We start from the raw sequence: 126663 nt of genomic DNA, 5'->3' as shown, positions 1-126663 counted from the left end.
ATACTTTATTTATTTATTTTTGTATGCCCTAAATGTCAACAAGAGACAAACAAATAAACAAAATGCCCCCCCCCCCCCCAAAAAAACAAACAAACAAACAAAACAAAACAAAAAATAAAAATAGAAAATCACCAAACATTGTTTTCACAGCGACCTCGCAAATTCAGAATTAGACAGGTCACCAATTATAGTGTAACTGCTGCACAAAGGAAAGCTAAAAATCGGATTCCCAGGGCTGACTTTAAAGGACAACTTTTTTTCCCTTTTTTCCCCAACAAAGTTTCATGTTTTAGGTTGTTATTAGAGAAAGTAAAAGATGAGTGTTCATGAGTGCTAGGCCGGGCCATATAGAAGTGTTCTCTCTGGCTGCAGCTGACAGGAATGGAATGGGAACACCGACTACTGTGCCGAAAGCTGAATATTGGCACAGGTCTTCTCTCTCAGTGTCAGTGATGCTGGAGGGTTACATTTTCTAGTAGTAGGCCCTGAGTACATCCACAATGGCTCCCCGTGCAGTTAGTCTGAGCACCAGGTCACATATCCGGGCATGTTTGGCAGTGGGAAGCCGTGGTTGTTACTTACCTTGCCAGAATATGCCCTGCCTATAACGCCACGGAGGCCTATAGCTCCTATAAACCTGGGGGTGGCAGTGTCAGCCTGAAAGGTCAGTGACAGCAGGGCAGTAACACTCCCTTGGCCCTGTGACTACGATGCATTGGGTAGGCCGGTAGGGCCAACAGGGGTTCAGAGTCTGCAGAAGTAGGCTATATATAGATACACGTATATACACGTTATTCATATAGGCGGTGGCCTATTATAAATATATACATTTCCAAATGAATGAATCAAGACTAATTCAAATACATTGTTATGGTCTACAATTAAATCCATCATTCTGGTTTCAATTAATTAGCCTATAATTTGTTGTGCGCCCTGGAACTGTCCATGGTGCTGGAATCATCAGTCACTCCCTCTCGCTGTGGAGACGCAGGTTTTGTTTTGTTGTGTGTGTGTGTGTGTGTGTGTGTGTGTGTGTGTGTGTGTGTGTGTGTGTGTGTGTGTGTGTGTGTGTGTGTGTGTCAGTGTGTGTGTGTGTGTGTGTGTTTGTGCGTGTGTGTGTGTGTGTGTGTGTGTGTGTGTGTGTGTGTGTGTGTGTGTGCGCGCCTGCGCGCGCGCGAGAGAGAGAGAGACAAAATCTCAGAAATTCCTTGGCTGCAATGTTTGCTTATCATCGCTAGGTGGAGACATGTATATGACATAACCAAAAAAGATGTGTTCCCAATTCTATAAACGCACACTGCACATTGCTATCTACTTCATGTAAATGATTATGTTACAATGTACATCGTTACATGTAGGCTAAACAATTTCAAAAGAAACAAGTTTGCCTTCTTCTCCCCCTTTTTTACCAAGACATCGATTATTTTTGGTTGCTTTGTAGGCTAACTGGTGTTATTATTCTGTGATCGATAACATAAAGACGATGCCCGGGCCTGATCCGTTGTAATTCGCCTCTCGCTACCCCTGTACGCATTTCTGTTTTTCATCCACCCATGTTGTTTGCTATATCAACCTGCGTCCCGCGCGCTGCGCGTCCCGCTGCGCGCACTTCAACGCCAACTTTCAGAGCACGCACCATGCACTGCCAAAAAGACGCGCGCAGAGCAGACAAGTCATTGCAGCGAGGAATACCAAACGAGTCCGAGTCTGACTCTGAGACTGAGTGATCGTCAAGCAAAGATGTTTTGTTTTACTAAATAGGCACCAGAGAGAGAGAGAGAGAGTGTCGTTGGAGATCTAACTTATATCTAGACTACCGCTGTGTATGAACTTTTGCAAAAATATCAATTTCACTGTTCACTGACTAGCATTAGTGAACCTCGGTCCGGAACAGAATGTGGGGTTTTCCAAGGACAAGATATGCGGAATGCAATGGTTCTGAAGCAAGTGAAGAGACAGAGATTGTTGTTAATATTGGAGGCGTAAAGCAATTGCTGTATGGAGACGTTTTGAATCGTTACCCTGAGACACGTTTAGCAGAACTGCAGCTAAAATACTCATCGGGAACTTCGGAGGACCTGTCATCACTTTGTGACGACTATGACCCCGACACAGGGGAGTTTTATTTTGACAGAGACCCTGAAGCATTTAAATGCATATTGGAGTTGTATTATTATGCAGAGGTACATATGAAAAGAGGAATTTGTCCAATTTGTTTCATGAAGGAAATGGAGTACTGGAAAATCGACCCAGAACTCCTTGACGAATGTTGCAAAAGCAACCTGAATGAGGTGGAGGTCGAGCTCGAAGAGATTGCCGAGAAAGTGAAAACTATTCTGGTGGACCGAGAAGGGGATCCGTCGGCCAGGGGGTTTCAGCGCTTCCAGATGCATCTGTGGAGAGTTATGGAGAAGCCGGAGTCCTCGCTCCCTGCGCGCACCATTGCCATCACTTCGTTCCTGTTCATTCTCGTCTCCTCTGTGGTGATGTGCATGGGGACTATTCCAGAACTGCAAGTGAAAGACTCAGAAGGTGACCTTTCAGAGCATCCGACTCTGGAGGTGATCGAGACCGTATGCATCGGATGGTTTACGATCGAATATGTCCTGCGTCTGATATCCTCCCCGAACAAGGTACAATTCATCCTATCTTTCATGAACATCATCGACTTCATGGCAATCATGCCCTTTTACGCGGTGCTGACTTTGAAAACATTCCTCGGCGCAGCGATGATGGAGCTGGCTAACGTGCAGCAGGCGGTGCAGGCTTTGCGCGTCATGCGCATTGCGCGCATCCTCAAACTGGCACGCCACTCCGCGGGTCTGCAGACTCTCACCTCAGCCTTGACGAGCAGCTTCAAGGAGCTGGGTCTGCTGCTGATGTACATGGGCGTGGGAGTGTTCCTGTTCTCCGCGCTGGGCTACACCATGGAGCAGAGCCACCCGGAGACGCTGTTCACCAGCATCCCGCAGTCCTTCTGGTGGGCAGTCATCACCATGACGACGGTGGGCTACGGAGACGTTTACCCCAAGACCACTTTGGGTCGATGCAACGCGGCCGTCAGCTTCCTCTGCGGAGTGATCGCCATCGCCCTGCCGATACATCCCATCATCAACAACTTTGTCATTTTCTACAACAAGCAGCAGGTGCTAGAGACCGCGGCCAAGCACGAGATCGAGCTGATGGCCCTGCGCTCAAGTGACGACGACAACTTGAGGATGACTTCGCCGGACTCTCACAGGTGTGCTGCTGCTGCTGGTGGAGCTGGAGTTTGGGACAACGCCTGCATGCAGCGCTCTTCTGACAGTGACGCTTTCATGCCTCTTCTGAAGACCCCCTCAATAAGTGCAGGCATGCAGAGCCCCATGGAGACACGTTTAGAGGAGGTCACTGAATATAGCATATTGTCTTGTAAATGAACCACCACATAAACTGAGGTAAAATATATTAACAAGAATATTTACTTTAAGTGTTCGACTGTTCGCATCTAAATACCTATATGTTGCTATGTTTAACCCACTATAGTGGGTTTATATTAAACTAGAAAACTGCTCAGAATGGATAATTGTATAAATGGGTAATTGTATACCATTTTAGAAATAATAATGTGCAATAACTTAGGCCTCAGTAACCAGAAACTCAGAGTTGCCTGCCAAAGAAATGTAATTGGCTGCAACATGATATTCCCCTATAAAGAGATGGTGTGGCATATACTTGACCACTGACTTGGGCTTGTAGGCGAGGAGAAGGGAGGCTGTGATGGAGGGTTAGCAACAGGTCAGGCTGTCCACCCACACACGTCCCACACATCTTCCTGCTATCTCTCCGGACAGGCCCCATGCATGGCAACAGATTCACACATGTCAAAGCCAAGCGGAAGCCTTTTGTCCAACCCAACAGGTGGAGCTGGAATGTAAAAGGCGCACATTGTGCTGCGGAACAATGTTTCTCTGGCTTGCTCAGTGCAAATTTAGATTTACAAGTGCGCGCACACAGGCTTATACAAATACCATGCACCACCCACTCGTGCTCACAAACACACACACACACACACACACACACACACACATACACCTCTTCTGCGCCAACAATTTCTTACCTGTTGCCCAACAGGCATTTCATTCAAAGTTTATTATTATTATTACTTTTATTTATTTATTTTAGCATAGGCCTAATTATTGCAAAGACCTATTATGACTTTAGGACAGTTACAGTAAAGCCTCCTAATCCTTACACCCAACTGGAAGTGATCTGAGCCATTCATCCATTTTGTACATATTGTCACTACAATCTCTGTATGAATAGACAATTCTTCTCTTACAATCTTGTGTTACCTAGTAGTAGTTGATAAAAGTTGCCTAAACACAAACTAAATTTGTGTGGTTGATGGAACTAACTAGCTTGACTTTGTCATGAACACTGCAATGTCCATGTTATGTTATAATATAGGGCAATAGTTCAATAGACGAACTGTTGAACAAAGGGGCAGATGTTCCAATTGTTTGTCATATGAAACTTTTGGTATGTTTCTCATTTATCTCCAGTATCTATTTCAGACATTGCCACTCCCCATGATATCACCTCTTACTGATATCAAACAGTTTATGACAGTTTATTAATTATTATTCATCCGTTGTTTGCAGCCTCTGCTAGAAGGATGTTGTCAGTGACAAATGTTTTCAATTTATTTACAATGCAGATTTATTCCTCTGCCAAGACATGGTGTTTGATATCGTGCACCCGAGAACAGGTGAAGGCACATGGATCTAGTGAGGAGTAATTCACGTGTTCCAACCTGCTGACTTGCACTGATTGTTTCCTTGTGACACAGATGCATAAATCAGTATTGAGTTACCCAAACCATTTTGATGACAGCAGCATGCAACAGACGGGTGGGGGGCGCCGGGGCGGGGACTTTCTATTTACAACACCTAAAAATAGGGCATCCATATTCATCCTGTATACAAAATCATAGTTTGGAAAACATACAAAGATAACATATGTTTTCCTTAAAAAACATCCTGATGATGACCTGTTTATTAGTGCTTCTCAAACTATTTCATTTCAAGGACCTGCAAATGTATCTGTCCGCAGACCCCCATCTGAAAAGGTCATCTTAAAATTATTCACAATGTTATGTTTAACTATACTTTTGCTGGGGACCCCGAAGGACCCATTTTTTGTACATATTGAAACCCAGTACAATCACAAACATCTGTGTTGACCACTAATCACTTCGACTGGCAGACTCACCACAGTGGCACGCTGGGAAAGACCTACGCTGTATAGTAGACGGTATCATTTGTTTTGGGCGGAAGTACCACTCAAGGAAATGACGTTGACGCTTTACAAATCAGTTTACATTCTCAATGTATGAAACAAGTGTTAGGTCGAAAGAATATCGTATCCGGGGGTAATGCATCTGACGGATGTTCCGGCCGACACCGTCTCTGCCTTAGGTTGTGACCAGGCTTTTTTCTCTTTGCAGATGAGTAAGCCTGGGACCAAGGCTACACAGTGGTATAGTTGTTATGAGAGAGTGTACTCATTTCACTTTCTGCACTCAAAGTATCACTGCTGGTCTGAGGATATAAATCAGAGTACTGTTCTTAATTGTTTACTGTTGACCATTGAAGATTTGCAGGGCAATATTTGTTTTGGATTCCCAGATTTGTATTAATATGATTTATATCTTTAGACCTTTAAGGCCTATTCATACTCCATTTTAGGTGAAAAGGTGACCACCGTGGTCGTTGGGAAAACATGATGTCACGCAGCGGTGATAAGCGACTCACCGCTCACAGGAACACATCTCTCTGTTTTTACTAACCACCGTTTCTGTGGTCACCTTATCACCTAAACTGGAGTATGAATATGCCTTTAGATCACTGCATTGTGTGAAGTGCACACAATCAAAACCAGAACTATTTAAAACAAAACAAAACAAAAACAAAATAAGGCACTCAGCTAAAAGATATAACGTAGTTGAGTATGTCTCTGTGTATTGACATCAAATCATCTATTTTAATGGTGGATTCAAATTGAACTGAAGACGGTCACTTTCTCAGCTGCAGGAATGCCTCTATAATGGCATATTTAGAAATATAGGAAATACTGTATAGTGCTAGAGTGCTACATTATAATGTGCAGAATCTTTCTTATTCCTCTCGACATGAACATTTAAAAGCCTGTGTGTAGGTGCACCCAGCTGGAGCAATTTTACTCTGCCAACAGAGCTGCATATATGGCATGACAATAATTACACACATTAAATATGACCTTCTAGAAAATAGCCGAATAGTGATGCACTCATCTCACAGGGAAACCGTTTCCCTACCATTTTAATATGCTTTCTTTTAGAATGTCTTTGCATTAGTAGAAGAAAAGTCACCTGTGTGAAGTGAGGGGAGCTAATATATTAAAGTCCAACTCATGTTGATTAGGTGATGTAATGGTGATGTAAAACAAACGTTAAATTCTCTTTATGGTTAATGGCATTTGATGTTTGTGTTAGGGACAAGATGACGTACATTTTCTCTTCATTGTCAATGGCGTTTTTAAAACAAACATTGAACTAAAAACAAACATTAAACCTGTATACATTAAACCTGTATATACCAAAAATAGACCTTTCCGAACAGTAATTTTATCCATTATGTACAGTATGAACTGAGCTGAGCAGAGCTGGTGATTTTAAAATACAATATAGTGACACTTAATAGCAATGTAGGCTACACATGAAATAACATACTGTATGACACTGACTGCAAACCTATGGGAAACTTGGCAAATCCTGGCCATAGGAAAAAAATCACACCCGTGTGAAGTGAGTGGTGCAACTCCGTGTGGGGGTCCCCGGAAGTTCACGGAACATCCAGAGTTTCAAACCCCCAGGAATGTGCCCAGGGGGCCGGGCCGGTAGAGTTAATGTGTGGGGGTCCCCCACACAGCCAGCCAGGGACGGACCCAGCCAGGGACCCAGGGACACACATACTGTAGCTGTCTATAGGAGTGGTTGCACCACTCAAAGAAATGCAGGTAAGGCTGTTCTCTGGACCTTAGCATTCCTCTGCTGATAGTGTCATACTGTTATATATGCTCATGAACATTTTAGGACTGCAGATATTGATGCCACATAAACTACCACTGAGAGAAAATATATGGTGTTTGTAATTGGAAAATAGCTATCCACTAATCATTTATTTGTTATTCGGCGGTTTCGATCAGGGATTAACGGTGCCATGCATTTGTTGCTGCATACAGATAAGTGAGGGAAAAGAACAACTGTGGGTGTATTGAGGTGGCAGCATGTTTTCTGTGAACCTGAAATTAAGAAAATAAATCTTGGGGGTGGATATAGCATTTCCATTTCAGTAAATGTTGTAAACAACCACACTTACACTTACAAAGTGTGTCTGGTTCATACAGTTCCAATTAAGGTCACAGGTGTGAGTCAGAACCTTTCTCTTTAGTCCATGTTTGAAGAGACCATCTTTCTTTACACAGGACAGGAGAACCATTTCACATTATTCCCATGCACTCCAGGAGTTTCAGCTTCCCCCTCCAGGCAGTCGCAGACTCATACAGCGTAAATTGAACATACTAATTATATTCAGTCCAACATTTCCTCAAGCACTGTAGATACAGTATATGTAAATGCATAATTGAGTCATGAAATTGTGTCTGATTGTACCATTATGTATGTTTTCCAAATAATAAAAATTCAATATTGAATATTTTGTCCATTATTCAAGGATTTATAATGATTGATATGAAAATGGCCATGCTTAAGTTAATTATGTAGTCAGCTCAAGTAGCAAATATGTTTGCAGCTGCATTTCTTTCTTTCTTTCTTTCTTTCTTCTCAGTAATTCATATAACTTAGTTAATGTTAATTAATGCCTTAGTATTTCTTTCCATCCATTATTCAAGGATTTATAATGATTAATATGATAGACATATGAAAATGGCCATGCTTGAGTTAATTATGTATTCAGCTCAAGTAGGAAAACTTTGACAGGAAAAGACTCGCTCACCGTATAGAAAAGGAAGTAAAACTCCTTAGACTGAGACTTAGAAAAATATATTTTATTTTATTTTATCATGCTGTGCTCATGGTGCTCTGTGCTCATGGTGCAATTTAAAAAGCAAACGTTTCGGTCCTCAGACCGTCGTCAGTGCTATGTTTTTTCACAGACAAAGAACTTACTCTTAAACAACTCCAAAACAATACAACAGCTCAAGTAGCAAATATGTTTGCTGCTGCATTTCTTTCTTTCTTTCTTTCTTTCTTCTCTCAGTAATTCATATAGTTAATGTTAATTAATGCCTTCGTTAATTATTTAGTTAAAAACATAGTTAATTTGAAATTAGCGATTATGACCATTATTATACCACATAGAAAAAATACACACATTTAACTGCACTAGACATGTTATATTGGCCTTGAGAGTTGCAACACTGCTGATAAATGTATGGACATCTAATTGAGGCAATTGGCCTTGAGAGACATCTCCTCTGGTTGTCGATGATCTTGCCATGGCTGATTATCTCATCCAAAAACAATTATATTTCATGCAGTGGAACATCCTTCTCCTACAGTGGCTACAGTGCTACAATAATTGCAATTAATTTAGGGAGTGGAGTGAGGTCATAAAATCAATATTGTCATCTAGTTTATTCATCTATGGGGACATACAGTATGCGATTTATTCATGTCAGAATTTTCCAAGGTGACATTTCCCATAGAGAGCCAAACAGAAAAGTCCTCTCTAATTATATTAAATACCGTCAAAATCACCAACATTGCAGCTGTAGGGAAAGCTTGAATTATCGTCTTTCAATCTGTAAAGTTTTTGTTTAATAAAAATCACACCCATGTGAACTGAGTGCATGGTGCAACTCCCCCCCCCCCCCCCCCCCCCACCTCTCTCTCTCTCTCTCTCTCATTAGCAGGCAACAGTGCAGCACTATCCCTCTCTCTGTTTCTGGCACAACAGCGCCACCTACTGGTACTCATAGTCATATACTGGTGCTCATTAACGTCACATAGACACATAGGTGAACAACACATAGGTGAACACGGACATTGCTGTTCCTTGGAGTGGTTGCACCACTCAAAAATCCACCGTAGACATTTTATGAGCTACTTCCTGTCAAGACATTCCTTGCAGATGATTATTTTCTAAGTATCAGAGTATGGAATCGCTCGTTATCAGTAAAGCAAGCTATATATACTGGTGCTTGTTGTAGTATGATATGATCTGAGTGCCTATGCTGTGTACTATACAATGTACTTGATATGTATTGTTTACTGCCTGAACTGTAACATACTTTATAGTTAGCTCCTGGAGTGGAGACATCTAGACAGCACAGCAAGGTCAGCGTGCTGCAGGCAGCTAGATTGTTATGTCTAGTTAGTTAGTGACGTCATTAGGACATGAGGATCCAAAAGCTATATATGTTCTGTATGTATGCAATAAACTTTGTGAACGTCTTAGCGTGATACTGTCTGGTGTCATGTTATTGTTCTCCCGGGCCCGTCCGTCTGTCCGCCGCCGGACCAAGGAATGATTCAACCGGGTCGTCACACGCCACCCAGCCTACACACACAAGACCGGTCTGTCAGAACCAGACGAGGGTCCAGTACAACAGTGCTCATTAACCAACACATAGGCACATAGGTGAACCAACACATAGGTAGGTGAACACGGACATTGCTGTTCCTTGGAGTGGTTGTACCACTCAAAAATCATCTGCAAGGAATTTCTTGACAGGAAGTATCTCATAAAATGTCTACGGTGGATTTTTATGAAACAAACACTTTAGAGATTGAAAGAGGACTTTTCTGTTTGGATGAATGGGCTGTCTATGGGAAGTGTCACCTAGGTATCACCTTGCTGGCAAGATGGCTGCGGTCATGAATAAAGAGAATATGTCAAAGTATGACAGCTCTGCATTATTAAAATGGGCAGTGCCAGGCTTTTGCCATAGGCCAATGCAACACTCCCAAGTGAAGAGTTTCATTTAAAAATGAACAATAAATCATTGGAAAAGTGTGACTGCTACTCTGCAATTGATTCCTGGCACTGTTTTGGTGAAGAGGGAAAAGGTGTAACAGACATCTGAGGGACTAATGTCAACAAATGATGACTGCCTCGGCCCAAGAAAGATGTCTCAGACAAGTTCTTCTTCATCATACTATCTCACTTCGCCCTCAGGAACAACTAGCCTTTCTTACTGCCAGTGATACAGTATCCAGTATCCTGCCAAGGACTGTCTAAAGAGGACGAGGCATCTCGTCCTATTTCGACAGTCCTTGTATCCTGCATAGCCTTGGGCGCTTGACCTTGCGCCTGCCTTCTAACAGGCTTTCTAAAGCCCATTTGAAAGCCTATAGTGGGCAGACTGGGCACTACATTGACCATGCTAAGTAACAACAGCTGAGAGGCCCATTAACAGCAGCCATATAAAGCACTCCAGGAAAATTGGAGCCAGATGAATTTCGCAGAGATCCCAGAGGATGATGGTCTCATGTGAGACCAGAGCGAGTTGACATCGGTCAGAGAACCAAACAGATACCAAACAGATTTAGAAGAGAAGCCTCCAATAGAGAGTATGCACAATGCACATGCATGCTTTTCCCATCAGGACACGCCCACCCTCATCTAGACTGAGTGGCAAAACATTGAGCAGTGTTGGAGTTTGGAAGCCCTTGTTGGAAATCACTCAACTGTCCTGCGTCCCACCCGTTTCTAAATGTCACATAATGCAGGAGGCCGCAAAGTTGTGTTATTGAAAACAAGCACTTCCAAACTCTGACACTTAAATGCAGGGCATTTCTTGACAGAAAGTAGCTCATAATGTTTCTATGGTGGATTTTTAGGAAACAAAAACTTTGCAGATAGAAAGAGGATAATTCAAGCTTTTCGTACAGCTGCAATGTTGGTGAGTTTAACATTGTTTAATGCAATTTTCTGTTTGGATGAAGGGGCTGTCAAGGCCAGAAAGTAGTTTTTTGCCACTCAGTGGGCGTTCCCGCATAACTTCCAGGTACGATGATGTCACTCACGGTTACTAGAGTGCGCACTGCACAGTGTCCTTGCTTTTGTGCCTCGTCCCTGTGTGGGTGATTACAGATGGACACCAATGTGGAAATCAATCTGCCTTCGTGATCCCCATGGAGGAACAAGGATGACGATTGATGGTCCTGTGAAGAAAAAAAATAGAGACACAAAGGCGAATATTGGCAACATGGCATATGTCCCACCAAAACTGTTACTTTTCAGGATTCAAATTTAAAAACACAAAAGTAGCAGATCTACAACCACAAAACGTGACACTGCACCACTTTTCAAGCTTGCAGATCTGCTACTTTTGATTGTGTGACCCGCCTGTAGTATGATCAAGCAGGGCGTTAATTTACACACAAAAAAAGATTTCTGCCTGACTGTGATGATATAAAAGATGGGGCTCTGCAGTGTAGACTTTATACAACAATTGCAAGAAGTGAACTGATATAGGCCAACTGGAGCAAAGACCTGTGGCCCCCTGGCCCAATGTCTGCTCTAATTGGAATGGCTGAGGTTTGGAAGGAAGAACAGGTTTACTAATAACTTGCTCCTGCTCTGCAGATGTCAATGTGTGTGAGAGAGAACAGTAGTTTGTTTGTGAGACATGCCGTTCTATTTCCTGTAGGCCACCTAAAAAGGTCAAAATGCACCTGCAGCACTTCTCAGACAGAAAGGTGAGACCTGTCTATCTTCTTTGGCAGTTGCTGCTTGTGTTTAATTCCTATAGCATCCTGTTCAAGGTTAGGGATGATGAGCTAGTCATTCCTGGGTCAGCTTTCAGGATACCAACCAATGGACAAGAGAGAGAGAGAGAGAGAGGGAGCGAGAGCAAGGGCTTTACTTTTCTGTTACTTGATCAGCAGTCATGTGTTTCTCGTGGCTTGCATGGCTAATGGTGATTAAGTTCTGTTTCCTGTGAGAAAGCTAATGGAAATAATGTGTGGCATTAGCATCTTCCCACAATTTAACACTATTAATGTTAAATCAAGCGTCCGTCCGTCCGTCCGTCCATCCGTCCGTCCGTCTGCAGCAAATAACCGGAAGAGTGGTGGACTCCTCGATGTTAAATTGGCTATTTGCAAATTGCAACCCAAAATAAAAAATAATTTTAAATAATTTGGTCTGATAATGGTATATAAATCAAGTATACATTAGTATGTGCGTGTGTGCGTGCGTGCATGTTGGCTGTTGGGGGCAGCCAGCAAGTAGGATGAATAGCTGTTACACTTACAGTATTGGTATTTGTATAGTTAATGTGTTCATGTCAATGTAGGCCTATATATCTCTGAGGCTGTTGTGTGAGCCTCCATTAAAGCTTTTATAGGGAATAACAGTTTAGTTGTTGAGGCACATTGTTAACAACGTCCATCATGGAAGAGCAGAAGAGCTATTAGCTCATTCCCCCAGGGAGCATAGGAGGTCATTTACCAAAACCAACCAGTCACATGGGGAAGCGGCCTGCCCTCGCTTCTCGCCAATAATGAGATCAGACACTACGACAAAAACACATTTCCAAAACACTGTTATTGTTTGAAGGAGATAGATAGCCATCATAGGGGCATATATATAACTGCAGGGTATTGCAGGCAAGTTGCATGCATTAATACTTTAAATGTATTCTATTGCACCTTTCAGAGACTACAGCTGAAAATGAGTAGTTTAAGAACTCTGTGGGAGTCACGGTCTACGGTCTCTGATGAAAGAAAATAAAAATAAATGAGATACTGTATCTGTAGTAGCCTACAGTATAATGAATCACATTTCCTCATCCCGTCAGTGGATTAAATTAAGTTAAATCAACTAAAGCATGTTGGATGAGTACAGCATGTCACATAGAACGCTGTCACTACACAATTACAGTCCTGAGTATACATTTAAGTCTTTGAGCCTGAGGGTATAAAAATCAGACCAGTCTGAAGTGAGTGGTACTGTATTACTTTATGCACCATTGGTTTTGTCAATTATGAATTTGTGGCAAATAAACATATTCAACTAAATACTTTGATCACAGTCATTTTCTAATGTCAACATTCTGACATTTCAGGGTGATTGTTACACCGTCGGTTGTTGCAACATGTATGCGATGCATGTGTGAGGCAGGGTACCTGTGGACTAGCGTGGACTTGCTCTTTGGTACTAAGACTGGATTGGATTCTTGGCTTCAAAGTTGAGCCTGTGGCAGCCCTGGGATTCTTCCCCATGTCCACTCTCTCACCCGCTTCCGCTGACTCTCAATCTCAGTCACATCATGGAGGTTGGTGGGGCTGTGACGAGTGGCAGACGGATTTGCTCTTGCACTATAAATCAAAGATGAAATAGAACAGGAATTATTCAATTGTCAGGGTGACCCCGATACCCGAGTGGTTAGGGCCCACATGAGCCACATGAGCAGTGGTCACCGACATGTCCATATATGGACAAATGTGTCCGTGGCATTTTTTTTATTTTGTTTTAATACACAACATTATAATGTTCTTATTCTGATCATAACACCCACTTACTGTCTCCAGGTTTTCTTCAGAATATGTATGACAATTATTTACTATGACACTATGGCACATTAGGAGTCGACTAGTGGTCTAGTACTATAGTGGTTCTCAAATGTTTTATTTGCAAAGACCCCCTTCAAATGGAACCAAATGGACCCCCTTTGTACACTCTCAGAGTTACAGTCCTGTTATGGTCATTCAGGGTTATCTATTCATGTGTTTCTGGTAATATTGTCCACTCATTTTGTATGTCTGTGGCAGAAATGTCCACCACCACAAGCCAACATATGGTGCTGCACATGAGAGACCATGAGCACATTTGAATTGATTATTATGGAGTATTAACAGTTTGCACACACAAAAAGCACAGAAGAGTACAGTTTAATACAAACGCATGTAATACCCATATGTAATACTTGTCTACTTGACCCCAAAAAGCACTGTGGCTTGTTTCCATAAAAGCAGGACTGCTATATAAGCTTGATTTGCATATCTTGTTCTACCACATAAAGTATCCTGGCTAAACAGTAGACCTAGAATGCCTGTGATCATTTAATTATACTTCGTATGTATTTACATACTGTATGTAACAACAAGAGCCGTTCTAGGGCTAGCTAAACAGTAGCCTACATACACTATACACTACAGTGACTACACTCCTAACTCCTCCGTTTTTAATTTACTAGTGCAACTGTGCAACAACACAAAATACACACTCACAAATAACAGTCAAATGAATCTGATTACAATGTTGTTGTTGTTGGTGTTGGTGTTGGTGGTGTGGCATGGATCCAGCCCATAGACCCTGCCCACAGCCCAGTGAGCCCACTCCAGTCCACAGAGCGAACGCGACAACGCGTCCTTTCTCCTTTGAAGCTTCTTAAATCTGTGATTATCAGGCGAATTAAATGCACTGCTGTGCAGGCAGTGCAGCACCTAGAACCGAGCAATGTGTTCTTCCCATAGACTGGTTCTTCCACATAAAGTAGTTCCTGGCAAAACAGTACAGTAAATAAACAGCTTCACCCGGTTTACTGGAGACATATTATGTGAATAATGCGACTGAATGAAGAGAAACGCTTAATAACGCATGATAACTATAAGACGTTAGTAGCATATTAAAGCATTCTATAATAAATCAACAACGTTAGCTTAGCTACCTTGTTCATTCATGGACTCACTGGACGGAACGGAACCGGGTACACTAGTTTAGTTTTCCCGCGGACGTTCTCTGAGGCGGGACCAGGCGCCGGGACCAATCAGAAGGCGAGGAGCATAGGTAGCGGGCCAATGGCGTTGCAGGACGGATTTGAGCAGCAGGTGTATACCGAGTTTCATAATTCATACGTTAGATGCTTCTCAGACATTGTTTCAGACTGCATCTCAACCAGCTCCTCGAAGGAAACCCGTTACCTCTTCTGTGAACGTGCTTCTTGAACGTGCTTTTCTTTCTTTTTCGACTAGTTTGAAAGGTATGTTGATTTTTTTCAAAATGCTGTTTTAACGTAATTGTGGTGGAACATGGCATTTTTATGTAAATGCTAAGAAGCTAACCGAACTTATTGTGGATCATTTACAGGCCGTTTGGTTTAAATTTGTCGTTGGAAATCATCCTGTAGCTTAATTGTCAATGATGTTGGCAGAGTTTTGGTTATAGCTAGTGTTTTCGTTAGAAAAATGACATTAAGCCACAAGACTGTATGTTAGTTTGAAATCACTATCGTTCTGTCGCTTGTCAAATAGAACCGTTGAAGCTTTTTTTATTTTTGAAAATGACTATGTTGTCGACATGACTACATGAATGAAATCACTCGACTCGTCCTGTCGCTACTTGTCAAATAGAACCGTTAAGCTTCGATGCGGTTATGTTTTCAAAATGTTCATAACGGAGTTAGTACTGTAGGACTAGGAAAATGACATTATGCCACAGGACTGTAGCATGTTAGTTTGAAATCACTATCGTTCTGTCGCTTGTCAAATAGAACCGTTAAAGCTTTTTTTATTTTTGAAAATGAGGCCGTTTGGTTTAAATTTGAAAAATTTGTCGTTGGAAATCATCCTGTAGCTTGTCAATGATGTTGGCAGAGTTTTGGTTATAGCTAGTGTTTTCGTTAGAAAAATGACATTATGCCACAGGACTGTAGCATGTTAGTTTGAAATCAATATATCGTTCTGTCGCTTGTCAAATAGAACCGTTAAAGCTTTTTTTATTTTTGAAAATGACTATGTTGTCGATGACTACATGAAATCACTCGACTCGTCCTGTCGCTAATTGTCAAATAGAACCGTTAAGCTTCGATGCGGTGATGTTTTCAAAGTGTTCGTAACGGCCGGAGTTAGTACTGTAGGACTAGGAAAATGACATTATGCCACAGGACTGTAACATGTTCGTTTGAAATCACTATCGTTCTGTCGGTTGTCAAATAGAACCGTTTAAGCTTTTTTATTTTTTTTGAAAATGACTGTTGTCGACATGACTACATGAAATCACTAACCGAAGCTAACCGAACTTATTGTGGATCATTTACAGGCCGTTTGGTTTCAATTTGAAAAAATTGTCGTTGGAAATCATCCTGTAGCTTAATTGTCAATGATGTTGGCAGAGTTTTGGTTATAGCTAGTGTTTTCGTTAGAAAAATGACATTATGCCACAGGACTGTAACATGTTCAGTGTTTGACATACACTATCGTTCTGTCGGTTGTCAAATAGAACCGTTTAAGCCTTTTTTTTTTTTTGAAAATGACTGCGTTGTCGATGACTACATGAAATCACTCGACTCGTCCTCTTGTCAAATAGAACCGTTAGCTTCGATGCGGTGGTGATGTTTTCAAAGTGTTCGTAACGGAGTATACTCTACATAATAGATACATTTGTTACATTTGGTTTACGATAACATCTCAATTAAAACACCACATTGATGCTTTAAACAAAAAAAGCGTTTTATTTATAGAATGAGTTTCCTCTCCTGCTTGTAGCCAGTTGTTTCTATGGTAGATTTACTTGCCCCACTGACAATTACTAGTTGCTTTGCAGATTTAGATTATTAATCCAAAACAAGAATCAACAACTTTAGCCCTATTTTATACTTTGGCTATTTTTTTAAAGGTTTGAGCTATTTTATTCTGAAACAGGCCATTTATAATTACTACCATTTATCCTTTGTGTAAATATATTTTAATGCCAAATGTATGCTTTTGTATTGTATTACTTTTGTATTGTACTTTGATTACAGAACTTATCCACCACTAGATAACACGCAAACACACTTTAAAACAAAAGGTCATGTTATCTGCTTTCAAATGAGTTGCGTTTTCATAATCTTGTGTGAGCCAAGTGTGAATTTTGTGTGTTCATTCTCTCTCTCTCTCTGTTTCTCTCTCTCTCTCTCTAGAGCCATGCTGTGTGGTGCAGTCTCGTGGTCCGAGATGGTGACGACCTCCGCCTCCTTCTCTGTCAACGTGGATGACAGCCTGACCAGCCTGCAGTGGCTGCTCGCGCCACCGGCCTGTGGCGTCTCCGTCCCTGGCGCCAGCGGCAGAGGGTCCCAGCCAGGCGGAGGGCCAGCCAGGCGGAGGAAGCCTCCGCTGTCCGCCCACCACCACCAGACGTATCCTGTCATCAGCTGCCGCCAGCCGGTGAGTTCTTCTCGGGTGCCTTTGTCCCCTCTGGCTGCGGACGCAGCACCCCCCTTCCAGACCATGACGGTGGCTTGCAGCCTGACGCAGGAGAAGAGCCTCCCTGGCATCGTGCCCCGCGGCACCCGTGGAAAGAGGCCGCCGTACACCTACCCCATGATGATCTGCATGGCCATGCAAGCCAGCGGGAAGAGCAACATCGCCGCCTCCTGCATTTACCAGTGGTTCATGGACCGCATCCCCTACTTCCGCCACCACGACAGGCCTGACTCCTGGAAGAGCTCCATCCGGCACAACCTGTCCACCATTAAGGAGTTCATCAGTGTCTCTCGGCAGGGAGATGACCCAGGTAAGGGAGGCTTTTGGACGGTCGACCCGCAGTATGCCGAGCGCATCCTCCTCCGTGCTCTCGACAAGTGGACTTCCCACTCCGAGAATGACCCATCACTGCCTAGCCCACTCGTGCAGATCCCACCCCCGGTCGGCTCCCTGCGAACAGTTCGTCGTCCCTGTGACCCCACAGGCGGCCAGTCTGTGTCGCAGCAGTTGATCAGGGGCCTTGATGACGCCACCAGCGTGGAACAGAAACAGCCAGGCAAGGAGATCGGCAAGCTCAAGAGGAAGAAGAGTCCAGACTCTACAGCTACCATGGCCAAAGTCCCCCGTCGATCCAGCTCACCGGCGCTTCAGGCAGAGGAACAGAAAGAGCTGGATGGCCTCTTCGATTGGGTCTTGAGTAGGGAGCTCGGTCCTATACAGCAGCATCAGGGTCCAGAGCTCTGCAATGTTGCTACCTCCGCAGTCTCCTGTGCGGCTCCTTCACCTCCTAGCGGTGCCTTGGGTTGGCTCCCACAGAGTCCGTTCGTTCACCATCAGCTCCTTGATTCGGCCTTGAGCGGGGAGTTCGGCTACCTGCTCAAGGCTCTTGACAGCGGAGAGCCGCTGAGCACCAGCCCCATAGAGGACAACCTGACGGTCGACTGGGACTTGGAAGTCCTTACCGGCCCCATAGAAGACGACTTGACGGTCAACTTCGACTGGGACTTAAACCTCCTCGATTCGACCTTGAGCGGGGAGCTGGATCTGTACAGTGAAGAGCCGATGAGCAGCACCAGCCCCATAGAGGACAACCTGACTGTCAACTTCGACTGGGACTTGGAAGTCCTTAACGGCCCCGGCATAGAGGACGACTTGACGGTCAACTGCGACTGGGACTTGGACCTCCTCGATTCGACCTTGAGCGGGGAGCTGGATCTGTACAGTGAAGAGCCGTTGAGCAGCACCAGCCCCATAGAGAAGGATGAGATCGTGACCATTGACTGGGATGCCTGGTCAGCCTTGAGCGAAGAGCTGAGTGTGGACAGCGGGGAGCCGCCATGCTGAGCTTCAAACCCAGAAGGAGGACCTGACAATGCAAATCCCCTGGCCCGAGTTGGCAATATTAACAAATGTGAATACCACACTGGGATGTCACTTTGTGTCTTTCTATGGATTGCCATGGAATGCGTCTGCTGGAGTTACAGCACATTGGTGGCAGGTGGTTAAGTGGACCTCGACAGGAGTGAAGAGAAGTCCCTTCTGATTGGTGACAGAATCAGTCTGTCAGCCTACTGTCTGGCCCTCCATAAAAAAATATAAAAAGGCGAAAGCCACAAAAAAACATAAAAAAGGCGAAAGCCACAAAACATAAAAAAACAAGTACAACGATTGTATTCTAAATGTGGTGGCAGGTGGTTAAGTGAACCTCGACAGGAGTGAAGAGAAGTCCCTTCTGATTGGTGACAGAATCAGTCTGTCAGCCTACTGTCTGTCCCTCCATAAAAAAATATAAAAAGGCGAAAGCCACAAAAAAACATAAAAAAGGCGAAAGCCACAAAACATAAAAAAAACAAGTACAACGATTGTATTCTAAATGTGGTGGCAGGTGGTTAAGTGAACCTCGACAGGAGTGAAGAGAAGTCCCTTCTGATTGGTGACAGAATCAGTCTGTCAGCCTACTGTCTGTGCCTCCATAAAAAAATATAAAAAGGCGAAAGCCACAAAAAAACATAAAAAAGGCGAAAGCCACAAAACATAAAAAAACAAGTACAACGATTGTATTCTAAATGTGCTTAAATGTAATCTATACTTAAATGTAAATGTAAATGCTGGAGTTACAGCACATTGGTGGCAGGTGGTTAAGTGGACCTCGACAGGAGTGAAGAGAAGTCCCTTCTGATTGGTGACAGAATCAGTCTGTCAGCCTACTGTCTGTCCCTCCATAAAAAAATATAAAAAGGCGAAAGCCACAAAAAAACATAAAAAAGGCGAAAGCCACAAAACATAAAAAAACAAGTACAACGATTGTATTCTAAATGTGCTTAAATGTTTTAATGTTTTAATGTGGTTCAGTGAAAAGTTTAATATTTGCCTTTGAGATGTAGTAAGAAAAAGCCTTTGTTTGTCAAGTTAGTTTTGTTTATTACTATGTATATCTGACTGCACGTCTGCTTTCTTTTCTCTGTATACTATTTATTTGACAATGACATGTCATACTGTACTGTATGCTGTTTATATAGTGCTAGTCTCTGTCATGCAGGAGCTGGTTGCCACATTCAGCTGGCTTGAAGACAGAAATGGTCGTTGGTCCACCTGTCTCCTCCCTGCTACCCTGGTCTAACTTCCATGCTGGCCAACAGGGGGCACCCTGTTCTCTGTGAACATCAACTGAGAAAGGTAAGGGTGGCTGGCTGGACATAATTGTATTAATGATAAATTGACATATAATCACTGGTATGTTGGGCTGTAATTTTAAATATAACGGCAAGATAATGGCAAGAGTAATAATACATAATTATGGCCTTTTAGGGGTACAGTGTGTCCACTGGTTTATTGGTCCGATTGGGCTATAGTATTTTAAATATAACTTTCAAGAAACAAGCTTTCGGGTTACAGGCTTATTGTCATTCAACAATACATGAAATGCACAATTGAACGAAATTCAGTTCTACTGGCTTACTATAATCTAAAACTACAATACTAAACACTACTGATAAAATCAGTCTGTTCATAATGAGACTTGGGGAAATAAACTTTTGCAACGGACACTGCAACACATTTTCCTAGAGAACTTGTAGATCTGCAAAGAAAGAATAGTGAAAATGTGTGCAACTCTTTGAATATATATTCTTTCACAGTGTTACTGTACGTTTTTAACTCATATCGTTGCTTCTGGGGGGTCTCTAGAACAAACAATTTTCAGGTGGGGGTCTGCGGCCAAATACAGATAATTCTGGCGGTCCTTGACATGGAAAAAGGTTGAGCCAGTTTTTCAGAAAACTGTTAGGATTTTTAAAAATCTGCCTCAGGTCTAAATGGGTTAAGCGCTGTCCTCACCACTCTCTGAACTTATACAGTCTGCTTTGATTGCATTGCAGCTTCCAAAACAGACAGAGATGCAGTTGGTCAGGATGCTCTCGTATAGTATTCCTGTAGAACCTGGGAGCAGGTAGTAACCGTAATGTGTAATGTGTTGTGTCCAGTGAGTTTGGTGGAGAACAACGGGAAGTTCATCCTGTGATACAAGGCCATGCTGATGGAAGTGGAGCTGCTGTACCATCTAGCCTATGTGTCGTCCTGACCTCCACCCTGGGACTGTCTTCCCCCCAGCTATTCTACAGCACACTGGTACGCATGAGCGCACACGCACATTATTTATGATATCATAAGTATTATCAGAATTAGTGTTTTTTGTTTAGCTCAAAATGTGATAATCCATGTCAAAGCTGTTGTTCCATAACTGTTGATCAGTTTAATCAAGTGATATCTCAATTCAAATATGTACAAGAAATGCTAAAAATAGTCTCTTTCTCTCTTTCTGGCTCCCGTCATGGTCTATCTGTTCTTCAGCCTGTGCTTCCTGTGAAGGTCGGTTGAAGATCGATACCCTGCCTCAGATAGAACCGGGTCACTCCTGGACCTAAAGCCCAATACATACTCCATCCCAACGGAACTACAAATTTACATCATTCAGAACTCCTGCATGTTGTCTCTCAGATCTGCCTACCTCCATGAGGGATTGATTGCCCACAGTATGTCAGAACCACATCCAGGTATTAAATCCATTCTGCTGGCTTGGATTCAGTCGCTGTCAGTCGCTGCAATTCATTGATCAGATTAGTGACTGGGCGTGGTCTGGCATTCAGAACACAGAACTGTTTGGAGGCAGTATGACAGCTGAATGGATATTTGTCTCTCACAATTTATTTGTTATTTAAAAAGTTATTTCCGGAAAAAAAAGGGCTTAAGTTAATCAGAACATACTTCTTATATAAATTAAGAGAATACAGTTGCTAACCAGTAGAGTATTTGTCGTATAGTGTAGTACCTCTGTAAGGGGAGGATGGAGATGAGTAGCCTATCTAGTGTTGTGTTTGTAACTTTGTCATTGGTAAAAGGTTTAGGAATAGAGTTGGGGGTATGACCTTGATGGATTATTTTGAAACATTTATTGGCCTTAACCCCTAAACAAGTCTGTCACTCCCCTTTAACCTTTAAAGATGGTATACTTAAGTGATATTATTTATTTTATTAAACCATTAAGACCTTAGGCCGATCTCTCCTGATTGGATGAAATTGGCAACCCACCTGTAATTTTCTTTTTACTAAAAGATCAAGGAACGGAGAAATTATTAAAAGAAATATGCTGTTGGTTACCGTTGCATGTTTCTACCTACTGGTGGTCTATACCAGCTGCACACTTGACCAGCCCAGGAGTAGACGAATCATTGTGTGAATACCATAGACTTGGACCACTTCTTTACTTTACACTTAAAATTCATTTATTGAATACTTGTTTGATAATACTAAAAAGAAAATGTCAAGCCAAGGTGAATTCAAATCTGAATGCAGGTGTCTCTCTGCATAATAAGCACAGACTTATTATGGATGACTCAGTCCTAAATTGCTGAAAACATATTGACTGTCATATTGTTACTGTTTTTAATATGTGTGTGTGTTTAGTATGTGTGTTAATATGTTTCTGTGCTTCTCTACAATGAGGTTGAATGTCTGAAAAAAAAAAATCATGACTTTGACCATGCCTAAGAAGAGCAGTATCAGATACTGTACTCTTACTGTTTCTGGAGAGTGTATGATTTTTGTTTAGATTTAGATGTTTTTCTTGCTGTTTTACATTGTGTTGTCCCCTGTATTGTTTATGGAACTATTGGAGTTAAATAAAGATTGATTGATATTCTAATTCTACCCATACCTGTCTCTTTGCTCATTACTAACTATAACACTTAATGCCTCACTATGTAACAGTTTTCTATGAATAAAATGTAATATTGTTCAATCTGTATGGTAGAGTATGTTAATACAATATATAACTTATACAATTGTGGTGATTGTATTTTGTCTCCCTACCCTTCTATTAAGTTTGTCAAAGGTCATGTCTCACCTAGACACAGGATCTGACAAATGTTGACCTAATGGTCAAGATTCAATGTATTCCCAGAGCAAGCAGGGATCTATTAGATCAATGCAACTGCACAGCAAACCGTGTTCAAATCCAGGATAGAAGAGGAAAGTTACTAAATGACTAACTAAATGAGGTTATTATACAAGCCAGGTGATTGTAGCTGATGTGTGATGACGTATACCTCCCCAGTCCCCACTGCTTATGCCTAAAACAATGTGTTGACCTTTTCCTACACCTATAGTGGATTACAAGTTTGTGAAGTAGTTTTAAAGTAGATAAACAACCCAATAAACCAAAATATTTGAGGAAAATCATCCAGTTGTAGAATGAGTTAATTTGAAGGTGAAATAAGTGTTTTCATTCACACAAATAAACCCAGTTACGGTTGATAATTCCTTGCATTATAGGGCTCAAAATGGAGCCCAGGGACCCTCAGGGTTCCTTGAGGGGATTCCCAAATGGATCCTTGCAGGTGAGTACAAAATAACCAAATGGACCTGTACAGGTCTATTCTCTTCCCTTTGTACCCTCTGAGTTATGGGAGTTTTATTGATTGATATCTTAAATTATCATAATTATATTTATATATGATATGACCCACCATAATAAAAATACAAAAGCTTACAGCTTGTTTCCATTGCGGTCTTTAGTATGGTGTGACCATGTGTATGAGCATACAGTGGGACGAGTGCATGAATGTATGAAGTGTAGAATGAGCTAATAGCCTACTATTATACTATACTATACTATAGTACCATCTATGTACTATTATACTATACTAGAGCCTAGAGAGAAACAGGGAGCACTGAATTAATTCAATGTATGTTCTATATCTGCTGTAGCTGTAACTCTGAGCTTCACTCACAGCACAGCTATACGCCAGAGCCGTGGTCAGAGTCTTATGACTGTTTTGCAATGAAGTCAACCACGTTAGGAGGAGAAAAGCCCCTTGTGTGTGACTGGGATGTTTGAGGGAAAACCAGACAGAGTGGCCTGCTGGAGAATGTGCTAACGTTGTACACTGGTCACTAAGATTTAATGACCTGGGGTCAGCAAAAGATCAAACAGTCTGATTTGACAGTCACACACATACAAACACACACATGCAGATATTTTGTAAATTTATAGTAGATATACTAAATGTATAGCTTATCTAGCTTATGTATGATTATGTATGTACAGTGTATAGTTTAATGCTATTTCCATTGTTGCTGCGTTGAGTAAAAAACTAATAATTGTACTCTCTTTGTACGTATAATGGACATCTTAAATTTCGCATCTTCACAAATCACAATCACAACCCACCAGAACTTGTTTACCTTTGTGTTGTGACAACATTTCCGGGGTGTTTTCTGGGCAATGGAACAGGGACGTTAGGAGTGGCTAAACGGAGAGAGGGTTGGCAGTATAAAAGACTGTGTGTGTGTGTTCGTCTGGCTGCGAGCTGCCTGATTCTCCCTAACTACACCACAATCTACAGCCTGCTCCTGAGGACCCAAGAGCAACAGGTAACAACTTTATTTTAATTTTGTATCTGCATGGAGCCTGGTTCTACAGTGGTTCTCGAACCGTTTTCATTTCAAGGACCCCATGACTCTGAGAGTATACAAATGGACCTGTACAGGTCCATTGTGTTCCATTTGTACACTCTCAGAGTTACAGTCAGACGAGTCAATTAAATGGACCCCTCCAAGGAACCTAGAGGGTTCCTTAATCCTGGACCCCATAGAGAAACCATAGATACGTATATCGCTGGGACCTAAAGCGTTCACCAGGTCCACTTGTGATGTTTTCATAATTCTGGGCAAAAGCTGTTTAAGAGCTACAGATACAGAATGACAGTTGTGTACTGTTGTACGTTAAACAGAGTTGGGAGCTTATGACTCTTAAATTGGATGAATATATTGAACCATGCTGCAATTGCTGTTACTCTTGATCTTCATAATAACTATTATAAATACTAATAATGACGGAGGAATAAACCTAATTAGCCAATCGTTCAAAAAGTACGGTAATAATAGAGGAATATGTTTCCACTGCTTCTGTTTATGTTGGTGTAGATTATATTGATGATGATGGTGATATTCTACAAAGATTGTCTTGAAATTCCATAAAAGTGCACAGAATCTATCAGTAGATAAATACATCAACTCTGACTGACTGACCATTAAATTGGGCTTTATATTTGATGTGTGTATAATATATGTGGTAAAATGATTAATCATGAGAAATGATTTAATTTCATGTCTCATTAGTCTGCCAGGCTCAAGCAATAACACACATTAAGGAACAGAAACGTGAGGCCGGGTGCTCCACTAAATCATTTTGCTAACGACCATGCATAGAATCTGCCGATACAAGAACATATGTTACAGAAGAGAATATTCTTTGTTAACACGCATTCCTTGAGAGAATCTCTCCCCCTTGTGCCAACCAGAATCAACGTGACATTCTGTGACTGTATTACTCAGCTCATGTGTCATTGTCATCATTCAATTAGTGAATCCCATGATGCACAATAGGGCTTTAGTCGCGCGCCGATATGTTCCTCTTTGCAGCTTTAGAGAACGGCTTCTTGTGTCTCAAACAACTAGGCCTGATTTCCTAGGTTTCTGAATTCTGTTGGGTTTGATTTATCTTTTTGTTTTTTTCTTTGCAGGTAGAATGAATGTAAGTATACCACCTCCAATTCTCTCACATCTACACGTCATGTCATTGAGGTCACCGCAATCACACTGCCTTGACCTTAATCTGAGTTATAAATGAAGTGTTTTCGCTTTGCTTATGTGAATGGGGCTGTTTGCAAAATAGTTGGACAACTTGGTGTCCTCCATCCTCTCCACTCTGTCTCTCCCTCATATCTCCATCGTGGCCACCCCCTGCCTCTCCTCCACCCGTCCCTCAGCACCTAGACCCAATGTGTGGCGGCTGCCCGTCCGCTGGCTCTGCCCCGCATTTACCACAGGGTAACAGCCTGTGGCCCGGCGCGCAGCCTGGCTTCCCGGCATGGCCCCAGCCCAGCCCCAGCCCCAGCCCAGCCAGCCTTCAGGACCGTGCTGGACAGGGCAGCCTGGGACACCCTGCATAATGCACTTATGCAATAATTGTACTGGTTTTGCTCGTATTTGGATTACATATATATATATATATATACATATGAATTAGAATTATAGATAGATGATAGATACAGTATAATCTATAGGTTTTTGAATGGATGGGTGGATGCTGGATAGATAGATAGATGGGATGGGTGGATGGGTGGGTGGATGGATGGATGGATGGAAAATCGGTGGATCTTAAATGGATGTATTTTGGGTATATTTATGAATGCATAGCTGAATGAATGAACGAATGAATGAATGAACAATGTCTTAAATGTCGCAAAGTATGTTAGTTTAGTTTGAGATGTGACATACAGCACTGCCACCCAGAGATGGCAGTGCTGCTTTTTTCCAACTAAACAATATCAGGCGTCTAGCAAGTAGCAAGTAAAGAGGAGATGAGTCTGTATATTCCCTCTGGGAAAGCACCAAACAACGGCGTCATTGGATTGGGGTCTATAGTTGAGTTACAAATAATATATGAAAAGGTATTAAATATCTCCATCTAAAATGCATTCAGTCTGGGGCACGTCCAAAACATGTGGCTAAGCGTAGCTGTTTCCTGATCACACCTGACACAGGCTGGATCTGAGTCTGGATAAAATGTGGCTAGTCTACTCAGAGATAGGCTATATGTAATATGTAAAACCTTGAATTAAATTCACAGCTCCTCTTCCCATGCCATCGTCACACACTCAAGTGACGGCCCAGGAAGCCACCCTCTGAATGCTGTCAATTACCGTATAGCCTAGAAACTCTGTTCGAAGGAGAAGGTGTAAACAATCTGTATCGGTTTGTGGTGGTTCTGAACTTTCATGTGGTGCATGGCAGTTGTTCTCTCATTGGCCTGATTCACTGCATGGATAGGCCCATCACTTTACTCACTTTCAAGTAGTTATCTGGACAAATGGGTTAGCTAGGCAAATGGGATATATTATTTATTATTATGGGATATATTATTGAAATTATTATCAGCGACCCACAAGCTCTTAAAAATGGGGTGAAATATATTAGTATAAGTCAGATGATAATTGTCTTTACTGTTGTTTTTACTTTTTTTCTTCTTGGCTTCCTGTCATTTCTTTGACAGAATGGGAACATTCAGGCTTCATCTGTATTCTACCTGAAGGGGATTGCAATGACTTTATTTTATAATGTGGTGTGGTGTGATTTTTAAGGGGTGCTAGCCCCTTCTATAAAGAGCTCCCCACACGCCTCAAGATTTGCCATTGACAATGAAAGGGGAATTCCGGTCAAATGTCTGCTAAATCTTTTCCTAGCCCGTCTCAATATTTGCCATTGACATGAACATCAAAACATTAAACGCCATTGACATTGAATGGAAACTTTACGTCATATGCAAATGAGCAACTCAGCCTGAAGCCAACCAATCACAGGCAACAGGCATTCTGATAGGCCAGTATGAGATGATGCATGATGATGTAGGATGATAAGAGCTGATAATTCCGCTAAATATGACGTAAATGTGACGTGGTTATTAGGGTAGATCACAGGCTGCCCTAGAACATGTTCCATGTCCTACTTTCTATTCACACTGATAGAGATCATTATGAAGGACAATATATGTTACAGCTGAGTCAGGCATACAACCATTATTATTATTCCTAAGCCTCATATAGCACTATAGAAAATGACTATTTGAAGGTCATTGGCACAGTATATATTACAGAGCTATTGGATGAAGGACTTCTTTCTCCCACAGAAAAGTGCACTAATGACCTGGTGACCTATGATGATGCGTCAATGTTGTCAGTTACTGGAAAGTCAGAAGTCAAGACATTCCACAGAAAAGAGAGTTAAAATCTCAAGAAGGGGAAGTGTACCAAATTGCATCATCATTATTAGGAAATGTGCCCTTATAATCACATGTGTCTGGCTGTCTGCTCACACAGGCTTTGTACACACAAAGAACAACTGTTCTATGCTCTGCCTGAGTTTGATGGCCTCAATGCTTTTCCAGTGGAAGTCACATGGTTTGACCAAACACGTGTGTTGGATTGCCCCCCTCCCCCGCTTCAAACAAAAATGTTTGGTCAAACCATGTGACTTCCATTGGAAAAGCATTGAGGCGGCCATCAAACACAGGCAGAGCACAGAACATTCGTTCTTTATGTGTGTACGAAGCCTCAGGCCTCATTCACACGTACCAAACACCAATCAAGCAAATGTTTGGTCGTTTTTTTTGGGCCACCACAATGCTTTTCCAATGGGAGTCACATGGTTTGACCAAACATTTTTGTTTGATGAGGGGGGAGGGGCAGAACACCACCAGCAATCAGTAAACAAACACAAATGTTTGATCAAACCATGTGACTCCCATTGGAAAAGCACTAAATCGCCTGAACATAATTTTTTAATGTGGCTAGCGATTTAGGGGCTGGAGCCAGGCTACCCCTGCTGTAGACTTGAGGGGGTCATACCTATGTTCCCTCGGCCCTATGTTCCCTCAGCCCCGAGGTGCGCTGCGGGTCGGGAGAGGGTTGCGGTTAGGTTTAGGTGTCTGCCCCGGGGGTGCGCTGCGGGTCGGGAGAGGGTTGCGGTTAGGTTTAGGTGTCTGCCCTGGGGGAGGTTAGGGTTAGGGTGAGGGAGGAGGTAGGTTGTCGTAGGCTGAGGGAACATAGAGCTGAGGGAACATAGGTACGGTCCCGACTTGAGGTCATGACTCAATAGAATGTCCTCCACAACAGACTCAGACAGTGTCTGAGGTCTTTTGTTATTTGGAAAGTATTTATGAACAAGGTTTAATTTTCATAAGTAACTGGAGGCAGTGATGTTTTACATTTTTAAAAGGGTCATAAATTTCATCACACTCACAGTGATAAAGGATTCCTGAGGATAATTAAGTCTGTGGGCATCGCAAGTATGCACGCACGCACGCACACACATACACACAATTGGTGGCAAAATTCAACAAGTGTACAGAAGGCCTACTGCCCACGCACAAATTATTATAAGCCAGATGGCAACACTGAAACGTAGTGTAACCTGCATCTAATACGAATGAATGTAGTTTATATAGTTTTTAGCTATACCATTACGTTTATTTATCATAATGGTGTTTTTCTTTTTACTGTGTAAAATCATGACCATTTTGAAAAGTAAAACTCTGAGATGGTAATAAAATGTGTTTTTTGTATCCTGATATTTTATGAGAAGGCTAGATAATGTGTATGCAATATAACAAATAAGATCTATTGCGAAATAAGATATATTGCGTCCACATAAGAAGAAAAAAAGATATTTGGATGAATTACAACATTTGCACAAATCACAGCCTTGGTTGTAAGTTGTAGCCTACCTATGCAAGACCATTTTACAATGAGAATCAGTCTATTCAGTTGCATTCAAGCATGCATGGTACGCCACCCTGTGGACTGGACGATATCCAAAAGAAGATGAAGAGAGGAATAAAGAGGTGAATTGTATTCATTGTAAGAAATGTAAGAAATGTACTCACAGCAGTTCCAAGACCCAAACAGGGTTTGGGTTAGTATCTCAATTATTTTAAGCCTCGTTTCATTTTCGAAGACCTAGCACATTCTTACTTAAAGACACCACCTGGTTGGCTTTTAAGAACAGGGCTGGCACACGTCACCTCCTCCAGAAAGAGCACATGCTGGGGATGCATTAGCCACCTGCAAAAGTACTCTTCACGTCACACACCATAGGGTTAAGACTACCTCACAGAAGGAGCTCCTAGCTGTCCCCCTGGCCCTGGTATCCAGTAGTCCAGAAGGCATGCTGTCCAGAAGTGTTGGAGGAAGTTCACATAACAGATTTTCCTGCAGGAACAGTTTGTGGGCGTTTGTAAACGTTGAGGCGTTCAGTGTGCTTCATTTCTTTGCCAGCGAGATTCAGATTCTCTAGAAGCCTGGGGTCAAACTCCTCAGTGTGTCCGGTTGCAGCTCCTGCTGTTTGTTGTTGAAACCTATAGGTCCAAACATTTTCTGACACACACACACACACACACACACACACACACACACACACACACACACACACACACACACACACACACACACAGAGTTGATAAAAAATGAATCCTTATATTCAATCCCTGTAGTCCTAACTGACAAATGCTTTGTCCTTTTTTGGGAGCAGGTTTCCTCAAATGTAGTAACTGTTTAATGAATAAACAAAGACGAGTCATCACACAGTCAAGGACAAACAGTTCCAGAACACATCATTTGGTAATCTATGTTTTGCTACTGTGCTTTACTGACTAACAAAAGTTGTGATGCTAAGATATGATGCAATGAAATACTGCTTGCTTCTGAAATGGGTTGAAGTCTAGACTTTTGGAAGTTAAATTAATGTTTAATGTTATTTGTTTACTAGCTTATGATAAGCTATGTGTTTGTGTGCGTGTGTGTGTGTGTGTGTGTGTGTGTGTGTGTGTGTGTGTGTGTGTGTGTGTCTCCTTTTATAGATTATCCCTGTGTGGTTTTGGTAATCAGGAATGTTGCTAAATGATAAACAAAACCAAGCAAACACACCAGCTTGTCCATCAGTGAATGATTATAACACTGTACTCTTTTTTCTTCCCCCCCCCCTTTGTCCCACACACAAGTTCCAAAATCATTAAAGGAGTGCCCTAACAAACGGGGTCGTATTATAATCAGGGACTAGACTATTTGACATTCAATTTTATTTTTCCACAAAAATGCAAACATTTTACATTGAGGAAATCATGTTTATTTAATCACATCTACATAGTAGGAACAAAACAACAACACTCAAAACATGTTACAAAACCCAATTATTGTATTGTGTCATGAAAATAATTAAGCAACAAAGGAAGGAAGGCAGACCGACAAATGTCAGTATATCTTTTCACCATAATTAAAGGAACAATAGAATATAAGACTAAGATTTGAGTTCACCCTCTTTCAGTGCCAACACTGAGCGTCCCTGTAGAGACAGCGGTTTAGCACATACAATGTTCTCGGCTGTGAAAGCCTTGGCCTTGTTCTTCTGAAGCCATCTCCAGAGATACTCTACCTTCCCATCACACAGCCAGGGGTTGGTGGTCAGGTCCAGTCCTTCGTCGTGTAAGGATGGCAGCTGGTCTAGCAGATCTGGGGGGATATGGGTCAGCTTGTTGTCGTCCAGACTCACACCTTGGAGTTTATTAAGGCCCCGTAAAATGGTTGCAGGGAGCTTTTCCAACTGGTTTTCAGAGACAAAGAGAAAAGTTAGATTACGGTTGTTGTTGAATATAGAGGCATCCAAGCTGCTTAGCTTGTTGTTCTGCAGATTAAGTCTTTCAAGTTTGGTCAGGCCGTCCAGTGAATTAAGGGAGATCTTCTCCAGACGATTGTGGGCGAGGTCTAGATTCTCCAGATGGGGCACTTTCTGAAGCAGGGCTGAAGGGACTGTAGTTAAACGATTCCCCGATATGTCCAACCAGGTCAGGTTGCTGCTGTGAGAAAACCACTCTCCGTGCACCTTTTCGAACATATTGTTTTTCAGCACCAGAGTCTGAAGGGGAGCGTGGCTGAAGACATTCGGAGGCAGATAGACCAATTTGTTACCCGTGAGATCCAGGGTGTTCAGGCGAGGAACACCTCTGAGAAGATCAGAGGAAAGATTCTTCAAGTTGTTACTGTTTAAGTGTAGACCTTCCAGGAGGGGTATGGCCTTGAGGTCTTCCTCAGTGATAGAGGTGATGTTCGTGTATTGTATTGTCAGGAGAGTCGTGTTCTCCGGGAGACCCTCTGATGGGAATTGCGTGAGGGGAACCTCGCTACAGACCACCTCAGCTCTTCTGGGGTAGCATTTGCAAAGTGTTGGACAAGACATGGTGCCATGGCAACAGCATGCCAAGCAGAGTAGAGTGAGAGCGAGGGTGAACCAGACTGTCATTACTATAAAAAAACAGAAAATAAAATTTAAATAATTATTCAATGTGAGGAAAAAATACATCAAAACACTTGACATTCAACATGGTTTCCATTGTACAATTTACATTCATGCAAATATAATTGACAAGAAATGAAACAAACGTTGTTGACTGAATGATTTTCAGCCCATGCAGAGTCAATAAAGTGAGTAATAAACTGCAACTTACTGTCGTTTCAAAGGTAAAAACTGAATGAGTTGATCAAAAATGAATCCTTATTTTCAATCCCTGTAGTCCTAACTGACAAATGCTTTGTCCTTTTTTGGGAGCAGGTTTCCTCAAATGTAGTAACTGTTTAATGAATAAACAAAGACGAGTCATCACACAGTCAAGGACAAACAGTTCCAGAACACATACAAATGCCACTTTCCTGCAGGGAAAGTCCATCATTTGGTAATCTATGTTTTGCTACTGTGCTTTACTGACTAACAAAAGTTGTGATGCTAAGATATGATGCAATGAAATACTGCTTGCTTCTGAAATGGGTTGAAGTCTAGACTTTTGGAAGTTAAATTAATGTTTAATATCATTTGTTTACTAGCTTATGATAAGCTATGTGTTTACCTTGCTTTGTACTTTGGATTTTCTTGCTAACATAATGAGGGAAATAAGGGGCAGAGAGAGAGAGCCTAATGTAATAACTGAATGCGCAGGGTATTTGAATGTGCATTGAAAATGTATAACAAGCGGAGAAGTTTTAACTTTGTCTGTTTTTGTAAAACTGGGATTAGTTGTCATGCAGCATGATGTGGCCTTTATCAGTAGAGCAAATATTTTGCCCCAGAGTCTATGAAATCCAACTCAAATCCTGTCATAAATCATTCAACAAGAGATCTATATCCAATCTGAAATGGCACATCGAACAAGAACAGAACACGCCAAGGGGTACATGCAATTATGATGAGTTATCTTATGATGATAAAAGCCTGGTTTGCCTACTGTGGAATGATTCACTGACACCAGTCAGTCTCTGTGTTCTGGATCAGATCATGTCATGCATGGCTTTGCAGGACATGCAGGCAATAATGTCTCTTGTGACTTGTAAGTAGCATCCTCTACATGTTCGTATCTCTGGCCCCACACCACCTTTTTATATTATTTTCATGAATTGTTTTAAAACTATATATCTTGAGTTGATATTTATTTGTCTGTATCAATTGTGGCACTGTTTTCACAGTTGTTTGTGGTACATGTTTATAATATGGACTACAATGGAATCCTTTGGCTTTTTTTGTTTGTTTTAACTCGGTGTACTGCTGTACTTTAAAAAATCAATAAAATATTCAGTCAATCAATCAATGTCTGGGGCTCATCTCACAAACCTCTGAACAGATCAGCACCACATCTAGGACACATTCTACAAGCCAAGTTCTCAATAATATGGCCCATGTCCCACAGCATGAAAACCTATCCATAGGAGGCCTTAAGTATGTTTCACCAGTTTCAATTGAAACGGGCCTCCACCCTCAGGGGGGCCTCAACAAAATTCCAACTGTCATAGGTATGTGGGGGCCTCATATTTGGTCTTGAAACGGGCCTCCAGATTCCTAAGGCCGCCCCTGAGAACACACAAACACACCAAGCTGGCCATAGGGGGTGCTAGCTCCCCTCAAAGAGCCAGAATGCAAAATGCTTGTCATTCAGCCTCACTTTGAGTTGCTCAGTGGACTGTCTCTCACACAGCGATATGGAGAAAAATATCACACCCCCGTGACGTGAGCAGCACTGTTATCACCATACATCAAATTCCGTGCTCAGCCAGTCAGCTTGAGCACATTCCGCGCATGCGCGAACACACGCACGCACACACACACACACACACACACACACACACACACACACACACACACACACACACACACACACACACACACACACAGCCTCAAAATACAACACAGCTCAGTATTATAGGGAACGCTGTAGCAATTTACAATTTAGGCATTTAGCAGACGCTCTTAATCCAGAGTGACTTACATTAAGCAAGAACAAAAAAGCATGTGAATACATCACATAAAAAGCATTTATCATGAAACATGCGTAAGCTAAGAACGTAACAGTGGAATATCTATATAATGAAACTATATTATAAACTATACATATATACTATACTATGCTATACGTGTGGAAGACCCATAGATCCATAGACCCATAGATCCATAGACCCCAAGGTAGCCGCAATGAAGTAATAAATATAGCAATATAGTTCAAAGGTTGCACTAATTGGCGTCGTTAAGGCGTACATGGCAACAGTTTGTGTATCGTGTGATTTCACACCAGAAGATATAAGATGATGCACCGTGTTGAATGACTGTAGACGTCGAGAGACAAACTGACAGACAGACAACTTGATGTTGTCTTGGACCGTTTCCAAAGCAGGAGGACCAAAGCAAGCCTATCATGCTGCTGTAGCAGTGAGGAACAAACTGTATTCCTTTGGAGGCTACTGTGATGGAGTGATGGATGTCCATGTCTTCAACACAGTGTCTTTATGCTGGAAGAAGTTACCCCCAGTGGAACCAGGAAGAGGAGACGGTGACCTTGAGGTTCCATCCAGGCGCTGGGGACACACAGCTGTGTTGGTTGAAGATACAGTCTACATCTGGGGAGGGGAGGCTTACTGCAATGTGCTTTATGCATTTGATGTTGACTCCCACAGATGGTTCCAACCCAGGGTTTCTGGGACTGTTCCAGAGGAGAGGTGCTACCACTCAGCCTGTGTGTTGGAGAAGGTCATGTTTATCCATGGAGGATACACCAAGCTGACTGGATACACTAATGACATGTACAAGTTGGACACCAGCACAATGGTCTGGTCTTTAATTAACACCAGAGGAACTCCACCTCCTGCTTCACACCGTCACTCTGCCACCATCGTCGGAAAAAAGATGTTTGTATTTGGGGGCCATGTGGACCAGGGGGTCTACAACACCATCAGAGTGTTTGACACAGAGACCAACGTCTGGCTGGACACACCTTCTGCACAACTTCTACCAGAAGGACGCTGTTGTCATTCAGCATTAACCTACAATGGAGAGCTGTACATATTTGGTGGCTGTAACGGTAACCAGACCTTCAATGATGTGTGGAAATTCAGTCCTGAGACCTTCTCCTGGAAGAAGGTTGAGACCAAGTGGAAAGGACCATGTCCAATGAATGGTATAAGCTGTTGCATTGTGGGAGATCGTATCTTTTTCTTTGGAGGAATAAAAGGAGATTACACTATCTCTGATGAGCTGTTCATCTTAGACTTGAGTCCTTGTCTTAAGACGTTATGTAAGCTAGAAGTTATTCAGTACGCTCTGGACCAATCAGAACTCCCACACGACATCAGGTGGGAACTGGCAACCATGGCAACCAACGACAACAGACGACAACAATAACAACCGAGACCACATTCCAGACGAAGGAACAGCAGAAAGATCAAGAAATGATGGATCAACATCTCATCCCACCTGATGGTGAGCCACCTCTCAGAATCACTTACTGAGATTCAAACCTCAGGAGACTCCTTCTCTCCAGACAGGCTCTCTAACCATTCAGCTAGGCATCAAACAATGACAATTGTTCCGTCCAACACAATGCGGTGGAAACACAAACCTGTGTCTGTATGTTCCAAACTGAACACGGTGGAACTCTCTTTATAGTATATTTATTTCTATGATCTTTTTTTTTAAAGGACCAAGCAGTCCTGAAAGGACTTGGTCCTATATTGTTATTGTTAGGTTTTTTTTCCTTCTCCTTTTGCCAAAAAAATAATAATCGCGAAACTCGGCCTACAGAAAAAACAAAAATCTTAAAGAATCTGGTACACAGCAAGCTAAAAGGAATCAACACACCAGCACGCCAGAGACCAGAATACTTCAAACCCAAACAAATAGTTAAAAATAGAACTACAAAACGCATGTTGGAGATTAGCCTTGGTACCAGGATTTCATTTTTGTTGGTGCAAAAATTGAAAGCCTGGAGGAACGCATTGGCCGCTCTGGTCTAAAAGTGGGAGTCAACCCTTCCGGGTGGGCGTCGCTCCAAATTATGTGACGTAGTGCTGCACTAGGGGGGAGAGGAGGGGCCGGGGGTGACGGACAGATCGATGAGATCCAATCAGGGCGTGCGCAAATCTGAGCCGCGACCCGCCCCTCTAGACCAGAAACCTAACACGTTAGCTCAGGCTAGTTGGAGAGTAAACAACAGATGACAGCCAGCACCAGCAACTGTGTTTATTTAATCACATGTGAAAAATGTGGCTTACAAGTTACAATATGTCGGAGAAACGAGTAAAACAATAGCTGCAAGGCTGAGACATAACAACACAAATACAATATTAACTAGAAAAAGTGCCCTTCTGGGCACAGGTCTCCACCAGGAGGATAGGAATGTTTAGGAGTAATATAAACATGTTTTTTGTTTGTTTGTTCCAATCTTTGCCAATCAGGATGGAATATGGGAAATGGTGCAGATCCGAGTTGATCGCATGCATGCACAATCCACCTGTTGGTGGCGCTATAACAGGCCAATGTGAAATGGGTGGGCTATATTCCTCAGCCTAGTAGGAAAGTGCGTGAAAGATTTCACGTCAAATTGCACGCTGCGTTCATGATTTGAGGCTTTTTGTTCAAAACAGGCCAATCCTGCAAAATTTGAAAGCCAATGTTAGCCAATTAGGATGGAATATGAAATATCAGACACATCCGTCTTGAGCACATGACTATGGAGATACTGTGTAACGATTTGCGGGACTTTTGGACAAAATCCGGAGGAGTAATATCCAAAAATGTGTTTTACAAAAGTCGGCCTCCTGGTGGCGCTCTAAAAGCCAGATGTGAACTAGAGAGACTGTGTACCAATTTGCGCGATGTTTGGACAAAATCTGTAGGTGTACTGTGCAAAAACTTGTTTTGCACAAAGCGGCCTCCTGGTGGCGCTATAACAGGCCGTTCTGGAAATTTTGGGGCAGAGGTTCATCGTTGGCATCCAGGGAGTGTGTGTGCAAAATTTGGCATCGACCGGGTTAACGGTGCCGGAGATTAGCTGCTCACGGACACACACACGGACGGACGGACGGAGTGCAAAACATACTCTCCCCCCATGTCTTCGGCCTGGTGGAGACAACAATGCAAAAAAGACAACTAAAAGGATTGTTCAACATTACATGGCACATGGCATTGAAGCTCTAAAAGTATCTGGACTTCAACACAATCCCAACTGGACAGTAGGACAAAGACGTTTTAATGGAAAACAGTGGATTAAGAACCTCAACACGGATTTTCCTGGAGGTTTAAACATGCCAAAATATTAGACAAGTTGTTTTGATTTTGTACCAAAACTCCACAGCCATATACATGCTAAACACAGCCAACAATCAATGGAAATCAGACTTTGAATATAGGGGACAAATTAGCACATTCCACGCCAACCTGGGACACGAAGCAAGAGTGTACAGTGCACTGAAGTCCCCTCAGTCAACCCCCGCCACTCTTGGCCCTCTCTCTCTCGCTCACTCACTGCCTTGCTCTCTCCCACAATGTTAATGTTAAGTTAGTAAAGTTACACCTATTTTATGTAAATAACATGGTAAAATGTACAGCATTGGGGGGTAAAGGGGAGACACTTTAATTGTGAAGGGACGACAAGATGAGGAAAGGTGGTGTCGTTGCTAATTGTCGAGAGTAATGGCTGCGTGTGATATTGAACAGTCAAACTATTCGTATCAATATACAGCTGTATCAACAAAATAATTATGTCATAGGTATATGGGGGCCTTATACATAGGCGGAGCTTGAACTTGACGCCTGGGGGTGCGACTGCTTGGCCAACGACACGATTTTTCTTACCTTTATTTTATTATTTTAGCGTTTTTACAATGCCCTAACCCCTAAAAATGAGTTATTTAGGTAGTACAGCAGCTCACACACATACACACATGCACTACAGCCATACAACGAGTCATCATATCATGACAAGAGAGATGATTACAAACTACAGTCAGAAGCCAGAAGTTAAGTTTAACCCCCTGAACCCCCTCAAGCTCCGCCCATGGCCTCATATTTGGTCTTGAAACGGGCCTCCAGATTCCTAAGGCCGCCCCTGAACCTATCATACTGCTTATGGTGGCATGAGACGAAGACAGTATCCTACCTAGTCTATATTCTTGATAGATATTAACTACTTGTGACAGCTAAGAATCAAGATTAGGCAATTATACCTGTTCTGTGTGCAGATACTGAGATGAGTTTGTACCAATTAAATCACTTTAGGAAATTGTTTCCAAGTTAAGTTCGGGTCTATAAACTGTCGTAGTGGCCTACAGTGGGTTGCTATATATTCTACTTTCACAATGTACTAGGCCTAACTAGGGCAAACTGTATGTTACCAAAACATTATGTAGAATATTAAAGTGAATTATGATTCATGGGCCATAACCTTTAGGTATGGTGAGTGCCAATTTGCTTCAGGCCATTTTAAAAGGTGTACAGTATTGCACTTGAGCACACTCACTTTCCTTAGTCTTGAGAAAGAAGAGGATTTGAAAACAAACTACCAACTGCTAATTATTTAATATAATAGAGAACTAAGCTTAAAGGACCACTTCACCACTTTTCAACCTACTGTACTTTCATATAATTGGTCCTCACTAATATTCATGATAAAATGCCACAATTGTTTTCTACTCGTTCTGTCTCATGGGAGGGCTGTGGTCAGTTCAGTCTACCAGTGACATCATCGATGGGGAATCCAAGCTAATAGAAACTGCAGGCTTTCTATTCCTGAAAAGTTGCACTGTGTTAATGGAAGCCATCGTTCTCACGATAATACAAATCAAATTGAAATCTTGTTAAAAAGAAAATCTGCCAAACGATGATGTCACTGGTGGACTTTGGGTTTCTGAACTGCCCAGAGCCCTCCTATGAGACACAGACTGAGTAGGAAAATATTGTGATATTTTATCATGAAAATTTGTGAGGACCAATTATATGAAGATGAGTTGAAAAGCGGTCCTTTAAATAATTTTCTGTTAAAAATGTTGATTGAAAAAAAAATGTCCTTAAGCTGGACGGCTTATATCACACTTTCTCTAAGACTGACCCCCCTAGCATCTTAGTTCTCATGTTTCTGAGGATTCCCGTCGCCTGTCAGGAGTCTGACAGTATGCCCGAGTCCATTCTGGAACTAAGCTGTCGCTCGTCAAGCGCACCCTTCTCCTCAAGACGCTTTCCCATATTTTGAAAAACAATGGATGGACTGAGTATCTTTTTAGGCTTTGCCAATTATAGCACATTCCTTATTTGTTTGATAAACAAACTCCCACAGATACTTATTCTGACAAGAGCGAAGTCAGCCGAGGGTCTCAGCTTGAAGGGCTTACTACTGGAGCTGGCAGGGTAAGGAAGACCAGATCAATTAATCTTCTTCTCAGATATCAATGCTGAATAGCCTGTTGTCGCAGGATCATCTGTGTAATGTATTTTTGAACTGTTGTATATACTTAAAAATAATAGGCATTTTTACCATTTAAAAAACAACAGGTGTAAGTAACCGGTGTCATGCTATCAGTGTATAGGAAATGGCTGGCCTTAATCATTCAACAGCTGTAATGGTACCTCAAAGAGTTACCTTTCATTGTTTCTTCTGTGAGTTGATTCAACCGGTTATGATCTTTAACACCAAGGCTTAACCTTACCAATGAGTACATTTACTTAAATGTAAAAACAACAAATAGCATTTTCTAAATGTTTATGCTTAGTTTTTTTATTGTCAGGTTGTTCACATGATTTGGGATGTCACCGAACGTAGCTATTTGACACCAAAAGACTGTGGGTAGGGAAAAGTCAAAATATGAATTCTATACTGCTCTCAGTATAGCCCAGCAGCTGTGGGGTCCTGTACCTCTGACATTTCCATATGCTGGTGCAGTAAAGGTCAGCATACTGTAACTATGGAATGTCCAAGTAGTGAAGTGGCAGGAGAGATGAAGAGTGATTGGACAGTATAGGCTTCAGATGACGGCATTGTGCAGTCCTCAAAGGACGTCTGACTCTAACTGTATGTACAGTAGGCTACCAGTCTGTTAGAGATGAGAACATGTTGCATGCACTACAATGTACTGGACCTGAATTCCCCCCCTATAGAGCGTCTCAGTCAATGTTTTGGGCCGATCAAATAATTAGAAAGAAGAAAAACACCTGCACTTTTTTTCTTCTAATTATTTGATCGTCACAAAACATTGCGTTTATTGTCATGATTTGTCACAACAAGAATTGGCTTTGTCCGAGGCTTAAAAGGTCTTTAAATAAATACTTTTTTAAATGGGAAAAATGAACTGGGGAATTCTCTTCTGGGCCTGTCGTCGGGGGCGGCGGGACTGCAACGCTCTATTGAGTCTAGATTTATACTGTCAGTGTCTGGTAATAATAAGCATAAGCATTAGCAACCATTCTTATAAAAGAAAGGAGATGGTCACAACATTCAAGAGCATCACTAAATTAGGCTGCCATATCGGCCCCTTTCAAAGAGACCATGCAAGGATAAAATACCAGTTATTAATTAATTTTTTAAGTCAGAAGAGACTTAAATCAGTGTTAAATTCAAACTAATGAGTTTACTGTGTAATGTAACAAGAAATGTCAATTAACAAAACATTTGCAATTAACTTTAAATTAAATTACTGTAGTAGGATATTGTAATACTAATTCCACCAGGTTTAATTCTATTGTCATTGCAGATACATTGTGTATACCATCTATCAGCTGTACCATGACACTCCAATCTCCGCATATGCGGAATTTCCAGCACTCATTTTGCAAGGTAGCCTACAATGAGTATCTGAGCAATATCATATACTGTGACGCTAGTGTTCTTATACAACAGCTTGAGTGTGCTAAATTAAACTTAAGCCTCTTCTATTTGTTTCAGACACCATATTGCTGTTTCTCATCCTCAACTACAATGGAAGCTTAAGAAATGGCCTAATCTACAGTGTACTGTATCCTCTGCTCCATTTATCTACTTTATCTTTGTCTTTTGTCTTATACTGTATGCTGTATAGTGAAAATCCACTACAAAAATCTACTAGCTAGCTACTAGCTCATAATTAATCGCATCAATGTGTTAACATTTACAGACTGTTGTAGCCTTTAAATATTTCCTCCAGATTTGTAGGCGGATGGAAACTACTCACATTCCAGGGATGGATCATTGATATGGCCATGGTAAGCTTTCTGAAGGACCTTCCCCACGCCCCAAAAATACAAGAATTACTATTACTACTACTAATAATAATAAGTGTTAAGGAATGTCATTGTGAGAAGAGAAAATCTGGGAATAATTATCAATTAGATATAATGAACAATATCACTGTATAAATGTTTTACTCTTTTGTTTACTAGTGTAATATATACTGTAGTGCAAGCAGAGTTCAGGTAGGTTTATGCTGCAATACATTCCATACATCATTGTCTTTTTTTTCTGCCCCCATCAGAGCTTATGTACACTATTCAGTGCCAGCAGCAAGCTCATCCACCTGCAGACTCTGTGGCAGACCAAGGACTCATCCAACATTAGCGCCCTCTCCTGGAGCATGTCCCTCTACTCCTCACTAAGTAAGGCCTAATACTTATATGATGTTAGACTTGTATGGCAAGTATTTAGCCTTTATTGGTTGCGTTATTAGAGCTCCCGTTTTTCCTCTGAGCTTCTTCATTAGTGAGTACTGTGCTTATGAATGTTATGTCTGTCCTGTTATTTTCTTGTATTTATTGTTACTTATTTTGCCTCTTCTCTTGGCCAGTTCACACTTGTAAAAGAGACTTTAGTCTCAATGTGTTTTTTTCTCTTTTTTTCTCGTTAAATAAAAGGTTAAAAATGTTGTTTTGTTTATTAACCCAAAATACTACTGTATATACTGTACCTGCACAAGATTTCTGCAATTGTACTATTAACATTTCAAAACATGATTTATTCAACATATTTTCTAAACTAAAGTCTGACTTAAAACATAATAATACCAAAGTTATCAAATGACTTCATTGCCATTCCATACCGATTTGTAGGTATCAATTTGTAGGCGTCATTGTTAACCCTGAATATCCCACTTTGGAATGAAACTTACCCTAATGTTGTTCTTCTGTGTTACAGCAAGGGTAGTAACTACACTGCTAACATCTGGTGACAAGCAGGGTTAGTATTATGGCTTGTTCCACACACACACACACACACACACACACACACACACACACACACACACACACACACACACACACACACACACACACACACACAGGGGAAGAGTAATGATTTGATTATATTATTCTCTAGGTTGTTTTTACTTTAATAAATACTGTAATAAATACTGTAATAAATACTTTAACAAATACTTGCTTAATTTACAAGGTAAAACAAACAAACTCCTGGGTACATTTCTAGGAATAAGGTTTTGTAATTTTAAGTTTTAATTTGACAACATGGCTGGAATCAAATGCATTCATGTTGGATATGTTCACGCTGAAGCTCATAAAGGGTAAAAACAAAGAAATGAATGACCTTGTATGTCTGGATCTTTGTGTCCTCCAGTGCTCCTGCGGACCTGTGTCTTGTCAGCGCTGAATTCCTGGATGCTAGCGGCCATACTGTGCTACAGACGTAGTAGCCGGAAGCAGGAGTGACTGACAACATATAAACCCACCAACATACCCATGTCCTGCACACTGATCTTAAATGTCTTTTTGCAGAAGTGGATTTGGAACGTCATGGGGCCAGTCCATTCTACATAGACTTCTATTGGTTTGTCCCTATTTGAAGTCTTCAAATAGGGACAACCGGAAGTTTACGGAATGCATTGCAGTCTATGGGCTCCCGCGAGTACATGAACCACGTGACCGGGCTGTTTTCTGCCCCCTCAATATCGCAACTATTCTATTAGATGGTCCTGTGTTCAGTGTGTGTGTGTGTGTGTAGTAAAGTCCTTGCGTTAACCTAGGTGGAAATTCAATTAGAACAGTGTTTAATTTGGTTTATAGACTATACTGTTTTTCATATACATTATTTATGGACTTATGGTAGATTGTTGTAGGACGTCCTCTAAATGTATGAAAATTGTGTTGTAGCATGGCTTGATTTGTGTTTCCGAGCTCTTCTTTATCAATATATTTGATTATTTTAGAGGCTCCCTATTTGTGTAGCTAACAAAAGGTCTAGCTGTTAGCTAGAATGCATTATCACAAATAATGTCACATCTAAATATTTAAGACTTTAATCCCATATAGACAAATATGAATCCATTATTCTATGTCAGAGAAGCAACATTTATTTGTCAAGAATGGCAAAAGGAAAACAAATATACAATTACACCATTCCTGTTCACATTATTTTGTCATATGTATCAGTTTGTTCTGTATCAATCAACTGACACTTGGTGACAAAGAGCGTATATAGACTGTTTATAGTGTTAATACAGATCCCATTCGGTCTTTTCATACATTTACAGGCAAGGAGTACATGTGCAGTTATATTTGAATCCATAAAAATAAAACTATCACATACTGTAAGAAAACCTCTGTGTTGCAATACACTGATCATCATCACTCATATATACAAAGATTCACACATGCCTAACATTTTACAAAATCCAAATTGTAACTCAGACAATGAATCTGAGAAAATACTAGTAAAAATAGTCATGCCTATAAAATAACCCATTTGTAATCACCTGTGGTAGTGTTGCGTTAATGTATTCTACTGATGGTGGATGTCATGACATCTATAAAAATTAAAATAAAACATCACTGTGCTTATGTTGTGTTAACCCATTTAGGCCCGACGTCGGAATAAAAAAAGAATTCTTCTAAATGCTGACTGTTTTCTGAAATACCTCATGTTACATCAGTGGTGCTCAATATTTCATGTCAAGGACCCCAAAAATCATATGTAATTGGCCTCCGACCCCCATCTGAAAATATTTTGTTCCAGGAACCCCCCAGAAGCAAAGATTTGAGTTAAAAACGTTATATATAAATATATATTCCAAATTTGCGGCACATTTTCACGACTTTTCAAAAATAGCAGACCTACAAGCTCGTAGCGCACGCGCTATGAGCTTGTAGATCTGCTATTTTTCAATAGCTAAATTATAACAATGTTTAAAACCCCAAAAGGGTCTCCCGCCCAAAATGCGTTGAAGGCACAAGGAGATTTACAATCCCCAGGACGACATCCAGTTTCTGCAAAGGTTTCCGTGCTTCCATGCTTGGCATGATGATGGCTAGATACGTCCCTGCATACGAACCCCATATTGCTGTAGAACCCTGCTGGTCAACGATCCACATGTGTGAAAATTCACATCTTTGACTAGCCAGGGTTAACTGTGAAGACATTAAAAAATGAAAGTATGTGAATTTCTTGGAGGCTAGAAACAACACTGTCACACCATGGCAGACTTTCAAATGTACGCCTGCCCACACAGCAAATCCACACAATTATGCTGTAAGGAAAGAAATGACAACCTACCAAGAAGTCACACGGTGCACAAATAAAAACATGCCTATAAAAATCTGCTTGTTTAAGAACAACAGTCACAATGGTGACCTTGTATCACACAGTGCAAAATATATCAAAACCAAGACGTGCATGCCTACTGTAGATTTTAAATCACACAGTACATGCATCTGGCCACATGGCGCCCTATTAACTGCAAACACACAACCTTTCCACAAAATGCAGTGGTGCAGTTACCCTTTCTCCCCCCCCTCTGTCACTTCCTCAGAAGAAAATATCATCGTCATCTTCGATTGACCAACTCCAGTCTTTCAGGCCAAACGCAAGCAATCTGAAAAAGCATCAGGTTCACAGAGCGGTGAAACTAGGATAACTAGTTTCACCTGCTTTCCACTGCAGGCACGACACATGCCCACTAGTTCAGTAGGAGGAATTACAGAAGCATGATGTTCATGTACCCATCCAGTTTAAGCTATTGGCTGAGTACTAATTGATATAACATGATGTCATGTATAACATGAAGGTTAGTTTAGTGGTTAGACGTTAAGAGTACATCACAGCAGACAGCGCAGACAGACAGACAGAGAAACTCTGGTCCACTACTTACAGTCTCCCAGCAAGAGAGACATTAGATAGGTGAGAGGGTCAGAGGCGGGGAGGTCAAGGGTCAGTGGAAGATGATGCGGAGCATTGGGCCAGTGCTGAAGGACGAGAGCCAGTTCAATTGTGACCGAGCTATGAGGGCGCATACTGCAATTACTGAATACCTTAAATCAAACACGCATGTGTGATGTAAACTACAAAGCTACAGTTATAGGGGATTCACACTGAGACGGACTGAATCCGTTTCATTGGAACCGTTTCCGAATACGGTTGCCTGGTCCCCGATGGCCATGATTCACATTGCCCGAGATTCAACAGCGCACCCGGGTACACTTGAATAACACACTTTAATCCTCCTGATGACGGTGTGCTTGATGGGTGGCGCGCACGGACACTGACCATCAACTCTGCGACATTGTCTCAAATAAATCCAGACACACTGCATTGCATTGCCTCTTTGGCTTTTTGCCGTTATACTACTTCACTGTCAGCCTGCCTACTATTCACTGTGTCAGTCAGTTCTGTGCTCCAGTGTATTAGTTTGCTATGGATTCTACTTCAGCATTATTATTATTTTGTTTTACTTTGGAAACTGTGCCAAGCAAAGCCCAAGAGCCACGTGTAGTCCGCAGAATAAGATCAGCGCGTACTGCGGTGCTGCGCGTATACGCAGATTCAACAGGAGACGGGCGGCGTTGAGAAATGCGCTGGTGTTACGCGTCGTGCAGCGGCTGTGATTTTTTTTTGTTGAGGCTTGGCTCGTCGCCTAGAGATTATGTCACGTTCTTTAAAAAAAAAACAGTCCACTTCCTTCTTTAGGTACGCATTCATTCACATTGGAACGATCCGTATCTGAATACACTTCAACGGTCCAGAGACCCGCCCCCCATGCGGTCCCGGGGACGGTTGGGCGATCCGCTCCCGGGAACGGTACGAATCATTCACACTACCACAACATCTGCCAAGTGGTCCCGAGTGCGCACCCGGGACCATAGTGTGAATCCCCTATTAGTCGATTCCGAAGTCCAGAATCTTTGGCTATTTATTTTTATCATATTGTTATTGAAGAAAGGAGGGACACCCGCACACTGCCACTTGTTAGGTTAACGTAACAAGCCTTTATTTAAATAGCAGAGCAGCGTTGCGGCTTCAAGCCTGAGGAAGGTCGCAAGACCGAAACGTTGCTCTGCTATTTAAATAAATGCTCTTTAACCTAGCAAGTGGCAGTGTGCGGGTGTCCCTCCTTTCTTCAACGTCTATTATGCCTTGTCACCATCGCACCTGCTCCAAATTGCTAACTGTGTGTACGGAAGCCTTCTCTTCAATCATATTGTTATTGACATTGTCCGCACACTGTCTCTGCTCCCAGGAAACCTTTATTTGGTATTTGGTTTCGACCATTACGGGTCTTCGTCAGTTATGATACCTGGGTCGAAACGTTGTACCAAATAAATATTTCCTGGGAGCAGAGTGCGGAGTTGCGGACAACCCTTCCTTTTCATTGTACATATTTTTTTCCAGCACCTGTAGAATTTCTGGAGATGTGTGCGCTTCCTTTTGGATCCTATCTCGATTATGGTTAATTTAACAGAGCTCAAAGCATTAAGCTACAGCAATCTAGGGCTAGGCTGTGCTATATATACACTCAGTATCGGTTTGATTAAGCATGAATATTATAGCGTTATGCCAATACTGATGGTTTAATAGGCAAACAACCTGCCTGTTCAAGTCACAGCTTTGAATCTGAAACAATGATTTCAACATTGGGAGGATCATTTTCTTATGGCAAAATGAACGGAACGTTTGGAGAAAGCTGGACAATTATTCTGTCTTTAAAATGTAGGTATGTAGGTAAGAAGCGATGTCTCATGGTGAAGTCGTTCACAGTGAATGGCTTAGATTTGAAAGCTAAGAGACTAATGTTTCCAACCGCTTTCATTGCATCCACCTCAACAAATAAAGAAAGGCATAAAGAATGTGAAATAATCAGAATTGCAATCTTTTAGGCTGACAGTGAGAGACAAATACATTAGTCATTGTGAGCATGGGTTTTATTTATGAATGGGATGGTGTGTTAAATGGAGCCATGTGGAAATACCTAATGTTTTGTAATACATTCAAGCAGGAGTTTCACTGATGTAAATAGTCTCCCCAGTAAAGTACTCACCTGGTCTTGCCGGCAGGCTGCTGCTGCAGCTGCTGCTGCGATGATGATCTGCTAGGCTGGATCTTGATGGCCCCACGATGCGGGCAAAGGCTAGGGGAGCTCCTGGGCGAGGCATGGGGCGAGAGGTGAGGAGACGAACGTGGAGCGGGTACTGGAGCGAGGGCTTGTGCTGCAGACAGCGGGCTCCCCGCTGGGAGCTTCCTCGGGATGCGCTTCCTTATACGGCTAACCCAGCGCTGCTGGTCCTCCTGGGAGCTGGCCAATAGCAGCAGGTCTTTGGCGGTGGACATGTCATAGTTCACTGTAAGAATAAAATTTGTATTAGAACATGAAATAGGAAGATATTATATCTGTTAATTAGGTAATTAGGCCAGTCTCAATCAGATTTATTTAGGTTTTTGAGGGGCATTTCTCAGTCTACTGGCTTTAGGCATTCCTGGCCTTGTTTGATCCTGTGTGTGTGTGTGCCACTGAGCCCACATGGAAATCACATTTTCATAGAAACAAATGTCGGAAACGGCTCCCGAACAAAAAAAGAACATAGTTGGCACCACTGAGCGCCGTATGCCACACTGACCCTTGCACGGTGCAATGACTTCCTCTTTTCGGTCCAGGTGGTCTTTGTGGCACTTGGTGTGACAGCGGCGACACTCTAGGGCCGGCGGGGGCTTGAAGACGTTCCATAGTGGCCGCGTGCAGGCCTCACAGCTGGAGGGGAAGTGATAGAGGGTAGGGATGAACTCGTGGCCCTTGTGGCTGATGTAGGAGGGGCGCTCACCAAATGGCAGGGGCAGAGGCTCCGCCAAAGATTCCTGCTCACGCTTAATTTCTCCTTCATTGGCATACAGGACCTGAAAAAAGGACAAGCGGCGTTAAGTAGTAGAATAGATAATGTAATAGAGAAGTAGAATATCTGATTTATCATGAGAGACCGGCAAAGACGGTAACGGGAGAATAGCCTGCTCCCCCAGTATAACATGATTAGTTATGTGATTAGAGTGATTAGAGCCACCTGGAATATTCTTGGGATTTCTTTGGCGTCTGCACGGTACACATCAGTCTGCGTGACAGGTCGGACATGGAACAACTTACTGTACGAGGGAAAGAAATACGACAATTAGGCTCCTTTGATACCTAAAATCACTGTGTTTACGCCATAATATGATGACTACAGTATATACAGCCAAAGATGTAAACCATATAGCAAAATTGTTGACTTTTACGGAATAACTCGGATTCTTTTGCTGCACTGACAAGATGCAACATAGTCAAAATTGTGCTTACAGGAAAAAACTAAGTTTACCATTAATTAAATACCATTAATCTGACAGACTCACTCAATTTCCAGTGTCATGAACGGGTTGGACTGCTCTTTATCCAGTTCACTGTTATAGAACAGGATCTTCTTACTGCTCACTACCACATACTAGAGGGAATAATACATGTGAAGTTATAAAATAACTAACGTTGACAATAATGGGGATTACAGTTTGTCAAGCCTGTAGAGAGCAGGGATAATGAAGTGTTACCTTTCTGTCCCAGCCAAACCTCTTGGTGTTCTTCGCAGGAAGTGACAGCCAGCCCTCCAGCCTGGTATCTTTTGAACAGGGAGGAAACAGGAAGATGTGAGAGGGACGAACGACTCGCTTTCATGTGCACAAACACTTCCGGCATTTTAGAAGCTTCCGCCACAAGACACTAAGAACGCTGTGGGAAATGGTTTCCTTTGAAAAAACAAAGCGTACACCTTGTTGTCTGAAACTGTTGGTAGTGGTGTGCCTTTCCTTATTGAATGAGGAATGCAAACAGTGGACATAGGATATTCTGGGGTAAATGACACTAAGAATTTAGACATTTGTGGCAAGTGTCTGGTGAGGAAAAGCCCCGAGGACGAGGTTGCGCTGAAACAACAGAGCTTCTTAATACGGCACAGTTGAGAAGCAGGAGTTCAACTATTAATCTGGTGTCCATGAGGTCAGATGTATAGTTGCTGGCCGGCTCCATATGTAGGTGATGATCAATTCTACATCATGCTCCATATATGGAGCTTTGAGTGTACAGGTTTTGATGAGGTCAGATCAACATATCGAATGTCAGAACAGGTCAGCTCCATATATGGAGAGCTAAGGGTGGCAGCAGGGGCAGTGTCTTGAGTGTACAGGGTTTGATGAGGTCAGATCAACATATGGAATGTCAGAACAGGTCAGCTCCATATATGGAGACCTAGGGTGGCAGTGGGGGCAGTGTCTTGAGTGTACAGAGTTTGAGGAGGTCAGATCAACATGGAATGAATTCTGTATTGGCCATATATGGAGCGTTTCACGAGGTGTGACTGACGGACTGGAGGTTTTCATAGTAAACTGCGACCTACAGTCGCAATTATGGTATTTTCGGAGTGCTGTAAATCCACACAGCAAACATCACACAGTCAAATAGTCCAAAATGTGGAGGAAACTTTTCCCGTTACACATTTCTTGAGGTGGAACAAAACCTTTTTAAAAGCAAGCAAGGTGAAGCTGCGTGTATTTGAATATCAAAACAAGATTAAAGTGCAGCAGAGAGAGACAGAGGCAGGCAGGCAGGCAGACAGACAGAGTAAGAGAGAGAGAGAGACAGGTGGAGACAAAAATAATAGGGGTTACGCAGGGACATTGTCAGATAGTTGAGGTCAATTCACTCTGAATTCAACCAGCTCAAACTGCATAGATGGGAAATCGAATAAATAACCCTGGCACCTGCCGTTCAGAAATGTAGGTAGGCACAGCTTATTATCACCAAGAGCTCAATACTATTACTATAAATTATAGCTGTGCATGTTATAATAATAACAGGGAGATGGCTGGGTGATATGGACAAAATCAAATATTATGGACTATTGGTGTGTTCAAAAATAAAATAATCATCATAATGCTTTACAGTATAATAACTAAGTGGGTAAGGGCAAATAATAGAACAGCTAGACTGTATGTTCCAAAAAATACATCACTTTACTGTAATGCAGCCTTTAAAACCAGGAAAAGACTATATACTTATGTCATATCACGGTATTAAGATTGCCAGGATCCCAGACGATATCAAGTCTCCTATTACAATATATTGCCCAGGCCTAGCAGGTGGCATGTACAAAATATAAACTCAAGGCCTTGGAATACAAAAAAAACATGTGGGAAATAAATTATTTCAAATAATGTATGATGCAAAACCGAGGGTGCACATTTTGAGTGGCTCCATTGATTTGTAAATCTAACTGTTCGGAATGAAGGCCCTCTCATTTTTACGTGAGCCGTCGCATAACATTTCTATTTCAAACTGAGCGGAAACAAAAGTGAATTGACCCCGTCAGAGACAAATACATTAGTCATTGTGACTAATGTATTTAACATAAACATGAACCACCATGCAGTGTCACCTGCATGTTCAGGCTCTGGGGGACGCTCGTAGGTGAGGGCGAGAGGACGACAACCCTGCCTTGGGCGCCCGTCCCGCACATCTCCTTCCTCCTCCTCCTCCGTGTCAGAGTCAGAGTCAGAGTCAAAGAGAGTGTGAGCCGATCGGAGGGACGGCCGCGTGCCGATATGGACAGATTTCTGAGTGCGCTGGTAGGTGAATGACATTGACTCCGAGGTGTGGGACTGAGTGATGTGCACTGCACCACATCCATGAGGGGGATGGGAGAGGGGGATGGGAGTGACATGAGGTGAACAGAAGAAGAGTAGTTGAAAACAAAAAGAGGAAGGGTACGAGAGGAGATGGTCTGAAAGAAATTGAACTGAAAGGACAAAGACACTCGGTGAAAACAGGAAGTGACAGAATGGAACACAGGAAAAGCCCAGGAGAGAAGACTAAACAAAGAGTAATGCAGGAAGTGCAGATTTGTGTGTCTGTTTGTATTTAGACCGGCACGTTGGTGCAAAATCATTCCATAATGAGCATGAGTAAAAACAAAACAAGTTCATCAGTCTACCTGGGTACCCATCATCATCCAGGTCGTTTCCACTGCTGATGCTGGTGGAGTCTAGGGAATGAATGCTGAGGGAAGTGATCTGACAACGAAGCTGCTCAATGTCACTGTCCTTACTGTCCAAAGCCATCTGAAGCTCAGTGCGGGTCTGGGTCTCGTCTGCTATGAGCTGAATATCAGACAGACACACAGACGGTCATCAGACGTGTAGTTTGTAGCTTGTATTTATAATGGAAGATATACAAACACTTTTCAATTTCAATGTTTAAGAAGAGTCAATAGTCATTGTGCAACATTTTAGCACATAATATGTGCTCAAATCTGAATGTACTATATTATAGTACATTCAGATTCTAAAGCGCTCAACTCCCTATTGCACAAACGTCTCCATTGTCTCCACAGCAGGATTCAAAATATCCCTCCCTCACCAGAATAGATACTGTGTACATATTGAGAATAGTCACATGGCAGACATTTTGCCCCTGATGGACTGGGCTGGCTCTCCCTCCACCTCCTTCCCACAGGAAAATAGCAACCACATTGCTGTATATACCTGTAGTATATTCATTTTTTACGTCCACCCTTAATAACCAATTAATCGTGATGAAGGATCCAATGAAGAATCATTGGATCCTTGCATCTAAATATTCTTCGTGTGTTAACAATGGAGGACAACTGACCGCCTGCATCTCGTTGAGCTCTCTCTGGTACTTGAAGATGGTGCTGTTGAGCTTCTCCTTCTCCGACCTCAGCTCCAGCTGCAGCTTCCTGTTCTGTTTCTCCTTCCTGCGCACCTCGGTCGTGTCGTTGCCGCGGTGACCGCCGCTCACAGAGTCCCTCCGGTTCATGACCTCCGCCAGCTTGTTGATGGCCTGAGAGCAGCGGGAACAGAGGAGCTTTACCACAGATGCTTTCGTACGTTAGGAATACTTTCAGAGAACAGGAATATACACATGCCATGCGCCTGCAATCAATTCCTTCAACAACTATTAGGTGATTAGAATGGTTAGCGAGAATAGCTCGTCTACAAGCTCAAGCCAATCTGAAATCTCACGGAAACATGTAGATCTGCTACTTTCGCAAATAGTTTAGAATATTTGAGGATTTGTTACTTTTTAAAAACGTTTTCTGTAATATCACACTGAAATTAGGGACGCCTATTTGAATGGGTTAATGACTTGACCAAAGGAATTTGTTCAGTGTTCAACATGATTTTGAACATCAACCTAGCCATATCACTGTCACACAACAATAACAATAACAATAACAATAACAATAATAATAATAAAAACAATTATGGTCTACAATTATAGGACATGCATCATGTGTACCATACTTCTTAAAAAGATAACGCTGTCAGTATGGAGGGATGTCTATGCTTATGTTTACATTTTCTCTAAGGTCATTATAAAAATTTACCAAATGTACCTGAATAATTGATTGAGTGTTTGTTAAACCCCACTGCCCAGTTAATATTGTTATGGACATTAGAATTTTCTCTCGAGACTATTTTCACCTAGCCCTAGACATTCCAAATCAATTCGCACTTCAAAATGAATTAAAAAGCAACGTGAATATGACCGACAGAAACAGCACAGTGAAATGTAATTACCTACTGTATTTCAAAGCAATGTTCAAGTCATTGCAAGTAGATTTTATACTGCACTGAAATAAACTGAAACCAGTGGCTTCCTCTAAAATAAGAAAAATGACTTTGAAATATGGCCGACAGTAAAGTCAAGTATACAGTGAGTCGTAGTTAATGGGCTAAACATGCCAGACCACTGGTATGTTCGTTTAACTCCTTAAGCCCCAAGTTATTTTTATAACTCCGGTTCTCTGATGATAGTATATATTATATAGTTTGTCATACAATGGTGTCGTGCACGGAAGTGTGGTGTCATGCGGTGAAGCTCACAGCTTGTATTATATATACTAGTCCTTACCCGTTGTGAGATATTTGCCCCCGCGTTTGTAATTGACTAATTAATTAATTAATAATCATTAATGTGTCAAATCGAAAAAAGGGCTTCGTTACGCCCTCCATATGCATATGGTCAATGCCTGTTTGAAAGGTGGGACTGATTGGTGCAGGCAGTAAGGAGTTACGGCACTGTTTCTGACAGACACACACACAGACACACGGACACACACTCAGACATTCGGTTAATTATAGTATGATATGATGATATGATATGATATGATGATATATGATATGATGATATATATATATATATATTCCATAAATTCTGCGTATAATGACAATGACGTGCCCAAAATTGAGGTGCCTGTGTTAAGTATACAAAAAATGCAACAAAATGGACTCTCAATTCTAAATTTGTACACTCAGGATTTTACTGTGCGTCCATACTGTCACAAACCATCACATACTGTAGCACAGTATGTGCAAACGGGTTTAGAATCAAACGGGTTTAGAATCTCTGCTAGAGCCGTAAAGATCTTCTCTTATGGGGGGGTCCATGGCATATCTTTTCAAATGGGGGTCCGCTGGCTAATGAGTGTTAATTTGGGGGTGCTCGACATGAAAAAGTTTGGGAACCACTGCTCTATTTGGTTGAATTTGTACACTCAAGAGTTAAATACTTTACTGTGCATCCATACTGTCACATACAGTATGAAGTAGAAACCACACACCTGAATCTTTAGAGTCCGCTCATTCTGCAGCTGCTTCTCAAAGGAGAGCTTCATTGACTGCTGAACCTTCTCATCCTCCTTGGCTTTCTGGCGATCTGCATAGGCAGGAGAAGAATGTCAATCACATACACATCCATACCGGGCTCCCCCACATTTTGACCTTTTCACGACTATGACATGACATACACATGGGCGGAGCTTGGGGGGGTGCAGGGGGGGCACTGCACCCCCCCTGGCAAAAAATAAATAAAAAAATAACTTAACTTAACTTCTGGCTTCTGACTGTAGTTTGTAATCATCTCTCTTATCATGATATGATGACTCGCTGTACGGCTGTAGTGCATGTGTGTATGTGTGTGAGCTGCTGTACTACCTAAATAACTCATTTTGAGGGGTTAGGGCATTGTAAAAACGCTAAAATAATAAAATAAAAGGTAAAAAAAATCCCAGTCGCATCCCCAGGCGTCTAGTTCAAGCTCCGCCTATGTGACATACAGTCCGATATTTTGTTAGATATGGTCAAAGGGTTGTTTAGATTGGGAGGGGAAAAGGTTGTCAATCGGGCCTTTGCTTTCAGAGCCCCGACCCTCTGGAATGCCCTCCCTCTAGAGATCAGGCTCGCAGAGTCGCTTCAAATCCCTCCCGAAAACTCACCTTTATAAATTGTCAGATTCTGTTAGCTAATAGTTGAAAATACATTTGTATGTGGTTAATTGTTGTCTTGGTCCATTTTCACCATGGCGTTGAACCCTGAGCCACATCGCGACTTGCGACTGTAGGGAGCGCCACATTAATAAACTGCACTCTACATATCTCTGGGATCGGTCTCAGTACAGTGGAACTACGACACTCACATTGCTGCATTTCCTTCAGATGGTTGTTTAGTTCTTCTTTCTCGTTGGCCAGGTTGGCCACATCCACTGTCAGAGTGCGGTTGGACTCCTCCAGCTATAAGGGGCAGAGCAGGGACACAAGTTAGTTTCCTCATCCAGAGAATGACTTGATATAGTGTAAAAGACCATCAAATCTTCACAGAATCACGACGTATTCTGTACTGTATTGTTGGGGAATATTCAACATGAATTTGAAGTATCAATCACATACTAATGATAGTAGAGCCTCCAAATTAATTGGACATAGGAATCTTGCATAGCAAAATATGTGTGTTCATGTGAAGAAATGCACACCATTAAGACACCCTGAGGGCAAGAAATTGCGAGGTCACGCTCAGGGCAAGGTTGTGCTGAAACTACAGGTCTGGCAATGCCCATATAAAAAAGAAAAATTACGTTTTCAAGCCGGGTAGGGCGACAAATGTGTGCTAATTAGAAAGGCCAGGCTGGGCCTCGGGCCAGCCCAGTTAGGGCCCAGTAAAGTCGGTGGGGCGAACGGTTCTCTAGTTAAGTGGATTACAGACGTACAGACACACACACACACAGAGACATGGTATGGCATTAATAGATAGATAGATATTCTATCTGCTCCCAAACGTCCTCCCTTCTACCTCCCAGACTCACTGAGCTAATGGTGGCCTCTTTGTCACCGAGGTCCTGCCTGTGTCGGGCCATCATGTCCTTGATCTCCAGCTCCTTCATGATCTTCTCCTTCTCCAGGTCGGAGTACTGCTCCTCAGCGATGGAGCGAGCCAGCTGCTCAGAGTCGGCCTTGGTCAGGCTGACCTCCAGCTGACTGGCCAGGGAGTCCCTGTGTGAGGAGGGCACATCCACACCGTTAGTATGGGATAGCAGGAACCTGGGGCGAACAGTTATTACGGGGGGGGATGTGGGATAAAAACCTGGGGGTCTGTTAGTATGGGATAGCAGGAACCTGGGGCTCTCAGTTATTACGTGGGGGGATATGGGATAAAAACATGGGGGTCTGTTAGTATGGGATAGCAGGAACCTGGGGCTCTCAGTTATTACGGGGGGGATATGGGATAAAAACCTGGGGGTCTGTTAGTATGGGATAGCAGGAACCTGGGGCTCTCAGTTATTACGGGGGGGATATGGGATAAAAACCTGGGGGTCTGTTAGTATGGGATAGCAGGAACCTGGGGCTCTCAGTTATTACGGGGGGGATATGGGATAAAAACCTGGGGGTCTGTTAGTATGGGATAAATCCTCAGGGGTTTCTTTTAGTGTGGGATAACAACCTTGGGGTCCGTGTTAGTATTTTCTCTGGAAAAACCTGGGGTCCATAAGTATGGGCTAAATACTTGGGGGTCTGTGACTATGAGATAAAAACCTGGATCTTTATTAGAATGGGATAAAAAAAAAACGTGGGGGTCTTATTTGCAGGACCATATCCTATCATAATTCTCTCCAAGGGAAGGAAGGGAGAGCAAGTGTGTTAGCAGTGTGTAGTTAAATGAATGGTGTCCATGCCATGGGTCATATCATCTGGGAAAGCTGCGTATCCATTTAAACTCTTACCGTACCAATCCACTTAAAATCCTCTTAAGCTGGTTACAGTAGGCTAAAAACGCTAATCAAGATTATCTTGGTTAATTCTTAAAGGTCAAACAGATGAGAATATTTTAGTTATGTTATAGAATAGATTCCTTCACTGCTCCTTTTGTTTCTGTGGCAGCATAACTAACCAGTTGCCATGTATCTCATAATTCTTTGCTTTCCATGCCAATGTCAGTTATTCTGCATAGGGCCAGAGTAACATCAGAAATGGGAATTAATTAGGTTGATCCAGAAAATATGATATCAGTGTAAAAATCTCAACATCTTTGTGAAGAATTGCATTTGAAAATTATTCAGGTTATTTGCATGCCATTTCAACAATATTCTTGTCATTTACATACTTAAACTATTTGTTTTGCTTAAAATACAGCATAAATTCACAATGTTAATCATCCATGTCAAATTATTTCACTGTAAGCAAGAGTTCTTTCCCATTTCAAAGTGTACCCAAATCAGATGTTTGGCCTATCTGGAATAGTCTAAACAGCACAAAATCACATGGAAACTGTTCTTTTGCTAATCATTTTTGAATCACATTCCTTGTTCAGACTGCATTGACCAACCCAATCTGGATAGGAAACACACCTCGTTAGAAGTTGCTTCTAGACCAGCAATGGTGACGGCTATTGGGCAAAACGTTAATGCAGGCAGTGACATTACCTTTCCTCCTGGTATTCCTCCAGTCTTTGCAGTGCATCTTTGTAGAGTTTATTCTTCTCATCACACTCCTCCTTCAGCTCCCGAATCTGTGTCTTGTACAGGGTCTAGGGAAAAAAAACAGTCAGCATACATTTGGGTAATGGCTTTTACTGAAAGTGTATGGCACAGCATAGCCCAGGCAAATGGAAGAAACCACATAGATTATATAGAACTTTGTCAAATCTGAAGCATTTGTTTTTATGCAGAGTTCTGGCTTCATTAAATAGCGAGTGCGCAGTGCCAGCCGATATTTGCTTGATACTTTATACTTGCAAAACCAAATATATCAAATATATATATAATATATATATATAAATAATACATTTATTCCAAGGCAACTTCCATGGGCAGAGAGAGATGGCAAAAGATTTCACTGGGGATTTAATATTGTAACGTAAGGCTGGTGTCCAAGATATCAACCTGGAGGGCCTATAAGACACATAAGGGGACAGCAGCTATAAGATAAACACAAGTTACCGTGAAATATTGCTCTGCCTCCAGTTGGTCCTTTAGTTCCTTCAAGTGTCCCTCAGCCTCCAGTCTCTCTCTGTGATAGGACAAAACAACTGTCAAGTAATGTATAACTCTCTGTAGTCCTGTTTTTGTCAAACAGGGCAAGGCAACGAGCACTAAACTGCAAAATACTGAGTTACTGTTTATTTGGCTCAGAGAAAGTGTAAATGTAACCAAGCACTACTTCCTCTAGTCATTTCTTGACAGGTGCACGGTCAAGAAAGGTATTTTACAGTCAACAGCACTCACTCATTCAAAAATGTCCTTCAGGATTACTACCCAATCCAATTTAAAGGGCATGAAACCCCTTTCTTTATTTATTTGTAGTTTGTTTTCCAGTTTATGTTAAAAAACTAATCATCATATTTATAATGGAAGTGATTCTAGAGTGTGTCTGTTTACATTGACAACGTTGACTACTCTCTATGCTTGCAGACAGTGGCACAACCATGGTTCAGTCTGGACACACCTAAATGTAACACCAATATACATTTGATTAGCTGCAGGGCAGTGCAGGCTGTGTTGTCAGTCTTATGCAGCCCGCCATGACTTTACTCTGCTATAGTTTTTAACCTGAACTGGATAACAACTACAAACCAGCCTAGGGATTCACCTCCCTTTAATAAAAGTAGCCTACCTGAAGGGCATGATGCAGAACAATCCCACTTGCTTGTATCTGGACTAGTATTTCATGCAGGTTAGAATTAGAACTAAACAAAACATACTCTCCCCCCATGCCTTCGGCCTGGTGGAGACAATAATGAAATACTGTGACTCAGGTTCTGTGTGGATGTCTGTGCATGTGAGCTCAAGTGTGTGTGTGTGTGTGTGTGTGTGTGTGTGTGTGTGTGTGTTTGCGTGCATGACCTGCGTAGGTCGTGGGTCTGTTTCTCCAGGGTCTGCTTCAGGGTCTGCTGCTGGTTGAGTTCCTGTTTCAGCTGTTTCTCAGAAGAGCGCATAACTGACACCTGCTGCATCTGCGTCTTCAGGTCGTTCTGACTCAGACTTCGCTTCTGAATCTCCTGCTCCAGACGCAAGCTCAGGTTTGTCACCTGGGACGGAGGCACACAAACCCAGAAAAACATATAGTTTAAAAATGGTAATGTAACATATAAATGTTAATAGCACATTGGTGGATCACATTGTGAGCTAGATTGGCTATTTTTGGCAAGTCTGTCATGGATTGTGATCATCCAATGTACTTAGTTGACTGGGGTTCCCCGAGAGCTCCATCTCTTCCACAAAAAGATCTTCGCATTTGTGTTTTTAAGGAAGAACACCATGCATCCGATCTGTAGTACATCATAATATCTCAACAAATCTCTCCTAATCGCCCCAATCGTTGACTGTACACGTTTAGGAGTACAGTACCTGCACACCTAAAATAGGCGGTCCCAACTAAGGCTGAAGCCCCAACTATATCCATCTCTGACATAAACCTAACCATTTCATTGATGGAGCTTGTTGGGGGAAGTACAATTTCAATTACAATTTAGATATTAAGCAGAAGCTTAAGAGTGGCTTACAATAAGCAAGGTACATAATCACATACACTGAATGCAGCGAGAAGTAGAACAGTAGTGGTTCAAGAATCTAGGACACCAGGCAAACCATAAACCTAGCATCTCTCTAAATAAAATGCCATCTAAATTACATTCTTAATGTTTGTGGGGGATCCGCTCATCATCCGCACGTAATACCGACGGAGCATTAGTCCGGCATGCGGGAACCGCTCGAACATGCGCTGCTCCCGTGCTTGCGGTTATGGTTAGGTAAGGGTTTGAGGTAGGTTGTCGTTTGTTGGACCAATGACTAGTCTGAACTAAGTACTGCACAATGTTTGTGGTCAAGAAAAACAAACCTAAGAAACAGTACACAGCCTCGGAGTAAATGTTGCCCGAGAGATATTTAGATTCAGGGCAAGAAAGTCCCTTAACCAAGAGCACGGGAGAAGTCTCAATGCAAAATGTCTGCTGCAGCGCGCACGCACACGCACACACCTCATCAGAGAGCATGTCCTTGTTTTCCTTCAGCTTATCCAGCTTTTCCTGGGACTGCTTGTAGTCACAGTCCAGCAAGGAGTGGTCTTTCTGTAGCTGCAGCAGCTCGCTCTCCACCTGCAGCTTGGAGTTGCGCTCCTCCTGAAGGCTACGCTCCACCTCTGGAACACGCACAAGATAAAGAAACAGAAGCATGAGGCGACTAATGATACAGATTAGCTCAATTGTCCTGGATACTAGGGTTTGATCTGACAATACAAAAAGCATTCTTTTTGCCTAACGTACTGCAATTAAGGTCAAATAGTTTAGGAAGTTAGTTTTAGGATTGATTTATAGATTTTACAGATTACTTTAACCCATTCTGACCGGGCACCCATTTTGGTGTCAGCATCATGTTATGCTTTATCTATTGAAAAATAGCAGATCTACAAGCTCATATCGCGCCACCGAGTGGCGCGATACGAGCTTGTAGGTCTGCCATTTTTGAAAAATCGAAGAACGACTGACATAGAAACATAGCTTTTTCAGAAAACTGTCATTTTCAAACAGACATTTTTGGAATCTGATCTCAGGTCAGAATGGGTTAAAAAAAACTCTATATGGCTCGGCAGGCTCAGGTTGGGTACATTACCTATTTAGCCTGACTTGTAGATCTTCTATTTTTTGCTAAAGTATAACAGAATGCTTGAAACACCAAAAGGGGTTCCCGCCCAAAATGGGTTAAAAAGGGTACTGGCCTGGCATGCAAACATATCTGATAATCACTCAAGGCAACTGTACCGCATCAGTAGCAGTATCGTTTGACTGTAGACAATGTAACCAAAGTGCTACAAAAGACATGTGGAAAGTGACAAAACACCAATATATATTTCGAAACCTAAACAGTGGCTTGTGGCCAGAAGGTTCCCAGTTAAATTCCCCAGACTGGCACGGAAAATTACATGTTGAATGAGCAACACTCACCCCTGCCTCAATAATACAGTTAATAATAATAATAAAACTTTATTTGTATAGCACCTTTCATGACATGAAATGCAGCTCAAAGTGCTTTACAGAGCAATGGAGAAAAAATTAAAGAAAAGCAAGGCATAAACATTAAAAAACAAGCAGTAATGCAATACAGTGAGGACATGAATAAGAACAAATAAAAGATAAATTAAAAGCAAGAGTGTAGAAGTGGGTCTTGAGCTGTGCTTTAAAAATGTCTACAGAGGCTGCCTGTCGAAGGTACAGTAGGAGTTTGTTCCATGCCGTCGGCCCGTAGAAGCAAAAAGCTGCTTCCCCGTAATTTTTTGTTGCCATATGTTTTGGCAAAGCGAGCAGGCCAGCAGTGGAAGACCTTAGGGGGCGGTTTGGTAACTTTGGGACATATTTGAGAGTCCATTGAGAGCTTTATACACAAGTAAAATAATTTTAAAATCAATCCTAAAAACAACCGGAAGCCAGTGCAGTGAGGCCAAAACTGGAGTAATATGTTCTCTCATCTTAGTTCTAGTTAAAACTCTGGCTGCTGCATTTTGGACAAGTTGTAATCTGTCAGTTGTTTTCTTAGGCAGTCCAGAAAAAAGTGCATTGCAGTAATCAAGCCGAGAAAAAACAAAGGCGTGGATTAGCGTTTTTGCATCGTCCAATGACAAATAGGCTCTGATTCGTGCAATATTGCCCTTGAGCAAGGCATATAACCCCCAAACTGATCCAGGGGAATGAATGCGTGGGAATTAATGGGTGTAACTTCATGCGAGTGTGAAACAGGGCGTCAACATCAAGCTGATTGTAGGGACTGTGACTGTACATTGTCACAGTTACTTGACAATTCGCACACATTAATCTAAATAAAGTCTAGATATATTAATAAGTATAAAATTGCATTGAGGTGTGGCACCGCTCTGCCATCCAGCCAGCCTAATCTAGAATAATCAAGATTCAAGAAGGTTTATTTGTCTTTACTGAGAGGTGGTGAGGTCCGCAAGACTGTGCTTACAGCGACAACAATAATAACACTGGATAGGATTAAAAAAAACATACTTTTTAAATTAAGGATCTATGCTGAAAAAGTATCAACATCAGTGTAGTGTACTGTCAGTCTGTCACACAGTACACTTTACAGTGTGTGTCAAATGCTTTTTTAAGAATTGCAGTGGCCAGTGCCGTTCAGTTTAATTACATCTTACATCTCTTCCCCCTCCCTCATAGTCACCTTTCAAGGCTCCGGACTTGGCCTCCTCAATGGACTGGTAGATCTTGTTTTCATCAGCTAGCTTGGCTTTGGTGGCCCTGTGTTCTGCCTCCTCCTGTTCCAGACTCTGCTGCAGGGTCTTCAGCTTGAAGGTCAGGTCGATCTCCTGGTTACTCTTCTCCTGTGGAAGCAACAGGACCAACACGCTCACTTGATGGTCTGGGATTTAAGAACCATGATGTGAATATGACCAATTACACATGATTGCACTATGGCATGATTTGTATCTCACTTGTGCTATTGTGAATTTATTGTGTGGTACTAAGGCAAATTTCCTTAACTGTCGATAATACAGTCAATCTATCATCATTACGTTAGAATGTTACAAAAAAGAGTGTCTGTCTGTGGAACTGGGCAGGAATCTGAATGACTGTCTCAATATTAATTGAGTAGTGTAGTATCTACTAGGTTATTAGAATGTTATTAGAAGTATCTTTAGTGGAACATTTCTTTTTATATGCTTATCTCAATGTATTGGTTGCTATAGGATGCAACTTAATGTTGTCTATTTGCTCTATGTCTGTCTCACATGTGGACAGTGCATAGCTCAAACATGTATCTTCCAATGGCATCGACAACACCAAATTCTGGTTAATGTAAATGATATTCTTTAGCTTCTTGGAATGTTGGCACACTAAACTAGTAGCACATTTGTTGCATTATTTATATTTATTTTCTTAATTTAGTTTTCAAGCTAACCTTGTACCATATATATAGAATATGGAATCATACTTCAGGATACCATGCATATTTGAATCATGAATTATGTTAAACCTGGGTGGAGAGAGTCGATAATTAAGTCTCTACGTGTGCTTAAACAATGGCTTTTGTAACTCCAGGGGAGCAGTGGCTGCGGATATTGAATTGAATCTCGTTAAACAATCTTACCCGGTCAAGGTCAGTAAGTCTCTTTTGTAGCTGCTTCTTCTCAGCCTGGGCCTTGGAGAGAGAGGTCTTCACATCCTTCACCTCCTCTTCCAGACCTGAGATGCGTCCTGTAGACAAGAGAGACGGGGTTGAGTGAACAGGGAAGAGCGAGTGAGAACGAAAAGGCTTAAAGGCATGTAATGGACATGTGGTGTTGATGTTGCTGGCTGGGATGTGTCATTCTGCCTTGAATTGGTCCTTTTGGAAATGCAGAAATAGGAAAATGTGTTGCATTTTAAAATGCATGCGATCATCATACATTAGGTGAGGCATTGCACCATCCCCTGCACAACTGTTGCCTTCTAATGTGCCAAACCAACACACACTTTCCCTAGCACAAACTCCACCCAAATTTGACAGGGAGGGGAAAAAAGAAAGAAAGAAAAAAAGAGACATCATCAGTGCAAACAGGCAGCACTTTTGTTACAATAATGTCCCCTCTTAGGGAAATGCCTTGTTTTTATATATTATGTCCCCTCTTAGTGAAAGGCCTACTTTGCAAGTTTGCAAGGACCAAGTATTCTCAAGTTCTTGAACAAAAGGGTCTCACAAGAGGTACTGGCTCTGGTCTAGGTTTGGCTTTTATAAACCTCTGGCTTTAGTCAGGGCCAGACTAAGCCCTTTGAACAGATGTTTCCATCAATGATCAGCTCTTTCCCCAGTCAACAATCTACATCTAAATCTGGGTCCAGCTCTGAGGTCCAATTTCTGTGTAATTCATTTTTTTTCCCTGCGACCATTTGCACATACTGTACAGTAGTATACTCCAGCAGCGTCGCCACAGCTGGCCTATTAAGTCCTATTTTTCACGTCCAAAGCAGTTTTAATTAACTACAGTTATAACAAGGAATGGAAACCAATGTCTACTGGATGCAATAATTGGTGTATTTGATGGTCTATTTCACGCACAATAGCATGGAACATAATATACCATTAAATAAATAAATAAATCATTTTAACCATGGTGGTAAGGTCTTTCAGTCATGTAAGGTTTCTGCTGAGCATACCCCTGGAATTAATATGCACCGAATATTTTAACAACTAGCTACTTTTTCTTGACTTAATAACCTGATAATTTGCATTCCCTTTCAAGTCCTTATCTGCACACAGACCTCACTACACATTACTAATCCCCATAGTCTGCCCCTAACACCCCACCTCTTCTTTGTCTCTCTCTTCTGCTTTCTTTTTCTTTGATGTTGCTAGAAAGTAGAAAGATGTATTTTTTGGCGCTGCTCTGCGGCGACATGGGCATAAGGGCTACGCTTGCCTGCGGGGCCCCTTGTCTAAGACAAATTTCTTCCTCGGGAAACAAATAAGAAAGAACCTTGAACCTTGAATCAGTACCATTAAAATCGAGCTGTATTTTATCAATGGCTCAAGGCCCCCCATCTAAAAGGCTTATCACGATTCTCTTTGGAGTGGTTCGACCTCGTTAAGGACACCTGGGATGCCATCTCTATAGAGCGTCGCAGTCACGCCCCCTTTCATGACGACGTGAGACCCGGAAAAAAATGTCAAGTTCATTTTCCTCATAGACTTTTCAAAAAGTATTTATTTAAAGACGTTTACTCCGCGGACAAAGCCAACTCGAGTTGTGACAAATCATGACAATAAACAATAATAAATAATAAAGAATGTTTTGGGCTGATCAAATAATTTGTAAGAAGAAAAACAAAACAAAAAGTGTTGTATCCTGCCTTTCTTTTCCTTCTTTCTAATTATTCGATCAGCCCAAAACAATGCGTTTATTGTCATGATTTGTCACAACTCGAGTTGGCTTCGTCAACGGCGTAAATGTCTTTAAATAAATACTTTTTGAAAAGTCTATGGGGAAAATGAACTGGGAATTCTTTTCCGGGTCTCTCGAGGGGGGGCGGGCGGGACTGCGATGCTCTATTCCCAGTGTAAACGGTCTGCGATGTCTCACCCTGCAGGTCAGTGATGGTCTCGGTCCCCAGGCTACGGTCATGTCTCTCAGACTCCAGCTCTGCCTGCAGGCCCATAAGCTGCTTCTCCAGCTCCATCTTGGCACTTTCCAGTTGACTGCATTTGTCCTGCAGTTCCCTGAGGCTGACCTCCAGGCCCTGAGCCTGCCTCTGAGCCTCCGACTGGCTCTTCCTGAGTCGCCCTGCAGCTTCCTGCTCAGCCTGAAGCAGAGCGCTTGCCTCCTCCAGCTAGAGATGAGCAAAACAGCATTTCTTGCTTATGAAATGACATGACTGTTCAATCACATGATGTAGCACAATGTGTGTGTGTGTGTGTGTGTGTGTGTGTGTGTGTGTGTGTGTGTGTGTGTGTGTGTGCATGCTAGGCCGACAACCAAATCCGAGATCCACACAGCCACGCCATTCCCATGTGAGATCCACATGGAATTTATATACTATGTGTAGTACATATAGTACTACACAGGCACCCCTGTTCAATTTACCAGCCAGTATTGGTTTTTTTTTACCTATCAAATATTTAATGGTCTTCTATGAAACGTCCAAAACACTATACTGTAGAAATGTGGTATTTTTTATTTTAAGCAAATCTTCCAAATCATGTTTTAACTTTCTCAGTTTTTCAATTTGTCTACTGCTGTATTATGAAACAAATGGACAGGAATGGTAGGTAAATCCCATGCACTATATTATACAGTATGTAGACTCAAGGTAACAGCTGTGCTCCTCACCTGTCTCTGCAGGTGTATGTTCCTCTCATTGGATATATGGGAGTTCTGGTTCCTCCTCTTTAGTTCCTCTAGCTGGTCCCTTAGGTTGTTCACTAATGGGGATTGGGAATGATCAGGAACAACAGTTGGTTTCTCATTATTCTTTGAGAAACACATACGGGTATTTCGGTGCGTGGTCGAATACGCCATTTTCCTTCATGGGGTGAAAACCTTAGAGTATATATGAATAGAGACGGCACCCGGAGGAAACCCTGAGGCGAAATGGACATAGTGGCCGAATGAAGGTATTGCAGTTTGGACCCAAACACATGAACGTGTTGGTCCGTTGACCATCATTGCACACGTTCATGATGACACGTGAACGCTGTTTCATACGTGAACGCGCGTGAACGCGTGCAATGATAGTCAACGGCAGTGCGTTCATGTGTTTGGGTCCAATCCATCCCAGAATGCACTCTGTTCCTACTCGGAAGGAGGATGGGAGGAGAAATCCGGTGCCGTCTCTATTCATATATACTCTAAGGTGAAAATAGGTAGGAGACCCCCAGGGGTCTATACTAGGGCCCCTCTACACTAAATATATTTGCCAGAAATACCAGATCTACAACCTCACAAGCACTGTGGCGCGTTGTGAGCTTGTAAATCTTTTATTTTTGCTGAATGTTCCCTATAATATGGAAGCTAGCTTCATGAACTCATATGTTCACCCATAAGGATAAATTGTTACAGAATTTTATTTAAGTTACGTCACGTCAAGTTACTGGAACAAAAGAGACCGCAAAATGATGAGTTCCTCACATTCATTCTCCAGAGTGCGTTTCCTGTCCGTCTCAATCTCCACCTTTCGCAGGTTCTCTGCATTCTGGTGCTGCAACAGAGCTCTCTCTCTCTCCATCTGTCTCAGAGAAGACTCCACACGCTGTCTGCTGCTCATCTGGGCACACAGAGACAGCTCAAATTAACCACCTGCAACCTGGCATCACTATTCTGGGCATCTCATTAGGAGCAAAGTTTTTAAAACATTTTCAAAAAAGCAAATTATTAGCAGATTTACAAGCTTTATACAGGTTGTTGCATCGGCTATTTTCACTACACAACAGCATCGTACAACAAATTATGAATTAGACATAATTGACCTGACCTGAGATCAGATTCTATAAACATCTTCTACATCCTGACAGTTTTCTGAAAAAGCTATGTTTCTATGTCAGTCGTTCTTCGATTTTTCAAAAATAGCAGACCTACAAGCTCGTATCGCGCCACTCGGTGGCGCGATACGAGCTTGTAGATCTGCTGTTTTTCAATAGCTAAAGCATAACATAATGCCAACACCAAAATGGGTGCCCGGTCAGAATGGGTTAAGAACAATTAACAAAAGCTAAATTAAGAACTTTCCGTCTACAGTATCCACTGTTTGCATTTGCACAGTTTATCCTACAGTCACCAGCCCTGGTGACTGTAGGATAAATACAACTTAATGTAGGGCCTAAGGAATCGTTCATTAATATCGATCCATCGGTCCGTTCATCCAATCCTTTACTGTACCTCATCTTCTAATTCTTCTACCAACTTCTCTAAACGGCTGGTGGAATTTCTGTTGACAAAGAGCAAAGACAAAACCAGAGACATTCACGTGATTATACAATTTGATGTGATTATATTCAATTCAGTTTTGATTCGATTCTATATCAAAACGACAAAACATACTAAGGGCACGGTCATACTGAACTTTTATTTGACCCATGAGGGACGGATTCTGCCAATGCATTTCAATGGATAGACAGGGGCAGTTATCAATGAGATTCATCTTCTTCCTGCTCCTTTTCTTTTCCGTTATGGAATATGTAAAAAAGTACAAAGTAAAATGAATATAATCATGTAAAGCCCAGAACAAGAGCATGCTTAGATGATGAATATCAACTGTTGCCCTCCATGAGGCGGTTTAGAGTCCCTAAATATAACAAAAAAACGGCTAAAGAACTCTTTTGTACACCAGTCTGTTCTGCTTTTAAACCAAAATCGGTAAACCAAGAGGATATGTTCTATTGTTCTTGTTCCCGTCTGCTTCTGTGATTAGCGTCCTGTAATGTATCTTTTGTAATGTATTGTGTATGTCTTGTCTGTATCTTGAACGGTGACGTCATGGACTCAAAACAAATTTCAGCGCAAGCTGACAATAAAGTTGTATCGTATCGTGAAACCATAACTGAAATGAAATAAATAAATTTGAAAGGAAATGTGAAATGGGAATGGAGCGCTTTGCTGCCATTTGCAGATTTCTGCAGAAGAAAAAAACCCACTCCATTCCCATTGGAATACATTGGCAGAATGCACCCTCATAGGTAGAGTAGAAGTATACTGTAGAGTGACCGTGCCCTTATACTTGTGTTTTTAGACTATTCAAGCTTGTGTCTCAGAAGTGGTATTGACAGTGAGAATCAGACCCATCTGAAGTGAGTGGTACTGTACTGTACTGTACTGGCCTCCCTGGCCTGTGTGTGTGCTTGTGTGTGTGTGTGTGTGTGTGTGTGTGTGTGTGTGTGTGTGTGTGTGTCTGTGTGTGTGTGTCTTAGGCTGCGCAACAGTGACACTTGGTGGTGAACAAACACTATAACGCTATTTCCGTGCTCGGACCCAGCCAGGGACACACATAGCTGTTATAGGAGTGGCTAGCACTCAAAAAAGGTGTCAACAACACTCATACTTGTTCTTCTGCTCCAGGTCATGTTTGGCCTGCATCTCATGGTTGAGCTGATCCTCCAACTGCCGTTGCTTCTCCTGCAGCTAATACATACACAGAGCAAACCTCAGTATACTATCAATGCATCATCATCCTCATCATCATCATCATCAGAAAACATCATTATCACTGCATCATCGGTTAATGACACAGAGAACAAACCTCGTTATCACGGCATGGTCAATCTATTCTCTATACCAGTGGTTTTCGTATCAAAGCCCATTATTTAGTTGTCATTTGAGCCACGGACCACCATTTGATGAAATTTAGCCTCTCAGATCCAAAACTAAAGAAAGTTTTGATGAAGTTGATTTTGTCCACAATTCCATGCTGTAATGATGTGGTCCCATAGGGGAGACAACAGGGAAAATAACAGGGAAACGATCAGAATAAGAATGATTTGTGGGCCCAGGCCGTAGCGTAACGGTCTGGGCACCGGACTGGTGATCCAGTCGCGGTGTGCCGCGGGTTCGACTCCCGGACCCGACACGGCCTTTACCGCATGTCATCCCCCATCTCTCTCCCGTTTCCTGTCAGCCTACTTTCTATCCCTTAAAAAATCAATAAAGGCGTAAGCCGCAAAAAAAAAAAAAAAAAAAAAAAAAAAAAAAAAAGAATGATTTGTGTGTACTTCCTAATACAGGTGTTTAACAATGATTTAACTCTTGAGAACGTAAAATGCTATCAAATGGACTCGTCAGGGTCCATTTAGTTTCATTTCACGCTCTCAAGAGTTAAAGATCTAATAAAATGGGCGACTGTGGGCAAAATAAAATGGGCGACTGTGGCTCAAGAGGTAGAGCAGGTGACGGTCGTCCAATGATCCATGGGTCGGCGGTTCGAATCCCGGCTCCTCCTGTCTACATGTCGAAGTGTCCTTGGGCAAGACACTGAACCCCAAATTGCTCCCGATGTGCTGGTTGGTACCTTGCATGGCTTCCGCCGCAATGTGTGTGTGAATGGGTGAATGTAATGCACAATCTATGTAAAGCGCCTTGGATAAAAGCGCTATATAAATGCACCATTTACCATTTATAAAAAGGTCCATTTGGTTACCAACTCTCCATCATTTAGCTGGGGACCACCTGTAGCCCCCTCAAGGACCACTGGTGGTCCCTGGACCACCTGTCAACCTCATGTTAAATGGCAATACCATGCAATTTGAGAACATTTGTCCTGAATTTTGCAGCGTATGCCCACGGCTTGAGGAGCGGTACGGTGGGGGGAAAATCAATCATCATCTTTAGTACTGTACAGTGTGCCTCCAAACCTATAACATGCCAGGAATACCTTACCTCTCTCTTACTGTCTGAGCAATATTCTTTTTCTTCTGAGCTATCCACAGCGTCTTCAGAATCCTTGCTTTTATTTACACTCAGCAGCCTGAGAGGAAAAGGAGAATTAGAGAAGTGGGTATGAGACCAACTTTACCCGAGCATGATTTTCACAATTTATGCTAATGTCTCTCTCCCTACTAACCAGGTCCATGCCCATTCACTGACCAAGGACACACAACAAAATCCTCTTGATTTAAGAATTAAATCTGGGTATCTACCCAATACCATAAGGTCTTCATTGGGAATATTTAGCTATTTAATTTGTAAGAGACCATGTACAGTGTTAAACATAAAATAGTCCCTCAGCAGTCCCTTTGACAGCTCACAAATAAAAACATGTTTTTGTCAAATGTTTGCTTGTCAAAATAAAAGCAAGATTATTTGCATACATGAAGAGACCATGAGATAAAATGTCAAATGTTGTTTGGTGATTACCAGACATTTTATTTTTTGTTTTAAAAGTAGCTGATGAAACTACATGATGAAGACAAAATGTCTTATTCTTAAACTTTCATTATGTCACACTGTGCAATGGTAAAATCATGATTATCCACCATGTCATACAAAATGTATATAGCGCCTTTATCCCAGGTGCTTTACATTCACCCATGCGGAGGAACCAACCTGCTCAGGTTGTTCTGTATCTTGCTTAAGGACACTTCAACACTAACTCAGGGGGGGCGGCCGGGATCAAACTGGGACGCTTCCATTTCCCAGACAGCCGCTCTACCTCCTGAGCCACTGGCACCCCACATTAACCCATTTTGACCTGAGATCAGATTCAAAAAATCGACCTACAAGCTCGTAGCGCCACGCGGTGGCGCGCTATGATCTTGTAGATCTGCTATTTTTCAATAGCTAAAGCATAACATAATGCTAACACCAAAAGGGGTTCCCGCCCAAAATGGGCTAAGTCAATACTAAGTCAAATTCAGTCTACTGTCACACTGTGCGATGATTGATGAAACTACAATCTATGTCAGCCAAAGAATGACAGGGCAATGTTTTACCTCAACGAAACACCACAAAAATATGACAAAAGAAACCCAGTCTAGACTTGTCAGAAGAGGACAACATAGTTTTGATAATTCTCCAAAAAGGGAGCTGATACCATTTGCTATTTTTTTCACAAAACTCTAAACTGTATGCATATTCTGTGAACTAGCAGATAGTGATTGATTCCTTGTGCTTTAACAGATATAAAACTGGTCAAATTGCTGCAGTAATTATTTTCAGAAAAGGTATTCTGTTTCACAAACAATAATAATAATAATATCTGGGATTTATATAGCACTTTTCGTGATACTCAAAGACGCTTTACATGTGTTGGGGCCAGGGGGGGGGGGGGAACAAGAGAAAAGGACAACTTTATTAGAAAGAAACAATTAAAAGAATAAAACCAATAAAACAGATGGCCTTTCCGATGTTGGTAGCCATTATAACGGTCTCACATGAACTATTGGCACAGCGCAAAATATTCAGGAGCTGCCACAACTCCGGGGCCTAATATGGCATGGACCGACTGAAGGACACAAAAGCACGACAAACGTTTCAATCACAATGTGGAAACCTCATCTGAGACACCACTACTATCATACACTGATATCTATGGTACAGTCTATGCCACTGTAAGAGAGAGCATCAATGCTTTAGTGTGGGCTTTGTTCTCCATTTTACTCACAGATGGCCATGAACGAGGCGCCAGTCTGGTAGAGAGGCCAAAACTACATGAGGTGCTGGAACAAGGCAGCAGTGTGGAGTGGGGACAGGCATACAGTGTCTGGCTGCTTTAAGGCAGTGTTAAGGTTAGGGGGCGTGATGTCGTATTAACTCTTTGAGGCTTTAGGTATGGCGATGACCTTAAGCCCATTTCCTGAGAGCACAGAGGTTCTTACAAATGGCGCCGTACACGCAAACTATGGTTTTGCTGAAGACAAAATGTCTATAAAAGATACGATAACAAATGTAACACTTGTTCTAAATAAGGAACAGAAAATATGCAAGACTAGCAATTATGGTTTGAAAGCTGTGACAAACAAGGCATGAGCAGAGCACAGCACAAACAAAAAACAAAATACTAGCAGCACGCGATACAGAATGAAACAAAACACTTACTGGTCCTCCTTGAAGTAAGTAAAACCCACAAAGGGGAGCTGGTTGCCGACGAAGGCTCTGGGCGGAGGAAATCTCTCAGGATCACCTTTATCATCCTCGATATCATCAAAGTTACTGGTGTCTATGTCACTTTTCAGTTCTGGAACTACTGGGGCCACAGCTGTGTGTGAGAGAGAGTGAGAGAGAGAGAGAGAGAGAGAGAGAGAGAGAGAGAGAGAGAGAGAGAGAGAGAGAGAGAGAGAGAGAGAGAGAGAGAGAGAGAGAGAGAGATATTGGTTAAAAAGGATGCATTACATCAACCACACAAGTCAAGACCAAAACGAATCACTGCCAATTAAGAGATGTTAACAATTAGCACCTCTTTGACAAACACTTTATGAACCTTGAATAAACACATGTATTCCTCAGCAGTGTTCCTGAATGTAAGCTATGCCAACTTGGGCAGTGGTGGTAGAAATTTGTTCTGTGCAGGTTGGCGTAAAGTACTCCTTTCCACCTACAGTACCCGCTTTGTGCCCTACATACACAGCGCCTTTCACACGCACAGCCTAAACACACACAGAGTATGTTCCTTCTCCCTCCTCTGCAGAGCAGACACTCTTTTAAAGGCCCTGTACAGCAGGCAGACAAACAATGTGTCAAACAACCAATCCGAGAAAAAAAAAACGAGAACTGGCTCATAAGCCATTTATAGCACAGTATTGGCAAACAAGAGAGAAACCATCTTGGATCCTGGATCCAACCTGATCGATTCAGAGTCAAAGTTGAAACAAGTTTGATCACGCTCGTCTCAAATCATATCTCTTCACTGTACCAAATGCAATTCACAAGATGGTGGATGAAAGACACAGGAGGGACAAAGACGGAGAGATAGATTATGCGCCGGAATGAAACAAATAAAACCAAAGACAAACGGCGGGGGAAGAAAGAGAAAAAAAGCCAAAATGTGGTGAGACAGGGAGAGACAGGCTGCTCCATGGAGGCCCTTGTGGCACGACTTCCCAGCATGCTCTCCGATAGCGGGTTGCTAATGACAGGCAGCTGTGGCCACAGTGAGAGTGAGAGAGAGAGGGAGCAACCCTCGATCTTGGGCGTCCCTCTCATTAGGGCCGACCCACACGGGCCGCACACCCTGCCCCGCCTGACCCTGGGGGGGCACCCCATTCATTCATCCATCCATCCCTCTCGTCTTCCAATGCGGGCCAGAGTACTGGCTCCTATGCGCTCCTACATCCCAGAGCTTTATTTTTGGGAACGGGGGAATGGGGCTCAGCTTTTGGGGGCAAAGGAGCTAGACAGTTGGGAGGGAGTGTGAGTGTGAGTGTGAGTGTGAGTGTGTGTGTGTGTGTGTGTGTGTGTGTGTGTGTGTGTGTGTGTGTGCAATAGAATTTTGAGAAGTACAGCCGTGACACAGTAGTGGTTTCGAGTTCCAGACCACCAGGCACTGATCAGAAGTTATGTCTGTCGTCTTAATCAGAGCCAGGTGAAGGGGCGAGAGAGAAGAGACTCGGAGACTAGCAGTACGTTTTAACAGCGGGCGACAGCCAGACAAATTTTCCGGAAGTGCATTATGTGTCTATGGGACCCGGCGACTACCGCCGATAGCAGGCCAACAGCCGATAAGTCGAAAAGTGGGCGGAGGAACGTCGCCCGGAAAGATAAAAATCATTCATCTTTTCGGCCGATACTGGGCGATTAGGCGACGTGTCGGCCGATGCTCGCCTGCTGTTAAAACGCACTGCCAAATTCCAATACCCCAAATCTCTGCCACTTGCTCACTCACACTAGGTGAAATTGGTGACCTTCTGAAATATGTGACAATCGTATAGACATCATGCTGGAGTGACAAGGAAAGTGCAAGGAAAGGATCCTGCGTGTGACTATGCACAGAGACAGAGGTCCTGTTTGAATTCCACCCTTTATTCCTCAACATCTTCCTCTGTAGAAGGTAGTCTCAGCAAGGATTCAGGTCACAGCGTGCAATTATAAAGTACCATAAGTAAAAGAGTAAGAAAGTGCAGAGTAAAGTATACAAAAATATAATTAAATACACCAGACGGTGAATGGATGCCATCCACAAAACCGGAACATGGCATACTAAAAACAAACTTGGCATATTTAAAGAAAGATCACGCAGGTTTAGTATGGCTGGTGTCGGTGATGGGGGCCCCATAATGCCATGTTCTACCCATAGAATTACATAGGATGGCAACATTGACCCACATACAACCTGCCACTCTTGACTGGCACAAGCCAGAGGAGTTGAAACTAAACCTCACAAACAATGTGTCCTGTATATTCCTGTGGTATACTATATAACTATCTCAGAGTTACAAAATTCATTTAACACTGACAATTGTTACTGTATATGCCTGGGTGTCTGTGTCATGAGCTTAATCTTAGTTCCCTACACAGCCCAAAAAGGGTGTTCATTTACCTAAAGATTTACTGTATCTCATATCACACATATGATATTACACATATACTTGTGGATGCCGTGTTATCGTGCAGGGATGTTGCGTCATGTGCGCTACTGCTGTGCACAATATCTAACTTTATATCATGACATCATGTAGTGCACACATATGGTGATCATATGGCATACGCAGCCTATATGCACACTGCGTGCGCAACATCTCTGGAGATAATAATAATAATAATAAGTCATGCCGTGAGACGCTGTAAATGATCAAAATGATAAAAAGCATCAAATATATGCTGACGACAGTGGGCTTCGAGGTGAAAATACTTTCAGAACTACGTGGGCGTACTTCCAACTCAACCGTAACTTCAAATAAATACAAAATAAAATAGGAATGACACACACACACACTCTCTCTCTCTCCACTCTTATTCCTGCTCTGCCTACATACATATTACACATTAAACGCATACACTTACTTTCTCGAATGTTGTCAAATGTCCACTGGTCGTTCTTGAAGAAGGGGTGGCGTTTGATCTCATCCACGCCGCTGCGACCCAGACGCACCTCCCTGTACATAGCAACGGAACGGAGTGGTCAGAGAAACTCGCTAGCACAAAAGCACCACTCTACCCCCACCTACCCCCTGTGCGCACACACACGCACGCACACACACATGCACGTGCACACACAGTCACATACACACACACACACACGCACACACACAACACAACACAGTCTGCGGACTGGCCACTAGGCACTGACCACAGTCCCTCTGCTGACCAGTGTGGAGAGCCACATGACCGCGGGTTGGACACTGGACACGCCTCGGGGCCTCCTCCTCCTCCTCCTCTGGCCAGGGAGTAGCAAGGGGCAGCGCGATAATAGATAATACAGATCCAGGAGAACAGAGGTGGAAGAAGAGCACGAGCGCAGGTGAAGGAGGCAGCAGGGACCAGTGTATATGGGACAGCACATCAACAGTGCTGACCGACAGACTCACACTGTGCAGCTACAACCGCTGCTGGGGTTTGCACTTTACCCCTCCCTACCTCCTCCTCCTACTCTCTCACTACACACACTCTTCTCTTACACACACACACACACACACACACACACACACACTCTCTCTCTCTTCACTCTTATTCCTGCTCTGCCACTGCATACAGAGCTGGAGGGGTGCGGCAGTTTGGGCCTGCCACGTGTGGGACATTCCAGACCCAGCCAAGAGGAAGAAGAGGAAGGCAGGGGAGGGAGACGGAGTATGGGGAGGGGAGGGGAGGCCAGAAGAGGTTTTTTCAGCCCTGTAGAAAACAGAACCTATAAGACCAACGCCAGACTTCCAGGCTTGCCCGGAATTATGGGAGAGCAAACGGAGAGAGTGACAGAGAACAGGGAGATGGAGAAATGGAAAATGGCACAAAGTGTACTGTAATTTCTATTTTTTTTTATAAAGTTAGAACATGGCAAACTGGGAGCAATCAGAAACACATGGGAGGCTGGGCTGGAGTTCTGGCCCAGAGAAGAGATGCAGCGGCTTCTGGAATGAGTGATGAGTCAGCGAGGGATAGCAGCTAGAGTGGGCGACTGGGCGTCAGCAAGGTTCAATTTGCTGGGGGGGGGAATGGAGGGAGAAATCCATTCCTCTGCTATTGATATCGCACCATGTCATTCATTTTATCGCCAGTGGGAATATTTTTTATCCTGCTTCTGGTCTGATTGTTCGATAATTTAACAACCGGTTAATTAAAAAAAGTAAAAAAAAAAGGGACATATTTGTCAAACTTTTTCATTCATCACATATTTCAAGTTCTTGAAAGAATAAATAAATTCAAAGATAGCAATGCATCACAATGAGGTGTTGTCATACTGTAGATCGTCTATTTTTGCTATACATTTTGTCATACAAAGCAGCATGGCTTAAGAGGTTCCGAAAATGCTCTCCCCCTGACCCGTATTTTATTTTAAACAAATCAAAGCCTGGGCATTAGGAACAGATGTTGTGGGTAAACCTTATGTGTGCGTGTGCAGTGGGCAAGGTGTGCGTGCACGCACGTTTGCATTTGAGAGAGTGTGTCTGCGCGGTGAGAGAATGGTGAGCAAGAGTGTAAATAAACGGAGTGACGCAGAATGAAAGGCCGCTCTGTGCAGAAGCAAAAAGGGCCTGTGTCTGACTGAGCCCTCCACGGGGGCGGAGCGTCTAATGACAACAGGAAGTGGTCTCCACCTGAGGGACGGGCCACTGACCCTGAATATAACCCCTCAACTTTACTACTGACAGTGTACCAACACCAATACTACTGCTACTTCATCCCCTCAACTTTACTACTGACAGTGTACCAACACCAATACTACTGATACTTCATCCCCTCAACTTTACTACTGACAGTGTACCAACACCAATACTACTGCTACTTCATCCCCTCAACTTTACTACTGACAGTGTACCAACACCAATACTACTGCTACTTCATCCCCTCAACTTTACTACTGACAGTGTACCAACACCAATACTACTGCTACTTCATCCCCTCAACTTTACTACTGACAGTGTACCAACACCAATACTACTGATACTTCATCCCCTCAACTTTACTACTGACAGTGTACTAACACCAATACTACTGCTACTTCATCCCCTCAACTTTACTACTGACAGTGTACTAACACCAATACTACTGATACTTCATCCCCTCAACTTTACTACTGACAGTGTACCAACACCAATACTACTGATACTTCATCCCCTCAACTTTACTACTGACAGTGTACCAACACCAATACTACTGATACTTCATCCCCGTCAACTTTACTACTGACAGTGTACCAACACCAATACTACTGCTACTTCATCCCCTCAACTTTACTACTGACAGTGTACCAACACCAATACTACTGCTACTTCATCCTCTCAACTTTACTACTGACAGTGTACTAACACCAATACTACTGATACTTCATCCCCTCAACTTTACTACTGACAGTGTACTAACACCAATACTACTGATACTTCATTCCCTCAACTTTACTACTGACCGTGTACCAACACCAATACTACTGCTACTTCATCCCCTCAACTTTACTACTGACAGTGTACCAACACCAATACTACTGCTACTTCATCCCCTCAACTTTACTACTGACAGTGTACTAACACCAATACTACTGCTACTTCATCCCCTCAACTTTACTACTGACAGTGTACTAACACCAATACTACTGCTACTTCATCCCCTCAACTTTACTACTGACAGTGTACCAACACCAATACTACTGCTACTTCATCCCCTCAACTTTACTACTGACAGTGTACCAACACCAATACTACTGCTACTTCATCCCCTCAACTTTACTACTGACAGTGTACCAACACCAATACTACTGCTACTTCATCCCCTCAACTTTACTACTGACAGTGTACCAACACCAATACTACTGATACTTCATCCCCTCAACTTTACTACTGACAGTGTACCAACACCAATACTACTGCTACTTCATCCCCTCAACTTTACTACTGACAGTGTACCAACACCAATACTACTGCTACTTCATCCCCTCAACTTTACTACTGACCGTGTACTAACACCAATACCAAACAAAACTACAATAATTTTGAGGACGGACGGACAGACAGACAGACAGACAGACAGACAGACAGACAGACAGACAGACAGACAGACAGACAGACAGACAGACAGACAGACAGACAGACAGACAGACAGACAGAGCCATTTAGAGGAGCAGTATACACCACTCAAAAAGGAGGGTACCAAGTATAGACTTGTGACTCTGGTCAATGAAATATATACGAATAAAGTGGTTAACTTTAATAAAGACCACGGCCGTGGCCTAACTGATAACCGGCTCCTCAGCATTCCACACACTGTTGCTACGTTCAAAATCATTCTCTGCGGTCCAAGGAGTGTCAGAGAGGCAGCTCACCTACTTGGCTTGTATCACAGAAAACAATGCATATCGTGGAACAATTTATCGGAAACCCACAGCATTCAGTACTTAAACCCTGGACAACAGGATATATGAGAATAAGTAGCGCACATCCCCCGGTCTTGGTGCTGAGCCAAACTGTTAAACTAACAGATATCATGAACAAAAGCAAGGGCTCGCAACTCACTTTGTAATGCTCCAGGTTAATTTATTCACAATCACAGCAGGCAGGACATACAACGTTTCGACCCGTATTGGTCTTTCTCAAGTATGTACATACTTGAGAAAGACCAATACGGGTCTGCTGTGATTGTGAATAAATCTACCTGGAGCATTACAAAGTGAGTTGGGAGCCCTTGCTTTTGTTCACAGCAGGATATATGACTCATGGCTCTGAAATTATTACTTTGACACTGCCATAGTGCCATTGCTTTAATTCTCAAAGTTGAATAAAAGTATGAACTGAAAACGTAAGAACTGAGAACATTTAACATTTAGTTGAAAACGAATAGCTTTGAGGAAGCATGTAGCTCGCATAGTGGCAGCTGTGTCTGACATATTCAGTTGTCTGTACACACCTGTCTGGTTGTGTTTGTAACAGTTTTATTTTCACCATGCCCTGCGATGGCTAGTCAGCTGGTGGGACTGCCACCTTGCAGCACGCTGAGGGGCTGTGAAACTGCTCATTAGTGCCATCCTGGTGCCGTAGCATGTCACTAACCAGACCTTAGCCTGACCTAAGCAGAGACATTTCTGGTCTAGAGGGGCGGGTCGCGCCTCAGAAATGCGCGCAACCTGATTGGATCTCATCGATCTGTCCGTCACCCCCGGCCCCTCCTCTCCCCCCTAGTGCAGCGCTACGTCACATCATTTAGAGCGACGCCCACCCGGAAGGGTTGACTCCCACTTTTAGACTGGTTCAGCCCACGGCTTTTTCCAGGCTTTCATCTTTCGCGCAGACGAAATGAAAGCCTGGGTATCGAGGCTAACCAGACCTTAAGAGAGCTAACCCAACAGATCCCAGCATCTCGCCTCGCAGCCTGGATGTAATATTCCAGGACCTTAAAGCATGTAACGTGACTTTGGCACAAGCTCAACCACAGACCCAGATGGAGAGACCTGGTGGCTATGGTTGGCTCTACGCGCCCTGAAGTGCAAGAGGACTAATATAAGTAAGTAGGTACGCACCTGTCAGACAGAAAGGCACAGATAAGGTTTTTGGCATCCCGACTCATCTCCATGTCATCTGGGAATTCAAGGGAGTTCTTGTAGTCCATGATCTTCCCATAGGTTCCCACTAAGGAATCTGCATAGAACGGCGTTTCACCTGCACAATGTTGAGAGAAAAGGCGTAGAAGAGGATTGTGTCAATAAAGTTCATTCTGATGTGCCTTCTCCTGCTCACTATCCACCGCTAAGTCCTCTAAGATTCAGTCCTCTGCCTAACCCAAGGAAGCTCTTTTCCACCTAGCAAGTCAGATTATGGGTTCATTCGTTTACATGGTATTTTTCTTTGAGGGACTATATATTCAACTTTATTATTGAACTTTATTACAGGCTCATGGCCCACAAGGTAAGACAGTACAGTAGGGATCACAAATACGAGAGTACAAATAAAATAAAATAAAAATACAGTACATTTACCCATCCCCACAGGTTACCACTCTAGGCGAGGCACTTATACCAGTGTCCTCTGATGGTAGAAGTGTACCTTACAGAACTACGGCCTGGGTCTGTCAACTGACCAATGAGTCCATTCAGTGAGCGATCCAGCCTGCTCATGAATTTAAATGTCAAGTTCCTCAACAGAGCCATGAAAGTATTCCCAATGAACAGAAAAGCCCCACTGGCTCTAGTGCTCCTTGGTTTTTTTAACAGGATACGAAGACAGTCATTATAGGCTACTTGCAGTTTGCGTAAGCTCTCCTTCTTGTACTCACAGTGGAGCTGTGTAGAGAGGGGTGCAATAAGCTCTAAAGAGGTTTACCTTAACATCCGTAGTACAATGGTGAAATTTACGGACCAACATGTTGGCTTGTACATAAAGCATTCTCCTCTGTCTAAACATGTCCTCGTCATCCTCTAAGGTATCTGTTATGATATGCCCAAGATATTTTGTAATCTTGGACACACCCATAATTTGACCAGACAGATGAAAGGCAGGAAACTTAAGTTCAAACAAGTATATAGTTGTTTCTGCACTCTTCTTGGGTGAATATTTACAAGTTCAAGCTTACTCTGATCTCAAGTCAGTCACTCTGCATAAGAGCATCTTCTAAACACCTAAATTGCTAAAATATGTTGTCAGTTTGATTAACTAACCATATATTTAGCTGACAACCTAAAATGGACTTGTGCCGGCATCTACGTATATCCGAGATTGGCTGGTACAGCTCCTTCCTATAAGACGGAAGAACAGGAGCATTGTAATTGGCTAGTTACTAAGTAGTAAAGAAAGACCCAAATTGCACGATAGACAGGGCCCCGTTTGGCTAGATCCGGGCCATAACCGCATGGGACGCATTTCGAATAAGCTGGAGGGACGATTTCAGTGCAATTATGAATTCACAAAAGTGACAGTCTCAGTTGTCATTGACCAATTTGAAAAAGACTCTGGAATTATAAGGACCTTGGTCTGCTGGCAGCGTGCACAAGAAATGGTGCTCTAGTAGTATGTGAGAAACTGTGGACGGAGATACAAACAGGGGCAAATGCATGAATCTCCTGGCGGACATTAGCTTACTCACCAACAAGCATTTCGTAAATGAAGACGCCCACAGACCACCAGTCGCATTCGCGGCCGTAATAGCCATCGCCACCTTGGGAATTCAGCACCTCAGGGGAGATGTAGTCTGGTGTGCCCACTGCTGTGTCACAGTGCACCATACCAGTCTATAAAGTGACAAGAGAAACTGTTGGCAGACGTTTTGGAGACGGGCAATACAAAAAAAGATAAATGGAAAGAAATAGCTAAATGTACAGTATCACTACGAATATACAATCTCTTTAAGTTGAGAGGTCTGTCTTATCAGACATTCTAACGTGTTTCTTCAGAATGGATACAAATTACATCCCTGTCCAGGTTTACTGGTATATTAGATTTTAAGACCAATGAATGCTTAAGTAGCCATTTTGAAAAACTCCTACTGCTAAAATGAACAGTGGATAAATCACTTCCTGAAACTTTGTAGGTACCAACAAATAATCCCTGGTATTTAAACAACCTGATGCTGGTATCTCTGGTATTCTCAAAACCACCTGATGCAATACAGTAGCTCTGCCTTGACATGCTTCAATTCACAATCTGAACACTTGGTGGTGCAATGGAGCACAATAAACATGAACTGGGCTCAACAGGAGAGGTTTCAAGAAGAACCATGCCAGACATATAAATTAGCATTTTGTACAGACAAATGTGAACATTAAAAAGAAAGTAAGTGAAAGTGACCTGATGTTAGGGCTGCAACAATTTTCTTTGAATATATATCAATGAATTAAAGTGAGGAATTCGGATAGATTTTTATAATTGATTAAACCACTTTATTAATAACACCTTATTTAATACTTTGTTACAACAGCAAAAGTAGCGAAAACAGCCAATCTATAAACTCACAGCGCAGGCAGCTTGTAGATTCGACTATTTCAGCTAAAAATGTATAGTGGATTAATGGGTTAAATTGAGTAGTTTGATTAACTGCCCCAACCAGAATGAGAACAAAAGCCCAACCCACCGAGTCCATCTTCATGCATGTGCCGAAGTCGGCCAGCTTGAGATGTCCGCCTCCATCCAGCAGCATGTTGTCCGGCTTGATGTCTCGGTGGATGAAACCCATGGAGTGGATGGCGTCCAGCGCCAGCACCACCTCGGCCGTGTAGAAGCGGGCCCACTTCTCTGGCATGTCGTAGTTCATAGTGAGGGTCACTAGGTCGCCACCAGGCATGAACTCCATCACCATGTAGAGGTGGCTCTTGTCTTGGAAAGCACAGCACAGCTAGGGGGAGAACAAACGTGCATGTCATGCGAAGTATGCTCTGTGTCGCTGTGTGTGTGTGTGTGTGTGTGTGTGTGTGTGTGTGTGTGTGTGTGTGTGTGTGTGTGTGTCTTTCACACCTGGACAACCCAGGGGCTTTTTGAGAAGGCCATAATGTCCCTCTCCTCCCAGAAGAACGCAGAGTCGGAGCGTTTGATCATCTCAAACTTGCTGAGCTGTTTCATGGCGTAAACCTTCTGAGAGGTCTTGTGGCGCACCTACAGCAGAGAAGGGCGAAGCAAAACGAGATATTTAGCATGCGAATAATCCAGAGCAATTTACAATAATCAAGAACAAAAGCATGGGAATACATCACAAAAGCATTTATCATAAAACATGCGTAAGCTAAGAAAGTAACAGTGGAATATCTATATTATGAGACTATACATATAAACTATATATATATACTACTATGCTATACATATGTACTATGGCGTGCTATGACTATATACAATGCAATTATAGTGCCGTCTACATAACATGCTATAAGTCTGTATCAGATGCTATCTAAGTCTACAGAAATGCTATCTAAGGTAAGTGCTATGGGCCATGATGGAGTCTAAAAAGGTGGGTTTTCAGACTACGGCGGAAGATTGGGAGTGATGCTGCCGTTCTGACTGCAGTGGGAAGTGCATTCCACAGCCACCCCAGAGCTCCTAGTTTTGATCAACAACTCAACAAGCTAGTTTTGAACATGTTTTGAAAAAAACAAAAAACAACAACATTTCTATTATTATAATCACATGCCCAAAATGATGCTCATGATACAAGGATAACAATGGAGTATTTATTTGCCTATCCCAGTGGATTTCAAATCGATTAACTGAAGGAGATCCAGAGATACCAACAGAAATCCTATAATAATAGGCACACGCCCAAAGAAAGACGTGCTTACACAAGATTTGGACACATACAGAGCCCCTGGCCCCCTGATCCCCCCCCCCACACACACACACACACACACACAAACACAACATTAACACTTTAAACACAAAACCACCCCCTTCCTCTCTCACGCACTGGGCCTGTCTAAACGTGTCTCTATGCACACAACAGAGGCCAGAGCCAAGCTACTATTATACACTAAACACTATAAGTTACTGCATACATGATTCTATTTTAGCCATGCCACAATGTTTAAGTTCTGCTCCCGCAAGAGTTTCAAATCTCCTTTTGTAAAACAATGTATATATTTGAATACTTGGTGGTGCAAGTGTTAAATGCTCTATCGATTGTAATCTTTGTTTGTGTTTGTTCAGTAACAGATGTCTCACCGTCTCCCCAGCTCTTTAGTAAACAGGAAATATCAGGAGAAACAGAATACAGGAGAGAGAGACACGTGAAATTGGAAGTGATCAAACAAAGATATGAGCAGGCAAAATTCTAAGCGAAACAATATCCAATTGAATCTGCTGAATGGGTTTCCTTTCCCGATTGGATGGAATTGGTGACCCACCCGAAAATGTATTTTCTGTTTAGACAGGGAGACGCCTGTTACTGAGAAAACACTCTAAAGCAATTACAACAATCAGAATGTGGAGTTTGAAAAGGTAGGGTATTTGTTTGGTTAAATGAAAAAGTGTTTTGTTAAAACTCAATATTCTGATAGTGATCATTGCTAGTGTTTGTTCTCGAAACATCTCTCCAGCTCTTGGAGAAAATACATTTTCAAGTAGGTGACAAATTGCTGCCAATCAGGAGAGAGTACCCATTTTTTTGTGTTCTCTATCCTGATTGGATAAAATTGGTATCCTGATCTGAAAATGCATTTTCTGTTAAATAAACAGCTGGAGAGACCTGGACACTTCCGTTATTGAACAAACACTCTATAGCAATGAGTATTATCAGAATATAGAACTATTCAACACATAATTTTAACTGAAGAAAAGCACTTACTTTTTGACAAAAATGTTTTGGTTTAACCAAAAACGATCACTTAATACAGCACCTAGTGATGTCACAAACGATCACTTATAGCACCTAGTGATGTCGCAGATTTTCGAATAACCTATAAACCTAAAGCCTAATTTATACTATTTTGATAGCAAGCCACCACTGCTGCCAAAAGGGAGTGGGGCAGAAAACAACCTGTATGTGGGACCACACTTTACATCCTGTTAACCAAGGGGAAATCATCTCACCAGTTGCACTTCGCCATACGCTCCTCTCCCAATCAACTTGACTCTGTCAAAGTCTTCCAGTTTCACCTGAAGGTCTCGTAGCCGTACCACTGCCTTCGCATCTGGTGGACAGGAACAAAAACACAGAGGTCACACGGGTCACCATGCCAACATAAAGGTCAAGCTTTGTACCATTTTGGTTCAATGTTGTGGGGTCAGTTATTTTTTAGTACGGTATATATTTTTTGTCCCACAATTTTGTAACCCATTTTTCACCCCTGTGTCAATCATCCTGTGATGTGATCCTGGGCTCTACACACCCTCCGCCAACCTAGGGAGAGCAACGGACTTAACTCATGCTTCCTTCATGCTTGAGTGTCCAAGTTGCTCCTTTACACCTGACAGGGGGGAGTTTCCCTGGTTGGATGTAGCGCGTGGAAGGAGCACGTTATTCCAACCAGTTCCTTTCCCCTCCATCAGGCGTCCCGGCTGGCCAGGGGGAGGCAGTTTAGAGACCAGGATTACTGCATGTTTTTGTGAGGGTATCTACCCTAGAAAGAAAGAAAGGCCCTTTCGCCAACCCCGCCTTCGGGTATGGGCACTGATGACGCGGAGGAGGAAACACGCCGCCAGCACCCACAGCGCCCTGAGCGGGAATCGAACCCAGGACCTTCTAGCTGTGAGGCGACAGCACTACCAACTGTGCCACCGTGCCCAGGGGTCAGTTATTTAAAACTAGGTCATAGAAGAGACCGACACCAATGTTTGACCCAAATGTGCACTGCAATGAAACTACTGTAACTTAAAAAAATAAGTTTAAGTCAGGACTGCCCTTTACTGCGGAATTGACAGATCTACAGTACCAGCAAAACGTCATTGGCAATTGTGGCTTCAGTGTTGACCATGTGCATGCATTTAAAATGACAATACAGTATTGGGGACAGAATTGACTGAAAAGTAGAAATGTAGAAATAACAGCAATACTGGCAATATTATCTACTCTATCTGCATTAAGTAGAGATAATAAAAAGCTGTGGAAGAGTTAGATTTAGGTAAATGTGTTTTAATCTACCAGGCCATTAGATGCTTCTAAGCCTTTTAGTTTAAACCCTTTCTACAAACATGTCTTCGGACAGGGAGTTGTTGTTGTCCATGTGATCACTTTGCCTAGTTTTCAAGTATTGCTTACATCGGTTAAGGAAGGCATCTATGTTTTTGTTTTTCCGCAGGGTGGGGTAGTCCAAATCAAGGGCCAAAGCGTTCATGGAGTCCTGAAAGGAAGAAAATGCAAGTTAGGAATGTAAATACACTTAATGCACTCCCTGAACTTCCAGGATTTCCTCAAGAGCATATGGGCCTAAAAGGAAGACCTGGAAGACCACTTCAGTTTGCATCCCCATCTGGCCTCAATATTAAGATGAACCATAACTACTGTAGTAAATCAAGTACAGAACCACAGATCTACGGACAGGTTTTCAAATCAATTATTTTACCACAACATTAACATAGAGCTTGATGGAATGTTTCATTACTCTATTCATCAGGCTGACATTACATATTTACCACTGGACCCATACCAGGTCTCTGTGGCCTGCAGCTACCACCACAAATTGATTTTCTTTGGAAATCCTCGCACTTAAATTTAACTGACACTGAAGAAAACGGAAAACGTGAAGTTTTGTGGCGTTTCATGCCCTCCATTCTGTTACAATGCTAAGTTACAGGGTGCTGTGAAATGTAACGTGGATGGTAGAGAATATTCGGGAAGTGACACGGGGACAATGAGGGCATGTAAAAACACAGTAGAACATTCAACATCATCCTTCAAAAGAACAAATCTCACAGTGACATGACATGATGACACAGACTTTTCCCAGACCATTTACATCTATCATATCTACAGTATCAGGGCAGGGGCGGTCGTAGCCTAGGCTAGGGTGTAGTTTGTGGGTACTGTGTAGACTGTAGAGATTTCATCTGGTAATCAGAAGGTCACTGGTTCACATGCTACAGTTGAAGTGTCCCTGAGCAAGACATTGGATAAAGACTGAGACAGCAGAATTTGAGGGATTAATAAAGGTGCTCTAACATTTCACACACACATCTTGTCTGTATGTTACGGGTCCCCCTCTAAAATGAGATGCTTCATTCATATCTCTCACACACACACACACACACACACACACACACACACACACACACACACACACACACACACACACACACACACACACACACACACACACACACACACACACACACACACACACACACACACACACACACACACACACACACACACACACACACACACACACACACACACACACACACACACACACACACACACACAGTCCATCTCCCTGAACACAAACAGAAAGGTGGTGGTGATCTCCAGACTAAAACACTGAGGCCTTAGTAATGTCATTGGTGCTTAAAGTAGTGGTGTGGAGTTTCACATACAATCAAAATGTCATCCCAGCCCTAATGTGCGAGGCTGGCGAGGGGGTTGATAGGGATGTACTGTGCCACCCCACAAGTTCCACAAATGTGGTCGGTCAAGTGAAGTCAATCAGGTTAGAAGTGTCTGTTTGTCTGGGGCCATGTGAGTGGGTGGAGTAACCAGGCATGTGGAACAATTTTGAACCTTTATATAAATAGAGTGTGCCAGCACTCCCCTGGAGCAGCCATGTGCAAATAGACCTGGAGCTCAGAGGCTATAATGGGACAAACAGCTTATCTGACTGGGTTCAGACTTTAGTGGGAATTCTACGAGCACTGGGGTCCTTTTGCGCATGCTGTGTGTGTGTGTGTGTGTGTGTGTGTATGTGTGTGTGTGTGTGTGTCCAGAAACCATGCAGAGACCACCTTTTAATTAGTTTTCTGTTGAAGTTACATCTGACACACTCACACATGAATGGTTTCAGAAAATACAGGAAGTGTGTGTCTATATACATAATACGCGGTGGGGTGAATTACTTTTTTTTATCGTTATGTTTATATGATAAGGACCGACATTTATCTGCTTGACCAGTAAATACATTTGTTGATGCACTTGACGCCATGGCCATCAAATACTTTATCAGATAGACTGACGCCTGTGCACAATGACACAACATGCCTCTGTTGATTTCCTACTCATTCTGTTAGTATCATTATCATAATATCATTATTATCATTATTTATTTATTTTAATTTCTCATATCTTCTGGTCACGTCATGTCTGTCTCTGTGTCTCTGTGTCTCTGTGTGTGTGTGTGTGTGTGTGTGTGTGTGTGTGTGTGTGTGTGTGTGTGTGTGTGATAAGCTGTAGAATTCGAGTGTGATACTGCCTGGTGTCTGCCTGCCCTGCGACTCAACTAAACCATCATTCATCACCGTTAGTTAGAGGGAGACTGTTAAGAAGACCACACACATTATTCATTCATTGTCCGGCCTGGAAGAGACAATGATCATCATTGTCATCCAGAGCACAATGAAGCATAGTGACAACAAGACTGCAATCAAATATGACTGATTCTTGTATGTTTTATAAACCAAACCGATCAAAACTGAAACAGTGAGCCGTTATTTATTAATCCGACTTTTCGTTAGCTTCGGATTTGAAGATGCTGTACCAACCCCCTCAGGAGCTACTGAGACTCACTTTGATTCTGTCATATTGGAACTGAATAGGGATATCTGCAGTAGCCAAGGTTTAATTAATTCCAGTGACACAGTTAGAGGATCCCTAAGAGCAAACTGAATAATTGGTTTATCCTTGCAACGTTTCTGAACATACAGCTAGATTTCGCTACATTACCTCTGTACAAACTCTGGGTTTTATGTCTTGTAACCGGCTACAGTATGGGTCCATTGTATTATTAATAACTAGTAGTTATTAGCTTTGAGTTATTAACCTTAGGGACAGATTTAGCCTAATCTTCCAAGAAATGATCTGCTGACTGAGGATCATGAGAATTTGTTAAATCATTGAAGTAAGTTTAATAGATAACTATTAAAGACTGCATACAGGATACACTTTACACTTTAAAAGGTTGGGGTTGCCTCAAAAAATAAACTAAAGCGGCAATGGGTTTGCCGTGTAGCGGTCCGAACTCTAGATGTGTCTAGAATGGTATGCCTCTAAACCCTGTATATTGGCATGCCATATACTGTATATCGGTCAGATCGTCCCAAGGATGCACACGCAGATCCGACACACCAAAGGTCCGACATGCGGAAACAACGGTCGGACATGCGGTCGGACATGTGCTGCTCCCGTGCTTGCAGTTATGGTTAGGTTAGGGTTTGAGGTAGGTCGTCTTCTAATGACAGTCGGACCAGTAGTATGTCGGAACTAAAGCCTGTACCTGCCGAATGATTCGGCAGCGGCCACCGCTGTTTGAAGTCGGCCGGTCCTATATGCATATGACCAAATATGGGCATAGTGGTCAGATCTGTGGCTTTGGCTAACCGGTTTTCTATATATGGGCATATCAGGATAGTTTATGGTTATGTGTGAGTCAGAGTGACGTAGCTATTTGTATTGTATTTTTGTTGAACCACTTAAGCCCTATTCAAAACTTTCCAAAATAGCTAAGCTACAAGCTTTTTTATTTATGCTAATTTTGTGTTAATTTAACCAGGCAGCTCATGATGCATCGCCGTGCATTGTAGCCTTGTAAATCTACTAGTCTAGGCAAAGTGGTAGAAAAACAACAATCTGGACTCATCTGCTGCATAAGTTTTGAGAAGAATATAAAAACAAAGAATAGAAATTGAAAAATAAGAGAATTGGTGACTTTATCAAAAGTCCGTTAATGTATTGCGTCCTCATTGTAATTACTTAAAAGCACTTTTTTTGCTGAAAGTTTATTGTTCAAACTCAGCTCGTATTGATCCCCACATACATGCCCAGGCACGTTCCTGGTTTGTACATGAGACAATTGCAAGTGATTTTTAAAAGTTAAATATTCAGCATGAAAGCAGTGTTTTGTTATGAAATTACTGAGCATACGACTGGATAAAGGATACTTGGGATTACTTGTTTTGTGGTAACACTTACTATGCATCCCATGATGTCTAATTATATAATGCATTATAAGCATACTTATGATTCTGCTTATAATACCATATAATTATAGTTGTGAAATAACTAAAAAATACTCTGTTTTCAACAGGTGGTCCATGGACCACTGGTGGTCCATGAAGGTGTTGCATGTGGTCCCTGACCATGCATTTATTTAGTAGTCTCTCGAGACAGACTGTTGACTCGTAAAATTCAAAGGAAAAGAGGGAACGGTTTCTTTTTCCTTTGTTTTTCGGATGTGCACTTAGGAATGTAGCAAAGTGAAGATTTTGCACTAATCTTTTGTGCACTGTCCCGCGGAAGTGCGTCAATGTTGTCATGAGTTACTGGGAAGTCTGACGTTCCACAGAAAAGGGAGTTAGAATCATCATTACTAGAAAATTGGACCATATAATCATAAACATGGGATGCATTGCATAGCAAGTGTTACGAAAGCACTAAAATATTGAATTATTAAGTATATGATATACTACATTTATTAAATACCCTTTGTATAGCGTTTTTTTTTTTTTTTTTTTTCTTCACAGAATCAAAGTCGTGGTCATGATTCACCAGGATCATGGGTGGCTGGATTCTAGGCTTAAAATAATTGATATGAATATTTTTGTAAATCTCTATGGGAATGAATGAATGGCCGATTTTTCAGTGGGTCCAGAATACCACGCCCACTGCTACACTCTGATGCTTTAAGTAAGTAAGCAAAATGTGTTAAATACTGTTGTATAAATGTAATGCTATATTATATTTTACTTTTAAACGTTACATAGAATCATACTACATTTCATTGTAACAATGATACAATGCATTATAAAATCACTATAATGTATTACAAGTATGGGAATTATAATACAAAATGATGCTGGCCAAAAGAAAACGTCTGTGTATAAAGTATTATCATATTTATAATGGCCTTTATTATTGCTTATTAGCAGTAGCCTACGGGTAGTACGGTCAACTTCATGCTAAAAGGATAACACAAAAATCCCCAGGGTAAATTATACAGATAATATAATATGTGTCATGATTGTTAAAAAACCCTATTATGAGTTCTTATAACTATAATAATACAGCGTTATAAGCAGATAAGATTATAATGCATTTATCTCTAAACTCTCAACTCTAATCCCAAGTATCCTTTATCCAGTCGTATGCTAAATCATTTCAAAACACTGTTTTCTATTTGAGGGGCGTCGATGGCCTGGTATTTGGGTAGGCACTGGTAGTTGCTTTGGCACTGCCTGGCAGCGAGTCGTGGGTTCGATTCCCGAGCCAGGCAGCTTTTGTTGTGTGTCACTCCCTGTCTGTCTCTCTCTCTCCCTGGGCCCGTTTCCTGTCCCTCTTCACTGTGGTGTCCAGTGGAGGCAGAGGAGCCCAGACAAAAAGAGGAACGTGCCTGGTCATGCGTGTGGGGGTTCAACACGAGCATAGTTCACACGCACAGAGAGACCTGGCCAACAATAAACGTTCAGTGAAAAAACTGTGTTTTTGAAGTACCGTAAGCTTGATTCTTGATCAAGCTTTTCTGGACCCGTATTTCTTCCGAACTATCTTCTTTTTCCATTCTATTCTCTTTGTTTTTATTTTCTTCATTCACTGTAAAGGAATTCGATAATTCTACATATTCAATCAAGCCTTCACAGTGTGAGTAATTCATAGTGGAAAAAAATACATTTAGTGGTAAATATTTAACAACAAAGAACAAAATAAAAGCCCCATCTCTGTTGATACAACAAAATTTGCGAACAAACAGGATATAGTACGGTGAGGTCACTACGGCTTATCTCCAGACAGTCAATTCCAGGATATGACTTCAACATCCTGTGGGGTTCCCTGCATTAGGCAGCATCATTGTTGGGGCCATTTAGTGCCGTTTAAAGTTGGACCTACGGCTAAATACATTGTCATCTGTGTTCAAGTAACTCTGAGAGTGTAAATATAGATTATTATTATTGTTATTAATTGCGACCGAAGGTTGCAGATTACTATGAAAACTTGCAAAATATTAGGTTGGTCACGCCTCCATATATGGTTGCCAGTCCATTTGGCCTCGTGACGTCACACCTACAATCCCTGTTATGCCCATATATGGAGATCCCTGATGATCTCCATATATGGAGCTGACCTGTTCTAACATTATGTTGAACCTTCCCCACCCATCATTCCTCTTCGATGTCTCCCTTTTGACTGATAGCTGTCCATTCAAACTCTAGACAGGCCTGCCCTCAAAGTTATTAGTGCAGCCGTGCCCGGAAGACGGCAATTCTTAACAGGCTCGAAAATTAAGACCCAGACCCACTTGGGCCCTCGCCAAACCCTGTACACTCAAGATACTACCCCCACTGCCACCCTTAGATCTCCATATATGGAGCTGACCTGTTCTGACATTCCATATGTTGATCTGACCTCATCAAACCCTGTACACAAGACACACTCCATTATGGCCAGTACAGAATTCATTCCATATGTTGATCTAACCCCCCATGCCAAAGCACCAGCGCTCGCCCAGTCTGCCATCACCCAGGCGGATGCGTGCACGCTTCTCGCCCTCAGGGCGATATTTTTTTCCCCTCATTTGTACAGTCAAGATTTAAAGGAACGATGAAGACTTGGTGTTGAATAGTAGCTAGATAAAAGGCTGTTTAAGTTACACTGAGCACAGTGAGCAGTGTAGAGAAGGACATATGAATTAGGACATTTTGTGCATTTTCAAAGATTGAGTCAGGGTTGATTGACTTTGCAGTGACAGGAATATAGACTATCTATTAACAAACACACCGTTTCTCAGTGAAGAGCACTGGGCTAGTTGTTACATTTCTATGGGCCTTGCTTTAGTTGTGAATGATGCAGAACCACCCAGAATAGACAGTTTGCTGGCAGGTATACAATGAAGAGTCATTCAGTCTTGTAGACTCAGGGCAAGTCGTGAAATGTCACCCACTGACCTCAGTTGTGATTTCAGCAACATTGCGACTTTTGTTTCTTTGCTCTTCATCTTATTTAAGATAATCTCTTTATTTCACATAATAAAATAGATCTACTAGTAGATCATCACTCAGCAATCTGCTGATGATCTACTCAACTTTGAGTGGAAGACAGCATAATTCTGTAATCATTGACAGATAAGAAGCACATTTATCCTCCAGACTAGATTTGTACCTTGTTCTCTAAAAAGCGTAGGCTATTGGACAGACACACTGTTGCATGAGAAAGTGGTTCGCCATAATCATCACAGGGGATGAAATGTTATGAGGAAACACTTTGTGGCAGGTTACAAACTATGTGTAGAATTAGGCCAATGTCTGACAGCAGAGGCGTGTTAAGAGTGTGACTAAAGAGGTGTGAAACAAAGTGACTCCATATTAGTCCTTATAGAAATGTGCCATGTTTGTCATCTGAGACTGCTGCAGAGTTCTAATTAACTCCGACAGGTCAATGTGGTTCCATTTATTTTGTACACTTTAAGAGATTATCATCACTCAGGATTTTACTCTGCACCTAACTTGTCTGGGGCATTCTTTGGACAGGTCAGGGAGAGTTTACACCTACAGTATCAGGTGGTCACAAGGGGTTTGGCAGTCTAAGCCAGACAGGTATAGCCTATATATAGTTGCCACGTTATTGGAATATAGTCTAGCATCTTTGGGAACTTATTTTTCTTGAGGTGTAGCTTATGAAAACGCTAGAGAGAGACTTATTGTCTTTTGTTTTGGTAGGTGTGTCTGGTTTGTACCGTTTAAGGACCGTCACCATAATGACCATTATCTTTCACATTGGTCCTGACATTTGTCTATTTTCCTCATCAAACGGTTAAAATAAATCATTACTGTTGTGTTATCACTTGTTATATCGGTCACTGACTCACAGTCACTCACTATACATAATGCTGCTGCTGGCATCTGACCAAACCACATTGTATACTTACCAGCAGGCTTTCCAAGTTGAGCGCTGACTGTGGGTCCCTCATCATAGATTCCAGCTTTTTCAGTCGACTGTCATGTCTCCTCTCGGCTCCAGACATGATAGCAGTTTATTGTATCCAGTTCCAGTTATTGGAAAGAGTTCGTTAAGATTCGAAGAACACCTGTAGTGTAGTTCTGTACTGTGTACTCCGCCGCCTCCGTCACGACTTGCTATGCGAGTCTGCGACTGCTGGTTGTTGGAATATCATGTCAGCTGCCTGCTCCCAAGTAAACTATACTGCACAGTCACGGCTTGTTGTGACAAGATTGTAAGGTTAATTATTCAACCGCCGCCAAGGAGTTCAGTAAACGTCTTGTAGGACTTTTCTATGTTTGCCAAGTTGCTGCATTTAAGATCAGAGTGGAGGAAGTAGCCTAGACTCCACGTTCAGGTGCGCGTTTTTTCGCTTCAAGGTGAGCGTTCCAAAATCTATGCCCGAAGCGCAACGTGGTGAACCTGTAGCCTACTACTGTATAACCGCGGCCACAAAGAAAAACCTGTTTGCTCTCCTGATTGTCACGCTCTTCATTAAAAGTTAAAACATCCGAGCAAGAGTGACCGGACCGGTATATTCCTCGGTCTCTTGCGTGCCCAGCTAGGCTATTAGCCTCCTACCCTTCTGAACAAGCCGACACATTGCTGCTACCCACAAGCCCTCGGCGAAGCAGGAATTCCAGTCCTCTTATCTCATTGATCTCTTTTACCGTCCGCCCCGATTGAGCTCCACCAACTTTCAGTATTTTTGGAACGCTGATACGCTGACTGACGTGCACACTCACTGGGACTAAAAATAGACCATTACATTCATTGACTATACGAGCTGTCCTTATCTATCATTCACTGTAACCTTCTTTAATTAATTAAAGCATACGTTAATAATTGATCATTTCAAGAAATTGATCTGTCTGTAGCTGCCATGGTGTTGGTGTGTGTGTGTGTGTGTGTGTGTGGTCTGTGGACTAGTAGTATAAAGTCCGTGTGGGTCAAAATGATATTTATCGTTTACAATTTTCATTTTTATACTATAGCCTATATGTCTAGACTTGCCACTGTATCAATGAAATAGGTAGGCCTATTACTTACCTACAGTAACATAGGCTATATAATGCCACTGTAGAGCTGTAAAACATAAATATAACAAACAATTAGGGCAGAACTTGTTGCTTGTACAATAACTTTTATTTACTTTACAAATTGGTTTCCATCAAACCTGGTTACTTACTTACTCTTCAAATACAAACCATCTTTGAACAATCTATTCACACAGTAGGCTAAATGTAGAACAGGGACACCAACAAGTGTGGGTTTTAGGCAACAACAATAGCAATATAATTTCTGACACAAATAATTTGTCAAAACATTGGGTTAAAGAGACATAATGGTCAGCAACAATGGCAATGATAATAATGTGCAACAAAGTGATAATGGCAGTCTCAATGTTGGCCTCCAGGGTTAGAAACAGAGGACCACCTATGATGTCACAGCTATTTGCATCGGGTGATATCATCACTGAGTCAGATGAGCTGTTGACATGGTCCCCTCCTCTGGCCATCTGTATATACTGTAGATAACAGTGACATAATGGCATGGCCTACACAGTATAGTGAGGATATGGACTGGAATGAGTGGGGATACAGTGAAATGTGTTTCTGCCATAGACATACACGCTCACATGCATGCACGCACGCACGCACACACACACATACACACAGAAAACTAACACAGCATGACATTTTCTTTTGGAATGTGGTTGTATATGCTGGCAGGGGTGGATCAAATATCAAATTAGGAGTTATTCTGCCAAGGATGCCAAAATTTGTACATTTGTTTGGCCATGGACCCCCCCATCTGAAAAGATCATGTCACATGACGACACATGAGCTTGTTGTTTGTCTACATTTGAATACACTAGCCAAAGTATAAAATGGGGTTAAAGTTGTGAAACAGTTCCTCATTTTGCTGGTGACCCTGAACGCCCTCAAGGACCCCACTTTTAGAACTTATTGTAGGTCAAGATGATTGTGTATTTATTCCTGGGCAAATAACAGCATCCCCCTTGAAGTTGTGTTGAACTATTATAATGATATTAGATTCTTGGCAGCCTGATGAGTCTTGGAGGTATCGTAACATGAGAATAACATACTGGCAGCAAATATAGGTTAGATCAGTGTATGTGAGAAACTAGTATCTATCTGGCATGAACATCAGTTGGCATTGAGTGCAGTGTTGTGTGCAGCATGAAAGTTGCAGACTTTTGGTCGCCCTGGCCTATTCTGTTAGTTGCTTGGCTTGTCCAAAACAGGCAGGTGCAAAAGTTCCAAAGTCAAACACTGCACTCTAGTGGGCATATATTATACAAGATTTTTTGCAAAAAGGGCAATAAGAGCTTCGGCACTCATTAAAGTACAATCGTGAAACAACAAAAACAGAACAACTTACAAACAAATAAAGCACTTTTTAGGGGAGGTGGGGGTCTGCAGAAGCATCATCCATAAGTTAATAAGGTCAGAGAAGTATCTGCGTAAAGTACAACAAAACAATGAACAAATGAAATCTTAAATTGGGATGTTGACAAGACTAAGAGTCCCGAGATGCTCTCACAGGATCAAATGTCATAACGTATCCCCAGAAGAGGGAACTGTAATACTGATAGCTTCACACTGCAGCCATTGACGGTTTGAAAATAATACCACATTTGGTAATATGACTACCCTGTTGTCCAAAATCTTCGGATAACACAGATAACACAAAAGGATCAGAATCAGTATCACTCTATTTGCCGCGTACAACGAACACAAAGGAACACGCCGCCAGGAAACATTCCTGTACGTTTGTAGTACACAGTAAAATCCTCACTGTTATTTAACTCTGACAATGTACAAAATGTAGCCCAAATGGATCCTTGGTTATATTTAACTCTCAATAGTAATAAATACATAAATGAACACTGACGATTTTACTGTGTACCCAGAAATCAAAGTGATCCTGATTTTCTATGATCAGGCTTGGCAGATCGAACAAATGGTTTGGGGGCTTCTGGGAATCACACGTTTATGGACCAGTGTCGTTAAGACCACTGAATGCTCACATAGGGCTGGGCAATATATCGATATTGTGATATAAAACTAGGCTAGATATATCGTCTGGGATTTTGGGTATTATATAATGTTATATGGTATACAGTAGCTGTTGTCCTTTACTGGGTTAAATCACTTAAGCCCTATTTTACTTTCAAATATTTTCAAAAACAGCTATCCGATCTAAATGTGCCACAATGTGATCTTGTAGATTTGCTATTTTTGGAAATATGATTGTGATCTTCACAATATCGACATTGAGGTATTTTGTCACAAATATCTGAATATTTGATTTTGTGCACACCACATAGCCCTACGTTCACAGACTATCTCAGGTGGCATAGGCGTCCCCTGCACAGCCTAGCCCGTGTAGGTTTACACACAGTTGTGAGCAGGCAGAAAGAGGAGCATCCTGTCTCCTTGGAGATTACATTACATCGCTCAGTCTTCCCACCTCGCAGCCTGAGAGGGACTCTTCTCCGCACCGCGTGTAAACTGCCTGAGGATGGAGTCTCAATCTCAGCAGAATTTCTCTCCTCCCTTGAAGGAGGTTGAAAGGAGAGTGTGAAAGAGGGAGAGAGAGGGGAGGGCAGGGGATCACAGGCAATCACTTGTGAGGGATCAAGCCTATAAAGAACTAGCATGTTCTGTGTACTGTATTTAGATTGGGAGGAGAGAAGGTGCAGGCAGGAGCGTGGGGTAGACTAGAGAGATATTCCTGGCTCTCGATCAAAATAAAAAAGTTTTAAAAAGTTAAAAAAAAAAAAGAAATCCTGAAGTCTGAGCACCCGTCGGCCAGGTAACCCAAAACCTGGAGTGGGGAGTCAGCGTGGGATATGGGGAGAGGAACAATGTGGCTCTTTGTGTGAGCCGGGCAGAGAAAACAAACCGTTTCCCCTGGAAAGAGATCATGTTCGGGCTCCATCTGAGAAGACCACACAAGGCTGATCAGAGCTCCGTCTGCTGCCGCACGGAGCAGGACCAGGAGCGCATCCGTACAGCCACGCTTGCACGTGCACACAGATAACACACGCACATTCGCACTCACACTTTAGGGCAAATATTTGACAGGCAAAGGATCAGGGATGCTCCGCATCGTGTTCTCTCTGAACACAACATACCACGCTGGCCAATAATACTTTTTTCTTCTTCTTTTTCTTCCTTTTTTTTTTTGGTCCAGGACAAGACGTGTGACTGTGCTGTGCTCGTAAGTATTCTGGATTTCCCCATGTTGGCTTGGGATGATGTGGCCATCTGGGCGACTTCCTGCTTTGGCACCCTGCTGGGCATGTGGGAAGAGCTGGACACTGCAGGCCAGTCTGGATGGGTTGACAGACTGGAGGGTGTTAGCGCTGGTGTCGTCCACAAGAGGGCATGTCACTGGTTCTGGCACCACGGTACAGTGTTAAACAGGGAGTCTGTTCATCACATTGAAGGAGAGAGAGAGGAGGGGGGGGGGGATATTAGACTCTCGTCTGACTGTAGAATTTCCATTTCTACCATATCCAATATCAACCCCTCCTTCACTTCCCTCTCCTTCCCTAATCCGCCCATTCCGCATAAACACTGTGAGAATGAGGCTTTTAGACATGTCAACACTCAGATAACTGTCGCACAGCGCACAATCAAACGAAGAACATCTGGACTCTTTTCCTTCTCACACACTAATACAGTTTCATTCAAACATGCATATTAAACATATACGTATACACCCTCCCTCGCGCACACGCCACACACGCACCACACACACACACACACACACACACACACACACACACACACACACACACACACACACACACACACACACACACACACACACACACACACACACACACACACACACACACACACACACACACACACACACACACACACACACACACACACACACACACACACACACACACACACACACACACACACACACACACACACACACACACACACACACACACACACACACACACACGTAAGGTCCAAGCCAGGATTCTGTACTCCCTCTGTCCCACTGCGTTTTAGTTTCAAACGCTCAGCGAATACCCATGTGGAGAGATCGGGTTACACGGGGCTATAAAATATCCCAAATAAAGGCAAGGAAAACTGAGACGTAAAACCGGGCTATTTCCTGAGGTGAAATCCTCCAGTTGGCGGCGGATCATGTCAGAGTGGGTGATTTTTTTTTTTAAAGACTTTTAGCAGCAGAGACAATGGAACAGGACAGCAACATTCACCTCCGCGCACAGAGGTGCTGAACTAGAGTCATTGGCGCAAGGCAGCCAGCTCCCATTACACACAACACAAGGCCATAAATCCGCCTGCACGACGCTAGCAACACGCTGTGATTTCATATGTATCGGTTACTAAGGGGACGCACAAAACCACAACAAATGACAAAGGGTAAAAGTGGGACCTCATTTAGTGAAAGGGAATCGTTTAATGCTTTGGCACAGAACTTTTGGAGTATAAGATAACAGGTTATGTAGTGCTCTTTCCACCAGGCAGTCATCTTTTTCAAACACCATTATTATTAAGGTGACCTTTTGGCCTTATGGAGGCTTGGAGAGGGAAAATGGAGGGAAGTGAAGCACAGTGGAAATCTAAACCCTCTCAGTTCTTTCGGCGGTTTAATCCCAGGACATACAGTAAAGTGAGAACATGACCTCATAATGGTGGATAGTTTGTAAAAAGAAAAAAACGATAGGTGGTGTTGGGGTCATTTGGATTTCCAATCAGGCAAGTGAAATGAAGAGAACCCTTTGATTGGCCCACAGAAAGGAGGGGTTTCTGTTCTGGTCTGGTAACAACAACATCTGGTTGGCAGGAGACAGCGGTGGTGAGTGAGGAGAAGGAGGAATAGGGGAGGAAAGTGGAGATGGGAGGCGAGTGCTAAACTCATACATGGGAGTGAGACAGGGCAAGGCCAGAATAGCGTGTCATTATGACATACGTAACCGGATCGCTCCAACTCTGCCCCTGCGTTTTCTAATGAAGCCCCAGAGCTCCATCACCATGGGCTGGCTCTCATATTCACAGCGCCTTGTAGTCTGCCTGACGATCACCTCTGTCTCCAAGGCAACCCCAGGAAAAGAAGGGTAGCGTGCTTGCCTTGTCTGCTCGCCCTGCAGGAGGCAGGCGGTTCAAAATCACTCACTGGCAGTCCCTCTCGCACATCTATGACTTTGAGCTCTCTCAGTCAACCTGGCTTCAACTTCTCCCTCTCTCTCCCTCTGTCTCTCTCTTGTTCTCTTCCTCTCACACACAGGCAGACAAATGCTCGCGTGTCCTGGCAAAGCCGGGTCTATGAAACAGGCTGCCTTGCAAACAAAGCATTGTGACTGTCAGGCAGCGCTGAGGTGATCTCCTTTCAAAGTGACTCTCTCTGTCTCTGCCCTCCACCTCCTTCCCATACTGTAACCCTAGAGGACAGAGGAGTGCCAGGTTACTGGGATTCTCTCTCTTTGGCGCCATGCTGTTTAGTGACCATGCGCATATTGTGTGACCTATGATTGCCAATGTCCTGTGCGTGCATGCGTGCGTGCGTCTGTACAGTATCTATCTATATGTGTGATAGGCATGTTCAAATGGTGTCTGCAAATAATTCCTGTACAGTAAAATCCAAGGTGTTTATTCATCTCTGTGGTGTTTGCTTTAACCTGCTTGGAGCGTGGCACACAGGGAAAAGCATTGAGAGCTTGGGATGTTTGAAAAATCACAGCTAAGTGTTTCTGTAAACGATCTAGAATGCTTTTCTGAGATTGGAGATACAGGACACTATTTGATGTAACCTCCACCCACCATCCACCAATGTGGTGTTCCTAATTATACTTCAGTTTGGTTTGGTGTATCTATCTCCAGTATGGAGAGGAGGTATTTTGTTCCTTCTACTATATCTATCCCTATATTCAGTTAGGTATCTAATACATAGTACTACAGTTTGTTGATTATGGTTAATTTATGACTTTGATGACAGATGTTTAACAGAAATTATTTTGAGTTAAAATAAGATAAAGCATATAATATATATATATATATATATATATATATATATGCTTTATCTTAAATCAAGTCAGAACATATAAAATAACATATAAGTCATAACTTTGTAAACAAGTCTCACCTCCATCCCCTACTTATTCTGATCACGGATACGTAGGCAGCGCCTTTTCAGAGCTGGCTCCATGTCTCCCGAACCTGGTGCACTAGGAGTAGGAGGGCTCCGCAGGGCACCCTTGTCCCTTAATTTGGGCAAGAGCAGCGCGGTGGTGGTGCCCCCCCCTGTCTTTGGTGCTGTGGGCAGAGCGTAGGCATGGTCCTCATCAGGCACATGAGGGTCCTCTCCTGCCTCCCCGCCCACAGCCAAGGTCTCCTCTGATTGGATGACTGTGCCTTCAGCCCGGACAGGGCCGACCACAGAGCAGTTGTTCTCTTTGATGGCCTCCAGCTCACTAAGCGCAGGATCTAGGGGCGGAGCTGCTCTCTGGGGTAGGGAGGAATCTGGGCTGGGAGCGGCAGAACCTGAGGTCATCCCATTTGGACCGTGGTCCTGGAACACCGGGGAAGAAGACGTAGGGTCGTTGGGTGGGCTGCTCCCCCTGGGGCTGGGCCGAGGCTGTGAAGGTGGAGTGCTGGAATTCTGCGGGCGGTAGGCAGCATCATTTGAAGGGGACTGGGGTCGAAGAGGAGTGGGCTTGATAACATCATGGAGCACTGCCCTGGTACCCAGCCCAGGTCCTGACTCACCTGGCCCTGACAAGTCAACCACCCCGTTGGTGTTGGGCTCCACCTTCACTTGGGTCCTCTGGAGAACCCTCTGGATAACCTGTCTTTCCGGCTGCTGATGCTGGGTAAGATTATAGTCTGTCACTGTCTCTGATCCTGGGACAGAGGAAGGTGATTCGTTATATCGGGCACTGGGGGAGGATGTTCCACTATGTGGCGTGGATGCTGGGGATGAGAATGGCCTTTCTGATTTAACCCAATCTGTGTCCCTTCTGTTGGGCTCTGCAGGTGAGGGGAGACCCTGAGTGGAGGTTCTGCCCAGTCTGTTGGCTCCCTGTCTGCTGTCCCCCATACAGAAACTGGGAGATGGCTGCCTGGCGCCCCGGGATCTACCCCTGTCTCCTCCCTCTGGCACAGGTTGGATGACCCCGCCATGGCTTGGGGCCTCTGGGGTTGTTGATTTAGCAGGGATTAGAATGGGGATAGGGATGGGTATTGGAACAGGGAGCGGGACAATGATGGGATAAGGCACCAGGATGGTGGGCTGAGGGAGCAGAGGGCTAAAGGAAGGAATACCATTCCAGTTCATAAAAGGATGCATCGGGACAGGCCCCCGAGGCATCATGTTGATAGGAGGAGAGTGAAGGCCAGGGAAGTAGGCACCTGGGAAGGGATGCCCCATTCCTGGCGGGTTCATCGACGAGGCTGTGGGGGGCTGCATGTGGGGAGAGTGGGGCGGGCGGTGGATGGGGCTGGAAGCGGGTCCCGGGTGTCTGTGAGAATTGGTGACTGGGCTTTTCAGGCCCTGAGCATGAAGAGGAGGTCTGATGAAGGGCATGTGCATTTGAGGCATGGGCTGGTGCTCCATGATGAGACGAGGATGAGCAGGAGGGGGATGGTGAAAGGCAGGAGGAGCAGCAGGGTTGGACAACACCTCCACGGCAGGGGGATGCGGAGGGATGGGTTGGATGGGTCTCTCCAGCAATCTCAGCCCAGAGACGGGGACCTTGGAGGAGGACGAGGCTGCCTCGGATGGAGAGACGGAGGCGGATGCAGCCGATCCGTGGACGGGCATGTGTCCTTTAGGGGAGACATTTCTGTGACGGAGTTCCCCTGTGCTGCTGCCGCCGCCGCCGCCGCTGTTCCATGATTCGGGGGTGAGCAGCTTCTGCCCCACCTCGCTGCCATCCGCCCTGCCATCTTGGCTGGCTCTGCTGGGACTGGAGCTGGTGTTTGTGAGCGCCGCCCTAGCCTCTCGGTAGAAGACGTCCATTTTGTATTGATTCAGACACTTGGTGCTGCAAAACTGGACCCTCTCCTCACCAGATCCGAAGTCCAGGTATTCTTTGGTGTGACGGACGTGCTTGCACCAATCGCATACCTGCGGTGCAGGGGAAAGAGACTGTGGAGGGTCACTTTAAGTGATATGCCAGATCTGAAAACATGTTGATAAAAGGAGTGAACCATGAACACATATAATCATTGTTTGAACGTAATTGGAGATATAAGTAAACCATGCAACAGGAGAACTTAAGCTCTGAGATAATGGACCACTGAGACTTACACTGTGTTAGTGTTTCATATGAGTAAAATAATACAAAAGGTACATTGATAGTGTGTTCTTCTTACTCTGACATTGCTGTTTATCTTCAGCACCAGCCTGGGGGACTCCTCTGTTTGGGGGTGCTGGGGAGACCTCTCTCCATGCAGATCCTCGTCTCTGGCCTGACACACAGGGAAAGAAAACACAGTTTGACACCCAAGGCATGATCTATTGGGGAGCATTTACTTGATCACAGTAGCCTGGATGGTTAAAACCACCACAACTCATACGATGGTTACTTTAAATCACCATGTTTGAATCATCCTGTGGTCATTAAACCAAAAGTGGGACGCTTCTTACATAACACGAACCGAAATAGCCCACGATGCAAATCACTGGCTTGTCATCAATTCTCGGAAGCAGCAAAAAGGTTTGTGAAACCATGCATGTACGGTCAGTTGTGTTGTGAAATAGACACAATGCAACTGATCGGGGAGATAAGTGTAGATGATGAATTTGAATTGTCATATTGTCAACGGCCTTGCCGTATGAACATAGGAAACTCCATTCGATTTATGTAAACCGATGCTGTGTGGATCTGAGCGCTCCCCCTTCTCTGTCGCCCATTGAGTCGTGTTGAGTTACGAAACATGAGGCAGCTGCAGGTAAGGTATGCGCTGAAAGTGGACACCTCGCCCCAGGCCCCCTGCCCTTCCTCTCAGACAAGCACGGACAGGCCAACGGCAACGTATTGCTCCCCACCTCCAAAAAACGAGAGGCCTTGTTGCACGCAGACTGCTCTTTTGTCTCTGTTGTCGTGTGAATCAACCAAGCGTAGCATAAACAACAGCGAGGGTGAAAGGCGATAGCCCTGCCTGCCACCTCGCACCTCCAAAGAGCGGGTATCCATGTCATAATGGATGGTGAAAAGTTGTGGCAACGCGTATCAGAGCAGTTCTATAGAGGTACCACTTCCCTTTCCTCTGGACCAAAGCCACTTAATGACTGGCCACTCCTCCATTAACACGAAACTGATACCAAGTGTCCTCTCTCAACTTTGACCTCTCTCACACCATTCCTACACTAGCCCCTCCATTGGAAACCAGAATACCGTAAGTGTTCTCTGAGATCTCGCTTTTTAAATTTGTGTAAATTAATCTGTCCAATATGACCTCACTGTCAAGATCAGTGGTATCTATTTCTGAGGGTTTGTTTACCTGCCAGAATCTTCTGATTGGCTGTGTCTACTACGTACTGTATGTGAACACTGAACACCTGGCGCACACTAACGCTGTGCGTGCGACGTGCATGTGTGTGCATGTACGTGTACGTGTGTGTGTGTGTGTGTGTGTGTGTGTGTGTGTGTGTGTGTGTGTGTGTGTGTGTCCTGCTATACTTAATAATTGGTCCATCCATACATCCGAATACACAATCCACAATCTTAAAGTGTTTCATCTAGTGATTTCTGTTTTGCCTGAATTGAAATGTCAATAACAAACCCAGGGATATTATGTTAGGCGGGGTTGTACTGTGATCAAGAGTGTGACATTTTCATTTTCCAAATTTGGCCTGCCTAGTATTGTAGACTATAGAGCGTCGCAGTCCCTCCCCCTTTCAGAACAACGAGTGGCCTAGGAAATGGTTCTCCATTCATTTTCACCATAGGCGATTCCTAAATTATTTATTTAAAGACGGTTACGCCGCGGACAAAGCCAACTGGGATCGTGACAAATCATGACAATGAACACAATGTTTTGGGCCGATCAAATAATTTATAAGAAGAAAAACAACAAAGAAAGTGTTGTAACCTGCCGTTCTTTTCTACTTTCTAATTATTTGTTTGGCCCAAAACATTGTGTTCATTGTCTGCGACGCTCTAGAGTCCCCTCTGTAGGCTTTTGCAGCAATTAGATGAACGTCTCCAATGCATATAACGGTATGCTCCTGAATGTTTTCTTCGACATTGCATATTACCGGTATGTATTAAAAAAGTAAAAAAAAAGGACTGTCAGTGTTTAGCCGTGTTTACAGTGAGTAGCCAATTCCATATCATTCAAGGCATTGTGCAGTAATGCATTATTTATATTATTACATCAGCTGGAATGTCATATCTCTGACGAATGGGCCAGCGAGATTGCTGAAACAATGAGTTTTCCTCGGTGAACTACCGACCTTGTTGCGCTTGAAGTAGGCCCGTCTGCATGCAGCGAAGCACTTTTCGCTGCAGAAGCTCTTGAGCTCCGAACCCATGCATAGGGAGTAGCGCTTCACTCCTTCCTTCTGACACCATACGCACACTATCTGCACATTTTGAACATCCTCCACTACAGGGCAGGGGGGGGGGGGGAGAGAGAGAGAGAGAGAGAGAGAGAGAGAGAGAGATATGGGAGATAGAGGAGAATCAACAAAGGAATTAATGCTATGGCACTTCCCCGTCATCCCCAGTGTTGTGGTGATTTTTTAACAGGTGGGATGCTGTTTTAATGACATCACACGCACATCGTGCGCACACGCATGCATTGTAATTTAATAATGGTGGATAAATTGTACTTAGGTTTACTAGTGCATAAATAGTAGGAAACATGTTTGTATAGGAAATCACTAGTTTCTACATTGCGGACATCAGTTAGTTCATGAATCCATCAGCCACTGTTCCAAACATTCTCTTTAGACTGCTTCAGAACATCTGACAGTATACCCACACACCTACAGTACTTAGCAGGTCATACAATGGACCATTGATGTGCATCCAGCCAGGGTCATTCCTACTGTACGTTAATCCACACTGTTACACTGACACTCGTCTCTTTTGTAAGCTTTGGTAAGAGGCGGTTTTTGATCAATACACGAGGTTTCCGCACTCTTGCGGGTACGCACATGCTCATCCTTGCATGTGCGTGCACGTGCACATCTGTGCCTGCTGTGCGTGCACATGCTCCTGCTCAAAAGACTGACGGGACGCCGTGGTACCACGTGCAATGAGCACTGCACCACTGCTCATTGATGTCATCACCAGTATCACCAACAGTGACGGGGAGCTGTGGTCCACCCACTGGCGTCTGGCGGGCCGATGGCGGGCTGGACCCATTAAGCAAATGTTATGTAGCATAGGATATATAACGATATCAGTGTATTCTGTAATGTAACGACACTGTGATTGTGTGTATTTGCCTAACCACGGAGGATATTGTAATGACACTGTGACTGTGTGTATTTTGCTCTGTCTGTCTGTCTGTTTGTTGATTGATCGATTGAATATTTTGTGTGTGTGTGTGTGTGTGTGTGTGTGTGTGTGTGTGTGTGTGTGTGTGTGTGTGTGTGTGTGTGTGTGTGTGTGGGTGGGTGGGTGTGTGGGTGGGTGGGTGTGTCTGTCTGTCTGTCTGTCTGTCTGTCTGTCTGTCTGTCTGTCTGCCTATTTAGATTTAGATAGATGTTACTGTAGTTGTGTCATCTACAGATGTTATGCATGTTATTTAAATGCTAGGTTTTACATCTACCTGCCAACTCGCTCTGGATTAAGAGTCTGCTAAATGCCTAAATTGTAAATTGTGTAGCACATATTTTCTTAGTACTCTAATCTAATTCAACAACCATTTACTGTACAATGTTTTTAGTTGACTAGGTTTCATGCTAGTTTATGTTTCTTACGCTGACCTTGACTTTTTAAGTTATTCTGGATAAGAGTAGCGAAATGCCCAAATTCAACTTCTTCAGGTTGACATGGGTTAAGGTTAGGTTTAGGTGTGCTGCCCCGTGGGAGGTTAGGTTTAGGGTGAGGTTTGAGATAGGTTGTAGTTGTAGGACTAATGACTGGTAACCAATGACTAGTCTAAAACAAAAACTGTCTAAAACTAAGTACTGCACCCATAAGAGAGTAATAAAATATGGTGGGATGGGGATGTTGACAAACATTGGTCACTGTTTTGTCACTACGAGTCTTAAGCAACCTGTGGCTGTCCCCTCTACTATGCCTGACCCTGACCTGTACTTTGGTCTCAATGGAGGAATAGCATGTGTGCAGGATAATGTGTGCTTGTGGGTGTATGGCGGGACTATGTGGCAAGAACGAAATGCCAATGACCTTGTGAAACATGAGAACAAACATAAACGTAGTATCGATCTTATCACAGTGTAGCGATTCTCCCCTACCTGCAGAGGGCTTTATGAGGGGCACGATGACAGGGGCGCTCTTGTGTTCCTTCGGGCTTGTCAAGGATGAGCTTGGCGAAGACGAGGAGGACGAAGAGGAGGGGACACAGGAGGATTCTCTCTCCCCACTCCTCATGGCCAGAACTGAGGGACCCACCTTGCTGTCCAGGCTCTTCGGTTTTGGCAATGAGTTTTCTGGAAGACATAAACACATAATCATATAATCAACTTTCATTTTTTTTTCATGGAATATGATACCTTAGCTGCATACATGTCCTTGGCACGATATCGCAACATCTTTTGAAACCATAACAATTCCCCTTACAGGCTTATAGTACAAACATGTTGTGAAACTATAGACCTATCATAATGTATGAAATGTGAGAAGTCTCGACTCAATTGCAGCGCCAGTGATTCGGTGTCTGCAGTATGACAACCGGTAGAACCTGTTACTGTGCTCGCTGTGTATCGAGGGTGACCCGGTCTTAAACTGTTGTACTGTATACAGATACCTGGTCTCACCTTTTAGCACAGACACGTGCTGACGTCGTTCTCTGTAGTTCCGGATCTCGCCGGCCTCCGAGTCTCGAAGTTCCACCTTGTCATATCCATACCAGCCTAGCAGCTCGTTCATGGTGCTCTCAGCAAATGTCTGCACGGGATAAAATGGCCAAATATATCACTGATCAATCACTTTGTGAACGGGGACGGGATAACTGTGCCTCTGCCCACCTGTGAATACGAATCTGCACATGACCTTATATTGTATGCTGTCGTTAGTGGAACTTTTTATCCATAGCCTACACTTAAAAATAATCAGACCTTCCTAACTCCGAATCAATGGACAGGGTTCTTTTTTTTGCCTCGGCCCCAGCCGGAGAAATGAATATGAGCACAGTGGAGTACAGTATGGCACTTTTTCCATGATGTATTCAAGTTGTTTACTCTTGCTAAATCTGAGACGGAAAGGTTGAAAACCTAACACCAGTGTGAAATCTATGAATCATCCTTTGTTTATTACGTTTAATTGGAAGAAAGAAGAAAAAAAAGACAGAGAAAAGAAAACTGTTCTCCACAGATGGGACGTGTGGTCTCTTTTTTTTATTACGACCAGATGAGAAAAAAAAAAAAAAAAAAACACAAAGGTCTCTCTCTTCATCCACCCACCTCTCTCTGTGGCTTTTGGGAGAACCGGATTGGAGGAGAAATCCGATCCGGAACGGGCAGAAATCAGAGCGGGACACCCTACACCACAGCGAGGTCCCACGGTTCTCGGAAATGCCCCTCTCTCCTCTCCCCTCTTCTCTCTCCAGTGTCCAGCGCACACGCACGTCTCACACACTCTCTCTCACTCTCTCTATCTGTATACAGTCTTCTCTGTCCCTCCCTCCCCTCCCCTCCCCTCTCTCTCTCTCTCTCTCTCTCTCTCTCTCACTGCCTCTCCACTAGCCCCCTTCCTCCTTCCCCTCCACCCCAGCACCTTCCAGCCCTGACACCCGACACAACGTAGCCTCTCAGGTTTCAGTCTTTTCCAGCACAGCCAGTCTGCTGTGGTGGTGTTGTAGTGCTGTAGTACTGACTGCACATTCTTTCCTCTGCTTCCCTCACTCCGACCTCTGCTCTGCACTATAGGGCCTCAAAGAAACTGATCTCTCCCTCTCTTGGTTACTCTGTGTGCGTGCCTGTGTGTGTGTGTGTGTGTGTGTGTGTGTGTGTGTGTGCGTGCGCGTTTGTCGAGCGAGCACACGCAGTGGTATCATATCCAGCTAAATATGCCTAACCATGATTAAAGTCAAGTATCTGGTGTCTGGGAGCTGTGCACCGGTCTGACGTGGAGAGCGCGGGTCCGACTGCGGTGTTGAAACAGATTCATTACTGTGACAACACTGGGCCGGATTGCGGCCCCACTTGAAATTACACTGTTTGTCTGTCTGTCTGTCTGTCTGTCTGTCTGTGTGTCTGTCAGTTACTCTGTGAGTCAGTCTGTCTTTCTCTCAATCGCTTGTCCTCCTTGCTATTTCATTGTTGGACACTTGTCCTGTCCACAGCCCCAGCCTGCGAGCCCACCGGGTCTGTGTGAGTGTTGTTGTTGGGTAGGTCCATGTGCCTATCTCAAAGCAGTGCAGTGTTCATGCATTGATTACTACTTTCGGAAAGTAAAGAATTTCCATCATCAAAACCTTCCTATATGTTACAGTACATTCAGTTCAGTTGTCATTTTGTCTTGCTATTTTCTCATTAGTGAAAGACAGGCCGTTTTCCCCTCCCCTACCGCTTCCCACAATGTTGTTTTTGTTTCTTTTTGGCAGTTCAGACAAACATCTGCTTTGTGAGAGTGACAAGCCATATCCCAAACCACAGAGAGAGTTGCAGCCAAAGGCAACAAACCAGGGCCGACCTCAAGATTCAGCCCAGGCAGGCTTACATCAAGCAGGGATAGCGTTTCACATGTTTTGATTAAAATTAGTTAAGTTGTAACACTACACCTCCCCTGGATATCAAAAGCTACAATCCAAACCACTTACACAAAAAGAGCACATTTCCTCTCTCACGAAGAGCAGAATCTCCAAAACTGCTTGTCCTTTTAGATTTCTCCATTCTTATACTTGAGGGAGCCTTGGATATCCCTTACGCCCAAACGCACAGGTCTCAAATAGCCAGTTTCAAAACCCAAACAAGGAGGCAAACCATGGATTTGTTTCCCAGTAGTAATAGGCCTGTATTGGTAGGACAGTCAGAAAGAATCATTCACGCCACTTTGAATGAACTTATCTAGCCACATGTGCCCCCCTTGACAAGAACAGCACTTGATTCTTGATTAGAGGAGACAGTAGGTTATTTAAAGTATATTATAAACGCTCTCGTTTTGGAAGAGGTGCGGTATAGGGGAGAACAAGTGCGCGCATAACAGAAGCGGGGAAGAAGTGATGTGTTTTTGCCGTATGGTGACGACTGACGCACATCTGGAACTCCGCTGGACATTACAGCTGGCCTGATATCGCGTCACTGAAAGGCAAAGGCTAACAGCCTGACATTTAATTTAAACTCACTGAACTTTTTTTTTCTCCGAAGTTTTTTTTTTTCCATATATTTTTTATTTCTTATAATTATTTGGTGACAAGGAGCCAGGTCAAGAAAGTTATTTTTCCGTGGCAACAACATGATCACATAACTATAATAAATACTATTTAGGCAACTGTGTCCGAGCCTTCCGAACACTGATTTGTGCGCTCATTCTGCCCCACGAAGACGGTACAAACATCACTAAGTTATCAACACCACGTCAATAAACATCATGTCAGAAGATAAACACCGGCTTTAACAGCATGTCACTGACGCTCTCACCTTCATCTCCTGGTTGATCTCCCTCTTGACGGGGTGCGCGGGTTTCCTGCTGCGTTTATTTTCCGGCGGTCTGCCCTTCTCCATCTCTGGCATAGTCCTGGCTGGATCCGTTTGGCCGAGAGAGAAACGAGAGAGCAGCGCGTCACTTGAGGCGACTATAGTCAAGGAGCACAGAGCGAAAGCTGCCACTCTCGGTGACAGCGGCTGTCATTCCCAATCCCAGACGTCTGAATCCGTCATCTGGGGCTTCTCCCATTGAAGTCCCACTCACTGAACATGCGTGCGCTGTGGGCTGGTGCCACCGCCGAAACAATCACTCTCACTCTCTCTCTCTCTCTGGGCCTGGGTAGAACAGGGAGGGGCCTCCGAATGTAACCCAACACCTGGCGCCCACCCCTCCCAAATCTCAACAGATACATTTCATTGAGGAATGCAAGGACTGTGTTTTATCTGGGGGGGGGGGGGGGGGGGGGGGACGACAACACTGTCTGTATATTCTTGTCTTAAAATAAAGGGATGAAAAAGCCGCGCGTGTAAATGATACCATGGCAGAATGTTTGGGGCTTTCTCAAATGGCATCTGTTTGATGATGACGTGCGTGCGTACGTGACTGTTAATTTGTTTCTTTTGCACTTTAATTGTCTCCGTGTTTTGTGTAGCACTTGGAAAGTTGGAATTGCCTTATTGAGATTCAAATAATGATATGCAAAAACTCTTGCCATCTGGGAAATAAATAAATATTCAAATCAAGGCAAGGATTTCATTAGTGGCATTAGGCTACAGAGTGATAAATAGGTATGGCTATCAATATCTATCCCTCTCTTTCATTTTTCACTTCACTCATTCACACATTCCCCCCCCCCCCCCCCCCCCCCCCCACCACACACAGCGCACTGACACAAGAGAAACAAACCCAACACCTGGCTGAAATCGCCACATTTAGCCCTTTGGCTCTCCCTGCCTGAGGAAAAGTACCACAGACAGATATAGAGAGGTTGGTGTGTTCCTGCAGTGTCCGTGCATATAGAAAAGAGCGGCCTTCAAACGTTTGTCTCAACATGGATGAAATCAGTGGTGGACAGTAAACCAAGTAGGCTACAAGTAAATGTAGGCCTACTTGTAAATGTATCGTAAATGTACCGTAAATACACCATACACTGGTCAACAAAAACACCTTGAAGACCTTAACAAGAGCCCTCGTACAAGGTTTCTTTGACTATGCATCCACCTCTTGGTACCACAGCACCTCAAAGGCCCTTAAAACAAGGCTCCAGACCTCCCAAAACAAACTGGTCAGGCTCCTACTTGGCCTCACCCCCCGAACCCACCTCACCCCTGCCCACTTTGACAGGCTGGGATGGACAGAGTACAGCATCTTGCAATGGGTCTGGTCCACAAGATTCGATACACCACCAATATACCCATGTACCTGTCTAAATACTTCCTTAATGTGAACGAAGTCCACACCCACAACACCAGAGGGAGTGCAACAAACCATGTACAACCCAGATTCGGCACAAACAAGGGACTAAATTATTTTCGCTCCTATATGCCACCAAAATGTGGAACGCCCTACCAACAGTCATTAAGACATGTGAATCCCTTGACTCCTTCAAAACCGCTCTCAAAGGGCACCTATAACGGCTGCAATTCGAAACTGGCCCCCGTAAAATCTTTGTATTGAGTTTGTGCTTGAAATGTACTGTAATTCTGCAAACTGTTAATAAATATTTCAATCAATCAATCAATGGGAAACTGGGTGGTCTGGAGTCCACAATGCAGCCCCCCACCTTCACTCATGTGACCCTCAGATTAATATACGAATACTGGTATATTATTGATTTCAGCTGTTACAATTCCAAACAATCAAACATGGCCCGCTTTAATTACTTTAGGAGCTTAATAGGTAAATGTTATGGTCTATTTTATGTCCAATATATTTGTACTTGTTCATAAAGTTAACATACCGGTAACTATAATTAAAGCCATTTGAAAGACATTTGAAATTAAATAAAAAAATAAATTGCAAAGAATTCAGGATTTCAATTGAAATATAGCAAAAAATACCTGATCTACAAGCTCAAAACGCGTTGCAATTTTTGCTACTAATATGCATTATGGCCCTCTGCATGGAGCAGACTGCTGGGTGTGCGTTTTGGCATGGGGGGTCAGATCAACATGGAATGAATTCTGTACTGGCCATATAAGGAGCATGGGGGGATTTATGAGGTCAGATAAACATATGGAATGTCAGAACAGGTCAGCTCCATATATGGAGATCTAAGGGTGGTAGTGGGGACATTCTCTTGAATGTACAGGGTTTGATGAGGGCCGGGCCTTAATTTTCGGGCCTGTTGAGAACTGTAGTTTTCGCACTAATAACTTTTTGGCAGGTCCGTCTATAGAGTTTGAATGAATGGACAGGTATCAGTCAAAAGGGAGACATCGATGGGGAAGATGGACATGGGGAAGGATCAACATATGAAATGTCAGAACAGGTTCTGAGTTCTGACATAAATTCATATATGGAGATCTAAGGGGTTGAGGTTTGAGGTCAGATGTAGAGTTGCTGGCCAATATTGATGATCTCCATATGGGCTAAATTGCGACAGCTGGTCGCATATGACATCCCTGATGATGTCACGTGATGTCACGACTCACAAGACCATCTAGGGGATAATAAGTGACTGACTGACGTGCAGCAATGCGATGTGCTGTGTTTATCACAATTAAGTTTTCTTTTCTTTGAATCTTTGAATGTTTTGGGAACATGACACATTTTTTATACAGCAATGCATTGATATTAAAAAGAATAAAGTACACTTTGTAATATACTTTACCTCAAGAACAAATTTGATTCACCAACTTTCACTTGTAGATGAAGATGAATGATATTTGACTCAATACCAGGGTACTTTTTACACCGCTGTAAAATCCTCAGGACTTGCACCTACACATCAACTCAGTTGATGTGTAGGTGATAGGCCTACTGTGATTTTTGTATGACTATATCCCAACAGGCTGCTCGTTATTTTACTGATGGTGAAGGGGATGGCCAAAGGACAAACATGCACACACACAACCTACAGTATGCACGCACGCATGCACCGTCACACTTCTTTCTTTATTCCTATCCCTTTCTGACTTGTTTCTGCTGTTCACCCTCATTTGAATGGCAAAATTCAGTGAAGAGACAGACAGACAGACAGACAGACAGACAGACAGACAGACAGACAGACAGACAGACAGACAGACAGACAGACAGACAGACAGACAGACAGACAGACAGACAGACAGACAGACAGACAGACAGACAGACAGACAGACAGACAGACAGAATTGGAATGAAGTCTCAGTCAGAACCTCTCTTTTCCAGGCTTCATCTGCCCCTAGCTCTGGTTCGAGGAATCCAGGGACCAAGCTCATGTAAACAGAAATCCGATCCAGAGTGCTTGGCTTGGGTTTCGCCCCCTTGTAGACCCGCTGATGATACCCGATCTGGCCCAGCTTTGGGAACAGGGCTTATCTGATGCCTCACAAAAGGCCCCTCTCCCTGCCTCACGATAACAGTGCACATCTGGTGCGTTTGCAGGGAATGCTGTCTCTGTCCCCTCGGTTTCTCTTAGGAGAGGAAGCAAATAGGGGGTCTGACTGACTTGCAATTCCACCCAGAAATTCACTTACCCAAATGGCAGGGGACTAGAGACAGTATTTATAGGCCTAAAGTTACAATCCAGAACATCTGGATTTAATAAAATAAAAAGGAATTGGCCACTTTGTGTACCCTAATGTAGGCCTATCATTATTTTCAATACTGTCCCACAGACAGATGATTATATTGTGTATCCACCCTGTCAATGTAATATGATTGAAAATGTTGGTACTATAAACAGGTCTGTGAGTGTGTTTAGCAGAGAAATGTAAGACGATACAGCCGTGATTTGGAATGATTCGATGTTGCCATTAGAGGGCGACATCTACTAATGTGTGTTGGCACTGCATGCTTGCCATCGAACCATTTCCCTACATCTAATTACCATACGGTATTACCCCAAATAATTAAACTATAAAATAGGACTGGACTATTCGTCTTAAAGTCAATCTACTAAAGTCCTGGCACTGTACCGTTGCATTTGTATTAAATGAAATGCAGCATGCCTACCTGGCTGGAAGAACCATGCGGGCGTTTTCTCTTTGGTCTTGTGATCATTCAATCAGGCCCAATAGTCTACACTAGATGTCGCTCTTGTCATGTCGAAATATCTTTCAATGGCGATGCAACAGGTTGCGTTACAATTCTCATTTAGCTTGAATTGAAATGCATTGTAATTTGTTTTACATTTTAATTTAATTTAAGCCTGTGGTAGATTACTAAATCTGCAAAAAAAAGTAGACCATTCAGTCCAAAGGAAACGTTTTCAATTCCTCGGACACTGCCTCTGAGTTTTTCCATTTTCAATTAGCATTTAAATAGTAATTAATATTAATATTATATTATATTAATATTTTAAATTAAAGTATTATAAATTACAACTTAAGCCAAGAAGGCGTTGCTTTCCTGTATGTATGGCGTTAACCTCAGTTGTTACTTGCCGTTGCGGAGGGTCTGTGGAGGTTTGCTGCTACGTCACATCAGACATGATGCTGGTATAAAAAGCTCCGTCAATTGCCGCGACCACATTGGAAAGAACCAGCGTCAGTGGGCATAGTGCTCTATCTAGCCAAATCCTTGTCGAAAATATGTCAAAAATGATGATTGTTCAACTCGGAGTGGTTATTTTCGCCATATGTTTATCGACACAGGTATGTTATTCTATTCACGTGTTTATTATTTCTTAAGCAAATTTTGGGTAGGCTAAGTTTTTACGGTGATGTTTTTTGTATTGTGATGATGTGTGGTTATGTGGTTCGCTTTAGAACGTTTTCGCAAGACAATTTAATAACATATCGGTCTAAATAAGTTGATAATAGCCTAGATCCAATTCCACGAGCTGCTTTCTTATTAGAGTTGCTGTTTATAGATTTTTCCCAAAAATACCTGCACCTTGTCATATTTTTTTAGATTCAATTCAAGTGAATAAATGATTTAGGCTATAGGTAATGTATATAGTCGACTGTGCAACGGGATCTGGCTAAAGTTTCTCTCGGTGGCGTGCCAAAGAAACCTGAAACGTAGCAGGCTGTTGGTTTGCCCCTCTCCTCTCCCAGGGCTCCCACCCACCGGTTCACCATCACCGATTGATTACATCATTAGTGAATTGTTAGAATCAAACCATTTTTTTCTCCAATGCTAAAACAGAACAGAACAGAACAGAACAGAATATAGGCTAACTGAATGGAACAGAATGAACTTATACTAGTGGTTCAATTCACAATTGGTCATGCAGTGTTTTTATTTGCACACATTTTGTTTGTTCTGCACAAATCATATAGGCTAGCCTACTCTATGTTAAAGCTCTATGTGTTAACTCTTTCGTTTTATAACATCTATAGCATCTTTAATTGTTAAATGATTGTTAAATTATTTATTTCTTCAAATTATTTATTTATTTCTTCAAAGCTCAGTTTTGGTAGAAAAGTTGTAGTTTTGTATACAAAATTTAAAAAAGAAGGAAAAAACAGTTTTTGAGAAGTGTGGAGTTCTAATCCTCGTGCCCCTCCCTTTTGCCCACAGATGGTCTCCCAGGCAGCGAATGCGAATGACACAGCCCCCACGGCAGGGGGCAACTCCACCGCCAACGTGACCACTACCATGGCGACAGACACCTACAGCAGCTCGGCCAACTCCACCTCCCCTACTGGAGCAGGCGTGTCACTGCAAGCGGGAACCTTCTCCCTTCTGCTCCCCACCATCATGGCAACCTCTCTCCTGCAACGCTACTGTTGAAAATCCTCCACCGGACCAGCCTCTATATGCCCCGCCACCCACGCCCCACCAAGCCACCATCACCGCCACACCCTGCCCCACCCTATGCTCCCTGTGCACCACCATACCCCTCGGTCCCCTCTACGCCGCACTGAACAGAGACCACAAGACTAACATCCAGTCGCCACAATGGACTCTACAAACCCTCACCCCATTCCTGCCCCAGTTAAAAAAAAAAGATGAAAGTTCATGAGGCTGGCGATTTTTCTCTCAAAACAGGGGCGTAATATTCACTGGAGGCCATCACCCAGCTCCTCTCCCCTCCCCCAGCCCACCAGATGGGAGACGAAAAGGAAGAGCACTCCTTGTACGGCCAACTCCCGTTTGTCCAGCGTTTCCATTGTCACATCATCACATTTTGGAGATGCTCAGGGCTGTGGTTGTCATGTCACATGTCTCGCTTAAAAAAAAAGAAAGAAAGAAAAAAAAAAAGATAATGTGGACCACTTGAGTGTACAGAAGTACTTCTTGTAGTTTTAATTTCACTTGGAAATGAATATCAGAATGGTTTTGTATGTGAAGTGAAGGTTGGCACATGAAAAAAATGAAAAAGCAACTACTGGAAGTCTGATAACATTTTGGTCGGGTTTTCATAATTTGGCTCATGGTTTTTGTTATTGGACATGTCAAAGAGATGTATGTTACAAATAAGTTGCCACAGGACTTCTGTCAGTTTTGCCTTGTGATTTTTAAAGTTATGGTCCTTTACAATGAGGGTATGACTGGCACCTTTCCGCCTTTGGTGCATGGGTTAGCCCCAGGAAATGACTGTACGTAAACCTACGGGAAGGTTTGATGTTAGATTTATATTTCCCCCCCCTTATAGTTTATATTTTGTATAAATGGAAATGTTATAATGTTTGTTAGTTCGAATAATGGAAGAAATGACAATGTACAATAAATTATAAAAAATAATTATTGTACTTGTTTCTGTGACTCTTGTTTTGGCCGGTTAATAAAGAACATTAGACTTTTAAGTTACATTAGTACGTTACCTCATGATTTGTCTATCAAATAGTGCATCACGCACCATCCTACTGAAATAAAGACAAATTCGTACTTTGTCGTACGATTGTGTCACAGTCTGTAAATAAGAGATTAGATTGCCTCATGTTCTTCAGTTGAAAATCTGTTCTTTTCAGTGAGCGACACACTCCTATATAAATTAACTATATAGCTCTAGTTGTTGTCCGCACCAAAGGCACGTGGATCTCTGTCCACTAAGTCTTTCTAATACGGTTGGCTTTAGGAGTGTAGTGATGGTGTATTCATTGATACTGAGCTGCCAGAGGGTCTAGACAAGCAGCTGCTGAGCTGGCTGGAGTTGGAGCTGGACTCAGCAGCATTCCATGATGCCCCCTAGATCTCCTCTGGCCTAAAGCCAAAGCAACACACAGGCAGGCAGGGTACAAAATAGCACAATAGCCTTCATAGCATTCTAGCATGGGACATATACATTTTGCTTTGTTCATTTGAAAATGATCATACAGTAAAGAGAGGACCCATGTTCAGAATGGCAGACAAACACTATAAAGTTGCCCCTGCTCTGACTTTAAAAGTTGCATGGCTTTTCAGCCTTTAGCCAGTAAAATGTGAGGATGCCTGCAGTTGAATAATTTCCTATACGATTAAGAGTGGAAACACGTTTTCCATCTCTCTGGTCCATATACAGTAGCACTGGCTAGTCTTTTTCCTGAATTCTCCAAGGAACATGAGCAGCATAGGAGGAGAAGGCAACTCATGTGTTCTTATTAAGTGCACAATTGAATTATTCCTTGCTCTTCGGATTAACCATCACCCTTCAGAAAAGGACGGTTAATGAAAAGGATATCTCCCCACCTAATTAAGCACTTTGAAAAACAGAACAGAACAAAACATATTTGTAATAACTACAGCTAATGTAATAATACGTTTTCTTTTTGTCTTTCTCTTTTTCTTCTCCAGGAAGTCATTAACTAAAACACAAGAGGGAATTAAAAAATAATGTAGCCAGGAAATATTGCTGCTGTGAGGTCTGAGTGAGCATAGTGACGCCAGCGTGAATAGAGTGCCGTTCGGAACTGCCTCAGCACCAGTAAAGCCATAGCCTCACGTCTCATTAGACCAGACTATTGTCTCTCTATCCTCTCTGCACTATTAACCTCCCTCTGGCCAGCAGCACCACTCCATTTCCCCACCATTCTCCCTGCCCTTTCATTTCCTTTTTCCGGCTCTATCTGTGCTCTGCCAATTTAGTCTCTTAGTGCTGTACATACTGTAAATTAGGCTTCTCAGGAACTATCCAAGATAAAAAAAAGAAAATATATATATATCGGAGAATTTCTCAGCCATGATAATGGATTTGAGTTAAACTTCAGGGCTGATGAGATGTCTGTCTCACTTGTTAATTGAGAACCACTAATGAGACCGAGTTATCAGTTTTACTACACATAGCACTCTAGAGTCTAACTAGAAGTAACTAATTGACCAATATAAAGAATGATTTATGTTCCGGTTCAGGCCATCTTTATTCTCATCTCAACTGTAATTGCATTTCTCCTCCCAAGACCTAGACCTTTTGTCATTAAAACAATGCTCAAGACAGGACACATTTATTACAAGACAATATCAATAAAATGAAACCAAGAAAGCACACATAAATCAATATAATTGCATACAAATTACAAATATAGCTAAAAACGATAAATAGATTTAAAAAGAGAATAAAGTGCATAAATCTGTACATAGTCCACAGTCTGAGAATAAAGGAAGCAGTGACTTGAACAGTCTGACAGCATGGGGAAAGCTGTTTCACAGCCTGCTAATACATGTACGGATACTGTCCGCTCGACCTTTTGTTACGCTTTCCAATCACCGGCGGCATGGCACGTCCCCTGGCCTACGGTAAAAGCTGGTAAGGATGCTCTCAATGGCCTCTCTCCGTGTAGAAGGTGATGAGAACATTGTGTGTCCCCCAGGGGTTTATCCTAGGCCCCTCTTCTTTCCCTCTACACCAAATCTCTTCATCTGAAAAAAAAAAACATACAGTAGGCCTTCACCAGCTCAGTGGCCTTGTGGTTAGAGTGTCCGCCCTGAGACTGGGAGGTCGGGGGTTCGATCCCCGGCCGGGTCATACCAAAGACTCTAAATAATGGGACCCAGTGCCTCCCTGCTTGACACTCAGCATCAAGGGTTGGATTGGGGGTGGGAAGTGAGGACGCTGGCGTCGACTGTTCGCCGCTTCACCTCCCAATGTATGAATGAATGAACCATTGTAAGCGCTTTGAGTAGGCACATAGTGCATAGAAAAGCGCCATAAAAATGCAATTCATTATTACAAGCTTATAAGCTTGTAGATGTGCTATATTGTTGTGGTTAAACTGCTGGATCAAGTTCCTCGCTCAAGAGCTCTTCAACAGTAGGTGTTGAAGGAGGGGCAGTATTCCTCATTCATTTCCCATCCAGATTTTTCCTGATTTACCTGCATGGTCCCCAGGGATCAAACCAGAAACTTGCCAATGTGGCCTATATAGTGACACATTATTCTGTCATCTGTCATGTGCACATATTTTGTAATGATCCTTGAGTTCAAGCAAGGATGTACTATATTACGGTTAATGATGTATCTTATTTAATGGTGGAAACTGAAAATGTCTAATTGTATTCTCTGCAGCTGTTCTCTGTTGTTGTTACCAGTCTAAGTGCCCTTATTATATATGTACTCTTGTACTGTATGTTTTGTTTGTTTGTTTAAGTAATTGTATTGTCGGATGTATTATGCATTGTTCTGTTATATTGTCTGTTTGTATAAAAATGCAATAAATATATTGTTTAAAAAAAAAGGGAAAAAAACCAAGGATGTACTGTAGATGTGTCTAATCTCTAATCTGTATATAGCACCTCATCTCACACCTGTGTGTGTGTGTGTGTGTGTGTGTGTGTGTGTGTGTGTGTGTGTGTGTGTGGTAAATGGTGCATTTATATAGCACCTTTATCCAAGGGGCTTTACAGAGATTGTGCATTAATTACATTCACCCATTCACACCGATGTCAGATGAAACCATGCAATTCAATTCAATTCAAAGGGCTTTATTGGCATGAGAAAACATACGTTTACATTGCCAAAGCAGAAAGAACAATACATGCAAGGCACCAACCTGCATATCTGGAGCAATTAGGGGTTCAGAGTCTTGCTCAGGGACACTACAGCACTAACTCTAAGGGAGCCCGGGATCGAACTGGGAACCTTGCGGTTGCCATCCGGTCTCTCTACCACTGATCTGCCGCCCCACACTCTGTGTGTGTGTGTGTGTGTGTGTGTGTGTGTGTGTGTGTGTGTGTGTGTGTGTGTGTGTGTGTGTGTGTGTGTGTGTGTGTGTGTGTGTGTGTGTGTGTGTGTGTGTGTGTGTGTGTGTGTGTGTGTGTGTGTGTGTGTGTGTGTGTGTGTGTGTGTGTGTGTGTGTGTGTGTGTGTGTGAGTGAGAGACAGGTAACACACCTGTCCTGGTCTAAAGTGTAAACTGGATAATTAATGAGGCCACAATCCATTGAAGAAAGTGTAACCACATACTACAAACCACATACTACAAAAAACAGCCAAGTGCTGAAACGTATTGGCCATTTGGCCAAGTCATTTATACTAAAAAAAATATCTTAAAAAAATCTTTTGAATCAGAAAGGTTTGACATAGATGCTGTGATGTTAAATTAATCTGGGTATAATTTTCAACAAGCTACTATGTTTGTTTGCAGGGCTGGGACAAAAATTCGGATATAGCGGATAGCAGAAACTCTGCCCGTCGAGGCACACACAAACAAACAAGCCCTAATACCACCACTTTTACATAAATGATACAAACCAACAGGCAACTACACAACCCTTTGTTGCTCTCACAAGAATTCTGGCAAAAGGATTCAAGATAGAAGAGGGTTTATTTGTCACTCACTTTGCCTGCCTGTCAATTGTTTTTATTATTATTTGTTTTAATCATATCATAACCTGAGCGGTCCCCTGCGGTCTCGGCCAACCGTTATGTCCTATGGCCAGTCCACCCCTGTTTGTTTGTCTTCTCAAGAGGCGGCTCCTAAGCAACCTTTAGAAACTTGACACAGGGCCACTGCCTATAATGAAAGGAATAATTATGCCTATTGACATAATTGTCTCTCCTTAGTTACGCACGTGCATGCGCGCGCACACACACACAGCAAGAAGTATCCACCACATTGTTCCAGCCACCGTCCACAGGCTGTTGAGAGCCATTATTTCATGTACAGTATTGCGACAGTTTCCTTACATAGATTAACTTTTGGCTGTTTATATGAACGTCTTTTAAAACTTTACCAAAGCAAGTTGTATGTATGTATGAGCATGTGGAAAAGGGAGGGGTACATCTCCCTTGTGTTGCAGGGAGCCCAGAGCCAGCGTGAATGGTCTGTCAGGAAGGGAGTCGTGAGCCCTGGACAAGTCTTTTTGTGGGTCACCAGCCAAAAAGATTGGGAACCACTGTTGTAGAGTTGATATGACAATAAGTACTAATACAGTATATTAGAAGCAGGGAAATAAATACAAGCCTAAAAACAGCATGATGGGATGTGGAGAATCATCTGTTAAATTCTCCACTAGGAAATCCCGTAATTTACAATTTAGGCATTTAGGCAGTCTAGATCAGAAGGTGTAAAATCCTAAAGTTACACTCTGACTTAAATCAACACTGGCTGTGTATCTGACCTAAATGCAGCATATGACACATTTACATACTTATGTCAGAGATGGGTGCTGTTCAAGTACGGTATCATCATTCATCACGTGTTTTAGGAGAAAAAAACAACAAAGCCATTCAAATCCCACAGGGGAAACACATTTACAATACTGCACTGCAGTCTGAAGCAGCCAGGTGACTGCAGGCAGCACACTATTTGCATGAATTTACACATCTTCAAAAATATTCCATTGTAAATTTGCAAACTTTCCTTCTCTGGAAACACCACTTAAACCCTATTGTATATACTACGCTGACAGGTTACCACACAGGTCTATACTAAGACCCTTCCTTTTTTCCCTCTGCACCAAATATCTTTGCCGAAAATCACAGATCTACAAGGTTGAAATGCAATGCATTGTGAACTGTATAGTGTCGGCCCGATAAGCGGCTGGAAATGAGCACAGAGTCAGGAGGTAAAAAGCAGCCACACCTTGGTTTATTCCAAAAAGAAGGTTGACAGCATGGTCAATGGCAGAGTACAGACAGCAAACAAATAGGGCATGTTGGTGTGCAGCTCCACCATGCCCTCTCACTGAATCCAACACTGAGTTGGTGTGACTTTTATAGTCAGCTGAACCAATCAGTGCAGACTGTACCATTTTACCGGTTAAACATGCAACCCTTTTCTGAACCCCACATAACCCACATCACATGAACCTATAAATCTATATCCCTACACCGGTAAGTACATATCAATGATGCCCACTATTGCAAGATAACCCACATATCACATTATCATTAGCAGCTCCAATGCATAACTCAAACACCCCCATGGCTATTTCACTGTGGTCCAGTCCAGACCAATACATGGTGCTCTGGTAGCCTGGGACTCTTTTGCCCGAACCCACTGGAACAGACAGAACAGAAGCAGTCAGTATTCACGTACCCATAACACAGTCTCATATTACATAATGGTATTTTCATGTTCATAATACTTTCAATAAACCAGTTAAACTCATGACTTTTCCTTTGTGTGTCAAACAATATACATATTGAAATGTGCCAAATATCAGTAACGGAGGACCACTTCGTTACATGAACATCTGTAATTGTCGCCAAATGATCACACCAAAATAGGGGCACTGACTTGTAAAATGTTATTTACATTGTCAGAAACGTGCTCCCTCTGAATATTTGGTGTGAGAAATTTATACAGCTAACACCTTGCCATCAAGACATCTCATTAGTCTTAAAAATTATGAGAAGCTCCAGCACTTTCATCAACAGATGCTTACGACATGCACATCCTGGTAATTTAATGGCCTAATACCATCACAAATGAAGTGCTCTATAGCAAATCACACAACAAGAACCAATTGAATCCAAAATTAAACACAGGAAATGGGGCTGGATTGGGCACACCCTGAGGAAACCATCCTCCAACACAACGTAGGCCTTAACCTGGAACCCTCAGGGAAAAGAAAGCCAGGAAGATCTAGAAACAGCTGGAAAAGGTCTGTCGAGGCGGAAAAAAGGAACATCTTGGGAGGAAGCAGAGAAGATCGCCCAACACCAAACCAGCTGGAAGAAATTCAGGAATGACCTATGCTCCCCAAGTCAAGTAAATCATTCACAACTTGCATTGTTCCTGGGTCCATCTAGAGTCTAGATGGACCCAGGAACAATGCAAGTTGTGAATGCAAGTCTAGATTCTAGACTAGTTTAATAAATGTATATATTTAAAAATGTATCAGTTTTGAGTGGTCCTCTATAGACAAACATTGTAATGACAGCGAAGCTACGCAAGGTTTCATGAAAAGTAAAAAAAATAAAAAAAATATATACCTTCGTCCCAGGTGGGAAATAATGCCTTAACGATCTTCCTCCATCGGGACGGTGTCTTGTGCTGCATGTTGTGCCTCGCCCCATGTCAGGTTCATCTCCTTCAGCTCGGCTACCACAGTTCGGCACCAGGTTATTTTGGGCTGACCTTTCCTTTTCCCTAGTCCATCCTAGAGCGACCCGATCCTGTGCCATCCTGAACACATGCCACCAGCCATCGGAAACTGATCTGTTTGATCTCCATCACTACGCTGTTGCACTTGGTCATCCGGTGTAGCTCTACGTTATAGATACCCTATCAGGCCAGAAGATTCGGCCGATTTTCCTGAGGCATTGGTTGTGAAAGGCATCGATCTTCTTCATATGCTGAGTTGTGACTCGCCAACATTCAGATCCATACAACAGCACTGACTTCACATTACTGTTAAGTAAAGTCTGATCTTGGTTCTTTTATAGTGTAGGCCTACTGCTTAGACTTCCAAATAGATTGGAGCCTAACAAAACACTGTGAGCCTTCCCTAGCCTTGCTCTGATGTCCTTTTGTGTTGCATTCTCTTTGCTGATCAGACTTCCCAGATATGTGAACTCTTCTACACATTCAAGAGTGTGCCCGTTCACAGTGATTGGTGCACTTGGAGTGGAATTGATGCACATCACTTAGTGATGTGTAAGTATTTATGTTCAACCCTGTTTGTTCAGCAAACATGTTAAGTCTGTCAGTTTTCTCCAGCAGATGGGTGTAAAAAAACACATGTTTTATCTATGACTATATATAAGTTTTTATATTGGGGGTCACTAGGGGTCACTGGCTGGGGGGGACACTGGCTGCGGAGGGTCACTGGCGGGGGGGTGCTCACACCGGGGGGGGTGTCACACTGGGAGGGGTCACTGGCTGGGGAGGACACAGGGGGACACTGGTGGGGCCAAACACTGGGGGGTCACTGGCTGGGGGGGGGGGGGGGGTCACTGGCTGGGGGGACACTGGCTGGGGGGTGGGGGGTCACTGGCTGGGGGGACACTGGCTTGGGGACACTGGCTGGGGGGACACTGGCTGGGGGACACTGGCTGGGGAGGACGCTGGCTGGGGGGACACTGGCTGGGGGACACTGGCTGGGGAGGACGCTGGCTGGGGGGACACTGGCTGGGGGGATTTACATAATGTAGTCATAAAGTCATAAAATGTAAAAGGAAATAAAACTTTCACGGATGTTTGCCCAACTCTATACGTTTGACAACACACAATTACTAAGGATTTTGTATGTGGATTTACTGTCATATACAGTAATTATAAGTTCCCATATCATATATGATATGTTTCAAATACTAATTTACTAAGAATATTGTATGTGGATTTACTGACACATATAGTTCTTAAGTTCCAAAATTATATAGGTTTCACTTTACTTTTTTTCGTTTTCCCCGGCCGGACGTAGCGTGTGGAAGGGACACGTTATTCCGACCAGTTCCTTTACCCTCCATCAGGTGCCCCGGCTGGCCAGGGGGAGGTAGTTTTAGAGACCAGGATTACGGCATGTTTTTGTGAGGGTATCTACCCTAGGGGACACGGGGAGAACATGCAAACTCCACACAGAAAGGCCCTATCGCCAACCCCCACCTCGGGTATGGGCACTGATGACGCGGAGGATGGAACACGCCGCCAGCGCCCACAGCGTCCCCAGCGGGAATCGAACCAAGGACCTTCTAGCTGTGAGGCGACAGCACTACCAACTGTGCCACCGTGCCCCCGCTTTCACTTTACAAAATATTACTATAGGCTCTTATATTAGCTCTGGTCCATAGCCTTCTACTGCTTCTATTCTGCCATGCAGTATAAGGCTATGGGACTATCGGTTTAAAATCTCAAAAAAATAATAATGATACAACACACCTTTGTTTTGGTGAGTAGCAAAAACGTTATTTTTATTTACGTTAAAGACGAGAGGCTGGTCTGATTTCGATTTGAGATTTAAAACCGAATCGTAGAAGCAGTAGAAGGCTATGGACCAGAGCTTATAAATTACAAAATTATATAAGTTTCACTTTACAAAAAAAATACTATGGATCATCTGCTTTGACTGTCATATATTAACTACAAGTTTCACGTAAAACATATACAAATTTAGTTACATCTTTTCCATATTGGATAGTCGTATAGACAACACAGAAGACACCTCAAACACCTCAAATCAATCAACAAAATTGATCCCAGTAGGTCCATTAAGTGAAAAGACAGCAGCTGGAACATATATGCATTGCTTTTGTGAATGTCCCAAAATTGCCAGGTTTTGGAGTTGATGAAAAGTATCCCGGGCAGTTTGTAGATCTGCCATCTAAAGTAGGTATATTAGACTCTCAAAGATCTAAGCTGCTTAATAAACTTCTCTGTTTAGCTAGAAACTGCATAGCATAATAAATAAATAAATAAAACCTCCACCTGTAACACAGTGGGCAGTAGGCACAGAGTAGCCTACTTCAAGACAAAAATAATAGAGAAAGAAAACAGCTTTATACACATTATCACATACAGCTCCAGAGGCCTTCTACAATTTAACCTATGAGGCTATGATTATTCCAAATCCATTTCTAAGGTATGAAGAATGTGTGTTTATGTGCTTATGAAATGTCTACATGACTATTACATGTTTGGATCCCAAGGATTAGTTCCACGCACCCACCCAGCCTGACTTATTTTATTTTATTTCATCAAAGAAAACCACAGCTAAAGAAATCTACCTCCTTCCAGGAGATTGGTTGGTTCGTTGGGTACTGCAGGGTACTGTGATTCTTCTGCCCTACCCGCTGTTGCTTTCAGACACAATGCTCCACCCCTTTACCCATGAATTATACTTTGTTGTGTCGTGCACCGAAAATAGACAATCTACAACCTCACAACGCATCACCCTGCGACGCACTGTGAGCTTGTATATCGGCTGTTTTCTGTGTTCCACAGCGGCGCGCAACTAAGCATTAAACAGGCTTTTCGATATCGAAAGACAGCCTTAGTGAATCAATTAGTGTAGACGGCTCAGTCCATTGTGGGCCTGTCCGCATCCTAGCTCTGTTTGCTAATCACTTTAAGCTTGTGAATTAGGACCGCATATGGCTCCCCTGTTCCTCTGTGCAGTTTCCCTGATTCATATCAAGTGGCTGCTGTCACCATGGAAACCAAAGAAAGGAGAGATATTCAGTGGCACTGCTGGGGGAAAAAAAGAACTATCCTGTCGGGAACATGTGTCCTTGTTGGTTTAGACCTCAGATATTTACAGAATGTGTCAGGGAACCAAAACACATTGTCCTCTCGGACTGGCTGAATGGCCGTTGAATGGCTGCAACTCATTTTCAGCTGCTTATAAAGATTGCTAAACAACACATAGGATATGATGCTTTTGTGGCTGCATTCGTCCTGCTATAATGAGCCTTGCTTTGTGAGCCACAGTATTGTAGTGTGACCTGTTTAACACGAGAGCGAAGAGGGCCCACTCGACTAACCTGATTTTATAAGCAAATCAGGTTCTACCCCAGATTTCACAGTGCTGCTGTCCCTGTGTCGGTGGCCAAT

The 126663-nt window shown here is 42.8% G+C and overlaps 4 protein-coding genes and 1 long non-coding RNA gene across 10 annotated transcripts; 2 read left to right on the top strand and 3 right to left on the bottom strand.

Annotated features, from left to right (window-relative positions):
- Positions 1–1789: 1789 nt before the first annotated feature.
- On the top strand, positions 1790–3676 carry LOC310876446 (voltage-gated potassium channel regulatory subunit KCNF1-like). Its single transcript, XM_083789988.1, has one exon. It carries the CDS (start codon positions 1896–1898, stop codon positions 3417–3419), a length of 1524 nt encoding a protein of 507 aa, XP_083646114.1. The 5' UTR covers positions 1790–1895; the 3' UTR covers positions 3420–3676.
- A 26970-nt stretch (positions 3677–30646) lies between these two features.
- On the bottom strand, positions 30647–31645 carry LOC310876957 (uncharacterized protein; the record flags this gene model as incomplete). Its single annotated transcript, XM_083790605.1, has 1 exon — positions 30647–31645. The coding sequence occupies one exon, from the start codon at positions 31643–31645 to the stop codon at positions 30647–30649; it is 999 nt and encodes a 332-aa protein (XP_083646731.1).
- An 11320-nt stretch (positions 31646–42965) lies between these two features.
- LOC310877179 (rho-associated protein kinase 2-like) lies at positions 42966–93465 on the bottom strand. Of its 5 annotated transcripts, XM_083790931.1 has the most exons (35): positions 92784–93465; positions 84980–85061; positions 83812–83912; positions 81751–81888; positions 81371–81631; positions 80387–80531; positions 78828–78966; positions 74171–74262; positions 71270–71429; positions 69113–69200; positions 67782–67861; positions 66623–66671; positions 65876–66011; positions 65078–65169; positions 64331–64577; positions 62362–62468; positions 61435–61594; positions 59238–59398; positions 58105–58289; positions 57202–57271; positions 56686–56789; positions 55072–55258; positions 54409–54502; positions 53555–53649; positions 51580–51771; positions 50903–51068; positions 50348–50584; positions 48468–48535; positions 48276–48364; positions 47951–48029; positions 47516–47789; positions 46939–47239; positions 44776–44869; positions 44406–44499; positions 42966–44035 (listed from the first exon to the last, which is right to left on the bottom strand). In XM_083790931.1, the coding sequence occupies exons 1-33, from the start codon at positions 92877–92879 to the stop codon at positions 44836–44838; spliced, it is 4509 nt and encodes a 1502-aa protein (XP_083647057.1). In that variant the 5' UTR covers positions 92880–93465; the 3' UTR covers positions 42966–44035; positions 44406–44499; positions 44776–44835. The 5 variants fall into 5 exon arrangements, with proteins under 5 accessions (XP_083647057.1, XP_083647056.1, XP_083647055.1 ...); XM_083790930.1 differs by lacking the exon at positions 44406–44499; XM_083790929.1 differs by lacking the exon at positions 44776–44869.
- A 513-nt stretch (positions 93466–93978) lies between these two features.
- Positions 93979–109965, bottom strand: LOC310876580 (sine oculis-binding protein homolog). Of its 2 annotated transcripts, none has more exons than XM_083790145.1 (7): positions 109658–109965; positions 106835–106964; positions 106313–106507; positions 104336–104487; positions 102250–102345; positions 100019–102022; positions 93979–97316 (listed from the first exon to the last, which is right to left on the bottom strand). In XM_083790145.1, exons 1-6 carry the CDS (start codon positions 109748–109750, stop codon positions 100028–100030), a joined length of 2661 nt encoding a protein of 886 aa, XP_083646271.1. In that variant the 5' UTR covers positions 109751–109965; the 3' UTR covers positions 93979–97316; positions 100019–100027. The 2 variants fall into 2 exon arrangements, with proteins under 2 accessions (XP_083646271.1, XP_083646272.1); XM_083790146.1 differs by lacking the exon at positions 109658–109965 and adding an exon at positions 107480–107627.
- Positions 109966–114341: 4376 nt separating this feature from the next.
- LOC310876575 lies at positions 114342–116499 on the top strand. The gene is made up of 2 exons (XR_014570732.1): positions 114342–114460; positions 115332–116499. It is a non-coding gene; the product is annotated as an uncharacterized lncRNA (long non-coding RNA).
- Positions 116500–126663: the final 10164 nt, after the last annotated feature.

Source organism: Protomyctophum parallelum (genome assembly GCF_964188405.1).
Source record: "Protomyctophum parallelum genome assembly, chromosome: 19".
In the NCBI taxonomy this organism is placed as follows: domain Eukaryota; kingdom Metazoa; phylum Chordata; class Actinopteri; order Myctophiformes; family Myctophidae; genus Protomyctophum; species Protomyctophum parallelum.
This window is presented reverse-complemented; position numbering and strand designations above follow the sequence as displayed.

Excerpts from the sequence above, each read along its gene's own strand:
- LOC310876446 (XM_083789988.1), top strand. The coding sequence starts at position 1,896 with ATGTGGGGTTTTCCAAGGACAAGATATGCGGAATGCAATGGTTCTGAA.
- LOC310877179 (XM_083790929.1), bottom strand. The coding sequence starts at position 92,879 with ATGTCTGGAGCCGAGAGGAGACATGACAGTCGACTGAAAAAGCTGGAA. Across the intron at positions 66,672-67,781 it reads GACCTGGAGCAGAAGAACAA|AAATTCCACCAGCCGTTTAG; the intron begins GTATGAGTGTTG and ends CTTTGTCAACAG. Across the intron at positions 44,500-46,938 it reads CAGCCTGCCGGCAAGACCAG|ATTGCTTGCGTTTGGCCTGA; the intron begins GTGAGTACTTTA and ends ATGCTTTTTCAG.
- LOC310876580 (XM_083790145.1), bottom strand. The coding sequence starts at position 109,750 with ATGCCAGAGATGGAGAAGGGCAGACCGCCGGAAAATAAACGCAGCAGG. Across the intron at positions 106,508-106,834 it reads GCACGTGTCTGTGCTAAAAG|AAAACTCATTGCCAAAACCG; the intron begins GTGAGACCAGGT and ends TATGTCTTCCAG. Across the intron at positions 102,023-102,249 it reads AGATAAACAGCAATGTCAGA|TCTCTTTCCCCTGCACCGCA; the intron begins GTAAGAAGAACA and ends GACCCTCCACAG.